The 113,198-nt window shown below is 48.0% G+C and overlaps 1 protein-coding gene across 1 annotated transcript; it reads left to right on the forward strand.

The window, feature by feature from the left end:
• The first annotated feature begins 2,323 nt into the window (after positions 1-2,323).
• On the forward strand, positions 2,324-91,702 carry LOC140426652 (alpha-actinin-2-like). The gene is made up of 12 exons (XM_072511739.1): positions 2,324-2,759; positions 62,166-62,280; positions 64,702-64,821; positions 65,905-65,991; positions 66,931-67,018; positions 69,246-69,324; positions 72,062-72,143; positions 75,404-75,489; positions 80,382-80,474; positions 82,285-82,515; positions 89,512-89,659; positions 91,450-91,702. Exons 1-12 carry the CDS (start codon positions 2,550-2,552, stop codon positions 91,620-91,622), a joined length of 1,512 nt encoding a protein of 503 aa, XP_072367840.1. The 5' UTR covers positions 2,324-2,549; the 3' UTR covers positions 91,623-91,702.
• The last annotated feature ends 21,496 nt before the right edge of the window (positions 91,703-113,198 follow it).

Here is a 113,198-nt window from a genome sequence, read left to right on the forward strand (position 1 = left end):
AGCAGGGGGAGGGTAACAGCAGGGAGGGTGGGGTGTGGGGGTGTCGGTTATTTATTTGTTGTGTGATTTTATGTTTGTTCTCTTTTTGGTTTTGGTTGCGTTTGCTTTATATATATATATATATATATAAATGCCTTAATAAAAACATTTTTAAAAAATCTTTCCGAGTGGAATTCCTAGAATTGGGCACAATAATTCAGTTGAGAACGAATTACAGATTTATTTATTTAAAAAAAAAAATATTTTTATTCTCCTTTTCACATTTTCTCCCTAATTTGCACCAAACAATAAACAATAAGCAGTAACGAATATAATGTCTATCCCCATATCAACAACAACAATCCCATCAAACCCCAAACAACTGCCCGCATATTAACATAAACAAATAACAAAAAGGAATCCGGAATCACCCATAGTCACCATTAACACATATAGTCCCCCTCCCCTCAACCCTCCCACCCACCCCACTAATGTTCGACATTATCCAATTCTTGAAAGTGCTTAATGAATAACCCCCATGAATTGTAGAACCCCTCCATCCTTCCCTTCAGTTCAAACTTAACCTTTTCAAGAGTCAAGAATTCCAACAGGTCCCCCCGCCACGCCAGGGCACAGGGTGGAAAGGCTGCTCTCTATCCCAACAGGATCCGCCTTCGGGCGATCAATGAGGCAAAGGCTACTGCATCTGCCTCCGCACCCGTTTCCAAGCCCGGCTGGTCCAACACCCTGAATATGGCTTCCCGAGGGTCCGGGTCCAGTTTCACATGCAGCACTTTAGAGACTACCCTAAAAACCTCCTTGCAGTAATCCTCCAGCTTTGGACAGGACCAAAACATATGAACGTGATTTGGAGGCCCCAGCCGCCTGCCCGCCTGCAACGTTCACACACATCTTCTATCCCCTCAAAGAGCCAGCTCATCCTCGCGAACCACAGATTTATAAAACCACTTTGTCAACCTGCCCCACATCACCATCAATAATCTGTGCACTTCCAAAAGATCTCTCTGTTCCTGCAACCCATGAGATTTGTGTCTTTATTTGATATTGATATCGCCCCTCCTCCTCCCTAACCAACCACCCCACTCCAAATTGCCCTGCACTCATTTCACCTGCTGGGTGTCGCTCATTACACCAGCCTGACTTTTGTCCTCAACTCAATCACACTCCTCCGTGCAGTTCAGTTACCAGTCATCTGCAAACTTGAGGAGCTTGCAATTTTTCCACGCAAAAAAGGCATTCAGAGGACCAATATACTGGTTGGGTTGGGGTGTGTGTGTGGGGGGGGGGGGTTCAGTCCTGCAGCCTCCAGACTGGCAGAGACAGGTCTGCCGGGGTTGGATGTAGCTGTTGTTGCTTGTTTTTAATCTTCTCTGATCTTTTCAGTTATTAGCACGACAAATGTATCATGTTTGAACCATTTTCAGAGTTGCGTTGTAGTTTAGACCGTGCGTGTTATCTAAGAAATCCTTAATAAAATATTAGTTGGAAAGAAGGGGTGATGGTGGTGTAGTGGTATTGTCACTGGACTAGTAAACCAGAGAGCCAGGTGATGGAGTAGTTACATGGACCATGATAGTTCGGGTTTATGCTTGGGGGGAGATGGATATGTTATTGTGGGTTTTCTGTGTTTGTTGGATACCTTTGTTTAAAATGTCAAAATTATAAATGCCTTTATAAAATATTTTCACTAAAAAACCAGAGCAATGCTCTGGGGACCCAGGTTCAAATCCCACCACTGCAGATGGTGAAATTTTAATTCAATGAAAATCTAAAATTAAAAGTCAAATGTTGACCATGAAACCTTTGTCGATTGTCATTCAAAACCCAGCTGGTGCACTAATGTCCTTGCCTGGTCTGGCCACACTTAATGTGGTCGACTCTCAACTGCCCCCGAGGGGTGGGCAATAAATGCTTTGATGGTATGTATCGGCTTGGGTCACTGTCTGTGCGGAGTCTGCACGTTCTCCCCGTGTCTGCGTGGGTTTCCTCCGGGTGCTCCGGTTTCCTCCCACAGTCCAAAGATGTGCGGGTTAGGTGGATTGGCCATGCTAAATTGCCCTTAGTGTCCAAAATTGCCCTTAGTGTTGGGTGGGGTTACTAGGTTATGGGGATAGGGTGGCGGTGTTGACCTTGGGTAGGGTGCTCTTTCCAAGAGCCTGGTGCAGACTCGATGGGCCGAATGGCCTTCTTCTGCGCTGTAAATTCTATTTTAAAAAAAATCCCCTCCACCTGCTCTCGAATACAATGTGACGCGCGCGCGGGTCGCCGCATTCCACTCGGCCGCGCGCCCTCACGTGACCGCCCCTATGAGAGGGGAGCGGGCACGCGCTGAGCTGCTCGCTCGCTGACAGCCGGCGGGGAGAGGGGGAAGGACGAGGCTTGCGGGCAGAGAGAGAGAGAGAGAGAGAGAGATATCTGTCTCTCAGTTAATAGCAGCAAAACTCTCTCAGTGACGAAACTAACCCGGACACGGGGCAGAAAGTTTAAATTAAAAAAAAAAAATAACAACAAAAACCCCCCCGAAAAGACTGCCTGCCTAGTACTCCACCATGATGTCCCAAATGAGAAGCACCAGGACGAGCCAGGTGCAAAGCCACACCGTGAGCCAGGTGCAAAGCCACACCGTGAGCCAGGTAGAAGACACGGTGCATTATAATCACCACAACTATGAGAGCGAGCTGGAGGAGTACATGATGCAGGAGGAAGACTGGGACAGAGACCTCCTCCTGGACCCTGCCTGGGAGAAGCAGCAGAGAAAGGTCGGTGTTTTGAATTTTCCATTTTGTAAAAACAAAGCGAAGTGACAGGCAAGTGCCAAGCGCCTGTCCACTCTGTTGAAGTCAGAGAACCAAGTTATTTGCCAACTCCACGCATGTGGAAATCCAAGTCCAGGTGAGCAAAGTGAATGAGAGTCGATTCCAGTTCGCATCGTGTGCACCTCCGATAAAAAGCATGATTATGATAACTTAAAAGGGATTGGAATAGATGCAAACATTCCTTGGCAAACTATTTGCGTACCCATGGCCAGTGACTTATTTCAGAAGTAAGCTATTTATTTGTCTCAGTTTTGTGATAAAATTCAGAAAGTCAACAAGAGTTAAACTGTCGATTAAGGTCAGTCTTTAGATTTGTACTGTATTCAGCAATTCCAATAGGATGGATGCAAACAACAATATAGAATGAATCTTGACACCAGCAAGTTCACATTGTTACTCCAGTGTCCTGCATGGTTTGGGATGTGCCATGGGAGTTTTTAAACAGCTGATGACGTCTCTAGGATTAGAATGGGTATGACCGCTAATAATAACTACAGTCCACTGAGTATTATCATTCCTCCTAATCCACAGTATTTAACCAGAATTATTTGCAGCAGTTGCTCTCTCCCGTTCAGTTAATATTAAACTCGTGCCAAGAACTTTCATTTGCTTTTTACTTTACTTAGTTAAAAATTACAGGATTGGTTTCGGTGGACTACAATGTCTCCATGTCCCACAGCGCACTGGATTTAAAATCTCCTAACTCCAAATTTACACATCCCTCCTCGGCTCCACCCCAGCTTGTCTCTGCAATCTTCTACATTCCTACACCCCAGTCTGAAACCTGACATTCTGCTGCTGGACATCCCTCAACAGTGGCAGAACCTGAGGTATTTTCTCCACTTCCTGGATTCATTCCCTAACCCCTCTTTTTTTTTTTTTGTTGCTTCTGATGCAGGATGAACAAAGCAACATTTGAGACCGGGAAAGTATTAGACTCCCTTCAAATGCTTAATAAATCACTTCATATATCTGGGAATTGTTTTTGGCAAGCAGTACATGAACCCTAAAAATGACACTAACATGGGACATTTTTGCTTTGGTTCTGTAGCTTGGGCTATTGAGTCACAGAAATATAATGATACAGGACCGTTATGAATGCCTGACTGTAATGGAGCATTGCTTTATTTTGTGTCCTTTTAAAACACATGGAGCATTTGTGCAGGTTGTGTCGAAGGAGAAGCGAAATCCTGCAGATGCTTGAAGTCTGAAACACGAGCACAAAAGTGCTGGGAATATTCAATTGATTGGACAGCCATCTGTGGAGACAGAAACATTTAACGTGTAACAGTTAACATTTCAGGTCGATGATCTTCATCAGAATATCAGGAAGGTCATCGACCTGAAATGTTAATTTACACGTTAAATGTCCACAGATGCTGCTGAGTTTTCGAGCATTTTGTTTTTATTTTTGTTGAGGAATGTACACCCTGAACAGTTTTCCTGTATTTGCTCTTCCAGATGATCCAATTGGCGTAGGAACATGGAAATTGTCCCCATTAGTCATTGCATGCAGGGTGTAGAACTTTATTTATTTTTGTGCGTGTTAAAGCTGCTCCTGTGGTAATTATAACAGTTTATTTGGTTCAATTTATTGAAGAAAAATAATCAAGGATTTGTACTGTTGACTTCTCCCTTTCCTGGTCAGCATTGCTTCCATTAGGTATGTTAAAGATGTCAAGCTGGTTTCAGCTGAAGGGTGTACTTCATTTGTATCAGCATCACATGAGAAGGTATATACACCAAGCCACATTTTCCTCTTCATCCCACTCTGATATCTAGGTCCTGCTGGAAAGAATCCTTCAGCCCGCCACTTCTGTGTTGGTTCCTCAATAAAGCTATCCGAATAGTCTCACTGCCCTGTTCTTTCACCATTGTCCAAATATATTCCCTTGTTCAAGTACATATCTGATATACTTTTGAAGTTACTATTGAATCTTCTGCCACCTCCGTTTTATCATATGCATTCCATAATCATGATTCTTAGGTGTGCTTCCTAAAAAAATGCATCTCCTCATCTCGCCGCCTTTACCCAATTACCTTAAATCTGTGTCCTCTGGTTGCTCACTTTTTTGCTTCCAGAAATAGTCTCCCCCTTTATTTTGTTGAAACCTTTCATAATTAGCCTTGTTAGGTTGATGCCTGGCTCCACCCCTGCATTCGTTTCAAGTAATAGTCAGGAAAATAAGGCAATTTGCCTGCATGAGGGAGGAAAAAGTGGATAACAAATCATTGTAGGCTTTTCCCTGCAGTCAACTGTAGCACTATTTGTAGAGGTCTCTTAGGTTGGAGGCAGTGTACAGGGACCTAAAAAAAGAGATTTACAAAATAACATAAATCACAGATGCAGTCTCAGATCTGTGCCAGTTTCAAGTTCCTATCAGGCTCTGTGCTGCTCGCTGGAGATAAATGACCTTGCACCAGTTGTCGTTTGCACACTGAGGTTTTGGAGAGGAGCAGGGGAATTAATGACTCATTAGTAATGAATAACGGGGCATTTTAAAAAGGTTTCATTGGTTATAACACCGTGAAATGGAAAAATATTATGTGGTGGAAGGACTTATTTTCACAATGCCACAGAACTTGAGGTAGCGTTTTATGCATACTCCTTGTGGCACATTTTACTGAAAAATAGAAACACTTTTAGAATTAAGATTCATTCTATATGAATTGTTAGATTCCAGCTCACATTCTGAATTGACGGTAACCCATATTTACGATGAAAGGGGAAATGCTCTTGTATGTCCCTCTTTATACTTTAGTATAATATAGCATAGGCTTTACAAATTTGTATCCCAAAGAACATAGCAAGAATTTTCAGACATTGAGATCAGTGAGCCCTCACAGGATTTTCTGTCCATTGATTTTTTAAAAAGTGATTTATATACGTGGCAAATTGGTTTGTCCAGATTGTCAACATGCTTGCGTCACCTGTGGTGGAGGTAGGCTGCATGTAGGTTTTCTGCTGCCAACTCATTTGCCAGATGGTAGCATTGAGCCAAGTGACTCTCAGATTCCTGGTTGCCTTTGTGAGTGGCTGGCTGCCTTGGCCCTCAACAGGGAGCTGAGCAGAGTTTTGTTGATGGCACAAGATGCAGCCAGACCTCTGTTCTAAAAGGCTGTCTGTCCCACTTTTCAGAGTTACAGGAGACCACTGCTAACTGTTATTGCTGCCATTCTAAACGAGGAAAATGGAACACCAGTGTAGAAAGAGAACTCCAGGATCACAGATATAGCACTGGAGGCCCTAGTGATGAAGGTTGACAGACGGAGACATGCCATTGTTCCTTTGAGAGCCAAAAAGCCCTCAGAAAGGACTGGGAGCTTGTGGCTAGGAAAGTCAACTTCCAGCATCTGGATCAAAGGATCTGGCCACAGTGGCACAAGAATGCTGATGATCTCAACATGGAGATTGAGGCCGCTGAATGCATCCCCACCACACCTCCAGCCTCTTGTGCTGCCCTATGCACCATACGCCCATCACTCACCCAGCAGTACTCACTGGAACTCTGCACTCAATCCTGACACCGAGCTACTCTAACATACACTACCATTGCTGTCAGCTTCACAACCACCCTTCACTGCTTCCACGCACTGCCAGCTACAAACATTGCCAACATTCTTCTCACTTTTTTGTGCAAGACTACAGAAGGGAAAGGAACAAAACCCTGGTGGACAAGGATACCTGCATCTCCTGAACTCTGTGGAACTGATGCCACTCTGCATCATGAAAATATCTGTAACTGAGTCCATGATATCTGGCATTGCTGAGAACATTAAGAATGCTGGTATTTTCTTGCCTTACGTTTCTTCTTGAACCCCCACTCACCATCATCGGTTATCTGCCATGATGAGCAAGCTGCTGATGATGTGGTCATGGACCCCTTGCGTTCGACCCCACTCCTTCCCTCAAGCCAATCTTCCCCTTCTGATTTTCTGTTCAAAGACACCTAAGAACTGCTGCCTGCTCAGCTTCAGCAGCTCCAGGAAGGGGAGAGAGAACAACAGCATAGCACTGGTAAATGATCACTGAATCAGACACTCGCAACCACCAGTTTAGATATTGACGCTGCATGTACCTTAAAGACTAGTATGGAGATGGAAGCTGCAAGTAGTGAGTCACCAGTGGACTGTTGCCGTGCCAGGAGTAAAGGATGGTTTGCATGCCTGCTCACTGGAAGATAAGGTCACAGACATGTGTTGCTGCAGGGGACTCCGATAAAGGACCTTGATGAGGTGACATTACAAGAGTGTTGATGGGCATGCACATTAAGCTGCTGGGTGCATTGGCTGGCTTTCAGAAATACGCCAGTTTGTGGAAATGCTCCAGAGTGATTTTTGGAGGCCTAGTGAGTTCCAGTGTGCTTTGCTGCATTTTCACAGGAAAGGCAAAGGTGACCTATCCACCCACAAGATGCAATGGGCATGGGTGTGATACCCAGACAGTCGCTCTCGTTCCCCAGAATGTGGAGAATTTAAACATGTAGTCGCTTCGGCAAGCAGCCACTTCTGAACACCGACAGTGAGCCTGGAAGAGCGGACTGTGGGCTGGGGAGAAGGGATTAGGAAAAGAAGAGACCAGCAGAACTGTACAATCAAGAATAGCATGCAAGTTGTGATTGGGCAAGAACCAGGGGAGAATAAGGCAAACGACCATCCATCAGAATGACAGCTTTTAGCCAAGCTTTCTAGTCGTGTATGAGAATCTATAAAGTAGATTTGACAGTTCTGTATTATTTACGGATAGTTGCCTGCTGATTATCACTCAATTCTGTTGGAATCATTATTCAAAGAGCAGAGATGTGATAAGTCCACTGCACTGAATATCTTATCCGCTGATTCTTGCTTAAAGGGGAAATAAACTTCCCTTGAGCTTTTTCTCTTTGCTTGCTAATGCAGAAATCCAATCAACCCTAATTCGACACATGGCTATTCATAGGGATAGGAACAGGAGTGGGCCTGCTGGGTGCATTGGCTGATTCTCCATGATTCTGTTCTCCATTCAGTGACATTGTGAATGATCTATAGCCGACTTCCGGTGGTGGACATGAAGTGAGTGGTCGCACACAGACAGCTCCAGCTTGTCCAAGGAACTGGAGGAGACCTATGGCGCAGAAGCAATTGGGAAGATGGCAGAGGGGAAGGGTTGTCGCAAGTTGGAAAACACCAGATGGAGCAGTTGATGGCGTTTATTGGAGAGAAATTCTGTCAGTAGCGAATGAAGATGCCGGAAGATAAGTCGAAGACCATTGAGGGAGCGGTAGCACCCCTGAAAGGCTCGATGGACAGAGTTGAGAAGTGCCTGGAGGCACGGGGCTCGCAGATCCAGAGATGGAGAAGGTGATGTCCGACCACCGTGATTGGGTGGTGGCACTGGAGGCGGAAGTGGGCTTCCTTGGGGATCTTTGCTAGTCGCTATGGGCAAAGCTAGAGGAGCAGGGGAACAGATCCAGAAGGCAGAACCTGCGTATTGTTGGCTTGCCAGAGGGTGTGGAAGGCAAGAGTGCCACGAGATATGTCTCCAGGATTCTGGCAGTGCTGGACAATGCCCCGAAGGTGGACAGGGCGCACAGGTCCTTAAGGCAGAAGCCGAGAGTGGGGGAACCACCATGGGCGGTGATTGTGAGGGTCCATAAGTGTGTGAAGGAGAAGATTCTGCAGTAGGCCAGGGAGAAGCGGAATTGCGAATGGGAAGGCAACAGGGTCAGGGTCCGAATGTATCAGGACATTGGAGCAGAGCTGGCGAAAAAGCTCGCTGGGCTCAACAAGGCCAAAGCAGTTATGTACTGAAGGCAGATCCGGTTTGGGAGATTGTACCCAGCGAAACTGTAGTGACTTTTGAAGGCCGAGATTACTATTTTGAAAACCCAGAGGAGGCCAATGACTTCATTAGAGACCATAAACTGGGAGAGAACTGAACGTCAATGGGGGAACGGAGGTTCTGGAATGAGAGATTGGAAGATGCGGGTATTGTGGGAGCTGGAGGATTTTTTCTTCTCGGGTGGGGTGATTTTGTTAAGGGGCAATGCATTTGTAAGGGGGCAACTGCCCCCCCCTCCCCATCTTTTTCATTTTTCGAGGGGGTGACCTGTGGTTTTGGATCGGTCTTTGTTTGTGTGGGGCAGCCGTTTGCACAGACATAGAACATAGAAAATACAGCACAGAACAGGCCCTTCGGCCCACGATGTTGTGCCGAACCTTTGTCCTAGATTAATCATAGATTATCATGGACTCGATTTAGGCCAAAATCAAAGGAGGCAGGATTGGAAGGGGAAGATGGCGGAGAGTAGAGGGGAATGAAGGCGCAAGCTTCTGGTAAGGTTTGTAATGTGGAATGTAGAGGGGAGTGAACGGGCCGGGGAAGAGATCTCTGGTCTTCGCACACTTGAGGAGCTTGAAGGCAGGGTCTTTCTGGGTGAAGGATCCGGGTGAAAGATCAGGTTAGGTTGAGAAAAGGATGCGTGGGTCAGGTATTTCACTCGGGGTTTGATTCAAAGTCGCGGGAGGTGGCCATCCTGCCTAGCAAAAGGACAGATAATCAGCTGGGCATTGGAGGGGATGCCGGTGGTGCGAGAGAACTTTTACAGGCTGTCTTGGGATGACGTGGGGTTTGTGAAGGGGTTACTGGGAACGATTCCGGACCTGGACACTCATCAGTTCATTATGGTTAATTGTGTGCTGAAACCAAGGGTGGACAGGTCTCGCCCTGAGTCAATGGGAAGTTTTGAGGATGGTGAAGGAGCTGGGAGGGTTTATGGAAAGGATGAGAATAGTGGATCCGTGGAGGTTTAAGAAGCTGGGGGAGAGGGAGCATTCCTTCTCGCACCCCTACGTCGTGAGCCGAGCGGTGTTGGTGGAGATGGTGGGGGCAGATAATGCAGGAACCGTGATCTCCGACCATGTGCCGCACGTGCTGGAGGTTTGACTTGGTTCGAGGCAGGAGCAGAGGCTGGGATAGAGATTAGATTCGGGGCTTTTCGCAGACACTGGGTTCTGTGAGAAGGTGGGGTCCGCGCCTTGTGGAGTTGAATCGAAATGGGGACGTATTGGCGGCCACATTTTGGGAGGTATTGAAGTGGGTGGTTTGAGTAGGAGGTGATCTCATTCAAGGCGCACCAGGAGCGAGGAGTATGGACGATTGTTGTACGAGATAGTCGAGGCCAACAGGAAATATTTGAGGGCCCCCACCAGGCAGGGGTTTCCGGAGAGAAAGAAGTTACAGGGGCAGTTCGATAGGTTGACTAAGGGGAAGGCAATGGGGCAGCTATGGAGGGCGAGGAGGGCTGTATTAATTTGGAGAGAAGGCGAGCTGTATTCTAGCCCATCAGTTACGGAGACAGGCCACGTCTAGGGAAATTCTGAGGGTACAGACAGGGAAGGAGGAGGTAGTGTCGGAGTCCGGAAGATTAACGAGGCGTTCCGGGAGTACTGTGAGAAGTTACATAGGGCCGATCTGGGTGGTGAGGAAGGAGATGTGGGACGTTTTTTGGATGAGCTGGAATTCCTAAGGCTGTATGGGGGGAGGAGGCAGGTGCTGGAAGAGCCACTAAGGCGGAGAGAGGTGATGGGATAGTATAAAAGGGATGAAGTCGGGGAAGTCCCCTGGCCGGACGGTTACTCGGCAAAGTTCTAAAAGGAGTTTGCACCACATTTATTGGGGATATTTAGGGGGGAGCTGCCAGAAGACTGACCCAGGCATCGATCATGCAAATCCCAGCTTGGAGGGAGAGGTTCCCTAATGCCTGCATGACCCACATTCTGCAGGGGAGCGGGGGGGGGGGGGGGGGGGGGGAGAGCGTTATTTTCTGTAAAAGATTAAATAGTCCCTGTCCCAACCACTCTTTGCACAAAGGATAAAATATGATACAGAGCTGGAAAGAAAGAGGGTACTGCAATCAAAAGGTATTACATTTATGCAAATTGAAGGGCACTGTAAAACCCTATGTAAATGGAAGTGTCTCTCATTATATTTTATCAGCCTCCATTAAAAAAGAGTGCATTCAGTATACCCTGTAATACACATTGTCGATATGGTCATACATAGCATGACTTCCATTACACTCCTGTTTATGCACTTGAGTGGGAAATGAAAGATACCTCACTTGTGCAGCAATGGTTAGCTTTTTGAGGTTGGGACTTGAGACATGTCGTTGGTGCAGAGCAGAGGGAATACTGCCATTGTTTGTGTTGTATTTAAACTGGAAGTGACTGGGAACTTTAACATTGCAGCAGCAGTTCTAAGGGAACAGTGCTTTGTCAGACACCTGACACTGAGCATCTCCATCCAGCGTTGTTCTCAACAAGTAGTGGGTAGAAACAGAAATCGGTAACTGTTCTTCAGACCTGTATGGGGGGGAAAAAATAGCTCTTCATTGCCCCTAAAAATAAAAGGTAAATTGGATGGTTTATATTTCCAAATGCAGCTGATGACAAGACATATTTGTTCGTTGACTCAATTGTCATGGGCGTCTGAAATCGGAACTAATTCCAGCCCCCGGGAATAACATGGTGAAAATATTGTAGAATTGTGTACTGCCAGCTCGGGATTTGGAAAATGTGCCTCAAAGCTTTGTAAGTAAAGCAAACTAGAAATACCGATTATACGTGTCACCTATCGCTTTGTTATGTGGATGACCCCATCATAGAAGCACTATGCTATTTTTCAACTGGGAGAAAGAATGTGCTACTGGTTTCCTTGAAGTGCGGCTGTTGGCATTGTTGGCAGACTGCCTCTTGAATCTACACACAACCTTGACATTAATAGCCAGAGTTGCCTGATCATTTTAGGAACAATAATCATGGCTTGCTTTAAAGATATGTGTTGACATTGATGCCCCTGACAAATCTATGAAGTATGGATGGGCCAATTCCCTTTAACACTCCACAGTGTCGTTCTATTCCATGGAAATTCCATTGCCACATATTATCAGCACATTTCATTAACTATGGTGGTACCTTGGATGCTAGATACACTCTGGTGGCCCAGAACAATTGTGGCCCCTGACGCACTTCATTTCTGGCTACTGGAAATTGCAGTCATGCAGATGCCAGGCTTAGGACAGCACAAGGCCTAGAGTCGAATTGGCTCCAAGTGCAACACCCCTTCCCACTGAAATACTTGGGTCTGCATTTTCCTCTACCATCCTAAGCAAAAATAGTTTGGAATGGTGGCAAAATAGTTAGGCAGATTCTGTGACAAGACTACAGCTGCACTTCTAACCAAACTTCAGTTTGGCCCACCGGGATGGCTGCCCCTTTCCTGTCTGCTGTATGTAAATGCAGTGAGGAGGCGAGGCCTGCCAAGCTGCCAGGCCTCAGCAGTGTCTCCCGATACCAACAGAAGAGTGACAATATTTCTGACCTAACTGTGGTATTAAGCTGCATGAAAGGAAAGGGCCTAGTCATGGCCTACTGTCCCTTCACTTTAAGTACTGTCAACTTTTTATGTCCTCTCTTGGCTGAAAACTAAATAGAAATTCTCTCCTCTGCTTGGGGGTCTTCTACCTTTTCAATGGTAAACTTCACTAGAATTATGCCATTTTGCAAACTGCTTGGTACAGGGAGCTACAGAAGAGCCTATGCTGCATGCCTATTTTATATATTTAGCGAATGCAACATGGAACATCCCGCATGAGACTTGCAGGATAGGAATGATTATCTTGTGGTGTACCACAAGGTTCTGTTTTGGGGCCACTGCTGTTTGTCATTTTTATAAATGACCTGGAGGAGGGCGTAGAAGGATGGGTGAGTAAATTTGCAGATGACACTAAAGCCGGTGGAGTTGTGGACAGTGCGGAAGGATGTTACAAGTTACAGAGGGACATAGATAAGCAGCAGCGCTGGGCTGAGAGGTGGCAAATGGAGTTTAATGCAGAAAAGTGTGAGGTGATTCATTTTGGAAGGAACAACAGGAAGACAGAGTACTGGGCTAATGGTAAGATTCTTGGCAGTATGGATGAGCAGAGAGATCTCTGTGTCCATGTACATAGACCCCTGAAAGTTGCCATCCAGGTTGAGAGGGTTGTTAAGAAGGCGTACAGTGTGTTAGCTTTTATTGGTAGAGGGATTGAGTTTAGGAGCCATGAGGTCATGTTGCAGCTGTACAAAACTCTGGTGCGGCCGCATTTGGAGTATTGCGTGCAATTCTGGTCGCCGCATTACAGGAAGGATGTGGAAGCATTGGAAAGGGTGCAGAGGAGATTTACCAGAATGTTGCCTGGTATGGAGGGAAGATCTTATGAGGAAAGGCTGAGGGACTTGAGGCTGTTTTTGTTAGAGAGAAGAAGGTTAAGAGGTGACTTAATTGAGGCATACAAGATGATCAGAGGATTGGATAGGGTGGACAGTGAGAGGCTTTTTCCTCGGATGGTGATGTCTAGCACGAGGGGACATACCTTTAAATTGAGGGGAGATAGATATAAGACAGATGTCAGAGGTAGGTTCTTTACTCCGAGAGTAGTAAGGGCGTGGAATGCCCTGCCTGCAGCAGTAATGGACCCGCCAACACTAAGGACATTCAAATGGTCATTGGATAGACAAATGGACAATAAGGGAATAGTGTAGATGGGCTTTAGAGTGCTTTCACAGGTCGGCGCAACATCGAGGGCTGAAGGGCCTGTACTGCGCTGTTATGTTTTATCTCCCCAGTGGCCCTCATTGCGCACGAGCTCTCCCGCTGATGGGTGGGGAAACTCTGATAACCTTTGTATAAAAGGTCGACCAGTAATGCCCGGACAAGTGGCATGAGTTGGCTCGGACCAGAGAAGGAACCCGGTGGGGGTCTACTGGGTAGTGTAAATATCGTTAGTATGAAGTTCTCTATTTTACTCAGTTTGGACTCCCCATGTCCTTAATAAACTGGCGACAAGGAGTAAACTTTTTTTTTAAACAAACCATTTTATTGAGGTATTTTAGGGATATAGAAAAAATGACATTGCACAGTACAAACAAAAAAAGAAGTCAAGACACAAATTCCACATTAAACACAATGCAAACCACGGCTCTGTTTACGTACGGACCTGCCTCAATATCCCCCTACTCTACTCTACCCTAGCCCCCACACCCCCCCCCCCCCCCACCCCCCCCGCTGACGCTTACTCCTCTGCGAAGAAGTCAATAAATGGCTGCTACCTTTGGGCGAACCCTAGTAGCGAACCTCTCAAGGCGAACTTGACTTTCTCTAGGCCAAGAAAGCTCGCCATGTCCGATAGCCATACCTCAGCCCTTGGGGGCTTTGAGTCCCTCCATGCTAACCGTATTCGTCGCCGGGCTACCAGGGAAGCAAAGGCCAGAACATCGGCCTCCCTCTCTTCCTGGACTCCCGGGTCCCCCGAAACCCCAAAGATTACCACCTCCGGGCTCATTACCAATTTTCAACACCCGGGCCATGACATCTGCGAATCCCTGCCAATACACCCCGAGTTTAGGGCACGACCAGAACATGTGTACATGGTTAGCCGGCCCTCCGGCGCATCTAGCACACTTGTCCTCCAGCCCGAAGAATTTACTCATCCGGGCCGTCGTCATGTGGGCCCGGTGCACGACCTTAAACTGGATCATGCTGAGCCTGGCGCATGTTGCGGTCGTGTTTACTCTGCTCAGGGCTTCTGCCCAAATACAGTCCCCCAGCCCCCCCCCCCCTCCGAGCTCCGCCTCCCACTTAAGCTTCAGGTCCTCGGTCTGCGTATCCTCAGCTCTCATTAGCTACTTGTAGATGTCTGAAACTCTACCCTCTCCCCTAGAAACTACCCTGTCCTGCTTCCCCTTCGGCGGGAGACGTGGGAAGGACGGCACCGGTCTGCGTACAAAATCCTTCACCTGCAAGTATCTAAAGTCGTTTCCTCTCGTCAGCCCAAACTTCTCTTCCAGCACACTCCTGCTCGGAAAGCTCCCTTCCAGGAACAGATCCCCCATCCTCACAATCCCTGCCCTCCTCCACAGTCGATGTTCCCCGGGGCAAATCGGTGGTTGCCGCAGATTGGGGTCCACGCCGATGCTCTTACCTCCCCTACATGCCTCCTCCACTGGCCCCAGATCCGAAGAGCCGCCACCACTATCGGGCTGGTGGAGTACCGTGCCGGCGAAAGCGGCAGAGGCGCCGTGACCAGGGCTGCTAAGCTAGTGCCCCTGCACGATGCAGCCTCCATCCGCTCCCAAACCGACCCCGCACCCACCATCCATTTCCTTATCATCGCTATGTTAGCCGCCCAGTAATAATTGCTGAAGTTCGGCAACGCCAGCCCCCCTTCTCCTCTTCCTTTCGAGCATCACCCTCTTCACCCGCGGGGACTTCCCTGCCCATACAAATCCCAGAATATTTTTATTCAGCCTCTTAAAGAAGGACCGCGGGATAAAGATGGGGAGACACTGAAAAACAAACCAGAACCGCGGGAGAATCATCATCTTAACAGTCTGCACCCTCCCCGCCAATGACAGCGGGAGTGCATCCCACCTCCGGACCTCCTCCCTCACTCGTTCCACCAGTCGGGACAGGTTGAGCTTATGCAACCTGCCCAGTCCCGTGCCACCTGAATCGCCAAATATCGGAAACTCTTCCCCACTAGCCTGAACGGCAACCCCTTCAGCCTACTCTCCTGTCCCCTCGCCTGAATTACAAACAACTCGCTCTTAGCCATGTTCAGTTTGTATCCGGAGAACCGGCAAAATTCCCTCAGGGTTGTCATAATACCGTCCATCCCCACCATTGGGTCCAATACATATAACAGCAGATCATCCACGTATAGCGAGACTCTATGTTCTACTCTACCCCGGACCAGCCCTTTCCAGCCCCTAGAAGCTCTCAGTGCAATTGCCAGCGGCTCTATGGCCAGCGCAAACAGCAGTGGGGAGAGAGGGCAGCCCTGTCTTGTCCCACGGTGCAGTCTACAGTAGTCTGTTGTCGTCCTGTTCATCCTTACACTCGTCTCCGGGGCCTGATACAATAGCCTAACCCAGTCGATGAACCTCCCCAGAATGAGCGAGATGGTGGCCTGCGACATCGCGGGGGTAAAATCCCTCTGTTTCTTGCCTCGTTAAAGACATTTCGTTAAAGACCTCACACTTAACCACTTACATCTTGCCATCCAGAAAAAGACCTATTTATCCCGACTCTGTCTTCTGTCCATCAGCCAAGCTTCTATCCAAGCTAATAAATGACCCTTAATCCCACGTAATTTAACCTTGTGAATTAATCTTCAGTGCAGCACCTTATCAAACACCTTCCAGATGTCCAGATATACTACATCCTACAGGATCCCCATTATCCACTTTGCTTGTTACATCTTCGAAGAACTCCAGCAAATTAGTCAAACGTGATTTCCCCTTCATAAAACCATGTCGACTCTGATGAATAGCATTTTGACTTTCCAAATGTCCTAATATTACTTCCTTCATAATTGATTCTAACAATTTCCTGGATTGCTTCCAATCAGACCTGAGAGAGGGAAAGTCTGTTCAATATTACACTGTAGCTGGAAGAGATTGCAATAAAAATATATCAAACTTAAGCACAAGAATTAGATGACCAGGTGCAGGGGGTGGGGTAGGGGAGAGGAGTGTTTTTCCATTGAGACAAAAATGTATGGGATATTTTTTTTAAAGGGTTAAGATGGAGGAGAAAGGTCACAGAATAAAGATGTTGAACTCATTGAGTCCAGAGGGCTGCAACGTACCTCATCGGAAGATGAGATGCTGCTCCTCCAGCTTGCGCTTGGCTTCACTGGAGCTTTGCAACAGGCCAAGGATGGGCATGTGTGCATGAGAGCTAGGTGCTGGGTTAAAATGGCATACAACAGGATGATTGGGTCATGCTTGTGAACTTAGCAAAGGTGTTCTGCAAAGCTGTGACCCAGTCTGCGTATAGTCTCCCTAATATAGAGGAGACCGCATTGGGAACAGTGAATACAGTAGACCAAATTGAAGAAAGTACAAGTGAAATAGACCATAACCTGAAAGGAGTATTTTTGGCCTTTAAAGGGGAGGAGGGAAGAGGTTAAAGGGGCAGGTATAGTGGTCTCCTCTACACTGGGTAGACTAAATTATACTACAGCCTTCTCTGCTTCAGTGGAAATATTCTCAGTATCAAATGCCTGTCCTGATAATGATCGTATCCTATCACTTGTATTATTTTTGCAAAGTTAGTGTTTGCTCTTTAAATGGTTTTAAAGTCCTTTGCACAATGGGACACCCAAAACACTACATAGTATTGCTGTCAGGAAACCGAGGTAGTTTTAATGAATCTATGTTTTTATTGTTGGATATTAGAAATAAGGTATAGATTTAAGTGAGTTTAATTTTGTGCTTCTGTGTAAGAAAAGGTTAAAACACTAGTTAGATTCAGATTAAACAAAGGTGTTTGCATGCATGAAAGTTTTGGTTTCATTTTAAACTGTGCCTGTATTGCGCTTAAGAGTTTACAATGTGAAAAACAAACAAGTGTAAAGAAAGAATAGGCAGTTGCTTAGCAACCAGGGGTCACCTTTAGGTTAGGAGGGATTTTTGAGTTTAGTATTAATTGGACCTAAGGCAGTTGGGGCTAGGTAGTGGGAGAGAGAAGGCAGCTCTCATAGCTCTGCCAGAAGTAGAACAATGGAGTAATGGGCAAGAAAACAAGTCCTAGAAACAAAAGAACAATGAGTTCTAGAAACGAGAGAATGAAAAGAGAAGTTCCAGAAAGATTGAAGTCAAAGGTACCAAAGGGAACTGTAATTTGAACGGGGTACTGTTCAGTGAAATTGAAGACAGAGCTAAAAAGTGCAGACCTATAAGACCATAAGATGTAAGAGCAGAAGTAGGTCATTCAGCCCATCAAATCTGTCCACCATTCAATGAGACCAAGACCGATCTGATAGTGATAATCCTCAAATCCCCTTTCCCACCATATCCCCTTGACTCCCTTACTGATTAAAAATTTGTCCATCTCAGCCTTGAACATACTTAATGACCCAGCCTCTACCACCCTTTGCGGTAAAAAAATTCCACAGATTCACTACCCTCCGAGAGAAATAAGTTCTCCTCATCTGTCTTAAATGGGAAACCCCTGACTCTGAGATTATGCCCTCTGGTCCTGGACTCTCCCATAAGGTAAAACAATCTCTCCGCATCAGACCTAGGGAAGTTGGCTGGAGAGAAGCCAGATATCTGAAGCAATCTTCAGGTTGGTGACCTTGTACAGCCTGTGAAGCAATATTGTTCTATTGGTGGTTGGGTACCTGAGAGACTGTGTCAAAGCATGAATGCACATGGCACTTCAATGCAGAGGAATATTAAAAAGAGAGTTAGAAATCCTGGAAGTGAATCCTTGTTGAAAACAGCTGAGTGAAAACAATGTTTGGAAGAAATTCTAAGGTGGGTCTTTTAGAGAGTGTCATTTTGGAAACATTTGTGTGATAATCATCTGGGGAAGATTTGAAGAAAAATACACAATAATTCGATTGGGTGGCATCTGCAACTTGGTTTCAGAGTGGGGTGTGTCTGACCACAGGTAGCTTGTTGGTTTACAGAGATTGTGGGCGGGATTCTCTCAGCCCACCCCAGGTCGGAGAGTCGCTGGACCGGGTGCGAATCGAGCGGCGCTGCCCGACGCTGGTCCCTCGATGCTCCGGTGAGCGGAGAATTGGCGCCGGTGCAGTCAGCACGGCGTTGGTCGGGGGCCGCTCTACGTGCCCCCCCCCCCCCCCCCCCAGCAATTCTCCGCCCGGGATGGGCTCAGTGGCCGCAAAGAAATCCGAGTCCTGCCGGCGCCGTCCATGTGAGGTCTTACCCGGCGGGTCCTCGGCGCGCATCCTTTCGGTGGTGGGCGGGGAGAGGGGGGGGTCCGACCCCGAGGGGGGCCTCTGCTGTGGCCTGGCCCGCGATCGGGGCCTACCGATTGACGGGCCGGCCTCTCTGGCTGGGGGCCTCTTTAGTTCCACGCCAGCCCCTGTAGCCCTACGCCATGTTGCGTCGGGGCCGGCGCGGAGAAGGAAGCCACAGCGCAATCGCGCCGGTCGCAGTGCGCATGCGCGCACTCGCGCCGGCCGCGGTGCGCATGCGCGCACTCGCGCCGCAATCGGGCCGGCCGCGGCGCGCAATCGGGCCGGCCGCGGCGCGCATGCGCGCAATCGGGCCGGCCGCGGCGCGCAATCGGGCCGGCCGCGGCGCGCATGCGTGCATTCGTGCCGGTCACAGCTCGTGACGCCGTTTACGTCGGCGTCAACACATTGCCTCAGGACCAGAGAATCCCGCCCTGTGTATTTACTGAGAACGTTAAGGCAAAATATATATTTTGTGACCTGTTATCCGTAAAACCTGTGTACATTTGTGAAGATAAGTGGGAGTTGAGGGGTATTGCATTAGAGTCAAACTTTTCAGATATCATAAATGTTTTTTTTTAGTTTAAAAACTAATTAGCAGCCCTGTGCCTCTATTCATTCACATTTTCTTAAATAAAGTAAATGTTATCTTTTTTTGAGCCAGGGTTCCATTCTAGGCCCTTCCTGTCCAGTAGTAGCATCAACTGGATCGTTAAATTGGCCTTGTTTTATAAAGAATCGTCTTCATTCTTATAGTCTATGCCTGTTTATGAAATGTGTGATCATTTATCTTAACAGTCATTCTACTAAATATGTTTTTAACAAAAAAAACTTTGCCCTTGATTATCCGATCCATCTCCAAATAACCTGCTCGCCCACTCCTGCAATTTCTCAATTTTATTTAAATTTAGCATACCCAATTCTTTTTTCCAATTGAGGGGCAATTTAGCTTGCCCAATTCACCTACCCTCCACCTACCCTTTTTGACTTGTGGGGGTGAGACCCACGCAAACACTGGGAGAATGTGCAAACTCCACACAGACGGGGGGCCGGGATCCAACTCGGGTCCTCGGCGCCGTGAAGCAGCAGTGCTAACCACTGCACCACCATGCTGACCCCACTTCTCAAATATTAGTGCAACTAAATATTGTAACATCTGGACATTTATAGCAATCAGACTTGAGTGCCATTGAAGCAAATTATTTTTCGGATCCCATTATTCTTTATAATTCTGCAAGTAATTCATTCAATTTGTATAGATATCTTGGGCGGGATTTACCGACAAACCCGCTGCGTGTTTTTCGACAGCATAGGCGGCCCACCAGCGGGATTTACCCGCCCCGCTGTCGTCCACGGGGTTTCTCGGTGACTGCACCCCTCGTCGCCGGGAACCCTGTGCTTCAGCGTGGGACCGGGATACCCCTCCGGCCTGAACAGTCTGCAGATCGTACCCATGTTCTTTTAAAAAGAACCATTTTGACCCTCTCAATATAGTACTGTTGGTTGTTGAACTGCCAAACAGCTGCCGGGCATATATTTTCTTTTTGATAGGATATTTATTCTTAGGAGCATTAAAGTAAAGCCTTTTTAAACTAAATTAGCAAATGAATTGGGTCATAAGTAGATAATTTACTGCAGTTACTATAATAACACAGCTGTGCTCAGAGGGGTGATGTAGAACAAATCTCCAGGTTGACAGGTTATTGTTTTTTATTGCTATTCATTTTCTTTATTATTGAAGTGTGTTACTATTCTGTATTATTCTGCATCTTGAACTTCATAGGAAAAGCCCTGGGATGACGGTGATGTCCATTGTTGCGACCAGACCTTATAATAGCAATAAATATCACTTTATTTGCTCCTCCGTTTGCAATGTTAAAAGTGGATCCGATATTATAAGATAGGATTTCCTTTAGGCTCTTTTGTCCGGCTTGGAAGGAGTCCTGGGCGGGAGTCTCTCAGCCCTGGGCCTGGCCGGAGAATCCCTGCGACCGGGCCATGCCGGCACGTGACTGGGCCATGCTGTTGGCGCGGTGCCGGTCGCGGGCCGCTCTATGCGGCCGGCCCGCCGATTCTCGGGCCGGGGTGGGCCGAGCAGCCGTCGTGAAAACGCTGAGTCCCGCCGGCGCCGCTCTAACCTGCTCTCAGCCGGCGGGAACTCCGCGTGGAAGGGTGGGATGGCGGCCTGTGGGGGGAGGGGGTCTCCGACCCTGGGGGGGGGGGGGCCATCGATGTGGCCTGGCCCACTGATCGGCGGGCCGACCTTCTGGCTGGGGGACACATTTCCTACCTGCTGGCCCCTGTAGCCCGGCGCCATGTTGCGTCGGGGCCGGCGAGTTGAAGGAGGCCACACGCATGTGCGCATCCCGCGGTGCCCAGTTCGCGCCGGGATCGGCAGCTGGAGTGGCGTGAACCGCTCCAGCGCAGTGCTGGCCCCCTGTAGGGGCCAGAATTAGTCCTGGGAGCGGCCCGTTCATGCCGTCGTAAAATGCGACGGCGTGGACACTCTGCCGCGGGATTAGAGAATCCCGCCCCCTGTGTCCAGAGTAAAGATGAGCACTTGATACACACGGCGCACAATGCTACGGACCATGGGTGCTAGAAAATGGGATTAGAATAGATAGGTGCTTGATGGTCAGCCCAGACGAAAGGCCGAAGTACCTCTTTTTGTGCTTTCTGACTCTATGACTTTAAACACCCTAGCAGATAGGCTTATGACTGGTCTCTGATGGGGCCTCTGGCCTCATTTTGTATTAATGAGAGAGCTGTGCCTGCCACACATCTGAGAAAATGAATATCAGGCCACTTCCCTCACTGGCACCTGAGACAAATCAAGTTACTAAAGGATCAACAACAGCAGCAATTTATAATTATCTAGCATCATTAAATGTCAAATAATGATACATCCTAAAGCGCTTTACGGGAGCATTACAAAAGTAAACTATGCCACCAAGGCACATAAGGAGATACTATTAGGTCAGCTGACCAAAAGCTTGGTCAAAGAGGTAGGTTTTAAGATGTGTTATAATGGTGGAAAGCAGGGTAGAGAGGTGTAGAGGATAGAGGGGGAATTCCAGAGCCTAGGGCCTAGACAGCTTAAGCCATGACCACCAGGCACCATTATTTTTTTTAAATAAATTTAAGAGTACCCAGTTCACTTTTTCCAATTAAGGGACAATTTAGCGTGGCCAATTGGCTTACCCTGCACATCTTTGGGTTGTGGGGGCGAAACCCACGCAAACACGGGGAGAATGTGCAAACTCCACACGGACAGTGACCCAGAGCCGGGATTGAACCTGGGACCTTGGCTCCGTGAGGCAGCAGTGCTAACCACTGTGCCACCGTGCTGCCCGGCCTAGGCGCCATTATAATTGGGAATGCACAAGAGGCAGTTTTAGTTCAGAACAGGTACCTCGGAGGGTTCTGTGGTTGGAGGAAATGATAGAGTTAGGGATGGGCAAGGTCACGAGGGAGTTTGAAAACTTAGATGAGAATTTTTAAATCTTGGCGTTGCTTAAATGGGAGCCAATGCTGGTCAATGAGCATAGGGGAATGGGACTTCCTGTGAGCCAAGGCACAAGCGGAAGAGATTTTGATGACCCCAAGTTTCAGAGGGTAGAAAATGGAAGATCAGGCAAGAGTGCATTGTAATAGTCGGGTCTCGAGGTACTGAGAGAAAGGATGAGAGTTTCAGCAGGAGAGGAGCTGAGCCAAGGCAGTCATACATGTTACGGCAGTGAAAATGGGTAACCTTGGTGATGGCATGGATATGAGGTCGGAAGCTCATCTTGGAATCAAATCCAAGGTTCCATTCAGACTAATCACAAACTTGCTGGGGAGAGGTGTACGAGTTAGGTTCTGAGAAAAATGGGCGGGATTTTCTGAACGCAGAATGTTTACCAGCAGTGGAGGCGGCTTCCCATTGGCCGCCGGGGAGATCTTGCCGTCCTGCCGATGTCTACCCATCACGCCGCTGGGCAACCCGCCACAGAGGGTCACCTTCGGCAGGACCAGAAGATCCCTGTGGTGGGAAGGGCCAGAAAATCCTGCCCAAAGAGTTCAACCTTCCAGAATTTAATTGGAGGACATTTCTGTTAATCCAGTGCTGTATGTTTTGTAATCGGGAGCTCTTCGGCTCCACAACAATGTTTAGTTCTTTGTGATCACCCTTACGAGGACCCTGGGGGATCGCTGATTGATCTCCCAATGGGCTTCGTAGAATACAAGTCCCTGTGATGAGCGGGCAGATGCCTGCCTAGCTGGGGCTCGTTAGCAGGACCTTTAAATGGAGCTTCGTGGATCCAGATTAAAGTAAACCAGTTTGGCCTTTCACTCACGCCTCTTGGAATTATTACATTTTCATTTATTTTTAAGTACCTCTTGGTGCCATTCTGTGTAGGCCACTGGTGCCACCTTAAAAACTGCAGCAGGCCTGCACCTATTTCAGCCTGCAGTAGCCAGATTTCCAGAGAGGGGATTAAAACAGGCGTTAGGCCTCTCACTCTTGTATGAGGGATCTTCTGCCAGGCGTATCTATATTCTGCATCCTTTGGGTACCTGAAATTTCTACCTCTATCAGCACAATCTTCTTGTTCTGTGTTCTTTAGGCAGGTGCAGATGGAAGCTGCAGGCTGCTTCCCAACACTTGATTTGTGCCTGCAGAGGAAGATGGACTAGTGAATAATAAAGGAGTCAAAAGTTATTGGGGTTAAGCAAAAGGTGGAATTGAGGCCACAATCCGATCAGCCATGATCTCATTCAATGGCAGAGAAGGCCTGAGGGGCTGAATGGATTGCCCATTTAAACCAAACCAAAGTGACTATGACTTGGTGGAATGATGGGTGGTAAGGGTCGTACTTCTACAAGTGTCCCACTGCCTGTCCCTGCTCAGCAGAGGGGATGGAAATTGACACACGTGAGCTTTAGTAAGCCTCCTCAAGTCAATCAACAATCTCTCTTCATGCATTTTACTTCTCAGATACTGATAGAGACACCGATGTACTCCAGTACCACAATTCTCAAGCCAAGGTCTTGAGGTGTTGATGACATTGATCCCATTGCTGTGCATCTTGGTCCTCCCTTAGCTTCTCCCATTTAACATTCATGGCGTCATTCAAGATATACACACACAACTATAAAGGTTTACACCTTGGCCAAACCTCGCAGCTGATGCATTGACAGTACCTTGAAATTTAGATCGGCAGCCACCATTGAAGTTGCAAGTAAATTCTACTCCATCAATAAACGTTTATGCAGCAGATTTGAATCTCCTATGATACAGTGTGAAGTAGAGAGCTTGCAATGGATTACGGATAATGTGATGAGAAACAAGATACCAGCTGTCCGTTTGCTCAATGCAAACCACAGCGGCTTCCTAGCTCTGCTATGCTCATTCCTTGAATGACTATGCTTCCCTTTGTTACAACAAAGGTGAAACTCAAGGACTTTACACTCTGCCCAACCCCCAACTTGATGATACAGTGCCGCTCGTAACCAGCATTATGCTGATTTGTTCAGGATTTTAAGCATTTCTTTCATTATCCAACATTTCCCCCCCCCCCCCCCCATGCCTTTCCTGTGTTAGCTGCTCCTGTTTGCCAAACCATGTGCCACCAAGGGTTGTCATCTGTTGCCGAAGTTACAAAAATTCTACAACAGGACAAGGTTATGGCTCAATTCAATGGCCTGGATTTTGATGCCAGCAGCTGCAGAGACTGCGCTTGCCACTGACTTCAGGTCTACCGATCTGAATGTGATCTAGATTTCCCCTTTCCAGATGTCAATATGAATCTGGCACAAAGTCTAGGGGGTCTCCAGGGCCCAGCAACTGTGATGTCACCAAACACGGTAAATAGCTAATCACGTTGAAGTGTTCTCATGTTCTCACAGAGCAAACCAGGAAGTAAGTGCACTGAAGTTTTCACTTTTAATTGAAAAGTTTGAAGAGAGCAAATTAAATGATTGGTTTCGGTTGAAAGCCAGTAGACCAAGCTCCCGGGATCTTCCCATAATCTCACGAGGCATTGCGATGTGAATCCTGCCCACAATGGGCGAGATCACTTTTTAGCAAATCTACAGATTAGAGCGAGGCAATAAGCCACTAATGTGCAGATTCCTGAGGTATCTGAGGCTTTGGGATTCAACCCCTTCGCCTCTGAGACCTTGGGCAAGCACCATTCAGCACTGGTCCCCACAAACAGGGACCAGATGGATTGGCACTTGTGGGGGTCTCCCAGGGGATTGGAATCCCCAGCTGCATGCCTCTTGGGCAAGGTGGTGCCCTGACACTGCTGGTGCCACCTGGTAGCCTGACCGTGCCAGCCTGAAAAGCATGGAATCACTGACTGTAAGCTCTGGATCTCTGTGGGCACTGCCAGGGTGCCAAGCTGGCATTTCTTTGCGCGCGCATGATGGGGAGGGGGGGGGGGGGTGTTGGGAGTGGGGTGGGGCTCGGGACCCTCTCATATTGCCTTTGGACTGGGGGGGGGGAAGATTGAGGATTGTTTTGGCGGCCTCGGAGATCTCTCTACGATGGGGAGTTCCGGCGAGTTTTGTACAGTGGGAGCTTTGTGCGGCCTCGGCCACGTGTTCCCCGTTCAGGCCCCTTATTCAATCCGAGTCGTGTTGAATAGCCATTGCCGCTCAATATGCTTGCTAGGGGACTTTTGGGAGAATTGTGCCCTATATGGTGACCCCATGTATAAGAGCATTACTTTTCTGACCCCAAAAATCATTGACGTATAAGTCAAACCCCCCTCATTTCAGCCACAACATGCTATACTTGCATTAGCAGTCAGCCTCAAATTTTCACCTCTCAAATGGATGTTTTGCTGACCGTTATCTTATAACTGGGTGCTAGGAATCAAGTAGGTGATATGGGCTGTGTTGCGAAGATGCATGGAACTTTCACACGCTACCATTTGCGCCGATGGCAATGGCATTTCAAAATAGTGACCAACCACAATAGCGGTTCGCTTTTATACTTGTGCCTAAGTCAAACCCTGTTGCTTGAGAGATTTCTCAAGCCCTCAAAAACACTGACTGACTTGTACGCCAACATCTGTGGTATAAAATTAGTTTTCAGGACCACTGAGGCCTTGGAGAAGTAATTATGAACTTAGTTTGCTAACAACACCTCAATTATACCTCCTATAAAAAGTTGCATCCCTTTCGAGGGATTTTACAGTCAGACGAATAGTGTAAAAGGGCAGGTTTTTGTCAATTGAATGATTTCTATTTGATTGCGGCCTGAAGGGAAGTATGGAATCACTGACAATCAGCTCTGGATCTCCATTTCGAACAACCCGTTTGTACTCCCCCAAGAGTTACTTTCAGTTTCAGAAGAGTAATGATGACCATGCCCCCATCAATACCACAGCAAAATCCAGGCTCGATTTTATTATACTGATGAAAATTAATTGGAAACCTTAATGTAACCAGCCTATTCAGCTGTATAACAAGACACGGAAGTAAGTGGGTAACCTTAATCTTATTTTAAAAGTTCAGAACTTGTTGTATCCTAGAAATTTCATCCAACCCACTGGAAAAACTAGAGCTGTCCAGTCTGTTAATACTAGGCCCACTCACTAATTTCCACTCCAGCTGGTGGGAGGAAAAGATAGAATAGATATTCCAGAGGCAGGCTTGCAGCCTCTGGGCGGCATGGTAGCTCAGTGGTTACCACTGTTGCTTCACAGTGCCAGAGACCCAAGTTCGATTCCCGCTTGGGTCTCTGTCTGTGCGGAGTCTGCACGTTCTCTCCGTGTCTGTGTTTGTTTCCTCCGGGTGCTCCGGTTTCCTTCCACAAGTCCTGAAAGACGTGCTTGTTAGGTGAATTGAACTTTCTGAATAACAGGCGCTTGAGAGTGGCGATTAGGGGATTTTCGCAGTAACTTCATTGCAGTATTAATATAAGCCTACGTGTGACACAAAGAAAGATTATTATAATTATGGTGTGTTGTATCTGCTGTTGTGTGTGTGGTGGTATGTATTTGGGGTATTACGGTACCCAGTGATGCTGAGAGGCTATTGGTGGACAGACACTGGGTCCTGATTGGATCTGCCGCCTACTGGCTCCACCCAGTAAGGCGGAGTATAAGAACTCGGGTTCTCCCAGCAGCCGCATTCTGTAACCAAGCTGTTGGGGAACAAGTCTGCGTAATAAAGCCATCGATTGACTTCATCTCATCTCGCCTCGTGAGTGATTGATTGTGCTACAGTGTGTTCCAGTTCACTCGGGGAGTTTTGAGTTGCTGTGGCAATATACATGTTGTAGTCTGCATAAATGGATCGTGATGATCGAGGCTCCAACATTCTTCCCACCACATGGCTGACCAGGAATTTCTCCCTGCAGGTGGCATGCGTAGGAAGGATTTGCAAGCAGATACTCAACCTGCTTGACCATGTTATGACTGCCCCTTCCTTGGTCATCAAGTCCTGGGGTGGGATTCAAATCCACTCTCCAGGCTCAGAGACAGGGGGGGCGGGGCGGGGGGGGGGGGGGGGGGAACGACACTATCCATTGCCCCACAAGACCTCCCTGTGGAAGAGTGGTCTGGGTCAGTTCAACATCAGATTTTCCCAACAGACATATGCAGTCCAGAACTTCCATGCTCCTCCCACCCCTACGTGACAATCTGTCTGTGACGAGCCACTCCAATGGAAACCTTCACATACCACTCCCTGTGGAATGTTTTGCTGCTTCGTTGGACTCGGCCTGTCTAGCCACCTTCCTCAAATAGCACCACTGGAAGCTTTTGTGTAATCCTTAGAACTCCGAAAAGAATCATTTTGCTTTTTAAAAAAAAAAACTGTCGCCCACTACAAATCTAAAATCTAGAATTTGAAATCTGCGGGGTGAAAGTTGGACCCCCCCCCCCTCCCCCCGTTGCGCATATTTTGCAAACTGCACCCCCCACCCCTCTCACTGAGATGCAGCAGACAGTCACAGAGGCGAAGCACAGCATCTGGTGCACTCTCCCTGTCAACAGTGGGGCTCAGCCATTGCGGTTAGGGGCTTAAAATGAGCAATCCAGTCACCCGCTGCAAACAGACTTAATGAAGAATGTTCAAGGGCTGTGCAGAAAGCAGCCAGCGCTGTTGCTTTCTCCAGTCTATGTAGTGCCACCGGAAGAATGTTCTCCCTCAAAGTGACATTCCGTCTGGGACCAAGAGCAACAGAGGTGCGAGTACACGTGAAATGCAAGTTATTGTGACACATATTCTACACTGTAATATATGATAAACACACAGTTTTGAGTAAATGGTACTTTTGTTATTTTATTATTTTCTCCCTTCCTCTCTTCACAGTTCCAAACTGTGACCAATAAAATGGACAAGCACATTATTCTCAACTTCACTCAAAAAGAACTAAGCAAATTACATTTATAAAGCACCTTTTATGACTGCCAGGACATTTGCAGCCAATAAAGATCTTTTTGAAGTGTAGTTCCTTTTGTAATGCAGGGAAATGCAATAGCATTCTGTTCTGAACATCGCACGAAGGGTGATGTGATGGCGTCCAGGTAATCTGCTTCTAAATGTTGGTTTAGGAATGTTTTCTGTGCTGAAGTCTATGTAAAAATAAATAATTTTTATTAGTGTCACAAGTAGGCTTATAGGGCAGCCCGGTAGCATAGTGGTTAGCACAGTTGCTATACAGCTCCAGGGTCCCAGGTTCGATTCCCGGCTTGGGTCACTGTCTGTGCGGGGTCTCCACATTCTCCCCGTGTGTGCGTGGGTTTCCTCCGGGCGCTCCGGTTTCCTCCCACAGTCCAAAGATGTGCGGGTTAGGTGGATTGGCCATGCTAAATTGTCCTTCGTGTCCTAAAAAGGTTAATTGGGGTTACTGGGTTATGGGGATAGGGTGGAGGTGTGGGCTTGGGTAGGGTGCTCTTTCCAAGGGCCGGTGCAGACTCAAATGGGCCGAATGGCCTCCTTCAGCACTGTAAATTCTATGATATTAACACTACAATGAAGTACTGTGAAAATCCCCTAGTCGCCACATTCTGGCGCCTGTTTGGGTACAGAGAGGGAGAATTCAGAATGGCCAATTAACCTAACAGCATGTCTTTCGGGACTTATGGGAGGAGACCGGGAAACCCGGAGGAAACCCACGCAGACACCGGGAAAGCGTGCAGACTCCGCACAGACAGTGACCCAAGTCTGGAATTGAACCTGGGACCCTGGCGCTGTGAAGCAATAGTGCTAACCACTGTGCTACCATGCCACCCACATGGGTTTGAACCAACATCATTGTGACTCGGAGGCAGGAGAGCTCTGCCTGAGGGGCAACCGACATCGACTGTGGTCTGGGGTGACCTGGAGCGAGTTTTCTCTATGCCTTTCAGGACAAGCTACGAGATTTTGGATGTAAACCCAGGTATTACAAATACTTCCATGCTTGGTGTCCAGCAGGCTCCCCAAGGATCCTTGTACACTCTGTTGGGAGGTGACAGCATATGAAAGAGATGCCACATGATGTTAGCTAAGTAACTTGTAAGCGGCAGATATCACCTGCATACATAGACAATATATATTCTCCTTTTAGACATATTCACTGAGTCGGAGTTGACATTTGCATAATCACTATGTAGATTCAATGATCTCGGTATCAGTGTCACTGGAACCCTACTATCTGCAAGTCCCCCATCTAGTCACATGCCATCTATTGTCTATTCTTCATCATTGCTGGAATATCCTGGAACATGGTTGCAGGAGTACCATCTGATTCAAGGAGAAGGCTCACTTACAACATTCTCTAGGCACCTTAGCTAGTGCAATAAATACATAATTCGTAGCCCAAAAACAAGTGAAAAAAATGTACAGGGGGAGGAAGCTATTCTTTTCTTTTTGCTAACCCCTGTCAACACCAGCAAATGTTTTTTAGGCTTGGCCTATTCTGTCACCCACTCACTTCCCATTACTTTCCTTGATGTGGCTTTTCCCTGAGACAATTCCTATTCTTTTGCAATACATCTCGACACCAGAGTATAGCATTCCTACTCTTACACAAATATGGGAACAGATTGTGATATAATAGGACACAGCAAGTTTGACAAATGTCAAGTGCAAGGTCTAACAACTGGTGGCAATTTGATCCGCACGCATGTCAGCATTTGTTGATTGTCAGCATTCTGGCTGACAAACTTCAAATGTTCTGAAGTGAAATACCCTGTGCTGTGATGCATTTTGCAGTGACTAAAATATCACAATACCTATGTTACTGACAGGCTGCCAGATTCTCATCATTACTGGGCACAGCGCACTCCACTAAAATAATCTGTGAATCAACTGAATTTTTAAAATGCCTACAGAACCAAATTGATTTTTTTTCCCCCTTAAATTGCCAGCAGTGACTTTGGTGTCTGATCTGTCTGTAGGTAATGGCAGAAATATTATCAGCAAGTTGAAAGTGGAGAGTCCAATTTTACTGAATGGATTGTGAAATCATGTCGATGGTAATTGGAATAATTTACTTATGTCACAAGGAACAATGACATTAATGTTTACAAAAAATAACTTTTTATTGTAAATATGAATTATGTCCAATAAGTTTTTAATATATATCATCCACTTCTTCATCATCATCCAATTAGACTATTTAGAGTCTAACCTATTTGTCTATTGAACCTTACAGCCTACTTAATGCACAACTTAAAGAATCTAATAAAAATGTTCCATCTGGCACTTCTTAGTCTGGTATTTGAATATTATGTCATGATGAACAATTAGCCTGGTCAAACAAATAGAATTAAAATTTATGCCACGGCAAAATAATAAAGAATCACAAATAATCAGTTGGTATTATTGGAATAGATTCAAGTACTTATCATTCACAGAACAGTAGGGATGAAAGGGTACAAGAGGAGAGGCGGAGCGTTAGATGGGATAGTTTAAAAAAACATTTGTTCAAATCTTCAATGTTTTAACATTTTTACAAAGAATAAACGGCAGCACCCCCCCCCCCCCGGGTGAAACTGCCACCCTTAAACGACAACCAGATGCCCATAGTGTAAGATGAACAAACCCCATCTCTTGTGGAACCCCTCATCTGTCCGTCAAATTACACCTTCTCCAACTATAGGAACTACACATTCGATCCCCCAGCCACGCTGAGGCACAGGGGATAAGCTGATCTCCACCCCAACAGGACCCACCTGCGAGCGATCAAGAAGGCTAAGATATCTGCCCTTGTACCCGTCTGCAACTCCGGCAGGTCTGACACCCAGAACTTGACCTCCAGAGGACCAGGCTCTAAATCAATGTGTAGGATCTCTGACATGGTGCTAAAAACGACCCACAAAATTTCTCCAATTTCGGACAGGACCAGAACATATGAACATGATTAGCTGGGCCGCTCCTGCACGTTCCCAGCTATCCTCTAGCCCCTCAACAGCTAGCTCATCCTTACCTTCATTACGTGCGCTCTATGCACCATTTTTAATTGACTCAATGCCAGCCTCACACACTAGGTTGAGGCATTAACCCTCCGCAGCACCTCGCACCATAATACCACCTCCAATGCCATCCCCAGCTCGTCCCGCTTGGCCTTAAACTCTTCCATGGACACCTTATCCTCCTCCATGACACCACCCTCCCAATCCCATCACCGACAGCACCTCCTCCAGGAGCGAAGAGGATGGTGCCAAAAATTCAGGAAGACCACACACCGATGTATCTGAAGCCCTCCTCACGCTGGAACCCAAATTTCGCCACCAACACCTCCAAGCTTGTGAACCACCACTTCAAAAACAAATCATTCATCTCCTTCAACCCCCCCCCCCCCCCTCCCCGCTCCTCCTCCCATCCTCAGAACCTCTAATCCATCCTCCCTGGCTCAAATTCATGATTTCCTCTTATCGCCATCCCCCTCCAGCCTGCCCTCAACTTGAAGTGCTGCCAGAATTGCCTTCATATCTTCAGCGTGACCACCGCCACCGGACTCCCCGAATGCTTCCCTGGGCAGAAGGTAGCAGCGCCATTGCCAGCGGCCATAACCCCAACCCCTTCCAAGAACCCACCTCCATCCGCGCCCATAAGGCCTCCATCTCTCTACTACAGTCCCACACCTTCTCTGTATTCATCGTCCAGTAATAGTATAGCAAATGTCATAAAAGACCAAAGAGAAAATGCTGGAAACTCTCAGTAGGTCTGGTAGCATCTGTAGGGAGAGAAAAGAGCTAATGTTTCGAGTCCAGATGACCTTTTGTCAAAGTGTCAAGAGAGTGTCTCTTTAAGAAAGGTTTTTGGCTTATCACATGGCTTCAGTGATGTAATTGTGTGGGTGGAGCTGGGCTGTGGCTCTGTGAGCTGTTTTTGGTTTCGCTTTCACATTTGGTTGCTGTGGACTCAGACAGTGAACAGAAGTGTTTTGGGCTGTCTCTCTATTTATTTGTTCCAAGAAAAAAAACATTAGTTATAGCTACCTGCTTTAGCAACTTAAAAAATAGTGTTTGCTTTCCGGAAGGGTTTAAATATGCTGATGAAACGGCTTGCCAATGACGAGGGGAGACTATCCCACTGCAAGAAGTCCATCTTCACCCTCCCAACCAAGCTCGTAAAATTGAGCTCATGAAACCGTGCCCAATCCTGCGCCACCTGCACCCCCAGATACCTAAAATGTGTTGTTGCCCCACTCCAATCTCTGAGCATGGAGAAGACACCACAAAATACTCGCTTTTCCCTAATTCAATTTGTACCCCGAAAATGCCCCAAATCTCCTTAGCAACCGCATTATATGCCACACCCACGAGCTCGGATCCGAGATGTACTACAGCAGATTGTCCGTGTACAGTGACACCTTGTGTTCCACCCACCTCCCTCACTATCCCTTTCCATAAGTCCAAACCCCTGAACTTAATGGCGACGGGCTTTATTGCCAGCGCGAACAGATGCGGGGGGGGGGAACATGGGGCATCCCTTCCTCATTCCCTAAAATAGTGGAAAGTGTACCAAATTCGTATTGTTCATTCTCCCTCACGTTGTTGGATCCTTGAACAGCAATTTCACCCATGCCACAAACTTGGGCCCAATTCCAAATTTCTCCAACACTGCAAACAGGTAGCTCCACTTCACCCCATCAAACGCCTTCTCTGCATCTAATGCCACCACCACCTCCAACCTCTCTTCCTTCTGCCAGAGGAAGCACCACATTCAGCAGCCGCCGCACATTCAATGACAGCTGCCTGCCCTTAACGAACCCCATCTGATGCTCCACAACCACCTTCAGGAGGCACTCCTGCAACCTCAATGGGAACACCGTCACCAATATCTTAGCATCCAGGTTCAGTAGAGAAATGGGCCTGTACAACCCACACTCTACCGGATCCTTATCGTTTTTAAGTAAGAGTGAGACGGATCCCTGGCTAGATGGGATAATTATCAATAAAGAAGTAATAATGCAAAAAATAGTGAAACTGGAAATGGGAGTAGCACTGTGTCTAATGGCATGTTTTCATGAGGGAAGTCAGAGTGGAAATAGCGAAGCTTCTAATCACAAACTTTCAAATATCCTTAGGTATGTCTAAAGAATGGTGGGTTTCCTGTGTAATATCTCTTGTTCAAAAACAAAAGAAGAGATAAATCAGGTCGCTATAGATCAGTCAGCCTAAGATGAGTTGTGATCATCTTCAGAAAGCGATAATCCAGGATACTCGTGCTCATTCAGAAAGACGTCAGACAATTAAGAAGAACAAGTATAATTTATAAAAAGCAATACAGTTCTTTGAGAAAATAGTAGATTGTATTGATAAAGGAAATGTGGGGTGGGATTCTCCGACCTTCCGTGCCGAAATCGTGCACTGCGCGGGGGCGGAGAATAACCCAAAATAGGCTCCCGCGCCGGCACGCGATTCTCCGGCGACTGGAGAATTGCCGGCAGTCGCGCACGCGCGATCGACACGGCCCCGGTCGGGAGCCGTTGAACGCGTCCCCCGCGGCTATCCTCTGCGCTCGATGGGCCGAGTGCCCGCTGAGTCCCGCCGGAGCGGTTCACGTTTGGTCCCACCCGGCGGGACCTCGGCGTTCTGGCTGCGGGGGCCATCCTGGTTGGGGGGCGGAGGGATCCGACTCCGGGGGGGGCCTCCACGGTGGCCAGGCCTGCAATCGGTGGCTACCGATCGGCAGGCGCGCTCATTCTGGGGGGGGGGGGGGGCGCCTATGTTCCTCCGCGCCGGGCCTCTGTAGGGTGCTGCCATGTTGCGTGGGGGCTGGCATGAAGACGGCCGCCGTGCGCATGCGCAGCTGCGCGGTCTGTACAGCAGTGCCCCCCGGCAGCCGGAGCTGCTGGCCCCCTTGAGGACGGAGAATTACCCCAGACATTCTAGGAAAAAGTCTGGAGTGATTCCCGCCCGTTTTCCGGCAGGTGTGGGGTCTTAGTCCCCAGAAGGGAGAATCCTGTCCTTGATGTATGAATTTTGAAAAAACATTTTTTCAGATGCCGCATAAGAGGCTCGTTGATGAGGTTACAGTGCGTAATACTAAAAGAGCGAGCACAAAGTGCAACTAGCAGAGGTCTACTCGCAGGTTGCAAATCGTGAGCCCCTGGAAGTCGACCTTAGCTATGCTGAGCTTCGCAAAATCCGGCTCAAAAGAAGGAATTGTGCTTGAAATTGGTCATCATTTCTGGACCACTCTTTAACCCTTTTACAAAACAACTGTAGCGAAACAAAGGGGGTGGAACTGATCACCTGCTGTCATTTTTAGGATATTGACTCCTGTTCCCAATAGGTTAACCTGCAGGGGAATCCACACTGGCTTTCGTGAGTGGGCCTACATTTATTGCAATCAGCCCTGATGGTGCCATCAGGACCTGGTCTGCATATTTAAAAAAGGACCCCAGCGTCTCGTTCGCATACTCTGTTAAACTCAGAACTCATGGAAAACCAGCATGACCATGGCAGATAAGTCTCACTGGCAATTGTTAACTGCTAATCTAGTTACCACCAATCAAGTTGAAAATTGATACTTTTGTGTTGGAAAGCCTGTTGAGATTGTTGACAAAGGATCAAGATCTGACGTGTAGGGCAGGTTTGCTTAGTTGATAAAGCATGGTTCTTAATATCACCAACAGCATGAGTTCAATTCTGCACTGGCTGGTGTAGTTCTTCGGTACTGCCTCTTCTACTGGCCCAACTGTGATATCATGGCATCACCAAGCCAGGATTAGTGACCCTCGGAAAATGCAGACACTACATCAAGAGGGAGAGAGAGGTTTGATATGGAACAGTAACAAAGGCAGGAGAAGGTTGATTAGATTGCACGGCATGGTAGCACAGTGGTGAGCACTGTTGTTTCACAATGCCAGGTTCAATTCCTGGCTTGGGTCACTGTGTGGAGTCTGCACGTTCTCCCTGTGCCGGTGTGGGTTTCCTCCCACAAGTCCCGAAACCATGCTATTTGGTGACTTGGGCATTCTGAATTCTCCCTCTGTGTACCAGAACAGGTGCCGGAATATGGCGACTAGGGGCTTTTCATAGTAACATCATTGCAGTGTTAATGTAAGCCTACTTGTGACAATAAATATTATTATTATGTTCTGGGTGAAACAGAGGTCCATTCAATCTCTCTAACCTAATTTGCCATTCATTTATATCGTGGCTGATCTGTGGAATGTGAATGGCCCCTGAGGAGAACTTTGGAAGAGCCACATTTGGCGCCAACTAAGGCAGGCATGGATTTTATGGTGGGTTGAGGTAAGATCTGAGGTGAGAGATGTTGTAGGGATAGAAATAGCTGTTGGCATCGGAAATATAAATGACTTGGGATTTTGAGTTCAGTTCAGGATCGAGCAGAACCTGTCTTTGAGTACAGTTTGTACAAGCAGCAGGCAAGAGAAATAGAATAGTCGAGGGAAATTTTGGCAGAAGTGGAACTCAATTTGGTCTTGCTGAAAGTCCCTGGTGTATGAGGAGCAGTGTGAGGGCTCAGAGTAGTTGTGACATTGAACCTGGTGGCAGAGAAGTAAAGCTGGGTTCCATTCAGCTTTTATTTAAGTCTGCTGAAGTGAACCATTTTTCAGCTTTTTGCTTTTGGGAATTGCGTACGTGATTTGCGATTTACTTGGAGGTTGTTCTTTGAGGTGTTTTGACTTTACGACAGTTTTGAGTTAGAATAATAAACTTTTCTAATATCAAATACTACAACACATCGCAAATCCCATAAACATTCATTCAAACAAATTCCCTTTTTATTCCTTGGACCACAATATAACTACTTTTGCAAATTGATCTGCAAATTCGTTGCACTCACTTTTTGTGTGAAAATCTGCACTGCAGTTTAAAAAAAGAACTTTGACATCCTGGGGTCCTCATCTTAGAACTATGACAAAAGCTTTGACCTTGGATCTGAAATAAATATAGTTCAGAGCAATGCTAAGAACAACACTTGCCAAATGCAATACAGTTAGACTGTGGTATCACATGGGCTGGTGCTTACTGTATTATTGTTTTGGAATGCAGTGGCATTTCCAAGCATCTATAGAAGTGAATGATAAAATGTGGAACAAACATAACACCATAAATAGCAGTAGCTCTAGCAGATGACCATTAGTCACCATTAGGCCCGTTTAGCACATTTACTCAACTTTAGAACACAGCCTAGATTTTTGAATCCAAGTGAAGCCGAAACAAGGATAGATGAAACCAGTACAAAGCTGATCAGAAGTTGCCAATTGTGCACAGTTTTCTGTGGTCAGTTTATTTATGGCTTTGTCCTTGGTGAAGTGGTGGGGGCCTGAAAATGTTGTTCCATGTAAAGTTTTAAAGGGTTCCAGATGGTTTAAAGATAAGTCGCTGCATAGAGGCCTTAATATCCTCAGCTTTCAGAAAAGCTCAAATGTCATTTTAACTTGTTGGAAGCCTTTGCCAAGGTTGACGGAAAAGAGAGGAATGAAATACCATGGGGAGAAAAATGAAAACCCATATGGAGGTTTGAAATAGACCTGGCAGTAAGTGACAACTAGTCCATCAATCAACGTTTGCTTGATGGCGGTGAAAAAGAGATGATGCTCTGTGATGTGGTAGTGAGAGGGATGGCCGTTTTTGCCATTCAAGGGCACAATTTCCATTGGTTAACATGGTTACAATGCTAAGTGGTGATGAACAGAACTAACTTTGGCCTTTTACACACTTCTTTATTTATAGAGACACGCATTGCACATATCCACCTCCAAAAACAACTAATAGTTTTGGGTCTGTTATTTATAGGAGCACAAGTGAATCGCCCGCAAATGACCGCAAACTAAATATAATTAAACAAACAAACACTGATGCATGTCATCCTGGGGGTTACCATCGACCAAAAAATAGCCATGTAAACATGGTGGCTAAAAGAGCAGGTCAGAGGCTAGGTATCCTGCAGCAAGTAACTCGCTTCCTGATTTCCCCAAAGCCTGTCCGCCACCTACAAGGCTTAAGTCAGGAGTGTCCACATGCCTGGGTGAATGCAGCTCGAACAACATTCAAAGCTTGTCAGATTCAAGACAAAGCAGACCACTTGATTGGTACACATCCAAATTTACACCAGGTCCAGGCCAGAATATGCATCCAGTTGAAGTGGTGTGTGGTAGTAGAGGTATTACGGTACCTGGTAATGATGGAGCACCATTGGTAGAAATTGTATGCTTCCTATTGGTCAAGCTGTATGGTAGCTCCGCCCTGCTAGGCGGGGTACAAGAGCCTGTGCTGCCCCAGCAGCCTTCATTCTGTACCTGAGCTGCTGGGGGAAACATCTAGCTTCGTAAAGCCTTCAGTTGGACTACAACCTCGCTTTAGTGGTCATTGATCGTGCAACAATTTAATAAGCTATATTTAAAAGGATGGAGCTCCGAATCAAGCCGGAGTGTCTGCAACTCAGCCCCCACGCGGCAAACTCAACTGCAATCTTCAAGCACTGGCTGGCGTGTTTTAAAGGATATCTCGGGACGGCCGAAAACACACCCACGGGAGAACAGAAATGGCAAGTCCTGCACTCGAGGGTGAGCTCAGAAATTTACACCCTCATCGAGGAAGCGGAAGACTTCGATGCGGCAATAGAGCTGCTAAAAAGACATTATATTCGCCTGGTAAACCAGGTCTACGCCCGACATCTGCTAGCGACGAGGCGACAAATCCCTGGTGAATCGCTGGAAGAATTCTACCAGGCACTCCTGGTGTTGGGGAGAAACTGCAGCTGCCCGCACGTTTCGGCGAGCGAACACACTGAACTCTTGGTCTGGGACGCTTTCGTGGCAGGTATGCTGTCCTCCTAAATCCGCCAGCGAATGCTGGAAAAAGACACTCTAGGTCTCAATGAGGCACGGGCCCTTGCAGGCTCCCTGGATGTTCCAGACCGGGCGGCAGCCCCCTGGGCAACGTGGAACCCTCCGCAGCCATCCCCGAGACGTTCCCCCATCCCCCCACAGGCTTGTGCTGCAAGGCGGCCTGGCAACCACGAGGTGCCCCGCTGCTACTTTTGCGGGCAGGCCAAGCACCCCAGCCAGCGCTGCCCGCCCGCGCATCCACCTGCAAGGGATGCGGTTAAAAAGGGCCATTTCGTGGTGGTATGCCAGGCCCGTGCGGTTGCCATGGTCTCCGGTGGCGAATGCGGACCGCCACCACAAACCTCTCCACGGTCCCCATGCGGCCAGCGGGCGCCGCCATCTTCCTACTCCGGGGCCACATGCGGCCCCTGGGCGCCGCCATCTTGTCCCGCAGACGCCACCTTAGATGGATGGGTGCCGCCATTTTGTGCACCCTCAGCCATGTGCGACAAATGGGAGCCGCCAACTTGGATGGACCCCCAGGACCCCAGCTCGGCTGACCACGCACTGCCCGAAGAGAACACTCAACTGCTGCGATTAGCCTCGGTGACTCTGGATCAGTCCCGGCCTCGAACACTCTCAACTGCTACAACAACTGTATTTATTAACTGGCACGAGACGTCCTTTTGGGCAGCACGGTAGCATTGTGGATAGCACAATTGCTTCACAGCTTCAGGGGAGCAGGTTCGATTCCGGCTTGGGTCACTGTCTGTGCGGAGTCTGCACATCCTCCCCATGTGTGCGTGGGTTTCCTCCGGGTGCTCCGGTTTCCTCCCACAGTCCAAAGATGTGCAGGTTAGGTGGATTGGCCATGATAAATTGCCCATAGTGTCCAAAATTGCCCTTAGTGTTGGGTGGGGTTACTGGGTTATGGGGATCGGGTGGAGGTGTTGACCTTGGGTAGGGAGCTCTTTCCAAGAGCTGGTGCAGTCTCGATGGGCCGAATGGCCTCCTTCTGCACTGTAAATTCTATGTTAATCTATGTCCTGCCTAATCGACTCTGGGAGCACGGAGAGCTTCATACACCCCGACACGGTAAGGCGCTGTTCTCTCCTCGTCCACCCCGTTAATCAAAAAATCTCCCTGGCCTCCGGTTGCCACTCAATAGAGCTAACGGGGTTTTGTGTAGCAAACCTCACAGACCAGGGAAGGGAGTTCAAAAATTACCGGCTCTACGTCCTTCCCCACCTCTGCGCGGCCACACTCCAAGGTTTAGACTTCCTGTGTAATCTCCAAAGTCTAACTTTCAAATTCAGCGGCCCTATACCCCCCCTCACTGTCTGCAGCCTCGCGACCCTTAAGGTTGACCCTTCTTCCCTGTTTGCGAACCTCACCCCAGATTGCAAACCCGTCGCCACCAGGAGCAGACGGTACAGTGCCCAGGACCGGACCTTTATTAGGTAAGAGGTCCAAAGGCTACTGAGGGAAGGAGTCATTGAAGCTATCAACAGTCCCTGGAGAGCTGAAGTAGTGATGGTAAAGATCGGGGAGAAGCATAGGATGGTCATTGACTATAGTCAGACCATCAACAGGTTTACGCAGCTCGACGCGTACCCTCTCCCCCCGCATATCCGACCTGGTAAACAGGATCGCGCATTACAAGGTCTTCTCCGTGGTGGATCTCAAGTCCGCCTACCAGCAGCTCCCCATCCGCACTGGTGACCGCAAATACACTGCCTTCGAGGCAGATGGGCGGCTCTATTACTTCTTAAGGGTTCCCTTCGGTGTCACCAACGGGGTCTCGGTCTTCCAACGCGAGATGGACTGAATGGTTGACTGGTACGGTTTACGGGCAACATTCCCGTATCTCGATAATGTCACTATTTGTGGCCACGACCAGCAGGACCACGACATCAACTTCCGAAAATTCCTCCAGACCGCAAAGATCCTTAACCTTACATACAACAAGGATAAATGCGTGTTCAGCACTGACCGCCAAGCCATCCTCGGCTACGTAGTGCGAAATGGAGTTGTAGGCCCCGACCCGGAATGCATGCGCCCCCTTATGGAGTTCCCCCTCCCTCACTGCTCCAAGGCCCTGAAACGCTGCCTGGGGTTTTTCAGTTACTACGCCAAGTGGGTCCCCAACTATGCGGACCAGGCCCGTCCCCTGATCCAATCCACAGCTTTTCCCCTGTCGATAGAGGCCCGCCAGGCCTTCAGCCGCATCAAAACGGACATTGCAAAGGCCATGATGCACGACATCGACGAGTCCCTCGTCCCCTTCCAGGTCGAGAGCGACACGTCTGACGTAGCTCTGGCGGCCACCCTCAACCAAGCGGGCAGACCAGTGACCTTCTTCTCACGTACCCTCCATGCTTCCGAAATCCACGACTCCTCAGTCGAAAAGGAGGCCCAGGCCATTGTAGAAGCGGTGCGACATTGGAGGCATTACCTGGCCGGCAGGAGATTCACTCTCCTCACTGAACAACGGTCGGTTGCTTTCATGTTCGATAATGCACAGCGGGGCAAGATAAAAAACTATAATCAAACTCTCCACCTACAACTACGAGATCTTGTATCGTCCTGTGATGCACGATCAGTTGCACAAAGACTAAAGTTGGGTACAACTGTGACTTTATTACAGTCAGATGCGTGGCCTCCTGCTGCAGCTGGCGAAATGGCAGGGCACTGGAGGTCATGCATATTTATACAGTTCTCCGTGGGCGGAGCTACCGGCGAACCTGTAGTGCAGGTCCTACCTTACATCTCCTATTACAGTGGTTCACCACATTCACCCCCTGTTAAAAATGAGTCCAGCAGGGGTGATATGGAACAATATACAATTGGTCCAATTACATACAGTGGTAGGGAAAGAAAAGTCCATGTCAACGGTCCGGAGTCCGTCAAAGGTTCAGCTGGTCCGGTGCTTTGGTGCTTCGTTGCGAGCAGTGTAACGGTGGCGGTGAAGTCGGTGCTGGCAGTGGTGGAGAGGGCACTGATGGCGGTGGTGGCAGTGCTGATGCTGGCCAGTCATCGGGGAACTCCGGGATCGTGCAGAAGCCCTCTTCGTCCTCTTGTGCGGAAAAGGGGAGGGGGAGGGGTGCGCTCTGGTGGGGTCAATATTGGCGGTGCGGTGGGAGATGGGGGGGGGGGGCGCATTGGTGGGGGGGGGGGGGTTCTGGTGGGGTCAATATTGGCGGTGCGGTGGGAGGGGGGGGTGTTGGGGTGGAACCTGACGATGCCAGGCACCTGAGTGAGACAGTATCTTGGCGGCCGTCGGGGAACTCAACGTAGGCATATTGAGGGATGGCGTGGAGCAGGTGAACCCTGTCCACCAAGGGGTCCGCCTTGTGGAGTCGGACGTGCCTACAGAGAAGGACTGGTCCTGGACCAGCGAGCCAACTCTGGAGCGACACCCCGGATGTGGACCTCCTGGGGAAGGTAAAAACACGTTCATGGGGTGTGTTATTAGTGGCGGTGCACAATAGTGACCAGATGGAGTGTAGAACGGCAGGGAGGATCTCCTGCCAGCGAGAGGCTGGGAGGTTCCTGGACCGTAGGGCCAGCTGGACGGTCCTCCAAACCGTCCCATTCTCCCGTTCTACTTGCCCGTTTCCCCAGGGGTTGTAGCTGGTCGTCCTGCTGGAGGCTATACCCCTGCTGAGCAGGAACTGACGCAGCTCATCGCTCATGAATGAGGATCCCCTTTCACTGTAGATGTGGGCGGGGAAACCGAACAGAGCGAAGGTGGTGCTGAGGGCCTTGATGACAGTGGCAGACATCATATCGGGACATGGGATGGCGAAGGGGAATCTGGAGTACTCATCGACCACACTGAGAATGTACGTGTTACGTTCGGTGGAGGGGAGGGGGCATTTGAAATCCACGCTGAGGCGTTCAAAGGGGTGGAAGCCTTCACCAGGCATGCACGGTCCAGCCGGTAGAAGTGCGGCTTGCACTCCGCACAGACCTGGCAGTCCCTGGTGACTGTCTTTACTTCCTCGATGGAGTAGGGCAGATTGCGAGCTTTGACCAGATGGTACCATCGAGTGACCCCCGGGTGACAAAGACTGTCGTGTAGGGCCTGGAGTTGGTCCACTTGTGTGCTGGCACATGTACCTCGGGAGAGGGTGTCTGGGGGCTCATTGAGTTTACCGGGGCGATACAAGATCTCGTAATTATTGGTGGAGAGCTCGATTCTCCACCGCAAGATTTTATCATTTTTGATCTTGCCCCGCTGTGTGTTATTAAACATGGAAGGCTACCGACCGTTGTTCCGTAAGGAGAGTGAATCTCTTACCGACCAGGTAATGCCTCCAATGCCGCACAGCTTCAACGATAGGTTGGGCCTCCGTTTTGACGGATGAGTGTCGAATTTCAGAGGCATGAAGGGTGCGGGAAAAGAATGCCACAGGTCTGCCTGCCTGGTTTAGAGTGGCGGCAAGGGCGACGTCTGATACGTCGCTTTCTACTTGGAAAGGCAGTGACTCGTTCACTGCATCCCGGCCTTGGCGATGTCTGCTCTGATACGGGCGAAAGCGTGTTGTGCCTCGGCCACAAGGGGGAATTGGGTGGACGGGCCTTGTCCGCATAGTTTGGGACCAATGAGCGGAGTAGGAAAAGAACCCCAGGCAGCGTTTGAGGGCCTAGGGGCAGTGGGGGAGGGGAAGTTCCATGAGGGGGCGCATGGGGTCGGGCCCGAGAAGTTCGTTTTGGATGATCTAGCCGAGAATGGCTAACCAGGTCGTGCTGAACACACATTTCTCTTTGTTGTAGGTCAGGTTGAGAAGAGTGGCAGTGTGGAGGAATTTATCGAGGTTGGCATCGTGGTCCTGCTGGTCATGGCCGCAGATGGTGACATTATCTAAGTATGGAAAGGTGGCCCACAAACCGTACTGGTCGACCATTCGGTCCATCTCTCTTTGGAAGACCGAGACCCCATTTGTGACACCGAAAGGGACCCTAAGGAAGTGTTAGAGGCGACCGCCCGCCTCGAAGGCAGTGTATGGCCGGTCTGACTTCCGGATGGGGAGCTGGTGGTAGGCTGATTGCAGGTCAATTGTTGAGAAGACCCGGTACTGCGCAATCTGATTGACCATATCAGATATGCGTGGGAGGGGGTACGCGTCGAGCTGCGTGTACCGATTGATGGTCTGGCTGTAGTCCACGACCATCCTGTGTTTCTCCCCAGTTTTAACCACTACCACTTGGGCTCTCCAGGGCCTGTTGCTGGCCTCGATAATACCCTCCTTAAGCAGCCGCTGGACTTCGGACCTGATGAAGGTCTTGTCCTGGGTGCTGTACCGTCTGCTCCTAGTGGCAACGGGCTTGCAATCCGCAATTAGATTGGCAAAAAGGGAGGGGGGATCGACCTTCAGGGTCGCGAGGCCGCAAATGGTAAGGGGGTTAAGGGCCCGCCGAATCTGAGGGTGAGGCTCTGGAGGTTGCACTGGAAGTCCAGGCCCAACAGGAGTGCAGTGCAGAGATTAGGAAGGACATAGAGGTGGAAGTTACTAAATTCTACGCCCTGGACCGTGAGGGTGACTGTACAAAAACCTTGGATCGGGACGGAGTGAGATCCGGATGCTCGGGAGATCCTTTGATTGGCAGGGTGGACCGCGAGGGAGCAGCGTCTTACCATATCTGGGTGAACAAAGCTTTCGGTGCTCCTGGAGTCCAGTGGGCACGAGGTCGCGTGGCCGTTGATATTCACCGTCGTCGACGCGGTGGCCAGGATGTGCGGGTGAGATTGGTCCAGCGTCATTGAAGCGAGCTGCGGGTAGTCATCGAATGCTTCGGATGGCGGGATGTCCGGAGACCCTGTGGGGGACAAGATGGCGGCACCCATGGTGCCACATTGCGGGGTCGTGACAAGATGGCGGCACCCATGGGGCGCGTGGCCGAAGGGGGACAAGATGGCGGCGCCCATTGGTCGCACATGGACCCGGGAGGAGAAGATGGCGGCTCCCATTGTGCGTCTGGCGTGGGGGAGGGGGCGATAGCTGGCGCGATCGCAGCGACTGTGCGGGCCTTGCACACAGCCGCGAAGTGGCCCTTTTTACTGCAGGCTTTACAAACGGCAGTGCGGGCCGGGCAGTGTTGGCGAGGGTGCTTATGCTGACCGCAGAAGTAGCAGCGGGGACCCCCGGGGTGCGCGGATCGGCGTGCGGCGCAGGCCCATTGGGAAGGCAAGGCCCCGGCTGAGGGGGTCGTCAGCGGGGTCCAGGAGGGGTAGGATGGAGTAGAAGGGTAGGCAGCGCGATGGGAGAGGTACGATTGTACGTTACGGGATGCGACCGTCATGGAGAGCACCAAGGTTTTCGTCTCCGCCACTTCGAGCATGGCCCCTTCCAGTAATCGATCTCGGATGCGGTCCGACGTAATCCCCGTCACAAAGGCATCGCGCATGAAGAGATTCACGTATTCGGCGGCTGTAACGGCCTGATAGTCACAGTCCCGGACAAGTGGAATAAGGGCCCGCCAGAAGTCTTCGATGGACTCAGCTGGTAGTTGCGAGCGGGTGGCGAGTACATGCCTGGCGAAGAGCGTGTTCGCCTTCTGCGCGCAGTGTTCCTAAGGAGCTCCATTGCTTTTGTGTAATTCATGGCGTCTTGGATCAACGGGAATACGCTGGAGCTCAGTCTGGAGCCCAGGACGTTTATCTTCTGAGCCTCCGTTGGCTCGGGGTCCGCAGCCTTGATGTAAGCCTCAAAACATGCTAGCCAGTGAGTAAAGTCTTTTCTGGCGTCGGGCGAGTGCGGATCCAGCTGCAGCAAGAGGCCACGCATCTGACTGTAATAAATTGATGCACGATCAATTGCACAAAGACTAAAGTTGGGTACAATGGTGGCTTTATTACAGTCAGATGCATGGCCTCCTGCTGCAGCTGACGAAATGGCAGGGCACTGGAGGCCATGCATATTTATACAGTCATCTGTTGGCGGAGCCAGCCGGCAGGAGCTACCGGCGAACCTGTAGTGCAGGTCCTACCTTACATCTCCTATTACAGTGGTTCACCACATCCCGGGAAGCTAAACGGGCCTCCTGAAGCCCTGTCCCGCCATGTGCCACCGCACAAGTGGACCGCCTCCGAGCCCTCTACGAGGACCTCTGCCACCCGGGGGTCACTCGCTTTTTCCATTTTATCAAGACCCGCAACCTGCCCTACTCCATCGAGGAGGTCAGGACAACCACCAGGGACTGCCAAATCTGTGCAAAGTGCAAACCGCACTTCTACCGGCCAGAGAGAGCGCACCTGATAAAGGCTTCCCGTCCCTTTGAATGCCTCAGCATGGACATCCCCTCCACCGACCCGCAACACATACTTCCTGTACGTGATTGATGAGCACTACCGGTTCCCTTTTGCCATCCCCTGCCCCGACATGACCGCAACCACCGTCATCAAGGCCCTCCATAGCATCTTTGCACTGTTCGGGTTGCCCGCCTACATACATAGTGATAGGGGGTCCTCCTTTATGAGCGACAAACTGCGTCAATTCCTGCTCAGCAAGGGCATCGCCTCGAGCAGGACGACCAGTTACAAACCCCGGGGTAATAGACAGGTAGAGAGGGAGAACGGAACGGTCTGGAAGACCGTCCTTCTGGCCCTACGGTCCAGGAATCTCCCAGTCTCCCGCTGGCAGGAAGTCCTCCCGGATGCCCTCCACTCCATCTGGTCACTGCTTTGTACCACAACCACCCAGACACCTCATGAACGTCTCCTTGTCTTCCCCAGGAAGTCCTCCTCTGGAACCTCGCTCCAGACCTGGCTGGCAGCCACCGGACCCATCCTGGCACAAGTCGGACCTGTTGGTCGAGAGGGTCTATCTTCTCCACGCTAACCCCCAGTACGCCTATGTGGCGTACCCCGACTGCCAACAAGATACGGTCTCCCTACGAGACCTGGCGCCCGCCAGAGCCCCACGCATACCCCAGCCACCAGTCCCACCCTCCCCTCCACCAGGGCACCTTACAGGAAGATCGGTCCTTCCGCCGGCCCCGTCTAGACCCCCCCCAACCCCGCAGGCGCTCCCTTCCCAGGTCAACCGTTTTCCCCACCAGGGGTGTCAAAGCTGCCACAGATCAAGGCCACGCTCCCGGAGTCACAGACGCCCGAGCCTCCACCGGAGTCACCACCGAAGCTCCGACGATCACCGAGGACGACCAGGGCCCCCGATCGACTGCTTCATTTTAAATTGTAAATTTAAATCATAAATTTTAAATAGTTACAAAACGCTGTATGGAGGTATTACGGTACCTCCAAAACTAATTCTACCACGTTGCCATGTTTGCAGTATCAGGCCACACCCCTGCCGGACTCTTTTTTTAACAGTGGGTGAATGTGGTAGTAGAGGTATTACGGTAACTGGTAATATCATAGAATTTACAGTGCGGAAGGAGGCCACTCGGCCCATCGAGTCTGCACCGGCTCTTGGTAAGAGCACCCTCCCCAAGCCCACACCTCCATCCTGTCTTCACAACCCAGTTACCCCACCCAACACTAAGGGCAATTTTGGGCACTAAGGGCAATTTAGCATGGCCAATCCACCTAACCTGCACATCTTTGGACTGTGGGAGGAAACCGGAGCACCCGGAGGAAACCCATGCACACACTGGGAGAACGTGCAGACTCCGCACAGACAGTGAACCAAGCCGGAATCGAACCTGGGACCCTGGAGCTGTGAAGCAATTGTGCTTGCTACCATGCTGCCCAATGATGGAGCACCATTGATAGAAATTGTATGCTTCCTATTGGTCAAGCTGTATGGTAGCTCCTCCCTGCTAGGCGGGGTATAAGAGCCCATGCCGCCCCAGCAGCCTTCAATCTGTACCTGAGCTGTTGGGGGAAACATCTAGCTTATTAAAGCCTTCAGTTGGACTACGACCTCGCTTTAGTGGTCATTGATCGTGCATCATGGTGCTTGCACCTTGTGATGTGGGCGACCATGGTTGGGTTTTCCATTTTCCCTGCCACGTGTTGCTCGGCGGCACGCTGTATACTGGCAGCGGAAATCTTTACCCTTGCCACTTGTCAATGGGATTTCCCATTGAAGCCACGCCACATTGCCAGGCAACCCATAATAATAATAATATTTATTATTGTCACAAGTGGGCTTCCATTAATACTGCAATGAAGTTACTGTGAAAAGCCCCTAGTTGCCACACTCCGGCGCCTGGTCGGGTACACTGAGGGAGAATTCAGAATGTCCAATTCACCCAACCTGCACATCTTCGGGACTTGTGGGAGGAATCCGGAGTACCCAGAGGAAACACACGCAGACACTGGGAGAACGTGCAGACCCGCACAGACAGTGACCCAAGCAGGAATCGAACCCAGGACCCTGGTGCTGTGAAGCCACAGTGCTAACCACTGTGCTACCGTGCCGCCTTAGGTCTGCTGCCTCTGGGGGAAAAGGGAATCCCAACGGCTGTAGAATTCCAGCCCATATCTGGCGTGACCGGTGGTACTGTCCAGGCCTCCCGGAAATGCAATGTAAGAAGCTAATATATCGGGACCCCAGGCTAATCCTTCGGCTTGCATTTATCAAAATTGTTTCCAGATTTTGTTTCTTTATCTTGTGCAAAATGCTAAAATATCAGTGAAAAAATGAACCCAACATTAACACAAATAACCTTTTTTTAAGTAAACTTACAATAGGGTTTTTCTCAAATAAGAACATCTCCAGGAATGAAATGAAATGAAAATCGCTTATTGTCACAAGTAGGCTTCAAATGAAGTTACTGTGAAAAGCCCCTAGTCGCCACATTCCGGCGCCTGTTCGGGGAGGCTGGTATGGGAGTTGAACTGTGCTGCTGGCCTGCCTTGGTCTGCTTTAAAAGCCAGCTCTTTAGCCCTGTGCTAAACCAGCTTCAGTGGTTCATGATACTTCGTGCAAGGAGATTTGTGTGGTGAGTCAATATATTTGCACCAGAACTCTTCAAAGTGAGTGAAGAAGGAGCATTGTTAGGTGAATTGGAGGTGGTTATTGATGTGTTGGGTAAGCTGGGTCTGCGAGGACTGCGTTTACTGGATGTAGCAGAGGGAGAGACAGGCTTCCAACACTTGAGGAAATGCAACTCTTTTTTATTAAATAAGACCATCTCCAGGAATGTTGAGTTGATTGGAGACCTGAGGCTAACCTGACCAGACTATCTTACTACCACATGGTGGATGTTCTAGTTGCTCACAGGCTCTGACTGTCTCAGAGGCTGCATCCCCAGAGAGCGGGGAAACCTGTTCACCCCTGTGTCCTGTCTGGTGATTGGCTGCTGTGTTCTGTATGTTCATTGGTCATCCTTTGTGTCAATCACTGTCTGTCTGTGCACCATCATATACTTGTGTATATTATGACAGTTTTCCTCTTGGCAGGTAGAGAAGTTTTTTTTTAAATTGAAAGCGAAACAGAGAATAAAGCAAACAAACAGTGTACATATGGAAATTTCTGAAGGTTTGTTATTGCTTCACGCAATGTTTAATTTTTCATGTCTGATTGTCAGTTACTGTATATATGCGGACGCTTTGGCTTAACCTTAGTGTCGGAACTGTATGTAGAACTTGTACTAATTGAATATGAATATCTCCATGGAAGTGCGATAACAGCAACTTGTCAACTAAAGCAATAAAAGTATATATTTACCTATTATTTATACAATGTTTACAGCATATCGAACTACCAGCAATCACTAATGCTTGCATTGCTGTAAAATTATTTATTCTGAACCAGCATCCAACAGTAAGGCTTTGTTTTTAATAACTGATATTTGAACATCGAATGAAAAATAATTTCACAAATAGACTTCGGTAACTCATAAATCTTTGAAGCTTTTTATGTTCTGACTTTAATAATATATATGTATTAATATATAGTGATTTTGTTTATTGTCATTGTTTGGGCCCTCTATTGTATTCCGCTGTTTAGTATTTCTATCTAACCTTTCTTCAAAACCTCTGAATACATTAAAGTTAATTTTCATTGCAAGGGAGTCCATGGTTTGTCCTATTGTTTTGGGCGCCATACTCTGATTTCATTAATTTTCTAAGAAAATGAATTATGTTCCAGCTGACCCTTTGTAATCCCATGTCCCCTGCCAATCGTACATGGTGACTGAGGAGGTCACATTCTGGTTTTATTACAAGATTGTTATCAGGGGTGTGGCCGGTTGGGTAAGGAGATGAGTTTTGAACTCCCCCATTGCTCCACAAATAAGGATTAGTCTATTTTTATCTCTGGCTTTATTTAAATTAACCTGGATGAATTCCGCAGGGCGCCCCCTCCTAATTTTTGCTGGAAAATCAGAGCCCAGCGAACATTTGCTGACACCAAGGTATATTCTGTGATTCCATTAATTTTCTGAGAAAGTGGATGCTTTTCCCGTTAATCTGGATATCTTGCTTTTGTGGACTTTTGGGAGGACTGTCCGTGTTGTAGGCTTTTCCTGTTGGGCCCAGACATGCGCTCCTGAACCTACAAGGAAAGTTAAAATAAAATTTGCTTGTTTAGGCCTCTTCTGGCTCAGGCTGCTCTTCCTCCTGCACTGCCACCGAGATCGTATTAATAGCTTTATGCTCGGGTCATCCACTTACAATTGCAGCCCGGTTCGACATGCACATATAAAGAAGAAACCTGGAGGCTTTGCATGAGTGCCCTTGCCACCTGCTCAGTTTGTCAAGATATGCAGACATGCACATAATGAGAGACAGGCAGCTAATGAACACCGAGAACAGGACATAACCAATCAGCAGGCAGAACACTTGAGGGTGGTTTCCCACTATAAAAGGCACAAGGCACTCGCACTCCATCTCTTTCCACTAGGAACATCTACAGAGTAAGTCCGGTGTATATATCAGGTAACGCGTACAGCACGTGGCTAAGAGCTAGTCTGGTTCATTCAGACAGAGAGATCACACTTAGGTTAGCAGAGAGTCGAACTCACAGAGAACTGTGCTAACTGTATGACTGGTTCAATAAATCAAATTGAACTAACTTCAAGGTCTGGAGTCTATTTCAGTCCTAGCTGCATCCAGTTGCAGCCCGTGTTATCTCAGTGTGCTTAACGCGACACAGTTGAGCAAATTAAAATCTTGAACGGTGTGCTCCCAGCTGTTGGGGGGTGGATAAATAACCTGGGTGATTTTGTTACCTCCCATCTATTCAGTTTCTGCCAAGCAAGTTTGGTTAAAATTACACTCTTGATATTTTGCTTTTGTGAATTCCTTTTCCCCCTTGTCATTTTCTTCTGGAAAGAGAATAAACACAGAAGGGGAGAAATGTATTTACATAGCACTATGCGGACATAAGAAATAGGAGCAGCGGTCAGCACTTCGAACTTGCTCCACAATTCAATGAGATCATAGTTGAACTTCCACCTCAACACCATCTTCCTGCTATATCCCCATATCTCTTGATTTTTTAAAAATGTGGAAATCTGCTGATCTCTGCCTTGCGCATACTCAACGACTACCTCCGTTGTCCTCTGGAGCAGTTAATTCCAAAGATTTATCATTCTCTTGAGTGAAGAAATCCCTTCTCATCCCAGTCTTGAATGCTGTGCCTTATTTGACCAGGGCCACACAAAATCAAGGCATGTTTGCGTGGCGCCGCTAAAAGCAATGCTCTGCAAATTAATTTCTCCCTAGAATATCCTTGTACAAGTTTGTAGATCTTGTTGATAAAATGAAAACAAAACACTGTGCATGATGGCAATCTGAAATAAAAAAACAAAATGCTGGAAAATCTCAGCAGGTCTGGCAGCGATTGTGGAGAGAAAAGTAGAGCTAACGTTTCAAATTTAATATGGCTCTTCTTCGGAGCTGCCTCTCTTCAATTCCAAACTTGAAACATTGACACTGTATCCCTCTCCACAGATGCTGCCAAACCTGCTGAGGTTTTCCAGCACTTTTTGTACATCTTGTTGATCTCTATCAACTTTGATCTCTTGTAGTTTAGAGTCAATTCCCAAGTCTTGCTGCTTAGATGCAACAGTGATGGTTAACCGTTATGCTCATTCTGTCACTCCCAGTTCAATTCCAGTGACACTCTTGAATGACCAAAGCTGTTAAATGATTTATATCATTAACTTACTATTAGCTTGACAAATTGGGCCTTAAGCTTTTTTAAAAAACAGCTTGAGGTTCAGCCGTTAAATTGTGTCTGGAATTCTAATGAGAAAGATTTTTAAAGATACTTATGGGGATTCTTTTTTAATAATCTTTATTGTCACAAAGGGCAGCACGGTGGCATTGTGGATAGCACAATTGCTTCACAGCTCCAGGGTCCCAGGTTCGATTCCGGCTTGGGTCACTGTCTGTGCGGAAGTCTGCACATCCTCCCCGTGTGTGTGTGGGTTTCCTCCGGGTGCTCCAGTTTCCTCCCACAGTCCAAAGATGTGCAGGTTAGGTGGATTGGCCATGATAAATTGCCCTTGGTGTCCAAAATTGCCCTTAGTGTTGGGTGGGGTTACTGGGTTATGGGGATAGGGTGGAGGTGTCGACCGTGGGTGGGGTGCTCTTTCCAAGAGTCGGTGCAGACTCGATGGGCCGAATGGCCTCCTTCTGCACTGTAAATTCTATGAAAAAATAGGCTTACATTAACACAGCAATGAAGTTACTGTGAAAAGCCCTAGTCACCACATTCCGGCGCCTGATCGGATACACTGAGGGAGAATTCAGAATTCTCAGGTAGTACGGGAATTGAACCCGCGCTGCTGGCCTTGTTCTGCATTACAAACCAGCTGTCTAGCCCGCTGAGTTAAACCAGCCCTTATTTGTGATGTATGTTGGATTTGATTCTCTCTTCCCTGTCCGTCCCCCAGTATTGCTGGTACCAGTTTTACTCTTTTCATTTTCAGGGTTTCACATCTGCAAATGAATGTTTTTTTTTCTAAATTCCACATTTTTGTCTCTTTTCTCTCCCTTTCTCTCTTGCCTAATTACTTTGTCATTGTTTCAATTTTTTTTTTAATACCTTCAAATGTAATTCCAGCACAGTTAATTAAAGTGCAAATTTTGACTGCAAGTCTTTGCATTCATTTAACTGCACATTGTTGGTAGATTTGTCAAGGATATCTGATTTTGAGGTAAAGATATAGGGCTTTAAACTTGCTGAATTAGTTTTGGCTTTAATGCAGATTACCTGTTAATGAATTAGCACTTGAAAAGGGAACGCATGCTTCATAATTGTTCGGTGCTGTTTTCATAGAATTTACAGTGCATAAGGAGGCCTTTCGGCCCATCGAGTCTGCACAGGCCCTTGAAAAGAGCACCATACTTAAGCCCACACCTCCATCCTATCCCGGTAACCCACCTAACCTTTTTGGACACTGAGGGCAATTTAGCTTGGTCAATCCACCCAACCTGCACATCTTTGGACTATGGGAGGAAACCAGAGCACCCGGAGGAAACCCACGCAGACAAGGGGAGAAGGTGCAAACTCCCCACAGACAGTGACCCAAGCCGGGGACCCTGGAACTGTGAAGCAACAGTGCTAACCACTGTGCTATCGTGCTGCTTTGTATTGATTTTAGCTTAAAATTATGTTCTATCACAAGGGAACGTCAGATCATCATAGCTATTTTGCTTTGGGACACATTTCAGATAGTTTGTGTAGTGGAAATTTGTCCACTTTTATTGCATACTTTGAAAGTTCACATGTTAGGCGTTTCTTTAGAGGTGAAGGATTATGCACTGTGGTTCGGATGCAATATTTCAGTGATCCTATTTTTGGCTTTGCAAACAAATGATGTGAGTTCAAATCCCACCATTGCACAGGCCCTATAAAGCAAGTCTATTTTCTTGGGGCATCACTGGGCTGCTGGTGTGGTTACAACTGGACCCAGGTGGAACCCATGTGGAATTTTGGGGATATCTGTCCATAATTAATGGTGTTGTTAATAATCCAATCTTTTCTGTACTACTTTGTCATGCACGATGTAGATATTAATAGACTATTAAACTTGGAAAGTTGTCACTAAAACTCCAAAACCAAAATATAAAATTAGCAAGCTGCAAATGGGGGATCAGAAGGAATCTTCCTGCCTCCTTTCTTCTGGTGTATAAACTGGTTTTATAATACATAAAACTTCCATCAGTGTTCCCAGCTCATGTGAAAATGTGTCCGATGTCAAATTCTACTCCGTTTACCACGCATTTACAGCTGGCTGTTCTGATCCCATGCTTCTGGAGCCAACATGCAGAGGGAGAGAAGGACGCATTAGCGAGTGCAAGTTAAATAAAGACACCGTTTTGAAAAAAAGTGAAAGAACACTTCTTTTAATTTTTTGTCCTTGGGCAATGCCAAGGGAAAATAAACTACACAATCCCCAAACACCATATATTGTGGAAATATTTTACATTATAATTCATGAAGATGTTTTACATCTGAAATGAATTGGTAACAGGTGGTAGATGCCCAGCTTTCATCATTAACTTTCATCAGAGATTAAAACTGACGTCAGTTCCACAATACCAGCTGCACTTCAGAGTCTCTGTACTTGAAAGACAATCATCATTGCTTATTCAAAAATGAGCAAACAAAATAAATTAGCAGATTCTTCAAGCAGCTATTGGATAGGTACATGGATTACGGTAAAATGATATAGTGTAGATTTATTTGTTCTTAAGGGCAGCACGATAGCATTGTGGATAGCACAATTGCTTCACAGCTCCAGGGTCCCAGGTTCGATTCCGGCTTGGGTCACTGTCTGTGCGGAGTCTGCACATCCTCCCCGTGTGTGCGTGGGTTTCCTCCGGGTGCTCCGGTTTCCTCCCACAGTCCAAAGATGTGCAGGTTAGGTGAATTGGCCATGATAAATTGCCCTTAGTGTCCAAAATTGCCCTTTAGTGTTGGGTGGAGGTGTTGACTTTGGGTAGGGTGCTCTTTCCAAGAGCCGGTGCAGACTCAATGGGACGAATGGCCTCCTTCTGCACTGTAAATTCAATGATATGATTAATCTAGGACAAAGATTCGGCACAACATCGTGGGCCGAAGGGCCTGTTCTGTGCTGTATTTTTCTATGTTCTATGTTCTATATAGTGATAGAGCGAGGCGGGAAGGATGCACATTTGCGGGGGTGGGTTGGTGGAGGTGTGGTGGCCACCACTGTTGTATAGTATATACTGCATACGAGGGTATTACGGTAAGGCCCCGACAGGTACGGGGGTAGATCCCTGCCTGCTGGCTCCGCCCAATAGGCGGAGTATAAATGTGTGGGCTCTCCGAGCAGCAGCTGCGGGAGGCTCCACATCTCTGCGTAATAAAGCCTTGATTACTCTTGTCTCGTCGTAGTTGATAGTGCATCAATTTATTACAGAGATTTTATAACGATGGATCTCCACATCAAGCCTGATCGCCTGCAGCTGCACCCTCAAGCAGACAACGCCAAGTCGGCCTTCGCACATCGGCTAGCTTGCTTTGAAGCAGACATTGGATCTGTGACTGAACCACCCCCAGAGGCACAGAAGCTCCAGATCCTCTACACACGGCTGAACTCCGATATTTTTCCCCTCATCCGGGATGCGCCGACCTACACTGAGGGCCATGGCGCTACTGAAGGAGAACTACACTCAGCAGACTAACAAAATCTACACCAGGCACCACCTGTCCATGCGGCATCAACTCCCCGGTGAGTCTGTGGAAGATTTCTGGCGTACCCTCCACGTCCTGGTGAGAGACTTCGATTGCCAGGCCGTTTCGGCCGCTGAACATTCTGACCTGCGACTTAGAGACGCGTTCGTTACGGGCATAGGGTTGGCCTACATCCGCCAGCTCCTCTTAGAAGGTTTTACCCTCGACCTCGCGGCGACCAAGAAACTAGCGCTCTCGCTCACAGTCGCCTCACGCAATATACAGGCGTATGCCCCCGACCGCACGGCCCACCCCTCCTGCGCATCGTGGACCCCGCCAGTGAACACCCCACCGTGGACCCCATAAGCGGCCAACCTCAGGCCTGCGCCGCGCGGCAGCCAACCAACCCCGGGGGACCCAAGTGCTACTTCTGCGGACAGTCAAAACACCCCCGGCAGCGCTGCCCGGCATGGAGCGCGCTCTGCAAAGCCTGCGGGAAGAGAGGACGTTTCGCTGCTGTGTGCCAGGCCTGCTCGATCGCCGCTATTGTCCCTGCACCCCCCACGTGCGGCCCATGGGCGTCGCCGTCTTGCTCCCCTCACAGCACGTGCGGCCCGTGGGCGCCACCATCGTGCTCTCATCACAACACGTGCGGCCTGTGAGTGCCGCCATCTTGCTCGCATTACAACACGTGCGGCCAGTGAGCACCGCCATCTTACCTGCCTCAGGACATGTGCGGCCCGTGGGCGCCGCCATCTTCCACGCCTCAGGACCCCTGCTCGCCGGGCACCTCATCGGGCCGTTCATCGCCTGCAACCGCTGCCGACCAGCCCCGATTGCACAACCTCGCGACCGCGTCGACGAAGGTGAAGGTCGACGGGCACAAGATATCCTGCCTTCTGGACTCAGGGAGCACTGAGAGCTTCATCCACCCCGATACGGTAAGGCGCTGCTCCCTCACGGTACACCCCATCAACCAGAGAATCTCCCTTGCCTCCGGATCCCACTCCGTGGCGATCCGGGGTACTGCACCGCCACGATCACCATCCAGGGCATAGAGTTCAGCGGCTTCCGGCTCTACGTCCTCCCCAACCTCTGCACTGCCTTGCTACTCGGCCTGAACTTCCAGAGCCTAACCCTGAAATTTGACGGGCCTCTACCACCCCTTACTGTCTGCGGTCACACGACCCTTAAGGTCGACCCACCTTCCCTGTTTGCGAACCTCACCTCTGATTGCAAACCCGTCGCCACCAGGAGCAGACGGTACAGCGCCCAGGACAGGACCTTCATCAGGTCGGAGGTCCAGCGGCTGCTGCGGGAAGGCATTATCGAGGCCAGCAACAGCCCCTGGAGAGCCCAAGTGGTAGTGGTGAAAACTGGAGAGAAAAACAGGATGGCCGTTGACTACAGTCAGACCATCAATCGGTACACGCAGCTCGACACGTACCCCCTCCCACATATATCTGATATGGTCAATCAGATTGCACAGTACCGGGTCTTCTCGACAGTGGACCTGAAATCTGCCTACCACCAGCTCCCCATTCGCAAGGCGGACCGCCAGTACACTGCGTTTGAAGCGGACGGCCGCCTTTACCACTTCCTTAGGGTTCCCTTCGTTGTCACTAACGGGGTCTCGGTCTTTCAACGGGAGATGGACTGAATGGTTGACCGGTACGGACTGCGGGCCACTTTCCCGTAGCTGGATAATGTCACCATCTGCGGCCACGACCAGCAGGACCACAACGCTAACCTTTCCAAATTCCTCCACACCGCCAAACTCCTCAACCTAACCTACAACAAGGAGAAGTGCGTGTTCAGCACAAACCGATTAGCCATCCTCGGCCATGTGGTTCAGAACGGAGTTCTAGGGCCCTCAAACGATGCCTGGGGTTCTTCTCGTACTACGCCCAGTGGGTCCCTAATTATGCGGAAAAGGCCCGCCCATTCATCTACTCCACCGTTTTCCCACTGACGGCAGAGGCTCACCAGGCCTTCAACCGTATCAAGGCCGACATCACCAAGGCCGCGATGTACACGGTCGACGAGACGCTCCCTTTCCAAGTCGAGAGCGATGCATCAGATGTCACTCTGGCCGCCACCCTCAACCAGGCAGGAAGGCCCGTAGCATTCTTTTCCCGCACCCTCCATGCCTCCGAAGTTCGGCACTCCCCTGTCGAAAAGGAGGCCCAAGCTATCACTGAAACTGTGCAGCATTGGAGGCATTACCTGACCTGCAGGAGATTCGCTCTCCTCACTGACCAACAGTCGGTGGCCTTCATGTTTAACAACACACAGCGGGGTAAGATCAAAAATGATAAGATCTTGAGGTGGAGGATTGAGCTCTCCACCTACAATTACGATATTTTGTATCGCCCCGGTAAGCTCAACGAGCCCCCCCGAAGCCCTATCCTGAGGTACATGTGCCAGCGCACAAGTGGACCGACTCCGGACCCTACACGACGATCTCTGTCACCCAGGGGTCACCCGGTTTTATCATTTCATATAGGCCTGCAATCTGCCCTACTCCATCGAGGAAGTCAGGGCTGTCACCAGAGACTGCCAGGTCTGCGCGGAGTGTAAACCACACTTCTACCGGCCAGACTGTGCACGCCTGGTGAAGGCCTCCCGCCCCTTTGAACGCCGCAACGTAGACTTCAAAGGGCCCCTCCCCATCTGCCACCGTCATCAAAGCCCTCAACACCATCTTTGCTCAGTTCGGATTCCCCGCCTACGTCCACAGCGACCGGGGATCCTCATTTATGAGCGATGAGCTGCGCCAGCACCTGCTCAACAAGGGCATTGCCTCGAGCAGGACGACCAGCTACAACCCCCGGGGAAACGGGCAGGTGGAGGGGGAGAATGTGACGGTCTGGAAGGCTGTCCAGCTGGCCCCACGGTCCAGAAATCTCCCGGCCTCCCGCTGGCAGGAGGTCCTCCCCGACGCCCTCCACTCCATTCGGTCGCACCTGTGCACTGCGACTAACGAAACACCCCATGAACATCTCTTTGCCTTCCCCAGGAAGTCCACCTCAGGGGTTTCGCTCCCAACATAGCTGGCAGCTCCAAGACCCGTTCTCCTCCGCAAGCACATGCGGCTCCACAAGGCAGACCCGTTGGTTGAGAGGGTACAGCTACTCCACGCGAACCCGCAGTACGCCTATGTAGCGTATCCCGACGGCCGCCAAGACACAGTCTCCTTCAGGGACCTGACACCAGCTGGGTCCCCACACCCTCGCTGCTGCCCCGGCGCTACCCTCCCTCCCCCCAGCGCACCCCACCACAGCCCCTGGTCCAGGACGATCCGTCCTCCCCTTGGTCCTACCCGGAGATGAAGATGAGGTTGACACGCTCCCAGAGTCACCGACGACAGAACCGATGCCTGAATCACCACCAGAACTGCGGCGCTCGCAACGACGAATCAAGGCCCCCAATCGTCTAAATTTATAAACTCTTTCTAAAACTTTAAACAACCTGTATGTAAATAGTTTTCCACCCCCCCCCCGCTGGACTCTTTTTATAACGGGGTGAATGTGGTGGACACCACTGTTGTATTGTATATTATGCATACGAGGGTATTACGGTAAGGCCCCTGTTCTACAGGTACTGGGATAGATCCCTGCCTGCTGGCTCCGCCCAGTAGGCGGAGTATAAATGTGTGGGCTCGCCGAGCTGCAGCCATTTCGGCAGCAGCTGCGGGAGGCTCCACATTTCTTGTAATAAAGCCTCGATTACACTCCACTCTCGTCTCGTCGTAATTGATAGTGCATCAGGTGTCAAACCTGAAATTTTCCAGCCACCAAGCTATCTTGCAAGACCTCAATTGAGCTGTTTGAGCAGCCAATGAAGTGTCTTTCTGCCTCTGTCGTTGATGAGGTGCAGCCCCGGCTCCCGCTGACTGCAAAGCGGGGTCACGCCAACTCACCCCCTCACCACCATCGCCCCTGACCCTCCCCAATGTCTTTCTGCGCTGAGGAGTTCTGACGAGTGGAGCTCCTCAGTGCAGGAAATGGGATGAAGTGCACCCTTGGCAGGGCGTCCCCTGCTGAGGCCCCGAATTTCAACAGAGTCCTGATAGATAGAGTGGTCTTTCCCAGCACTGCGTGCTCATCCTGGGACTGTTTCAATTTGCATTTATGTAGCACCTTTCATGACCTCAGGATGTTCCCAAAGCGCTTTACAACCGAGTAAGTACTTTTGAAGTGTAGTCACTGCCGTAAGGTAGGAAACGCAGCAGTCAATATGTGCACACAGGCTCCCACAAATAATGATCAATTTGCCTCTTTCAGTCATGTTGGTTGGGGATTAATGTTGGCTCACAAAGGTCGGCCCGCGTGAGTCGCGAAGGTTGGCCGGTTGGTAAAAATGGGTCCCCGGAAAAAAAGTTTGAAAAACACTGTTCGAAATTCAATGTAATTATATACAAATGAGCACTTAATTGTTTAATTAATAATCCATTGTTAAATCATTTTCGGTACAATTAATGTTTTAATGTACTTTTTGATCATCTAGGAGATAATCTCAAGAACAATGATGCAATTTGGGAAGCATATAAAAAGATTAGTGAGGAATAGTAAGGAATGCGAGGAATGAGCTGGCTGTTTTAAAAATGTAAAGAATGTTTTGTTACTCATGAGTGGTTTGACTTCTAGAGAATAATTTCTAATGTTCGTTGAAATTCTGTGACGGTTGAAACATAATAGCATTTCATATCTCTTACAAAGCGCCAAATTTATTGAAGCAGTATTTATCATGACTTTACATTTGAGCTAGTTCGAAAGATAATAACTTCACAGGTATGTGGAGCTGCTTTTTGCTCTGTTACACCCGGTGAACAGCCCTTTCTCGGGCACAGTCAGGTCACTATACATCGGGCCTCTGCCTCCAGTGTGTTGCCCAGGAACTTTCCTGGACTCCCGTCAAGGATGTAACTGTATCTGCTCCTCCAGTGACCACAAATCCATTATTGACGTGCTGATGATGTGTGAGAGGAGATGTTCTGTCACAACTGCCTTGCGTGTCTGAATGAGTCAAGTGTGGCGTCCAACTGGATTACTGTCCCCACCCCCCCCCAAAAAGAAAGCTGCTGATGGGACCTGCACCCCGCGGGACCCACTCCAACTGACGTACATTTTGGAATTAGTACAGCATTGCAGGTGGCCCTACCTCTGACCTTGAGGTGTGCTTGGGTCAAACCAATGTCTGACCATTTTGGTGTTCTGTGATTGTGCTCCAATGATCTACACACACAATGTTACTTTGTAAGTACATTTTGTGGAAGCAAATTGTGAAAGGGTGTTCGTGTATTTGGTTGAGAGCTGGGAAACCACCCGACATTTATCTCCAGTCGAATAGAAAGAGAGAGGTGATATGATTTGAATGTCTGCAACACCATTAACATAAAATGTCTGACCAAAGCTTTAAGAAATACTGGACCTTGATTGTCTTTAATTAGAAATAACTCCCAGCTTGTAAGGTTCCGAAGACGGGGAATGAGGGATTTGGAGATGAAGAGACTGAAAAGTGAGAGTGTGAAGGCTGGAAAGTAATCGCTGTTACTGCCTTGTTCATCACACCCCTTAAAGATAAAACTGCTTTGAGTGAATTAACCTCACTTATTTTAAGCTCTGATCAACACATCTTGTTGACCACTGGGTGACCTGCTTCAGCTTGTTGCACAAAGTGGGTTCTATCTCTCAAACATTTTCTGGGTGAGTCAGTGCATCACTTTTTCCCCCATCATTAATACTGTGCATGACAGGTGAATGAATCCAGCTCAAAAGGTTCCAAATATTGTTCCTCATGTCAGTTAAACAAACAATCTTTTAGGTGGAGGAAGGGCGGAGAGAGGGACTGGGGGCCCCGATTGGGGTGGAAGAGCTAGTTAAGGGATTGGGGAGTATGCAGGCGGGCAAGGCCCTGGGGCCGGATGGGTTCCCTGTAGAGTTCTGTAGGAAATTCTCGGAGGTGTTGGGCCCGCTGTTGTTGAGAACTTTTAACGAGGCTAAGGAAAAGGGTATCCTTTCCCCGAAGGCATTTGTGAAAACAAACAATCTTTTTGTTTTGAATCACCATTTAAACTGAGGGGGCGCAATCCAACGGCCACGTGCGCCTGAAAAGCAGCTCACCACGGCGCAGTGTGGCAGATAGAAGCCGAGAAGCTGGGAAACCCCCCTCCCTGGATCGACCTGGCTTGCAACGCCTCGTGAGATCTAACGCAATCTCGCGAAACGTTACGATGTAAATCCCGCCCATTGTGGGCAGGTCCACTTTTTAGCAAATCGAAGCCCGGAGATCTCTGGCGAGTGCGGTGGGACCAGACCAAACAGCACTCATCGGGGTCTCCCAGGAGATCAGAGGCTCTCAGGTGCATGCCCTTTGGGCAGCATGGCACCTTGGCACTGCTAGTGCCACCTGGCACTCTGGAAGTGCCAGCCTGATCTGGCAGTGCCACGTGGGTGCCAGCCTGGCATTGCCAAGGTGTCCAAGTGACCCTGCCAGCTGGCACTGCCAATGTGCTGTGTAATGATATGTATATAGTCAGGATAGTGAAGGGTTAATAATTACATCTATGTAAATGTATAAATTAAACATTAGAAGGCATTACTAATTCTCTGTATTTAAGACAGGCTCTCAGGAACATCTGGGATAAGTTGAGAAGCGAAGCATGCTGAGAAGCACAAGGAGAAGCTTGGAGCAAATTGAATGTTAATTAGAGATCGATAGCATGAGGTTAGATCATAGTGTAGTTGGTGACTAGATATATCATTAAATACGGTAAGACAGATTCGATATTATTTATTTATCATATGTAGCTCAATAGAGTGTGCGGACTTGCATTTAATTAGTGTAATAATAAATTAGTTTTGTTTCAATCTTTTGTTTGGTATATTCTTTGTCAACACTGCATTGGGTCATTCTGGAAGAAAAGACAAAGAGTACAACACATTACCAATCATGGTAATATAACATGCTACCAGGAGTACAAACATAACACCAAGCTGGCATTTTTGTGCATTGGCGGTCAGGCTGGCGGCGCCCTCTGCAGCTGTTTGGAGGGGTGGGGTGCGGGGACCCTCCTAGAGTGCATTAGGGCTCTGGGGGTGGGGAGGGGGTGTCGGAGATCTGGATGCCATTTTTAAAAAAGCTCCTGAGAACAGGATTTCCAGCCCATGTTAGGGAAGGCCCACTGCTGCCATGTCTGATTGGCACTTATTCAGCGGGACTTCCCAAAAGTAGGTGACATGGGCCTCTCACCAGATCTCCAGCCAGGAGGCAAAACTCCTGTTGCCTCCATTAAAAATGCGCCATATGTTTCTCTCTGTCCCATCGTCCCATTTTGTGGATCCACTGGGTTAAGTTAAATCACCTGCATTTCAGCTGTTTTATGTTATGTTATCGCAGCAGCTGAGACAATCCAAATAGGGAAGTGTCTTCTTTAGGAACTATTTCATAGAGCTTGAGGCTGTGTGAAGTAGCATGTAAATAAACACTGTGAAATTAAACTGGAGACGTCAATGCTTGGGTGATGTCTTGGAGAGTGCCCTGTACACTCAAAATCATATCCAGGCTGGAATAAGAGCCTTATTAGAGAAGAAAAAAATTAACACCCTGAGTGGGCTACATTTTGTGTGTTTCCAGCAGAGGGGTAGGGGGCCACTCAACCCCAGGCTCATTCCCCATAATCCCATAAATTCTATGATTGTTTTGAAACAAAAGACCAGTCAGAGACTAATGAATATTTTTTGGATTTCAGACTTTTACGGCTTGGTGCAATTCACATTTGCGGAAAGCTGGTACGCAAATTGAAAACATCGAAGATGACTTCCGAAATGGCCTTAAGCTTATGCTTCTTTTGGAAGTCATTTCAGGTGAGTTGAGTCAAGCACTTGTTTTCAAAAAGGACAAAAGGGGCCAGCTAGCCTTTTTGATGTGGCTTGATTAAAAAGTGAACTCTCTCTCATGTGGTGCCAGATGATATAAATCAGAGGATTGAAGGTTCTGTCATTGATCGTTCATCTTGACCAAGTGGACCGCAGCGTTATTATAATCAATCTCCATTTCCTTAGGCTAGGGAGGCAAATAACCAGCCAAGTTTCCAGTTCTTCGACCCTTTAGAATGACTCCCACTGAACATCCAATCAAATCAGTTTTATCCTTGATGCCTTCTGCAGTTAAACAGCCATGGTCTCTTGAAGGAGATCCGAAATATTGCTGCAGTTCAAAGACAGCAAAACGTGGTGACTTCAGTAGAGGCGTGGACGGGAGAAATAGTCCTCCTTTTGTGCTGGAACAATTCCCCCCCCCCCCCCCCCTGCACCCCCCAAGCAGCACTCCCTATCCTTTGTGTTGACAGCAATAATTGTCTTGTGTCTGCTCTCCCATTAGATGAAGTTGTGCAGTTCTTTCTACTTCAGGTCTGATTGTTTGTAGTTGAGGCTTCACTGTACTTTGTGCCAGCACCTCTTCTTTGAGTTGATTGAGCCAGATTCTTGGAGCTATTTTTCCTTGTCATTTTCTTAATGTTTCAATCAAACTGTAGCTAACTATGTTCAGTTTTTGCACCTGGCTACATATTATATAGTCCAACCATGGCCGGGATTCTCCCGGAATCGGCGGGGTGGCCCGTACTGGTGCCAAAGAGCGGCGTGAACCACTCCGGCATCGGGCCGTCCCGAAGGTGCAATTCCTCCGCACTTCCGGGGGCTAGGCCAGCGCTGGAGGGGTTGGCGTCACGGCAACCGGCGTCGAAGAGACTCCGCTGGCCGGCGCGAGTTGGCGCATGCGCAGAACCGTTGGCGTGTTTCCAGCGCATGCATAGGGGGGTTTCTTCTCCACGCCGGCCATGGCGGAGCCCTACAGAGGCCGGCACGGAGGGAAAGAGTGCCCCCACGGCACAGGTCCGCCCGCAGATCGGTGGGCCCCGATCGTGGGCCAGGCCACCGTGAGGGGCCCCCCCGGGCCGGATCCCCCCGCGCACCCCCGAGTACCCCGCTAACCGCCCTCCAAGCCAGGTCCCGCCGGTATGAACCTTGTCAATTTCACGCTGGCGGGACTGGCCGGAAATGGGGGGGCCGCTCGAACCATTGGGGCCCGGAGAATGCCGGGGGGGGGGGGGGCGCTGCCAACAGCCCCCGCCCGAAAACCGCTGCCGGAGAATTCGGCAGCCTGCGTCGGAGCAGCGGGGTGGGATTCACGCCGCCCCCCACACTGATTCTCCGACATCCCGCCCAATATCTTTGAAATTCATAGACATTTACAGCACAGAAGGCGGCCATTCGGCCCATCCTGTCCACACCGGCCAACAAAGATCTGACTTCACTAGTCCCATTTCCCAGCGCTTGACCCTTGACCCTGGAGGTTATGGCAGCACACGTGAATAATTAAATATTTTTCAAATGTTAAAAGCGTTTCTGACTCGACCACCCTTTCAGATAGTGAGTTCCAAACTCCCACCACCCTCTGGGTGCAAAGGTTTCTCCGCAATTCCCCTCTTGGCCTTCTACATCTTATCTTAGTTATATGCCCTTTAGTTATTGTCTCCTCTATTAATGGAAAAAGTGCTTTCCTATCCACCCTGCCTCTGCCCCTCATAATTTTAATTTGATGCACCTCTATCAAACTTCACTGCTCCAAAGAAAGCAGCCCCAGCCTATCCACCCTCTCCTCATAGCTCAGAACCTCCAGCCCAGGCAGCACCCTGGTAAATCATTTCTACAGTGCAGGGGGCTGCACGGTGGCGCAATGGTTAGCACTGCTGCCTACGGAGCTGAGGACCTGGGTTCGATCCTGGCCCTGGGTCACTGTCTGTGTGAAGTTTGCACATTCTCCCTGTGTCTGCGTGCAAAGATGTGCAGGGTTGGCCATTCTAAATTGCTCAATTGGGAAAAAAAATTTGATACTCTAAATTTTAAAAAGTATATATTTCTGCAGTGCAATCATATCCTTCCCATACTATGGTGACCAGACTTTAGATCATCCTCTCCGTTGTATTCCTTCCACAGAACAATCTTCACACATCTGCCATCATTCATGTTTCCATACAAAATTCTGAATTTTGTTTTGTTCAGTGATTTGATTCACTGAACGTTTTGTGTAATCCAGTTTTCTTTAAAGTTTCGCTCCTGAGCTTTAACAAGCGACACCTTACTAGCACCATCTTCATTCACTTTCTGAATACGGTGTCCCATTTCACCAATGAAGGAATTGTGCGAATAGGAGAAACAGGAAAAAGAGAGAGGTTCATGTGCTCACGAGTTAACATTTTTAAATACTTTTCTTTTTCTCTCCAGGTGAACGACTCCCAAAGCCAGACCAAGGCAAGATGCGTTTCCATAAAATTGCAAATGTTAACAAAGCATTGGATTATATTTCCAGCAAAGGAGTGAAGCTTGTATCAATTGGTGCTGAAGGTAATTTAATTGGAAAGATTTATGCATGGCAAAAAGTAACACTAGAGGCTTGAATGATAAATGAAGCAGCCGTGAGGCTGCTCAGATAAAAGGCCCAGGAAATTTGTCTTCAATCATTGGTCCACAAAATAACTACCTTTTTCTGGCAGGTACAAGGCATCCCTCCCCCGCACCACCCTCACCTACCCAACCGTGGGATTGAGTCGCCTCCCTTCCTAGACCAATGTCTACCAGCTGGTTCAGTGTCAAATCTGCCCTTACTGACGCCAAGCCAGTTTGGTGCCCACATCTTGCCGACAGCATCGCAATAACACCCAAAGCCAATTTTGTTCAGACTTCACACTGACTGGGACCAGCCGCTGTGCCAATACTTCACCATCTTCTCACTTGTTTTTGGGTGCAATTCAAATTTGTCGAACAATGCCTGTGTTGAACGTGCCGCACTCAGATCATGTGCACAAGCCAGCTATGTGACCTTTCATGTTGCCGGACTGTCTGGACCTGTTGAGTTTGTCATCAAAGTATATTTATTCCATACTTATAGAACATAGAACAGAGAACAATACAGCGCAGTACAGGCCCTTCGGCCCACGATGTTGCACCGAAACAAAAGTCATCTAACCTACACTATACCATTATCATCCATATGTTTATCCAATAAACTTGTCCTTTTATTCTGATTGCTGGGGTGTTATACAGTGACAGTTGAGATACTTCACAGTCTTGACATTCAAACTCGACGATGAACAATTGTGACGAGCATTCTGAGTCTGAATGAAGACCAACAGTTGTTTAGTGGGACATTTAAAAAAAATTTTAAAACATTTTTTAAGGGGGAATTTAGTGTGGCCAATCGCCTACCCTGCACCTCTTTTTGGGTTATGGGGGTGAGATCCACGCAGACATGAGGAGAATGTGCAAACTCCACACACAGTGACCAGGGGCCAGGATCGAAACTGGGTCCTCGGCTCTGTGAGGCAGCAGTGCTAACCACTGCCGCCCTAGTAGGACTTTTTTTGACGTACAGGTTTATTGCTCTCACACGGCTGCTTGACTGTCGTACTTTAATTTTCTCTATTGTAGAAATAGTAGATGGGAATTTGAAGATGACTTTGGGTATGATTTGGACCATCATCCTCCGTTTTGCAATCCATGACATATCTGTGGAAGGTAAGTGAAGTAAGCTTCTAATTGCAATCCAGTGGGGCTGGTTTAGCACACTGGGCTAAATCGCTGGCTTTTAAAGCAGACCAAGCAGGCCAGCAGCACGGTTCAATTCCCGTACCAGCCTCCCCGAACAGGCGGCGGAATATGGCGACTAGGGGCTTTTCACAATAACTTCGTTGAAGCCTACTTGTGACAATAAGCGATTTTCATTTTCAGTGCAACCCATTCAAGGTTTCCTGGGGAACCTGTTGTGGTGCTGGAAACATTAGCAGATATAGATTTGTATCTATCAGATTTCAAAGTTCTTGTGGGATTCCCAGAGGTTGAATATCTTCTTGGGCGGTGGGGTCAAATGAGCAGCACCCCATCAACGATACGTTGTTGGCATAACTGAACATCAGGTGCTACATATATAACTGGCGGCTGATGCAATACTGCCAGTTTTGCGCCACTACTAGAGACAAATTCCACCCCCCACCCCACTCCAAAGATCCCCACAATAATTGCATGTGCCCTTCAGCTATATCTGTTTTTAATGTGGTGTGTAGAAGTTCCCTTGGTTGTGCTCTAGTTCTAACCTTGAGGCTTCATGGGGATTCACAAGAGCTTTCAACTTTGCTGAGGGTGTAAGTGTGGTGAAGGTGGATTGTCCACCCATTGTACATTCTGCCCAATATTTGTTTTCCACTGACTTCATGAGCATAACGACAGTCAATTTATTGTCCTCCACTAAACAAGTCTTAGGATGCATATTTTACCATATAAATTTGAATTTGCATCCCAAAGACATTTTGTCAAAAGGAATTGGACAGGGAAGCAGATGCCAAGTCTCGAAGGGAGCACCATAACATTTTTAAAAATACTTTCTAATCATCTTATTGAATGTCCATTTTTCCCTGATAATGAGTACATGTGAAAAGGCTGATTTTTTTTTTCTCACAGAAACATCCGCCAAGGAAGGCTTGCTGCTTTGGTGCCAGAGAAAGACTGCTCCCTATAAGAATGTAAATGTGCAGAACTTCCATACAAGGCAAGTTAAGGCTTAAATGTAGAAATAATTTGCAAGAGAAATAAGTGTTAAGTTTAATGTAGTGCGTGCCAGAAACGTGCACGTTGAATTGTGCGCTGCTATTCAGGCACTTAACTGGACTGCGGCATGCTTTCCCTACGATCAAGGATCCTGGGTCGGAAGTCCTGACCCACCCAAGATTTGGCAGCTAATTAGAGGTGGAGAGGCAGTAATTACTGTCAGTACGAGACCCCTGCGAGACCACAGATCATCATTGGATCCACCGCAGGCTTAATCAGGGTAGAGGTGGGAAGGTGGGAGTTTCCCAGCCACCACCCTTTCCCACCTGATTAAACGCACCCACACACAACTCGCCATGGGAAAGGGCAATAAAATCCACTCATAGTGCTGGATTTAAGTTTGAAAATTTGAGTTTGGAGGGGGCTATTTAGCACAGGACTAAATCGCTGGCTTTGAAAGCAGACCAAGGCAGGCCAGCAGCACGGTTCGATTCCCGTACCAGCCTCCCCGAACAGGCGCCGGAATGTGGCGACTAGGGGCTTTTCACAGTAACTTCATTTGAAGCCTACTTGTGACAATAAGCGGTTTTCATTTCATTTCATTTCATCGGAGTCAGGCCTTTGTTTGAATCTGAAATGTAGTGGGGTCCATGTCAATTGCATCATAATGGGGATTGCCTGTTTCCCTTCTCGCACCTAGGGGTGCACAAGACGGACTTTCATCTGTTCCCGTGGCAAGGTTTTTTTCCTGGAACAGGTTGCTAGCCTGCCGCCAGAGACTTGCTTGTAGCTTGAGGAGGGGCCACTCTGCATCAAGCAGGCTGACCAGGAGTCTCACCCACTCTTACTGCCAGCCATTGGCATGTGTTGGAAGGATTTTGCCAGTTAATGCTCAGCCTGTTTGGTAACATTTTGGACGCACCTTCCTTGGCCCTAAAGTCCCAGTGTGGGACTCGAACCAGGAGCTTCCGGTTCAGAGGTAGTGACCTCCTGTCATATCGGCGATGAATTATCTCCTGCTGCAAACATCAACAATGATTCAGCCTTTTCCTTTTGCCTCACATGCAAACAGCATCTTCTAATTCAGTGGTTCTCCCAAACCTTTTTGGTTGAAGGACCCCTTTTCAAATGGACCCCCATCGAAGTCATAATACTATAGAATACTCATAATACCTGCGCAGATTTGTTATTTGCCACCCTTTCTTTCATTTTAAGTAAATATTTTTTTAAAAACCCATCTTCAAAATGGCTGAACTCGCCTATCACTCACCAACAGCCACCATAACTGCATAACTGAAAGATCTTTCTCCTGCACTTAGTGCTCCTTTGCGTATGCTTCCTTCTAGATGTGAGACTGCCGGTATGCGAGTTAGCCTCATTTTGCTCCCTCTCCCCCATGAGACCATAAGACATAGGAGATGAATTAGGCCACTCAGCCCATCGAGTCAGCTCCGAGGAAAAGAGGTTAAGCCCAATTGTTGGAAGGAGATTGTTGTACATATACTTCTAATTAGGGGCTAATATTCACACAATCAGTTTGTTGATGAATGTAATTTTTCTAATCATAGAAATATAATTTAAATACAGTAAGCCTAACTCCCTTTATCCTAACATGCATTAATAGATTTGAAAAAAATCTTGTAAAAGCTGGTGGTCTTTTTAACTTTTCTGTACCCATTTTGAAAGTTGCTTTTCTTACTTTGACATGTTGGGAATTGCCTCTGCAATATGGATCAGAACCAATAAACAGGCAAGACCGTATTTGACCTTCTGAAAAAGGAGAAGTTACGTGGACTGATCGTCCTCAGAATTAATGAAATAACCATCTTGGTGTTTTTTTAAATTCATTCATGGGATGTGGGCGTCATTGGCGAGGGCAGCATTTATTGCCCATCCCTAATTGTTCAATCTTATTTATCTCCCAATTTGAGGTTTAATAGTTTCACAGCAGAAACAAAATGTTTGTATATTTTTTTAAATGGATATTAATTTTAATTTGTTTTGAAAGTGTAATTAAGAATTAATGAATATATTCTCATTATTTCAGTGAGCTAATAGGGAAGTAATAAGGATGGTTTAACATATTTAAAAAGGTTAGCACATCTGTGTATCCTGGTGCTCATCCACTTTGGTGAGGAAATTCTCTTTGTAGGGTGAAACAAGAGTTTGATTGAAACAAGGTGCTATAATTTACATTAAAATTTTTGTTTACTCCTCTCATTGTAAAGCTGGAAAGATGGCCTTGCACTCTGCGCGCTCATCCACAGACATCGACCTGACCTTATTGACTACTCCAAGCTACAAAAGGTAATTTGTCTGATTGACAGCATGCTGATGTGCAGCATGTGCTCCTTGCTTTTGTTGCATGGCTCTGCAGGAAGAGGTGGCCTGCATTAACTAAGTTGGATGGCTCTGAACACTACACGTAGCCAGCTCAACCTGATTTCCAAGGTTTCTTAAAAAATAAGACTTGAGTGCTCTGCGTATTTGCTTGATTGTAAACTATATTTATGTCCCCACATCCCATTGTATTAATCCATTGGCATTGATGATAATATCACTGTTTGAAATGTGACAACAAACACCTGCCACTGCCACTTCTGCAGATTTTCCCAATGTAATATTCCTGCTGGTGGTATCTGCCGTTACTTCCTGGTGTTTTGTGATTCTCCCCTTCCTACTTCCTCCTGCATAATATCACAATAAGTGGTGCACATTGTAGTTAGTGGTCTTTGCAGTCAGTTGGCAGGTTGCTTGGGTCAGCTAACCATGGGCGTCCGTGCAGTGGGCAGATGTAATGGGAAAGAAGGTTCAAACTGAATTAGAATTGCATACACAAGCAAGCAAAAATTCTGGAAGTGTATAGCATCTGTAAAGAGAAGAAGCAGGTTTCGACAGTGTTGGTTCTGACAAAGGGTTGTTTCCAAAACAAGAAACCTGTTTTTTTCCTTTTATGATGCCAGCAGACCCTTAGCATTATTCAGCATCTTCCATTTATGTTTTGTATTTCCAGAATTTGCAGGTTCTTTTTTTTTTGTCATTTTATACAACAGGATACATACGGTTTATAATCTGTAATGGTTTTAAAATTAACATTTGGAGACATTTATCTTCATTGATTCCCTACAATTCAGAAGGAGGCCATTCTGCACCAACCCTCTGAAAGAACATCCTACCTAGGCCCACTCCCCTACCCTATCCCCATAACCCTACCTACCTAACAGATCTTTGGATACTCAGGGGCAATTTTAGCATGGCCAATCCACCTAATCTGAACATCTTTGTACTGATGCATTTTCTGTAATATGTACCCTTATGCTTTGGAAGTGCTTGGTAGTAAATTAGTATGGACATAGAACAGGAAGTTCTTAATGGCGTCTGCATCTCCCAGCCTGTCCACTTTGAGAACTCGTGCAGGGATATTAGGAAAACCAAACCTGGTCAAAATAATTCTATATACCAAACTCTCTGCTCTTTGAGAGCATATCCGAGTTTGGTAAATAGGCTACTTAAAAGTGGCCCGATGAGTTTATCGTCACCAATTAGCAGAACTATTTTACTCCTCAATCTGTCTTGTTTATTGCTCCAACCATTTACCAGTAGAAGGGGTCTCAAGTAGATCATCAGTTCCTGTGTTAGAAGGGCATTTCAGGGCCACACTTGAATTTGCACACATTTTTGCCTTAAAAGGCCTCAGTATAATTAAATCAGAAAGGACCTTTAGGCTATAATCAAAATTGCTGCCTTTTTGTAGAGCCCAGGGGTACAGTAAGCAGAGCAACCATGCACTACTGGACAATACAAGTCCAGATTGGGACACTGAGATATGCTTGCAAACATTTACTTCACATCCCGACCACACAAATAACCTGTTTACTACAATTTGGAATGAATCTACAGTCAACCATGTGTACAAGTTAAGTTGGAAGGTAGATGTCATTGTCATAGTTAACAAAACTGACGCACTTCTGTCTATTTTTCATACTATCTTGCTGATCAATTGTCTCTAATTATTTTCATTTATCACATCAGACATGTTACTATCCTATTTCTTCTCTCTCAATGCATGGTTTTTGATCTACCCTGCTGCCTCATTGTGGCTGGTTCGGTGTTGCCTATGCATGTAGCTGGAAAAATGGATGAGCATTTAATGCCTTCATTCACAGACACAGACCTGATCTGATTGAGTATGACATGCTGCAAGAGGTATTTAACATACACCTGCCTTATTGTAAAAACATTCTTTAGTGTTGTTGCATGTTGCAAAAGCAGTCTACTGGGAAAGCTACTGGGGTAGGTTTTAACTTCGGGCAATAGTGTAAAGTTGGTGATTGTGAATCAGCTACCTGTTTTGCACCTTCTGCTTTAACTTGCCATTGATGTCCGTGGCGAATAAACTACTACCCCATCACACCTCTGTTTTAGCATTTATGACGTATGTGAGCTATATCCAATCACAAATAGAATGCTTCATTGCTTGGTGGTACTCTTGTGGTTTATAGTTGGCTGAATAAGACTGCTGACAGAAGCAGCCAGTAAGAGGATTGTACAGGTAATGCTGCACATGTACCCAGAGTTCATTCATTCTCCATTATGGTTAATTTCTGCACTTGTTTCTGGTGCTCCGTTGAAATAGCCTTTTGTTAACTTGAGAGGGAGAATAGTCTACTGCAAGAAATCATGGTTTCTGTTGAATCTCTTTGAGAATATCATACAGAAAAGAAAATTCAAGTTTACACCTTGGGTATATAACTGTACACAGTCTCAGATGTTTTTTACAACAGCGACCTCTTGTTCTCAATAACATATTCGCCTATCAGCAAAATTACATGATGCCTAGCTTAAGCAAGCTGTGACTGTCCATACAGTTTCTTATATCGGCAGCATTATTTAATTGGTCACTAACCAAAGCTGACGGTTGTGGTTTGCAAATGTTGCACTTGGCTAGAATTGCAATTTTTTGATCCACTTGCCAATCGAGTGGCCAAGTAATTTGTTGCCGAAGTTCAAATTGTTGAGTAACAAGATTGTCTTCCACATATAGGACGATGCCCTTTACAACCTGAACCTTGCCTTGGAGGTTGCAGAAAAAGAACTGGATATTCCTAAGATGCTGGATGCAGAAGGTAATATGTATTTCAGTACGGAAATCCTGAAATTCCCAATGTAACTGGAAATCAGAATGACAATCTAAACATTGGAGTAGAGATTGGACCTCATTGTGCCTGATTTCTCTTTGGGAAATTGGTCATCAATGAGTGGAGCGGGTGGTGGACCTGATCCATTTACGAGTCTTCAACGGCCAATTTGAGCCATCAGCAAAAGATACTTTTTAAAAAAAATCTCAAAACGTTGCTGTGGAGCCAGGAGGAGCAAGAGTACTCGTTTGACTCTGCGATACTTGCAAACAGCCTCTTAACCCTCCACATCCAAACTTGCACACTTTCAGTTGCCATTCCAACTTCCGCTCACTGATCTTTCTTTAAGATTGGTGCTACCAGTAGATTGAGAGAAACTGGACAGGCCTCTCTGTTTCAGAAACTTAAGTGCTCCCACCAGCGAAAAATCAGAACTATGTCCCGCTGGCGTGAGGAGGGTTGCCGAGATGATATTCTCACATCTTTACGATGCAGAATTACGCAGCGCGGTAGAACAGTGGATAGCATTGTGGCTTCACAGCGCCAGGGTCCCTGGTTAGATTCCCCTCTGGGTCACTGCCTGTGTGGAGTCTGCACGTTTTCCCTGTGTCTGCGTGGGTTTCCTCTGGGTGCTCCGGTTTCCTCCCACAGTCCAAAGACGTGCAGGTTGGGTGGATTGACCATGCTAAATTGCGCTTGGTGTCCAAAAAGGTTAGGAGGGATTATTGGGTTATGAGGATAGGGTGGAAGTGAGGGTTTAAGTGGGTCAGTGCAGACCCGATGGGCCGAATGGCCTCCTTCTGCACTGTATGTTCTATATCTGCAAACACCCCGGTTTCCTGCACTTACTGGTCTTGGGCTGCCATTTTGAATGAATGTCCCGATTCCAGCAGCCATTGACAAACCCACCTCCCCCCAGCCCACCTCCCCCCAAAATGCAAATGTTGACTCCCCCACCCCCCAACCCCTCATCAAGGAGGCGCATCTATCCCCACTGCAACCAACCCCCCCCCCCCACTCTGGAAATAGGTCACTCCCCCATACCACGCATGCATGAGGGTGATCCGAGACCCACACAACCTCTCTCTCAAACATCCCCCGCATTTAGGCCCCCCCCTTCGGGTCCCACCTTCTGGCATGGGCAACAGTGCACTGCCCCCTGGCACCATGGCACTGAAACCCTGGCAGTGGCACCCAAACCTGACACGCAGGACCCCGAGGGGGGTCAAGGAGGTTAACTCATTGCTCAGGTGCCCCTATGCCACTGTCAAGCTTCAGTGGAAGGGTCCCCCAAGGTCCTGGGAGTTGGGTGAGTTCGGACTGTGGATGAGGGGTTGACACCGCTCCTCCTATGAGATAGGGTCCCATGTCTGGACTGTACCTTCCAGCACTTGGTAACCTGAAGATCACGATTGACGTGGTCACCTCGAGCAGCCTTCTGTTCAGAATCATCATCCTTGTCTCACTTGTTCTAACTTTGAAGTGGCCTTCTCATCTGAACTGCTCTCCCTGACAGCTGATGAACAAATGAACAGATCAGACAATTCATTGAAATTCAGCCAGGAGTACTCTCCCTTTCCTCCCATCCGCTCCCTCAACCCTATACATTTAAAACTGCTGCTTTTTGAAGTGTCTGAGCCTTTCTTGAAAACCCTTAATACTTGAAAAGCCTTGAAATCCCCTGAGATCCTTTGAAATGCTCAGAGCTCATTCAATTTCACAGTGCTGGATCTTTCACTAGCCTTTGATTGACAGCTTAATGGTTTAAACACAGCAGGCTGGAGGTTATTTTATTTATCTTTCCCTTCACACTTGAATGCATCTGAAATACCATCAATTGATCATAATCGCAATGTTTACATAAGCATTCTTGTTCTGATTGACAGCTGCTGACCACTTCGACAATGCTAAGTGCTTTCTGCGGTTGTAAAAGAGGCAGTGAAAACACTTTTTTTTTTAAAAAAACACTGGCCCCAAAAATCCACAGAGGAGCAATATTTGTGGTCTTCCTGCTCCTTTAATGCTGGAATATGGGATGATAAAAGGGAATGTTGCAGGCTGCTTGATAAATGGATCCAAATTATTTGTATTCTTTCTTGCAATAATGTCCCTTGCCCTAAAACCCTGTGCAAAAGCTGGTGGTGACCCCCGTGTTACACAGTCCTCGTCTGCCTTATCATAATGGATAATGATTTGTTGTTGGAGAAGTGCATGCCTGTTGTTGAGCTGATGTACTTAACTGAGGCAGTAGACAAACAAATACCAGCATCCTCGTAGCAGCTTGTCGTGCTGTGAAGCATTCTCCTTCTCACTGGTGAGTATACAACTATCCAGTGAGCAATGGCTGGTACAGAACCATGCACGAATCAGCTGGATGTGAATTATCTGCTTTTGTTCATTGTGCGCTTGAAATTAAACGAATGACCACTTGATTTACCCGGGCCCCTCTTGTCCAAAATAAGTTACAGTTGACTAGTCTTATTGGTAAAAAGTAACAATTTTCTTTCTAAACAGTCATTGTAGATGCAGCAAGACCCGACAAAAGGGCTGTTATTACTTGTGTCTTGTTACTACCATGCGTTTGCAGGTGCACGGAAGGCGAGGTCAAAACCTATGGGCCCCAGACCTTTGTTAAACTTCAACCTTCTGATTTTCAGCTTCTACATCTCCCATTCTGTCCGATGATGGGATGCTCATGTGACTTTTCATGTTCCTTAATTTGTTTCAATCACCTTTTCTCTTTTCAATGGCTTTAGATCCTGTTGTCTTTTTGCCGTCTGATCAATAAGTTTTTTTTTCAAGTGTTACTGCAGTTGTCAGCATTAAGCTGTTATCTCCATCGACAAACATTCTTCCAATTCCTTCTGATCTAATGTACATTAGAGGCATCTTAACCTAATTGATGGGCCGGTTGACACCAGCATTCACTCACTCGCAACTCGCTCACTCACATGCACTTACACATGAATTCCCTGCACCAAGGAGGTTTCTGAATGAAAGAAGCATTTGATGTAACAATGGTGATTTCCTCTTAAGAGGCCTCTAATAAAATTAGGGCTAAATTTTACTCTATTCATTAATTTTAGCAGCGTTGTAAGAAGGGACAATGTAAGTGGGGGAAATGGTACTGGAGAAAATTAGGAAACAAAGAAAGCTATAGTCCTGTATTCCTTCCAATGGCGAACATGGATTGCTGCATTCCACCTTGTTGATCCCATCCGTGTCCTTGTGCTTTCCCTCCTCATTAGATATTGTGAACACACCCAAACCTGATCAGAGGGCTATCATGACGTACGTTTCGTGTTTCTATCATGCTTTTGCTGGAGCAGAGCAGGTACTCAGAATGTTGTGTTGGCTGCGGTGAATTTGGTGCCTGCAAAGTGCTTATTTGTATGTATATATGAGTTGTGTTTCATAACCAAAGAATGACCTTATTCCCCAGACCTTGATGTTAGTACACTTTCATGCGGACACATTGTTAATAACATGTTTTTGTGCAATAAGAGACGGGTGTAGACAGAGTTAGTGCAGCCAGGCCAAAAATTATAATCACTTGTAAAGTGCTTGTAAAATTTCTGCATTCGAACAATTTGGATCAACAGCAAACTTCATAGTGCAGTTGTCATGAATTGCCAGTAAACAGGTGAACTACATGGTTTAATATTCATTGGGCAGAACAGGAAGCGGGTCCCAATTTAGATCCAGTTGTGCTGAATTAAGTGATTGCCGTCATGATCGTATGAGGACTAGAAATGTTCTCAATTAACTTGGATTAGGGGAGCAAAACCTGATGCTGCCTGGCATATGCCAAGTGGGCGAGAACAGTATCAGTCTCGGCTCTGATGCCCTCCGTGGCCAAACAGCACTTATTGTCTTGAGTTCTTATGTGAAGAATGGGCAGTTGGTTGATGTACTGGACGCTCCGATGCTCTTTCGAGCGTGAAATTTGAGCAAGAAGGATGAATGGTGAGAACATAGGACAGGAAGAAATTGAGTCTGTAATACAGCAGTTCACATTGTATGTTTGCTCATGTGCCAAATTTTCCAATCTGCGTTCCTGTTGTGTGATACTTTGTACTTGGAGCTCAATCTCACAATTCCAGGGCTCTTTTGAGTTTGCATTCTGCTTTAATATTTACTCGGCACTCAATTGATAACTAGTCAATTTCCCTTTACTTCCAAAATTTCTTAGATTTGGGAGCAGTCCCTTTAGATTGGAATTGGCAAATGTAACACTTTTCAAGAAATGAGGGGAAGAAAAAACAGGAAACTATAGGCCAGTTAGTCTAACATTGGTCATTGGGAAAATGCTGAAATCTATTATAAAGGAAATCTTAACAATGCATTTTGAAAAGCTTAGGGTGATTAGAACAAATCAACATGGTTTAACTGAAGGGAAATCCATTTGACAAATGTATTAGAATGCTTTGAAGATGTAACTAAAAGGGTAGATAAGGGGGACCAGTGCATGTACTATACTTAAATTTGCAAAAGGCTTTCGATAAGGTATTACAGGAAATGTTAATAGGCAAGGTAAGGGGTCATGGAGTTGGGAGTAATATATTAGCGTGGATAATTAATTTACCAAAATTCACTAGACTCTGGGGTGGTCCTGGCGGATTGGAAATTAGCAAACATGACACCACTGTTTAAAAAAGGAGGAAGGCAGAAAGTGGGTAATTATAGGCCAGTTAGCTTAACTTCAGTAGTAGGGAAGAACTATCATCAAGGGAGAAATAGCGAGGCATCTGGGTGGAAATTGTCCCATTGGACAGATGCAGCATGGGTTCATAAAGGGCAGGTCGTGCCTAACTAACTTAGTGGAATTTTTTGAGGACATTAACAGTGCGATAGACAACGGGGGGCCAATGGATGTGGTATATCTGGATTTCCAGAAAGGTTTTGACAAGGTGCCACACAAAACGTTGCTGCATGAGATAATGATGCATGGCATTAAGGGTAAAGTAGTAGCATGGATAGAGGATTGGTTAATTAATAGAAAGCAAAGAGTGGGGATTAATGTGTGTTTCTCTGGTTGGCTAGTGGTGTCCCTCAGGGATCAGTGTTGGGCCCACAATTGTTCACAATTTACATAAATGTTTTGGAGTTGGGGACCAAGTGCAATGTGTCCAAGTTTGCAGATGACACTAAGATGAGTGGTAAAGCAAAAAGTGCAGAGGATACTGGAAGAGGGATTTGGATAGTTTAAGTGAATGGACTAGGGTCTGGCAGATGGAATACAATGTTGACAAATGTGAGGTTATCCATTTTGGTAGGAATAACAGCAAAAGGGATTATTACTTAAATGATAAAATATTAAAACTTGCTGCTGTGCAGAGGGACACGGGTGTCGTAGTGCATGAGTTGCAAAAAGTTGGTTTACAGGTGATTAAGAAGTCAAATGGAGTTTTGTCCTTCATTGCTAGAGGGATGGGGTTTAAGACGAGGGAGGCTATACTGCAACTGTATAAGGTGTTAGTGATGCCACATCTGGAATATTGTGTTCACTTTTGGACTCCTTACTTTAGAAAGGACGTATTGGCGGTGGAGGGGGTGCAGAGGAGATTCACGAGGTTAATCCCAGAGTTGAGGGGGTTGGATTACGAGGAGGGGTTGAGTAGACTGGGACTGTACTCTTTGGAATTTAGAAGGGTGCGCGGGGGCGGGGGGTGGGGGGGGGGGTTCTTATAGAAACATATAAAATTATGAAGGGAATAGATGGGATAGATTCGGGGAGGTATTTTCCACTGGCGGGTGAAAACAGAACTAGGGGGCATAGCCTCAAAATAAGGGGAAGTAGATTTAGGACTGAGTTTAGGAGGAACTTCGTCACCCAAAGGGTTGTGAATCTATGGAATTCCCTGCCCTGTGAAGCTGTTGAGGCTCCTTCATTAAATGTTTTCAAGATAAAGATAGATAGTTTTTGGAGAATAAAGGGATTAAAGGTTATGGTGTTCGGGCCGGAAAGTGGAGCTGTGTCCACAAAAGATCAGCCATGATCTCATTGAATGGCGGAGCAGGCTCAAAGGGCCAGATGGCCTACTCCTTCTTGTTCTTATGGATAGAGGATTGGTTAACCAATAGAAAGCAGAGAGTGGGCATAAATGTGGGATTTTCAAGTTGGCAAGGTGTCACTAATAGAATGCTGTAAGAAAAGATAACATGGTGGCACAGTGGTTAACACTGCTGCCTCACAGCGCCAAGGACCCAAGTTCAATTCCAGCCTTGGGAGACTGTCTGTGTGGACATTTGTACATCCTCCCCATGTCTGCGTGGATTTCTTCCAGGTGCTCTGGTTTCCTCCCACAGTCCAAAGGTGGATTAGGTGGATTGACCATGCTAAATTGCCCCTTGGTATCCAGGGATGTGCAGGTTAAGTTATGAGGTTACAGGGATAGGGTGGGGTGGACGGGTGTGTGGACAAAGGTAGGGTGCTCTTTCAGGGTTCGGTGCACACCCGATATGCCAAATGGCTTTCTTCTGCACTGTAAGGATTCTATGAATCATTGCTGGTGTTGCAGCTATTTAGAATCTACGTGAGTGACTTAGACGAAGAGACTGAGTAATATATCTAAGTTTGCTGATGATAGAAAGCTAGTTGGAAAGGTAAGCTGTGGGGAGGACACCGAGAGGCTGCAAATATATTTTTGATTCCATTTGATCTATGGAAGCTTTGGGATAAATGTATTTTTGTTTGAGCAATAAATTAATGTTCTGTTCACTTTAGGAATTTTGTTTGTGATTTGCCATTTCCCATAACAAAGTGTAGACTGTGGGGAAGTTTGAACTCCGCGTTAAAGAAGGAATATAATGTGGGCAAGTGTGAAGTTATTCACTTTTCTCGTAAGACTAAAGAAGCAGAATTTTTTCAAAAGGTGTGAAATGTGTAAATATTAATGCTCAAGAGACTTGGGTGAGCTCGGGCAAGGAAGACAGAACGTTGGCATGAAGGTACAGCAAACAATGAAGGTGAATGGCATGGAGGCCTTTATTGCCAGGGGATTAGAGTACAGCAATAAAAATGTTTTGCTGCAATAGTACAGGGTTTTGGTGAGACAAAGCTGGAATTATAGGTTGGATTTTCTGGCCGTTTACCCAGGCAGGAATTTATGGTCCTGCAAATGGCTCACCCCCAACCATGAGTTTCGCGGTGGTGTTTATTTCTTGGTATAAAATGGATTATTTACGAAATATGTTCTACACTCGTTCCCTGGTCCCTAATAGAGGGGAAAAAGTGTGAGCCGAAGGAAGGGATAGAGGTAGGGAGGAAGAAGGAGATGATGATGAGGAAAAGGAGACAGGAGGATAGAGAAATGAGGATTGGGATAGGTAGAGAGGGCAAGACGCGATGAGAGGAATGGAGGGGGGGGAATGAGAGATCAGAAGGAGGGATTTCCAATGGCTAAAACAGTGCTCAGTAGGGGAAGACTAAGGTGAAGACCAAACAAATCACTTGGCTCTCCACCCCATTATGCCTCGATCCACCCCCCCCCCCCCCCCCCCCCCCCCCACACACACACTTTCCCTTTCCACAGAAGTCAAAAGTGATGTCAGTTTTGGTTTTGAGAAGGCTGTAAGGCTGTATGCGAAAGCAGGGACTGTCACCCCTCCCCATTCCTACACCTCCCATGGTAAGTCGCTCGTGTAGTGAGATAGGATATGTGCCCAATTGGAGGCAGGTTGTTCCCCAACTTCTGACCCCTTTTCTCCAGGGTCAGTATATCCACCGAAAAGCTGTGGTAGTTTTAAACTTGTGTTAGAGAAGAACAACCTTCGCCATTACATAAGTTAGACATCAAGACCTACCTCATACCGGAAAAGCATGCACACTTATACCTTACTAAACATTTTTCTTGATAATAACAGATTACTAATAACATTTAGCATTGCCAGGGCTTTTCAGTTATTGATTAACATTTTAATGATGATTTACATTATTTTCACTTTTTATATTCTAACGTGGTACAAACATATTTTTTGGTTGCATTTGTGGAAGCTTTGGAATAAATGTATTTTTGTGTGATCGAAAATTCATGTTTTGCTCACTTTTGTAATCCTGTCGGTGGTTTGCCGTTTCCCGTGGCGAGCACTCATTGGTTCAACTAAGCTACTCACTTCCCAATACTGAATTGCCTTCATGGGCAAGAATGTGCTCCAATTGCATTTTGCTGTTACGTTTTGTGCCAACGTATTTTTGTCTCAGGTGTGGCTTGTTTTTCACTATAGGCCGAGATGGCAGCAAACCGGATTTGCAAGATTCTGGCAGTGAATCAGGATAACGAAAAAGCAATGGGAGAGTATGAGAGGCTGGCCAGTGAGGTAAGCTAAGAGATGCTCCAATGAGACTAAATGAAATTTTCCTTTTTTCCTATATCACTATTCAGTGGAGTTCAGATTGATGGATTGCCAACTGAATCTGACACTTTGCAGAGGAAGAATAGTGAACTTTATAATCAAAGCCTTAAATGTACTTTTTGTATGTGGGGGGAGAGAGAGGCTGGATGCAACTTTGACCCTAGAGACAAATTGGTTGCTGATCTGAGCTGCACCTCTGTTAAGAGGCAACAAAACTAGGAGGAGACAACCAAACAACTTTTGCCTGGCTCCATGTTTCGCTACAGTCCCGGTGGCTGGTCAGACCCACATTGGTGTACATCTGAGACTCTTGGCTCTCCACCCCATTACACCACCAGCCCATTACACCACCACCACCCCCCCAACCCCCGCCCCGACTTTATACCTTTCCAGCTGCTGATGTTGTAATGGTAGTGTTTGTACGTTCTCCCCGTATATGCATGGGTTTCCTCCGGGTGCTCCGGTTTCCTCCCACAGTCAAAAGATGTGTAGGTTAGGTGGATTGGCCATGCTAATTTGCTCAATCGTGTCCAAAGGTATGTAGGTTAGGTGGGTTTACGGGGATGGGGAGGGGAGGGGGAGTGGGCCTAGGTAGGGTGTCTATTGATTGCTTCATTATTTTAAAATAAACACTCTTTCATTCATAAAGTCCGATCAACAACATTTACATTCCTTCAAGTGCTTAATTCCATATAAAATGAGCATTTATATTCATAACCCCTCATCAAAGACATGGGGCGGGATTCTCTCATCCTGTGGCAGAGTGTCCACGCCATCGCGTTTTACGACGGCGTGAACGGGCCGCTCCCAGGACTAATTCTGGCCACTAAAGGGGGCCAGCACGGCACTGGAGCTGTTCACGTTGCTCCAGCTGCCGATCCCGGCGCGAACAGGGCGCCGCCGGATCCGCGCATGTGCAGTGGCACCGGCGCCAACATGCGCATGCGTTATGGCTTCCGTCAACGCATGGCCCCAACACAACATGGCGCAGGACTACAGGGGCCGGCGTATAGGAAATGAGTCCTGCAGCCAGAGAGGCTGGCTCGCCGATTGGTGGGCCCAATTGTAGGCCAGGCCGCATCGGAGGTCCCACCCCAGGGCCGGAGGTCCCCCCCCGACCCTTCTACGAGTTCCCGCCGGCTGAGAGCAGGTGTGGACGGCACCGGCGGGACTCAGCGTTTTCACGACGGCCGCAGAATGAAGAGAGAAAAAACTGCCAAGCTACAGTAGAAGGGTGGGAAATTGGGCTAACTGAGTGGCTCTTGCAGAAAGGCAGCATGGACATGATGGGCCAAATGGGCTCCTGCTATGCTGGAACCACTCTACAGTCCTATAAGTCCCCATAACGTCTTACAATGCCTATGACCAGGAATAACAGTATACGATCCAGTATGTACCGATATCATGGCTGTTCTCTTTTGTAGGCAGAATTGTAGAAGGGGAAAAATATACTTTGTAACTATGATTTTAGTTTTCCAGATTGTAGTGTGGACTGGAACAGTTAGGTTTAAAAAGTTTAATGATTTATCAAGTTGCTCTGCCTGCTTGCTTGCACATCTGTAGGTATAGTTTCCTATAGTTGCTATTCGGTGGGAACAGAAGAGTCTATGTGAGTATAAAATTGAAAATTTCCTGTTGTACTTTGGTGAACATTGGAAATAAATCCTTGGTGTTGCAAATGGGGTGACTGAGGGCAAAGGTATAAGTTTGGACAAAAGTGCTTGAATATGCATGATGACTTTGGTGTGTGAACTTGAATTTCTGTCTCTGTCAGCTGCTGCAATGGATTCAGAGGACCATCCCCTGGTTGGAAAACTTATCCCCCGAGAAGACCATGCAAGCCATGCAACAGAAATTGGAGGATTTCCGAGACTACCGTCGTTTGCACAAACCTCCCAAAACCCAAGAGAAGTGTCAGTTAGAAATCAACTTCAACACTTTGCAGACCAAACTGAGGATCAGCAACAGGCCAGCCTTCATGCCCTCTGAAGGAAAAATGGTTTCAGTAAGTTTACTAAAATTCTTGTGGTAAATGTTTATCTTTGGTAAGCTGATACCATAGAATTTCAATTTGCCTGCCAGGGGTAAAATTAACTTCACTTATAAGCTGCCCTTTATAGAACAACCCAATTTTCAGTGATAGCCGATGTCAACATCATCACAGATATGTGAAATTGGTGAAAACCTGGAGCCAGACAGTATTGGTAGCTGACCTCATTTGCACAGTGGGGGTCAAAGTAATGCTCTGTTCGTTGCTGAAGTTAGTTTTTTTTTTCCAGCGTGTGCAGTATTCACTTATCCAGTGTAGCGCACAAAGACTCCGCGAGACGAATAGAGTGAAGTCGATGAGGCTTTATTAAGCGTGTCTGTTCCCCCGCAGCTCGATAGTAAACTGGCCTGCGGGGGAAGACTCCGGCTTCTTATACTCCGCCTTCAGGGCGGAGCTAGAGGTCAACGGCCAACCAGGACCCGGGATCTGTCAGCCAATGACATTAGGGCTTCCAGTCCCACATGACCCCCAATACATACTACCACATCCAGGTAATAGCTTCTGCTGGGATTAAATGGAGCTCTGTGAGACCTCCGCTGAGTTTTGTTGGCTGAAGTCTTCAAAGATGTGAGTCATTGATTGGGGCGCACCACAGCTGCAGTGCAGGTTCCCTGCAAGGCCCCACTTGTGCTGATTTGTTGCACAAAGACCAGTGCAGAAACGGTTGAGGAGTGCCCAATGTTGGTGTGGCAGGTTGAAGCCGGGTGGGCGGGCTGTGGGACTTGGGATGAGGAAGTGGTTTTTAATGGTGGCGTCTTGGTTCCTTTCCTGTTATCATAGGACCTCTGATGTTATCCCTTGACATGGTGGTCTTAGCCATATAGGCTGGCATGATAGGAGGCAAGCACCAGGTGGATTGGTAAGGTCCTTGTGTAGCGGCAGGCTTGGGTTGATGTAAACCGTCTTCAGGAGCTTTTTTTGCTGCAATCTGCTGCCTTATATGAGCAGGATGTTGCACAGGCTTGGGTTCCAGGGGAGTTGATTGATCTGCATTGCTGTGTTGAGCTGAGTATCTACAAGACTGGCTGGCATGGTGGCACACTGGTTAGCACAGTGCCAGGGACAAGGGTTCGATTCCGGCCATGGGTGACTGGAGTCTGCACGCCTGCGTCTGCGTGGGTTTCCTCTGGGTGCTCTGGTTTCCTTCCATAGTCCAAAGATGCGCAGGTTAGGTGGGGTTACAGGGATAAAGTGGGGAAGTGGGCCTAGGGAGAATGCCTTTGGGATCAAAATCGGAAGGCACTGGAACACAAAGAGAAACCTCGGAAGGACCGTCATTTTTACCGACTGCACCCTACCCGCTAGTGAGAGTGGCAGCATATCCTATCTTTTAAAATCATCCTCCATCTGCTCCACCAACCGCATCAAATTGAGCTTGTGCAGGGCCCCCCAGCTCCCAGCCACCTGGATCCCCAAGTACCGAAAGCTCCTTTCCGCCCTCTTCAGCGGTAGCTCGTCTATCCCCCTTCCCTGGTCCCCTGAATGCACCACAAAGAGTTCACTCTTCCCTACGTTGAGTTTATACCCCGAAAAGTCCCCAAACTCCCGAAGGATCCGCATGACCTCTGCCATCCCCTCCACTGGATCCGCAACACACAACTGGTCATGGGCATAGAACGACACCCGGTGTCCCCCCACCCCCCACCCCCCCTCTATTTCCTGGACTCCCTCTGTGTCATGGCCAGCAGCTCAATTGCCACAAGGGGGATAAGGGGCACCCCTGCCTCGTCCCCCCGGTACAGCCAAAAGTACTCCGACCTCCGCCGGTTCGTAGCCACACTCGCCACCGGAGCTCTATATAGCAGCCTGACCCAACTGATGAACCCCTCCCCCTGCAACACTTCCCAAAGATACTCATACTCCACTCGTTCAAAGGCCTTCTCCGCATCCATAGCTGCCACTACCTCCGCTTCCCCCTCCACCGAGGGCATCATAATCACATTGAGGAGCCTCTGCACATTTGTATTTAGCTGCCTACCCTTCACAAATCCCGTCTGGTCCTCATGAATCACCCCCGGGACACAGTCCTCAATTCTCGTATCCAGCACCTTTGCCAGCAACTTAGCGTCAACATTGAGGAGTGAGATCAGTCTATACGACCCACATTGCAATGGATCCTTGTCCCGCTTCAGGATCAGAAAGAAATCAGCGCCCTGGACATTGTCGGGGGCAAGGTCCCCCCCTCCCTCGCCTTATTAAAAGTCCTCACTAGCAACGGGCCCAGCAGGTACACGTATTTGCTGTAGAATTCAACCGGGAACCCATCCGGCCCCGGGGCCTCCTCCGCCTGCATGCTCCCCAATCCTTTAACCAGCTCAGGGCAGCACGGTGGTGCAGTGGGTTAGCCCTGCAGCCTCACGGCGCCGAGGTCCCAGGTTCGATCCCGGCTCTGGGTCACTGTCTGTGTGGAGTTTGCACATTCTCCCTGTGTTTGCGTGGGTTTCACCCCCACAACCCAAAAGATGTGCAGCGTAGGTGGATTGGTCACGCTAAATTGCCCCTTAATTGAAAAAAAAAATGAATTGGGTATGCTAAATTTATTTTAAAAAATAAAAATAAAAAAATAAAATAAAATTTTTAAAAATCCTTTAACCAGCTCCTCCAGCCCAATCGGCGCCCCCAAACCAGCCACCTCCTCCTCTTCCACCCTCTGGAACCTCAGTTGATCTAGGAATCGTCGCATCCCCTCCTCCCCGCTGGGGGCTCAGACCTGTACAGATCCCCATAGAAGTCCTTAAATACCTCGTTTATTCTCACCGCACTCTGCACCATATTCCCCCCGCTACCCTTAACTCCACCTATCTCCCTCGCTGCCTCCCTCTGACGAAGCTGGTGTGCCAGCATCCGACTCGCCTTCTCCCCATACTCATACACCGCCCCCTGCGCTTTCCTCCACTGTGCCTCTGCTTTCCCCGTGGTCTACAGGTCGAATTCTGTCTGGAGGTTCTGTCGCTCCCCAAGTAGCCCCTCCTCGGGGGCCTCTGCATAACTCCTGTCCACCCTTAAAATCTCCCCCACCAACCTCTCCCTCTCCCTCCTCTCTCTCTTCTCCCTGTGGGCCCTAATGGAGATTAGCTCTCCCCTGACCACCGCCTTCAACGCCTCCCAGACTACCCCCACCTGCACCTCCCCGTTGTCGTTGGCCTCCAAGTATCTTTCAATGCACCCGCCCGCACACCCCCTCATCCGCCAATAGTCCTACATCGAGGCGCCACAGCGGGCGCTGGTCACCCCCCCCCCCCCCCCCCCCCCCCCCCCCCCCCCCCCCCCCCCGCCCATTATCAAGCTTCCTACCTCCAGATCCGGAATCCGAACCAGCATGCGTTTCATAAATCTGGCATCATCCCAATTAGGGGCATATACATTCACCAGTACCACCCGCACCCCCTGCAACCTACGACTCACCATCACACATCGACCTCCATTATCCGCTACAATATTCAGTGCCTCGAACGACACCCGCTTCCCCATCAGTATTGCAACCCCTCTGTTCTTCGCATCCAGCCCTGAATGGAATACCTGTCCTACCCATCCCTTTCTCAGCCTAACCTGATCTGCCACCTTCAGATGTGTCTCCTGGAGCATAACCACGTCTGCCTTCAGTCCCTTTAAGTGCGCGAACACCCGGGCCCTCTTGACCGGCCTGTTCAGGCCCCTCACAGGCCCCTCACATTCCAAGTTATCAGCCGGATCGGGGGGCTACCCCCCCCCCTCCCCCAACTAGCCATCTCCTTTTCTAGGCCAGCCACTTGCCCGCGACTCCCACACCCTCCAGTCCCCCAGACGGCGGACCCCCGCCCCAACTACCTCTCTTACTTCCAGCTCCCCTTTGGCCAATGCAACCCAGTTTCCCCCCCCCCCCGTTAGATCCTCATCTAGCCATTTTGCTCCCCCCATGACACTCCCGTAAGTCAGCTGACTCCTGCTGACCCCGGCCTCTACCGCCATTCCATCGACCCCTCTGTGAGAATCCCCCCACCCCATGGCAGTCAGTGTGTGCTCCTCTCCAGCACCGTCCTGCCCCGCCCCCATCATTCCCTAACGCGGGAAAAAGACCATGCTTTCCTGAGATGGCCCCGCCCCCTCTGGCGCAGATCCTTTTTGTGGCCTTACCCCAACTCCCCATCCCCGGGCCTCCACCCCCCCTCTTCCTCCACAGGGCCCTGCCCCTCCAACACCGACGCCCACACTCTTCCACAGTCCCCACATCAAATCCATTCACCCATCCCCACCCAGCACCAAAACAAAAAGAACATTCCCCAAACACAGTAAACATCCCCCCCACGACAAACCCTTAGTTTGAGTCCAACTTTTCAGTCTGGATAAAGTTCCATGCCTCATCAGGCGTTTCAAAATAGTGGTGCCGATCTTGGAACGTGACCCACAATCGCACTGGCTGCAACACCCCGAACTTCACCCTCTTCCGATGGAGCACCGCCTTAGCCCGGTTAAAACCAGCCATCTTCTTAGCCACCTCCGCACTCCAGTCCTGATAAATTTGGATCTCCGTGTTCTCCCACCTGCTGCTCCGTTCTTTTTTGGCCCATCTCAGGACACACTCTCTGTCCATTAAAGCGGTGGAACCTCACCACTACAGCCCTTTGCGGCTCTATGCCTTTGGGTCTCCTTGCCAGGACCCGATGAGCCCATCCATCTCCAGGGGCCTCTGGAAAGCTCCTGCGCCCATCAATGAATTGAGCATCGGCTCATATATGCCCCGGCATCGGGCCCTTCCACTCCTTCAGGGAGACCCAGAATCCGAAGATTCTTCCTCCTCGACCTATTCTTCAGGTCCTCAAATTTTTCCGCCCACCTCTTGTACAGCGCCTCATGCGCCTCCACCTTCACCGCCAGGCCCACGATCTCGTCCTCGTTCTCCGAGGCTTTTTGCCGCACCTCCCGGATTGCCGCCCCTTGGGCCTTCTGGTTCTCCACAAGCTTCTCAATCGCCGCCTTCATTGGCGCCAGCATTTCTGTCCTCAGCTCCTCAAAGCAGCGTTTAAGAAACTGCTGCTGCTCCTGCGACCACTGCGCCCACGCTGCTTGGTCTCCACCCACCGCCATCTTGCTTTTCCTCTCGCACTTTCCGCTGCACCAGGATCACTTTTTTAACCGCTCCACTCCTGGTCCAATCCATATAGTGTCGGGGGAACCTTGCTGTCACCTTCCCACACTGGAAGCCGTCGAACAATTGCCGTTGGGGACCCTCTGAAGAGCCCAAAAGTCCGTTCCTGGCGGGAGCTGCCGAATGTGCGGCCTACCTAGGCATAGCCGCAACCAGAAATCCTCGAAGCTATTTTCAAATAACATGGTTAGGGCAAAGGCCTGGTTGCATGTGCTTCACCCCCTTGTTGAAAACCAGATTGTTCACCTTTCAAAATGTTGTTGACCTCCTGGCTTGATCGACTGTATTTAATTAAAGTTAATGTCGCTCCATCACAATCAGATTCAGAAAATCCACCCAATTAATACCCCTTTGATACAGTCAAGTATTTGTAAAGAGGGCACAGCAAAAGGATATTAGTCAGAATTCTATAAAAATAGGGTTTGTTTTCTGAAGTGTTATCTGGAAGGCCCCATCTCCAAAAAGGTTGGGTGACACCATAGTGGTGAACATTGTGCCTGACCTGTTAGAACAAGCAGGATCAATGCATTGCATATTTTCTTTTAATCAGATCTACATTATTTTGGGATATAAATAACATTCTACAAATTATAATATATTTAATCGTGTTTCTTTGGGGAATATTCCTAGAAATTATACTGAAATCTCTGCAATAACCAGCCTCTAGTTAAATCGAATGAAATAGTTACCTTCATGCTGTAAATTATTCGTTTATGTATGTAAAATAACAAATGGAAATGAATAAATGTTAAATATATATATAAAAATTCTCTTCTCTCCCTTTGGGGGAAATCTGCCAGAATTTGGCAAAATGTCAGGCTCAGACTGAAAACTGGCGTGTAGCTCTCCTGTTGCACAGACCAGTTTTCTCTAAAGATATTTAGTCTCTCTCTCTCTCTCCCACTCATACACACACTCACTCAGTCAGTCACTCTCACTCACTCATACAGTCACTCACTCATACAGTCACACGGTCACATACACCCGCCTCAACATTCATCGCCAACATTACACCCCCAACCAACATCGCAGAAGTATAACTGACACTTCCCCAGCACTCCCTCTCTCGGGGGATATACTTACCTCTGCGCCCCAGGAGGAATCCCCTCAACTGTCTTGCGTCTGGCCAAACCTGTTGTAAACACGGTGTGCTATGAATATTTAGTGGGGAGGGATCATGTGGTGGGGGGCCGACAAATAAGATGCAAATTGACCTAAAACTATTAAAATTTCGTGACTTCGCCCGCAAGAGGTGGAGAAAATCGGGAAACATGATCTCTCTGGCGAAAATCACTTTTCCTGATTCTCACAGGATTTCCTGCCGATCGCGCAGATGGCAAGTGCGGGTTCAAAATCGCCCCCTTTCTCTTTCCTCACTTCCCTGTACAATTGCAATTATTTTCTACGATGAGGCAAAGCCGCCAAAGCTCACAATTTTATTAACAATTTATTGATTTTTGCACTGTTTCCTGAGTTGTGAAAGAGGAAGGCAATTCCGCTCTTGGGTGTGAATCACAGGGAGTAAAATGGTACAAAATCAGTAAAACGCTAATAAAACTGAGAGCATTAACAATACTGAAGAGGTGATGGTAAGAGTTGAAAAGATGAAGGTGAAAAGATTTACGAAGATACTGAACTTCCCAGCATAGAGGATTGGCAGATCTGGATGGGAAGAGAGAGTCCTGGAAGTCCTCTTGTGTTCATCTGATCCATTCAGGGTTGTCTTATCTTCTGCCTGGGAATGAATTTTGTGATCGCAGTCGACTTTGATGCAGAGGGACACATAAGAGGAAATTCGAAAAAGATCCCAATTCTTTTTTATCCAGGACATTGCAGGTGCTTGGCAGCGCCTTGAGCATGCAGAGAAGGGATACGAAGAATGGCTCCTGAATGAACTAAGGAGATTGGAGCGTTTGGATCATCTAGCTGAGAAATTCAGACAGAAAGCTTTGATTTATGAAGTGTGGTCTCATGGTAAGGCACCAGCTGACAATGAGTGTATTTATGTATTTCCATGTTATTAGATTTTATGTTGGTCCCAGCAGCATTGCTGATTGGTCCATGCTAAACATGGGTACTAGAATTTTAAGTTTGTTTTCTGAAAGATGGTTTCTTGATCAGCAGTCCTATCCAGATAGACAGTTCATGAAAAAAGATTACAAGGCCATACTGCTCTCCATTTCCATCCTGTGTCCCATTCATTCCACAGTCTGTCAGTGCATCCAAACACTGGTGCATGTCCAGCTGCTCCAACATTGTGTAACAGAAAGAGTTACTTCCACTTCTATTGCACCATTTTTTTTTAAGCATACCTTCACACACATGTTTTTCCCTTTTGGGGAATTGTTGGGAAGTGGTTGAAGGATTCCCAAGCTGATTATCAGCTCATTGAACCGCATTATGAACGCTCCTTCCATGACCAACACGTCCTGGCGTTGGATATGATACCAGAGCTTCTGGCCCAGAGGTAGTGACGCCAAAACCCTCCGGATGCACCAATTGCTTTACAGCTGTTGAAGTATTTTTGAAGTGTAGCTGTTATTGTAATGTAGGGAAATGCAGCAGGCAATTTGTGCGCAGCAAGGTCTCACAACCATTAATGAGATGCTGTTGGTTGAGGCCAGGAGAGAACTGCCCTGCTCATCTTTAGAAAGTGTTGCAGGATCTTTTTGTCCATGTTGGCAGCTGTGCTGTGCCGGTAGTGACTTTCCCCACACCCAGCCCACCCCAGCTCAACTCAACTTTCCCATTTTAAGCAGTGCTTTGAACCAAGTCAGTTGCTACTCCCACACCGACACTGGCTGGTGGCTATAGCGTGATCAATGCAACATGAGATACACCAGTGTGTGTATACATATAATCCTGGAACGATTTACGATGTGCTAATAATGAGCAGTGGTTGAAATACCAGTAACTGTAAAAGTAAATGAAATGCAATAAATCTCTTGGTGCAAATGAGACTAAGGAACAACACGATAGAACATACATAGAACATACAGTGCAGAAAGAGGCCATTTGGCCCATCGAGTCTGCACCGACCCACTTAAGCCCTCACTTCCACCCTATCCCCGTAACCCATTAACCCCATCTAACCTTTTTGGTCACTAAGGGCAATTTAGCATGGCCAATCCACCTAACCTGCACGTCTTTGGACTGTGGGAGGAATCCGGAGCACCCGGAAGAAACCCACGCAGACACAGGGAGAACGTGCAGACTCCGCTCAGACAGTGACCCAGCGGGGAATCGAACCTGGGACCCTGGCGCTGTGAAGCCACAGTGCTATACACTTGTGCTACCGTGCTGCCCACTGGAGAAATGATTTAGGTGTACAATAAGGTAGACCAAAAAAAGCTGCTCCCATTTGCTGTTGGCACAAGGACCGGGGGATACAGATTTATAGTTTTAGGCAAAAGGAAGAACAGGAGTGTGAGGAAGAACATTTTTACACAGTAATGACCCAGAACTCACTGTTTACAAGTGGCGGAAGCAGAGACAATGAATGATTTCAAAAGAAAATTGGACGGGAACTTGAAGGAAATAAACTTCCAGGGCTATGGAGATCAAGCAAGGGAATGGGACTGATTAGATTGAGTTACAGAGAGCCGCGTGGGCTCGATGGGCTGAATGGTCTGTGCTTTTATTAAAAAAAAACACAACTTCAAAACAGCATTATTTTAATTTGTGTTCAAAGAACTTTGAATTGTAAGTTCGAAATGCTGCGGGGAAACGTTTGCCTGGCTAATGAAGGTTTTTGGTTTCCCCAGGGAAAGATTACATGTTGAAGCAAAAAGATTATGAATCTGCCTCTTTGACTGAAGTGCGGGCTTTACTGAGAAAGCACGAGGCGTTTGAGAGTGACTTGGCTGCACACCAGGACCGAGTGGAGCAAATTGCTGCCATCGCACAGGAGTTGAAGTATGTTCCATTTCCAGGCTGACAGCTGGTGACATTCCACTGATAACCAGCTTCCAAATAATCGCATACTGTGCGGGAATTCCAAAGGATAACATCAAACAGTTGTAGCTATTAAAAAAAAAATATAGAAATGTTTGGGTTTTTATTGCCATTGTTTCAGGATGAGGATTCTCCTCCAAATAAAACATTTAGGAAAATAAGCAAATTCCTCAAAGAAACTATTACGGCAACAATGTCATCTTGCTTGCAAGTAGTTTTTTTTTCTGGCCACTCCCAACGTAAAAAACCTTTTTCAAAAATAAGTGATTGAAAATGACATTGATAGAAGCCAAGGTAATGAAGTCTGGGAAGGATGAACTCCACACACGTTACTCAAATGTGGGGTGTTGCCCTCTGTTCTTCCACGGCCAATATACATCGTTCCATGAAATACAATCGGTTGTTCCATCCACAGCTATAGGAAAGTGAGAGGATTGAAGTGTATCAACAGTAAAAGGACAGTGGGTATTAGCCACTGTATACATTGTCGCATTAATGGCGCTGTAAGTGGTTGAATTCCATTCGCTGTATTGATGCTTTGATCTCAAATTCCTGGTACCGGAAGATCGGAGGAACAGCTGTAACTCCGTCTCCAGTACTGCTGTAAGTGAGACAGCAGTATAACCTGAAGCATTCTTCTGAGAGATGTAGTGTGTGCCTTGACTAGACTTGGAGAATGATATTGTAACTACTTATATGTTAAACCGGATCCAAAATGTTTTTTCACCTCAACGTTTTCAGAGGATAATTAACTTTTTCAAAAAATAAATGAATTTGGCAAGCTATTTTGGAGGGAGACTGAACAGCCCCTTACTGACATTTATTTTGTGCTTTGTTCTGTTTGCAAAATGCTCTCTGGTTACAATAGTTCCTCCTTTAGAAATAGCCAAAAAGATAACAAGAGTAAAATGCAAATTAGCTCCATGTGTTGAGGTAAATTGGCACAAGTTTATTTCCGTTAGTGTAAATTTGATTAATCTTACTGAGACCATGGGAATATTTCTTAACTTTTGTGGTCCTTTGAGACCAGAGGTAGAGCACTCAATGAGTTGAAATTTAAAATGAAAAGAATACTTTGATTTTATATAGCCCAGTTGCTCTGGTGGTGAAATGTGCAGTGCAGGCTGACATTAGCTCTTGTCCCCAACCGATCTTTAAATTCCTTCACTAAATAGCATGCTGCACCTCTCAGGTTGGTTTTTAGTGGGTTCTTTGCTCTACAAAACCTGTATCTGCCTAATAACAGAAGGCATCACAGTGGCACAGTGATTAGCACTGCTGTCTCACCGATCCAGGTTCAATTCCGACCTCGGGTGACTGTGTGGAGTTTCTTCCGATTTCTTCCCACAGTCCAAAGATGTGCAACTTAGGTGGATTGGCTATGCTCAATTGCCCCTTGGTGTCCAACGGGGATATGGCGGGGCACTGTGCCTAGATAGGGCGCCCTTTCGAAGGGTCGCTGCAGACTCGATGGACTGAATGACTTCCTTCTGCACTGTAGGGATTCTATGATTGTTGTCCTCTTTTCAGGGTGAATTGAACATCAATTTCTTGCCTCTAAATTTGGTGTGGTCAACGAACATGCAGAGTCATGGACATGGAACAGATCCCATGCCCTATCTAAATCGATATGTTGGGAAAACTGAATTCATAAACTCTTTTCCCGAGTCACCGACTCAACCCCACTCCTTGACAACCGTAAGAGGCTAAACCAGACTGCTCACAACCTTGGTATCATATCATTCGTAACCTCAATACCATGAGATGAGGCTTCACATCTCCGGGTCATCACTAAGGCTGACTATTTCCACCTCTGTAACATTTCCCAATTCCTTGCCTCGGCTCTTCTGCTACTGACATCCTCATCCATGCCTTTTGTTACCTCTAGACTTGAATCCCAATGCAGTCCTGGCCAGTTTCCCATATTCTATCCTCCATACATTTATGATCATCCAAAACTCTGCCCATGACCTTATTTGCACTAAGTCCCATTCACCCATCATCCCTGTGCTCGCGCCTATACATTGGCTCACGGTTAAGCAATGCCTCAGTTTTAAGATTTACAACCTTGTTTTCAAATCCGTTCATAGTCTCAACCCTACATAACTCTGCAAGTCCTCCAACCCTCCAAAGGTGCCTGCGCTCCTCCAATTCAAGCCTCTTGACTCTCCTTGATCTTATAACTCCGCAAGTCCTCCAACCCTCCAAAGCTGCCTGCGCTCCTCCAATCCAGGCCTCTTGACTCTCCTTGATCTTGATTTCTCCACAATAGCAGCTGTGCCTTCAGAGATTTCGGTCCAAAACTCTGGAATTCGCTCACTAATCCCATCTATCTCTGTAACTCCCTTTCCTCCTTTAAGATAATCCTTAAAACCTAGGGCGGCATAAAGGCGCAGTGGTTAGCTCTACTGCCTCTCGACGCTGAGGACCCGGGTTCAATCCAAGCCCCGGGTCACTGTCCATGTGGAGTTGGCACATTTTCCCCTTGTCTGCATGGGTCACACCCTCACAACCCAAAAAGATTAGGTTAGGGTTAGGTGAATTGGCCACACTAAGTAGCCCCTTAATTGAAAAAAAAAAGAACTGGGTATTCTAAATTTATTTTTAAAAAGATGATCCTTAAAACCTACTTCTTTTACCAAACCTTTGGCCATCGGCTTAAATATCATCTTCTGGTAGCTTGGTGTTAAACTTTGTATGATGTATCTGTAAAGCATCTTGGGATGTTTTACCACAATAAAGGGGACGACAGGGACAGTAGCATAGTGGTAATGTTACTGGACTAATAATCTAAACACACGATCAAATCCTCCCTTGGCAGCTGGGGCATTTTAATTCAACTATGAAGAGAGGCTGACTAGGCTGGGGTTATTTTCCTTAGAGGAGAGAGGTCTGAGGGGGAACCTGATTGAGGTGTACAAAATTATGAGAGACATAGGATAGATAGGAAGAAACATTTCCCCTTCATATAGGAGTGAATAGATTTAATGGAAGGGCCATGAGATTTAGAGAGTTTTTGAGGAAAAACCTTTTTGGAACTCACTGCCTGAAAGGATGTAGAGGCAGGAACTCTCCAACATTTAAGAAGCATTTAGATGAATACTTGAAACTCCTTTGAACACAAGGCTATGGACCAAGTGCTGGATAATGCGATTAGAACAGATTGCAGATTGATGGCTAGCGCAGACAAATTGGGCCGAAGTTACTCTTTCTGTACTATAAAACTTTATAAAATTTTTTAAATTTACTTGTTCCCAAGATGTGGGCGTCAGTGGCTAGGCTAGCACTTATTTCCCATCTCTAATTAACCTTGAGAGAGTAATGATGACCCACCTTCTTGAACCACTTGCAGTCAATGAGTTGTAGCGTAGAGTTCAAGAAGGCAGCTCACCACCATCCTCTCAAAGGCAATTAGGGATGGACAATAAATGCTTGCCTAGCCAACGATGGCCACATCCCATGAACAAATAGTACTTTTTTTAAACTGGGGAGAAGTGCTATTCTTGTTAATGATCATCATGAACCTACTGGATTGTTGTAAAAACTCATCTGGTTCACTAATGTCTTTTGGGCAAGGAAATCTGCTGTCCTTGCGTGTTGTACCTAACCCGCCACTCCAGGCCCACAGCAATGTGATTGACTCTTAACTACCCTCCGAAATGGCCTAGCAAGCCATTCAGGTGCAGGTAGCTCACCAACACCTGCAGAAGGACAATTGAGAGTGGACAATGAATGTTGGCCTTGCCTGCAAGGCTCACATTCCAAGAATGAATAGACATCACTTGTTTGTGGAAAAACTTCATCAAGAATCTTGAAGCTATATAAAATGATAAAAATCCTGGATAATCCCTGCATAATTGTACATAACCACAGGGGCTGCAGTGATTCAAAAAGGCTTTTTGGAGGGAAATTAAGAATGAGTAATAAATGCTGGCCTTGCCAGTGATGCCCACATCTCATCAATTAGTGTAAAGAATTGTGATCGCCATGGTGCAAACGTTTCTTTTTGCAAAAATAGACTTTCAGCCTGAAGGGGTTCGATACAATACCCAGCCCCTCCGTTCACTATGGCTGAAAGGTCTTGGGCAGCGACCTTACCCCATTGCGCCTCTGTGGCTTCCCGAAGATTTAATGCATCCCTCAGCACATAGTCCTGTGCTCTGGAGTGTGCCAATCTGCAACACTCAGTCGGGGACAACTCTTTGCATCGGCTGACCAATATTTTTGGGCAGACTGAGTTGATGATTCCCCCAGCAACAGCTGATGGTTGTCTCGGTGTGCATCCCTGAAAACAGTCCGGAGAGCACAGAGTCCTGCGTGATGGAGCTGCTTGAGATGAACCTCGACAAAAACCACCTCCTCTCTTTTCATACCACATTTGACAAGGAGGTGGATAATGGTCTCTTACCCACCACAGCCACCTCAAGGGCAGCGTGCAGATGAGGTGAGACTCTGGGCGTACGGGAAGCATCGGACGGCAAGGGCCTTACTCACCACCAGCCAAGCTAGGCTTTGGTGCTTGTTTGAAAGTTCTGGTGCCATTCTGCCAAATGACCTTGACTGCTCGGGAAGCCATCTGACAGCGTTGCGCAGGTCAAAGAGACACAGCCTGAGTGAGTAAGTCACATCCAGAGTGGGAATTTGAAACTTGGTAATTTGGTGCAGTGAGGTAACCAGGAAAGTTTCAGGAGCCGTTCGGAGGAGGAGGAGCAGTCTCTGTGTGAGTATAAAAACCTACTTTAACCCGGGGATCGCGGCCTAGTTTCGGGAGCCGTTCGGAGGAGGAGGAGCAGTCTCTGTGTGAGTATAAAAACCTAACGGTAACTTCCTGTTTTCCACTTTTTCTTTTCAAAAGTGACGTCAGAGGGAAGCTGTGATCTGATTGGTTGATAGCAAAGCTGCCCCAAATTTAAAAAAAAAAACACAGCTAAACTCGTGAACTTAAATGAAACTAATTAATTAATTAGAGATGGCTGGTCAGGTGATGTGCTTGAGCTGCTTGATGTGGGAGCTGGGAGATCCCATTGCGAGCTGCAGCGACCACATCTGCAGTAAGTGTTGGCTGCTCGAAGAGCTCCGGCTCAGAGTTGATGAGCTGGAGCCTGAGCTTCAAACACTGAGGCACATCCGGGAGGGGGAGACTTACCTGGACACTGTGTTTCAGGAGGCAGTCACACCTGTCAGAGTGAGTAGTTTAAATCCTTCCAGTGGTCAGGGACAGCAGGGTGTGACTGCAAGTCAGGCAGGTAAAGGGAACCAGCAGTCAGGAACTTGGGAGCCTCAGCCCTTCACCCTGTCAACAGGTACAAGGCACTTGCTCCCTGTGTGGATGGCGAACAGGGCTGCAGGAAGGATGAGTCAGCTGACCAAGGCACCATGGTTCAGCAGGCCATTCAAGGGGAGGGAGTAAATAGGCAAGTTGTAGTTGTAGGGGATTCTATTATCAGGGGGATAGATAGTATCCTTTGTGAGCAGGATAAAGAGTCCCGCATGGTATGTTGCCTGCCCGGTGCTAGGGTGCGGGACATCTCTGACCGGCTTGAAAGGATACGGGAGAGGGAGGGGGAGGATCCAGTTTCATAGATTTCATAGAATTTACAGTGCAGAAGGAGGCCATTCGGCCCATCGAGTCTGCACCGGCTCTTGGAAAGAGCACCCTACCCAAGCCCACACCACCCTATCCCCATAACCCAGTAACCCCACCCAACACTAAGGGCAATTTTGGACACTAAGGGCAATTTAGCATGGCCAATCCACCTAACCCGCACATCTTTGGACAGTTGTTATGGTCCATGTCGGTACCAACAACATAGGCAAGTCTAGGAAAGAGGACCCGTTTAGAGATTATAAAGAGCTAGATTCAAATTATAAAAAAAACAGGTCCTCAAGGGTCATAATCTCCGGATTACTGCCCGAGCCACGTGCAAATTGGCATAGGGAGGCAAGAATAAGGGAAGTTAACACGTGGCTGAAAGAGTGGTGTGGGAAAGAGGGGTTCCTTTTCATGGGACACTGGCATCAGTTTTGGGACAGGGGGACCTATACCGTTGGGATGGTCTCCACCTGAACCGAGCTGGGACCAGTGTTCTGGCGAAAAGAGTAAATAGGGTGGTCAATAGGACTTTAAACTAGAGATTTGGGGGGGGGGGAAGGGAAAGTCAGGGAACCAAGAGGTGAAGTAATCAGTGGGAAGCGTAGCTGCTTAGGAATACAAAAAAGCATGAAAAGACAGAACTCAGGAGAGGTTACGATAGTCCCCATCCCACAAAATATGGCACAGTGTATGGAAAGGTTCAGTAAACCAAGGTCCACCACACTAAGAAAACAAAAAGGGACGGTCAATAGAGAATTAAAGGTGCTATATTTAAATGCGCGCAGTGTACGGAACAAGGTAGATGAGCTTGTGGCCCAGATTGTGACTGGCAGATATAATGTGGTAGGCATCACAGAGACGTGGTTGCAGGGGGTTTAGGACTGGCATTTAAACATCCAGGGATTCACAACCTATCGAAAAGACAGAGAGGTGGGCAGAGGGGGCGGGGTTGCCTTGTTAATTAGGAATGAAATTAAATCAATAGCACGAAACGACATAGTGTCAGATGATGTGGAGTCTGTGCGGGTAGAGTTGAGGAACCACAAAGGCAAAAAAAACATAATGGGAGTTATGTACAGGCCTCCTAACAGTGGTCAGGACCAGGGGCACAAAATGCACCACGAAATAGAAAGTGCATGTCAGAAAGGCAAGGTCACAGTGATCATGGGGGACCTCAATATGCAGGTGGACTGGGTAAATAATGTTGCCAGTGGACCCAAAGAAAGGGAATTCATTGAATGTTTACAGGAGGGCTTTTTGGAACAGCTTGTGTTGGAGCCCACGAGGGAACAGGCCATTCTGGACTTAGTGTTATGTAATGAGCCAGACTTGATTAAAGATCTTAAAGTAAGGGAACACTTAGGAGGCAGTGATCATAATATGGTAGAATTCAGTCTGCAATTTGAAAGAAAGACGGTAGAATCAAATGTAAAGGTGTTACAGTTAAATAAAGGTAACTACAGGGGCATGAGGGAGGAACTGACGAAAATCGACTGGGAGCAGAGCCTAGTGGGAAAGACAGTAGAACAGCAATTACAGGAGTTTCTGGGAGTAATTGAGGACACAGTACAGAGGTTCATCCCAAAGAAAAGAAAGGTTATCAGAGGGGGAATTAGGCAGTCATGGCTGACAGAGGAAGTTAGGGAATGCATCAAAGTAAAAGAGAAAGCCTATAATGTGGCAAAGAGTAGTGGGAACCCAGAAGATTGGGAAGGCTACAAAAACAAACCGAGGATAACAAAGAGAGAAAGAAGGAAAGAGAGGATCAAATATGAAGGTAGGCTAGCCAGTAACATTAGGAATGATAGCAATAGTTTCCTTAAATACATTGAAAACAAACAGGAGACAAAAGTAGACATTGTGCCGCTCCAAAATGATGCTGGTAATCTAGTGATGGGAGACAAGGAAATAGCTGAGGAACTAAATAAGTACTTTGCGTCAGTCTTCACAGTAGAAGACATAAGTAATATCCCAACAATTCAGGAGAGTCAAGGAGCAGAGTTGAATATGGTAGCCATCACGAAGGAGAAAGTGCTAGAGAAACTAAGAGGTCTAAAAATTTATAAATCTCCGGGACCAGATGGGCTACATCCTAGAGCTCTAAAGGAGATAGCTGAAGAAATAGTGGAGGCGTTAGTTATAAGAACAAAGAAATGTACAGCACAGGAACAGGCCCTTCGGCCCTCCAAGCCCGTGCCGACCATGCTGCCCGACTAAACTATAATCTTCTACACTTCCTGGGTCCGTATCCCTCTATTCCCATCCTATTCATGTATTTGTCAAGATGCCCCTTAAATGTCACTATCGTCCCTGCTTCCACCACCTCCTCCGGTAGCGAGTTCCAGGCACCCACTACCCTCTGTGTAAAAAAAACTTGCCTCGTACATCTACTCTAAACCTTGCCCCTCTCACCTTAAACCTATGCCCCCTAATAATTGACCCCTCTACCCTGGGGAAAAGCCTCTGACTATCCACTCTGTCTATGCCCCTCATAATTTTGTAGACCTCTATCAGGTCGCCCCTCAACCTCCGCCGTTCCAGTGAGAACAAACCAAGTTTATTCAATCGCTCCTCAAAGCTAATGCCCTCCATACCAGGCAACATTCTGGTAAATCTCTTCTGCACCCTCTCTAAAGCCTCCACATCCTTCTGGTAGTGTGGCGACCAGAATTGAACACTAACTCCAAGTGTGGCCTAACTAAGGTTCTATACAGCTGCAACATGACTTGCCAATTCTTATACTCAATGCCCCGGCCAATGAAGGCAAGCATGCCCTATGTCTTCTTGACTACCTTCTCCACCTGTGTTGCCCCTTTCAGTGACCTGTGGACCTGTACACCTAGATCTCTCTGACTTTCAATACTCTTGAGGGTTCTACCATTCACTGTATATTCCCTACCTTCATTAGACCTTCCAAAATGCATGACCTCACATTTGTCCGGATTAAACTCCATCTGCCATCTCTTTCAGAGTTATGATCTTTCAAAAGTCACTGGAGTCAGGGAAAGTCCCAGAGGATTGGAAAATCGCTGTTGTAACCCCCCTGTTCAAAAAAGGAACAAGAAAAAAGATGGAAAATTATAGGCCAATTAGCCTAACCTCAGTTGTTGGCAAGATTCTAGAATCCATCGTTAAGAATGAGATTTCTAAATTCTTGGAAGTGCAGGGTCGGATTAGGAGAAGTCAGCATGGATTTAGTAAGGGGCGGTCGTGCCTGACAAACCTGTTAGGAGTTCTTTAAAGTGATATCAAATAAGTTATACCAAGGAGAGCTAATGGATGTTATCTATCTTGACTTCCAAAAGGCCTTTGATAATCTTAGAATTTACAGTGCAGAAGGAGGCCATTCGGCCCATCGAGTCTGCACCGGCTCTTGGAAAGAGCACCCTACCCAAGGTCAACACCTCCACCCTATCCCCATAACCCAGTGACCCCACCCAACATTAAGGGAAATTGTGGTCACTAAGGGCAATTTATCATGGCCAATCCACCTAACCTGCACATCTTTGGACTTGGAGGAAACCGGAGCACCGGAGGAAACACACGCAGACACTGGGAGGATGTGCAGACTCTGCACAGACAGTGACCCAAGCCGGAATCGAACCTGGGTCCCTGGAGCTGTGAAGCAATTGTGCTATCCACAATGCTACCATGCTGCCCCAAACCTCGTTTGCCTCACAGTGCCTCACGGGAGACTGCTGAGTAAAATAAGGCCCCATGGTATTCGAGGCAAGGTATTAACATGGATTGACGATTGGCTGTCAGGCAGAAGGCAGAGAGTTGGGATAAAAGGTTCTTTTTCGGAATGGCAACCGGTGACGAGTGGTGTCCCGTAGGGTTGTGTTGGGGCCACAGCTGTTCTCTTTATATATTAACGATCTAGATGACTGGACTGGGGGCATTCTGGCTAAGTTTGCCGATGATACAAAGATAGGTGGAGGGGCAGGTAGTATTGAGGAGGTGGGGAGGCTGCAGAAAGATTTGGACTGTTTAAGAGAGTGGTCCAAGAAATGGCTGATGAAATTCAACGTGGGCAAGTGCGAGGTCTTGCACTTTGGAAAAAAGAATAGAGGCATGGACTATTTTCTAAACGGTGACAAAATTCATAATGCTGAAGTGCAAAGGGACTTGGGAGTCCTAGTCTAGGATTCTCTAAAGGTAAACTTGCAGGTTGAGTCCGTAATTAAGAAAGCAAATGCAATGTTGTCATTTATCTCGAGGCTTGGAATATAAAAGCAGGGATGTACTTCTGAGGCTTTATAAAGCACTAGTTAGGCCCCATTTAGAATACTGTGAGCAATTTTGGGCCCCACACCTCCGGAAGGACATACTGGCACTGGAGCGGGTCCAGCGGAGATTCACACGGATGATCCCAGGAATGGTAGGCCTAACATACGATGAACGTCTGAGGATCCTGGGATTATATTCATTGGAGTTTAGGAGGTTGAGGGGAGATCTAATAGAAACTTACAAGATAATTAATGGCTTAGATAGGGTGGACGTAGGGAAGTTGTTTCCATTAGCAGGGGAACTAGGACCCGGGGGCACAGCCTTAGAATAAAAGGGAGTCACTTTCGAACAGAGATGAGGAGAAATTTCTTCAGCCAGAGAGTGGTGGGTCTGTGGAATTCATTGCCACAGAGGGCGGTGGAAGCCGGGACGTTGAGTGTCTTTAAGACAGAAGTTGATAAATTCTTGATTTCTCGAGGAATTAAGGGCTATGGAGAGAGAGCGGGTAAATGGAGTTGAAATCAGCCATGATTGAATGGTGTAGTGGACTCGATGGGCCGAATGGCCTTACTTCCGCTCCTATGTCTTATGGTCTTATGATCCACCATCTTTCCCGAAGGGCCTCTGCGACATTGCGTGCATGATGGACTTGTGGTCAAAAGAGTTTCCCTGCATGAATTTTTCCACTAAGGACAGGTGGTACGGCACAGTCCAACTACTTGGGAGTGTTGGCCTGACCCATCCTTTGTAACACTGGTGTCAATTAGAATCTCAGCAAATAATGAGACTTGGCATTTGCGCACTGAGGATCTTTGCGCAGCTTAATGCGGCCACACACACAGGTGACCATCAGGATTAGGGTGATTTGCACATGTTTTCCCCCCTCATTGTCTTGACGTTTGTACATTGTGACCCTTTGAACATGGTCCATTTTGACCCCAAGAAGCGGACAATTGCTTGGGTGATCACCACAACGCAGGAATGAGGAATAGGCCAGAGGTATGCCAGGTACAGCGACACCGAGAGTGAGACTCTCACCTGATAACCAGGTTCTTATCTGCAATGGAGAGGTAGCGCGCTCCCAGATACCCACATATTACTAACCCATGGCCATGATTCAAACGTTGTATCAGACCTTTATATTGCATGCCTAGTTAGTTAGGAAATATCACTTGCACCAAATTTAGACTAAAAGTCTTACTCTTGGTTGTCAAGCTAGCTGTTATTGAATGCAGGTTTATCCATTTTCCTCAACATGGCACGATGGCAATGATTAGCACTGCTGCTTCACAGCACCAGGGGTCCTGGTTCGATGCCGGCCTTAGGTCACCGCCTGTGTGGAGTTTGCATGTTCTCCCTGTGTCTGCGTGGGTTTCTTCTGGATGCTCCAGTTTCCTCCCACTGTCCAAAGATGTGCAGGTTACTAAGTCAATTGGCCATAATCAAAGCGTGGGGTTATGGGGAAAGGGTGGGGTAATGGGCTTAGGTAGAGTGCTCTTTCGGAGGGTCGGTGCAGACTCAACGGGCAGATTTAAAAATGTTTTTTAAAAATTATTTTTTTACGGTATGTCGGTTTCGCTGGCTCGGCCAGCATTTGTTGCCCATCCCTAATGGCCCTGGAGAAGGTGGTGGTGAGCTGCCTTCTTGAACCGTTTCAGTCCATGTGGTGTTGATACACCACCTGTGATATTAAGGATGGAGTTCCAGGATTTTGACCCAGCAGCAGTGAAGGAATGGTGATATATTTCCAAGTCAGGATGGTGAGTGACTTGGAGGGGAACCTCCAGTGGTGGTGTTCCCATGTATCTACTGCCTCTGCCTGTGTCCTTCTAGATGCTAGTGATCGTTGGTTTGGAAGGTGCTGTATAAGGAGCCTTGGTGAGTTCCTGCAGTGTATCTTGTAGATGGTGAACACTGCTGCTACTGTGCAATATGGTGGAGGGAGTAAATGCTTGTGGAAATGGTGCCAATTGAGCGGGCTGCTTTGTCCTGGATGGTATTGAGCTTCTTGAGCGTTGGAGCTGCATTCATCCAGGCAAGTGGAGAGTATTCCATCACACTCCTGACATGTGCCTTACAGGTGGCGGACAGGCTTTGGGGAATCAGCAGGTGAGTTACTCACCGGAGGGCTCCAAGCCTCTGACCTACTCTTGTAGCCACAGCATTTATATGGTTAGTCCAGTTCAGTTTGTGGCCAATGGTAACCCCAAGGATGTTGATAGTGGGAGATTCAGTGATGGTAATACCATTGAATGTCAAGAGGCGATGGTTTGACTTCCCCTTATTGGAAATGGTCATTGCCTGGCACTTGTGTGGCCTCCTGCACTGTTTGGATTCTATGGATACTATGGACATTTTGGGGCATTTTTACGGTAAGGCCCCTGTACTACAGGTACGGGGGTAGATCCCTGCCTGCTGGCTCCGCTCAGTAAGCGGAGTATAAATGTGTGTGCTCTCCGAACTGCAGCCATCTCGGCAGCTGCTGCAGGAGGCCACACATCTCTGTGTAATAAAACCTCAATTACTCTCTCCTCTCGTCTCGTCGTGATTGATAGTGCATCAATTTATTACACTGAGTTTTTCAGAGATGGACCTCCGCATCAAGCCGGATCACCTGCAGCTGCATCCTCAAGCAGACAATGCCAAAACAGACTTTGAACATTGGCTAGTCTGTTTTGAAGCATACATCGGGTCTGCGCCAGACCCAATCCCAGAAGCACAGAAGCTCCAGATTCTGTACATGTGGCTGAGCTCCAACGTTTTTTCCCTCGTCCAGGATGCGCCATCCTACGCAGAAGCCATGGCGCTACTGAAGGAAAATTACGCTCAGCGGACCAAAAAAATCTACGCCAGGCATCTCCTATCCACGCGGCACCAACTTCCCGGTGAGTCTGTGGAAGATTTCTGGCATGCCCTGCTCGTCCTAGTGAGAGACTGTGACTGCCAGGCCATTTCGGCCACTGAACACTCGAACCTACTGATGAGAGACGCGTTCGTTACGGGCATAGGGTCTGACTACATCTGCCAGCGCCTCTTAGAAGGGGTCACGCTTGACGTCGCGGCGACCAAAAAACTAGCGCTCTCGGTTACGGTCGCATCACGCAACGTTCAGGTCTAATGCCCCCGACTGCACGGCCCACCCCCCTTGTGCATCGTGGAGCCCGCCGACGGCCACCCCATCATGGACCCCATCAGCCACAGATTGACCAGTCTCGACCGCATAACCTTGCGACCACTTCGACAAAGGTGAAGGTCGACGGGCACGAGATCTCCTGCCTTCTGGACTCCGGGAGCACTGAGAGCTTCATCCACCCCGATGTGGTAAGGCGCTGCTCCCTCACGATACACCCCGCTAACCAGAGAATCTCCCTGGCCTCCGGATCCCACTCCGTGGCGATCCGGGGGTACTGCATCGCCACCCTCCCCATCCAGGGCGTGGAGGTCAGTGGCTTCCACCTCTACGTTCTCCCCAACCTCTGCGCTGCCTTGCTACTCAGCCTGGACTTCCAGTGCAACCACCAGAGCCTAACCCTGAAATTTGGCGGGCCCTTACCACCCCTTGCCGTTTGCGGCCTCGCGACCCTATAGGTCGACCCGCCTTCCCTTTTTGCAAACCTAACTCCGGATTGCAAACCCGTCGCCACCAGGAGCAGACGGTACAGCGCCCAGGACAGGACCTTCATCAGGTCTGAGGTCCAGGGCTGCTGCAGGAAGGGATCATCGAGGCCAGCAACAGACCCTGGAGAGCCCAGGTGGTAGTGGTGAAAACCGGGGAGAAAAACAGGATGGTCGTTGACTACAGTCAGACCATCAACCGGTACACGCAGCTCGACACGTACCCCCTCCCACGCATATCTGATATGGTCAATCAGATTGCACAATACCGGGTCTTCTCGACAATGGACCTGAAATCTGCCTACCACCAGCTCCCCATCCGTAAGGCGGACCGCCCATACACTGCATTCGAAGCAGACGGCCGCCTTTACCACTTTCTTAGGGTTCCCTTCGGCGTCGCCAATGGGGTCTCGGTCTTCCAACGGGAGATGGACCGAATGGTTGACTGGTACGGATTGCGGGCCACTTTCCCGTACCTGGACAACGTCACTATCTGCTGTCACGACCAGCAGGATCACGACGCTAACCTTTCCAAATTTCTCCACACCGCCACTCTCCTCAACCTCATGTATAACTAGGACTGTGTTCATTACGAACCGATTAGCCATCCTCGGCTATGTGGTTCAGAATGGAGTTCTGGGGCCCGACCCCGATCGCATGCGCCCCATCATGGAACTCCCACTGCCCCAAGGTCCTCAAACGATGCCTGGAGTTCTTTTCGTATTACGCCCAGTGGGTCCCAAACTATGCAGACAAAGCCCGCCCACTCATTCAATCCGCCGTTTTCCCACTGACGGCCGAGGCTCACCAGGCCTTCGACCCTATCAAGGCCGATATCGCTAAGGCCGCGATGCACATGGTCGCCGAGACGCTCCCTGATGCACAATCAATTGCACAAAGACTAAAGTTGGGTACAACTGTGGTTTTATTACAGTCAGATGCGAGGCCTCCTGCTGCAGCTGGCGAAATGGCAGGGCACTGGAGGTCATGCATATTTATACAGTTCTCCCTGGGCGGAGCCAGCCGGCAGAAGCTACCGGAGAACCTGTAGTGCAGGTCCTACCTTACATCTCCTATTACAATGGATCACCACACTCCCCTTCCAAGTCGAGAGCGATGCATCAGACGTCGCTCTGGCCGCCACCCTCAACCAGCCAGGAAGGCCCGTGGCATTCTTTTCCCGCACCCTCCATGCCTCTGAAATTCGGCACTCCTCCGTCGAAAAGGAGGCCCAAGCCATCGTTGAAGCTGTGCGGCATTGGAGGCATTACCTGGCCGGCAGGAGATTCACTCTCCTCCCAGACCAACGGTCGGTTGCCTTAATGTTTAATAACACACAGCGGGGCAAGATCAAAAACGTTAAAATCTTCAGGTGGAGGATCGAGCTCTCCACCTACAACTACGAGATTTTGTATCGCCCCGGTAAGCTCAACGAGCCCAACGATGCCCTATCCCGAGGCACATGTGCCAGCGCACAAATGGACCGACTCCGGACCCTGCACGACAACCTCTGTCACCCAGGAGTCACCGTTTTTACCACTTCATTAAGGCCCGTAATCTGCCCTATTCCATCGAGGAAGTCAGGGCTATCACCAGAGACTGCCAGGTCTGAGCGGAGTGTAAACTGCACTTCTAACGGCCAGACCGTGCGCACCTGGTGAAGGCCTCCCGACCCTTTGAACGCCTCAGCGTGGACTTCAAAGGATCCCTTCCCTCCACCGACCGCAACACGTACTTCCTCAGTGTGGTAGATGAATATTCCCAATTTCCCCTTTGCCGCCCCATGCACCGACATGACGTCTGCCACCGTCATCCAAGCCCTCAATACCATCTTCGTTCTGTTCGGCTTCCCCGCCTACTTCCACAGCGACCGGGGATCCTCATTTATGAGCAATGAGCTGCGCCAGTTCCTGCTCAACAGGAGCATTGTCTCGAGCAGGAGGACCTGGGGAAACGGGCAGGTGGAGCGGGAGAATGGGACAGTCTGGAGAGCCAGACCAGCTGGCCCTGCAGTACAGAAATCTCCCGGCCTCCCGCTGGCAGGAGGTCCTCCCCGACGCACTTCACTCCATTCGGTTGCTCCTGTGCACCGCGACTAACGAAACCACGCATGAATGTCTCTTTGCCTTCCCTAGGACGTCCACGTCCGGGGTTTCGCTCCCAACGTGGCTGGCAGCTCTGGGACCTGTTCTCCTCCGTAGACACGTGCGACTTCACAAGACGGACCCGTTGGTTGAGGGTACAGCTACTCCATGCCAACCCGCAGTATGTTTACGTAGTGTACCCTGACGGCCGCCAACACACAGTCTCCCTCCGGGACCTGGCACCAGCTGGGTCCCCACAGCACCCCCCCCCCCCTTCCCCCGGCGCCACCCTCCCCTCCCCCAGCGCACCCCACCACAGCCCCCGCTTCAGGACAATCCGTGCTCCCTTTGCTCCCACCCGGGGATGAAGAGGATTTCGACAAGCTCCCGGAGTCACCGAAGACCAAGCCGACGCCTGAGTCGCCACCAGCACTGCAACGCTCTCAACGACAGATCAAGACACCGGACCGCCTAAGTTTGTAATGTTCTCTGTGATTTTTAAAAGCAACTTGTCTGTATATAGTTCTCCACCACCCCCACTAGACTCATTTTTAACAGGGGGTGAATGTGGTAGTCACCACTGATATATATATATATATATATATATATGGGTTTTACGGTAAGGCCCCTGTACTACAGGTACGGGGGTAGATCCCTGCCTGCTGGCTCCGCCCAGTAGGTGGGGTATAATTATGTGTGCTCTCCGTACAGCAGCCATTTCATCAGTTGCTGTAGGAGGCCACACATCTGAGTGATAAAGCCTCGATTACATTCTACTCTCGTCTCGTGATTGGTGGTGCATCACTCACCGAAAGGGGCTGAGGGTGACTGCTGTTTATCTTATACCGCCCTCTGCAGGTTCCCCTCCAAATCACACACCATCCTGACTTGGAACTAGATCACTGTTCCTTCACTGACACCGGATCAAAATCCTGGAACTCCCTTCCAAACACCACGGCAGGTCTACCTACACCTGATGAACTGCAGTATTTCAAGAAAATGGCTCACAGCCACCTTCTCCAGGGCAGTTAGGGATGGGCAACAGATGCTGGTCTTGCCAGCGATGACGCACACCCCATGAAAGAAGTTTTTTAAAAACCTTTTGGCCACGTGATTCCTATTTGAGGTATTCAAGCAGGCAAACTAATAACGAGGGATTTAAAGATTGAAGTTGTTGCAAAGCCTGTGGATCTAATGCTTGATGTTCCTTTGGATGATGAAGTCTAGAATGCTTCAATTTGTCAGTGTAACGGACCCTTTGGCATTATGTTTGATACAAGAGTAATCTTGTGTTGAGAAAAAAATAAAAAGCTAGTGATATGTACCACAAAAAACAAAGAGCACCAAGTGTGGCATTAAAGATTAAACTTAACAGCCCAAAGAAAATTATAAAATGCTTCAAAGTATAAAATTTAGCAAAACGAGCAGGCAATGACGACACAAAGTTTTAATTTTGTTGATAAGATATTGATAGCTATTACTGCCGAGCTATTACTTCCACACTATCAGTGACATGACTTTCCCGAGTTATTGTTATTCTACGCCTTTTCGAGGGAGGACAAAATAACGAAAGTAACTGTTCTCTCAGAGGCAAATCTCCAAGCATGCTGGTGCTCCTCAAGCAGAGGCATGTCTACTGGATGGTGTACAGATGTATTCTCAAGGATAATAATATAATAATCGCTTATTGTCACAAGTAGGCTTCAATGAAGTTACTGTGAAAAGCCCCTAGTCGCCACATTCCGGCGCCTGTTCGGGGAGGCCGGTATGGGAATTGAACCCGCGCTGCTGGCTTTGTTCTGCATTACAAGCCAGCTGTTTAGCCCACTGTGCTGAACCAGCCTGGGGCGGGAGCCAGAAGACTCATATGATGCCCAAAGCTCCTCATCAAGGATGCTTGCTAGCATGACATAAAGGGCCTAAAAGTAGATTTTCACACGTGGGAGACAGTAGCCAACAGCAAAGGGAAGTGGCTACATTACCTGCGGATCACTGTGCACCAATGTGACAATCTGTGGTCCAGTAGCTTGACAACCAGTATCATTGCTGAAAGCAGCACCCGAACAACATCTAATAACCACTTCATAAGCAGCACATGGGGGAGGTAACGAACCTAGTGGCGTGGTGTAATGACAACAATCTCTCCCTCAAAGTCAGCAAAACTGAAAGAGCTGGTCATTGACTTCATAAGCGAAGTATTGTACACACCCCTGACTACATCAATGGTGCCGAGGTGGGGATGGTTGACAGCTTCAAATTCTTAGGTGTGCACGTCACCAACAATCTGTCCTGGTCCACTCATGTTGACACTACAACCAAGAAAACACAGCAGTGCCTAAAGTTCCTCAGGAAACTAAGTGTAACAAAAAGGGTTTCCTTTACTCCACAACAGGCTGGTATTGGGTGTCACAGATAACTGTGGGTGTCTCTCTCCTGCAGGTGTGAAAAACCACGACCCGGAACTGTCGCACTGGGACAGCTTCACAAGAGAGAGGGGGCAAGTCTCACTGTTTATACCTAACCAGTGAGGTTGTCCTTATGCCACACCAGTTACCCTGACTGCCACCTACGCGTGTGTGAGTCTCTCTGCTGTGATGGTGAAATGTCACCCGGAAGCGCCCCACTAGCGCAACTTCACAAGAGAGAGAGAAAAAGGGACCACTGTTTATTCCTGACCAGTAGCCTCTCTTGAGTGAGCGTGTTTGAAGCGCTCAGATTCCCTTTTCCGGTCCTTGACTACGGGATTATGTCCTGGCAATTATTGTGACTTGACCAGAGCGGACAGTGAAAGGAAGGTGAGAACCACAAGAATAGTAGTTTTAAAATAATTGATTTATTCAAGAGAAATTAAGTCTTCTGCAACTCAGATTAACCCACACACACAAACGCCGATTATGAAATACTATGTGTAAAACAAGAGACTAAACGGCACTTCGAAAATTCTTACAGTTTACACAGATTTACTTCAGCGACGCAAACACAGATACATTCACTCACCCACCCCAAACCTCAACAAGCTATACTAATTGGGAGTTTTCTGTGAGCTGGAGGAATATACTCATCGCTCCAGGGACAGGATAGTTTAAAAAAAAAACGTTAATACGGATTTCTTTAGATCTTCTTCCAAACCAGCTGGTCCTTGCGGCTGTTGCTCCTTCAGTTCTCGTGGTCTCTTTTCAGCCAGGTGAAGCGTGTGTCAGGCAAGAGAGTAGAGTTTCTTTCAGGAGAGTAGAGTTCTTGCAGGGTACAAGAGTTCCTCAGACTTGCCTTTTTTAAGGGCAAAAACCCTGAATGGGTCAAAAACTGACCCTCCCACCGGTGAGTTCCAGGACAAAGGAAGCCTTTCTGATTCTTGACAGAATGGAAGAGATCAGGTTCCCCAATCACAAGGTGTCATAATGTAATTTGATTTTAATCAGTGCCCTTACAAAAAGCTTGCAAAGTCTCTGGTTTCTGCTGGTCTCTTGACAATGGTCGCTTTAGACAACTTTAATCGTTATCTCATTAAGGTATGGTGCTTCCGTCTGGCCAGGACAAAAGCATTTCAACTGCCCTTGGTCTCTTGACAATGGTCGCTGGAGATAACTTTAATTGTTATCCCATTGAGGTATTTTGAGTCTTTCTGGCCGGGGCCGCAAGTGATTTGCATTTCAACTGCCCCGTGTCTCTGAATGAGATTGGGCTGTTTCATGACTCCATGGCCTCTTTGGGTGTGGGCCGAGATTTCTGGCATGGGTGCGGTTGCTGTATGTGGCGCCAAGAGCGAGGGTGAGGACGAATGATATGAGCTCACAAAGCTTTGGCTTACGCAGGGGTACGAGGCTGGGGTGCCCGTTGTCGCCGCTGCTGTTTGCGCTGGCCATAGAGCCATTGGCGATGGTTCTCAGGGGGTCGGCAGAGTGACAGGGGATAATGAGGGGACAGAGGGAGCATCGGTGTCGCTCTATGCCAATGACCTCTTGCTGTATGTTTCGGATCCGTTGGAGAGTATGGGAAGGATTATGAGCCTGTTGGGGAGGTTTGGAGGGTTCTCGGGATACAAGCTGAATGTAGGGAAAAGCGAGGTATTCCTGGTGAATGAGCTGGCAGAGTGGGCTAATTTAGGGGGGATGCCATTTACGGTAGCAAGGGATAGGTTTAGGTACTTGGGATTCAGATTGCGAGGGAATGGACGGGGCTCCATAAGTGGAACTTAACGAAGCTGGTGGAGGAGGCCAGGGAGGATCTTGAGAGATGGGATACACTGCACTTAACGTTGGCAGGGCGGGTCCAAGTGGTGAAAATGAATATTCTGCCCAGGTTCTTGTTTATCTTTCAGACTCTCCCGATCTTTATGCCAAAGGCCTTTTGTCGGAAAGTGCACACTATCATCTCTGACTTTGTATGGGCGGGGAAGGTGCTGAGGGTGGGAAGGACCCTGCTACGGAGGCAGAGGCAGCAGGGAGGGGTAGGCGTTGCCAAACATGCTTCATTATTATTCGGTGGCGAATGTGGACAAGATGCGGCGGTGGTGGGAAGGAGAAGGGGTCGAGTGGGTTAGGATGGAGGAGGAATCTTGTAAGGGGATGGATAGTGTGCACAGGAGGTGGAGGGAAGTGGGGCTGGTCAAGGTGAGGGATTTGTATTTGGAGGAAGGGTTCGGCAGTCTGGAGGAGCTAAGGGAGAGGGTAGAGCTGCCGAGGGGTAGTGAGTTCAGATATCTACAGGTTAGGGACTTTGCACGAAAGGTCTGGAAGGGGTTCCCTAGATTGCCGGGATACACCCTGCTGGAACGACTGCCGCTTCCGGATGTGGAAGGGGAGGGAAGAATTGGGGATATATACAAGTGGCTGGTGGAGCAGGGAGGCGAGTGGGTGGTGAAGATCAAGGAGAAATGGGAAGCGGAGTTGAGAATGGAGATCAATGAGATAGTAGCAGCTATGGACGCGGAAAAGGCCTTTGACCGAGTAGAGTGGGAGTACCTCTGGGAGGTGCTGCGTAGGTTTGGGTTCGGGGGAAGGTTTATCAGTTGGGTTAAGCTCCTTTACAGAAATCCGGTGGCGAGTGTAGTGACGAACCGGCGGAGGTCGGAGTACTTTCGGCTGTACCGAGGAACGAGGCAGGGGTGCCCCCTGTTCCCCCTGTTGTTTGCATTGGCGATCAAACCCTTGGCCATGTCATTGAGGGAGTCTAATAAATGGAGGGGGGTTGTCCGAGGGGGAGAAGAGCATCGGGTGTCGCTATATGCAGATGACCTGTTGTTGTACGTGGCGGATCCAATGGAGGGGATGGTGGAGGTCATGCAGACTTTAAGGGAGTTTGGGGAGTTTTTGGGCTATAAGCTCAATGTAGGAAAGAGTGAGCTCTTTGTATTACAGGCAGGGGACCAAGAAAGAGGGATAGGCGAGCTACCGCTGAGGAGGGCGGCGGGGAGTTTTCGGTATCTGGGGATCCAGATAGCCAGGAGTTGGGGGGCCCTACATAAACTGAATCTGACGAGGGTGGTGGAGCAAATGGAGGAGGACTTCAAAAGATGGGACATGTTACCGCTCTCGCTGGCGGGTAGAGTGGAGTCGGTCAAAATGGTGGTCCTTCCGACGTTTCTGTTTGTGTTTCAGTGCCTTCCCATCGTGATCACCAAGGGCTTTTTTAAGAGAGTAGGTAGGAGTATTATGGGGTTTGTGTGGGCGAATAAGACCCCGAGGGTAAGGAGAGGGTTCCTGGAACGCAGTAGGGACCGAGGAGGGTTGGCGCTGCCAAACCTAGGGAGCTACTACTGGGCAGCAAATGTGGCGATTGGAAAAAAAAAGAAAAAGAAGAAAAAAAAAAGGGAATGGAGATCAATTCGGGAGTATGGAGTGAGGCACTGTGAAGGGTAAACGGGGACCTCCTCTTGTGCAAGGATGAGCCTGATACAGTTTAAGTTGGTGCACAGGGTGCATATGACTTGGGCCAGAATGAGTGGGTTCTTTCAGGGGGCAGCAGATGAGTGTGAGAGGTGTGGGCGGGGGCCAGCGAATCATGCGCACATGTTTTGGGGTTGTGAAAAATTGGGAAG

Source organism: Scyliorhinus torazame, chromosome 1 (assembly GCF_047496885.1).
Source record: "Scyliorhinus torazame isolate Kashiwa2021f chromosome 1, sScyTor2.1, whole genome shotgun sequence".
NCBI lineage: Eukaryota > Metazoa > Chordata > Chondrichthyes > Carcharhiniformes > Scyliorhinidae > Scyliorhinus > Scyliorhinus torazame.

Coding starts and splice junctions, on each gene's coding strand:
- LOC140426652 (XM_072511739.1), top strand. CDS start 2,550: ATGATGTCCCAAATGAGAAGCACCAGGACGAGCCAGGTGCAAAGCCAC. Junction 75,490..80,381: donor CTTTTGCTGGAGCAGAGCAG/GTACTCAGAATG, acceptor TTTTCACTATAG/GCCGAGATGGCAGCAAACCG. Junction 89,660..91,449: donor TTATGAAGTGTGGTCTCATG/GTAAGGCACCAG, acceptor TGGTTTCCCCAG/GGAAAGATTACATGTTGAAG.